The 144,179-nt window shown below is 35.6% G+C and overlaps 1 protein-coding gene and 1 pseudogene across 6 annotated transcripts; both read right to left on the bottom strand.

Moving 5' to 3' along the window:
• Positions 1-41,046: 41,046 nt before the first annotated feature.
• LOC131055869 (uncharacterized) lies at positions 41,047-129,554 on the bottom strand. Of its 6 annotated transcripts, XM_059213965.1 has the most exons (17): positions 129,313-129,541; positions 114,306-114,391; positions 113,730-113,816; positions 110,123-110,203; positions 92,361-92,445; positions 89,717-89,779; positions 88,998-89,311; positions 49,625-49,720; positions 49,379-49,453; positions 49,231-49,261; positions 48,949-49,031; positions 48,419-48,451; positions 47,145-47,223; positions 46,972-47,024; positions 41,995-42,055; positions 41,623-41,705; positions 41,047-41,433 (listed from the first exon to the last, which is right to left on the bottom strand). In XM_059213965.1, the coding sequence occupies exons 8-17, from the start codon at positions 49,643-49,645 to the stop codon at positions 41,341-41,343; spliced, it is 612 nt and encodes a 203-aa protein (XP_059069948.1). In that variant the 5' UTR covers positions 49,646-49,720; positions 88,998-89,311; positions 89,717-89,779; positions 92,361-92,445; positions 110,123-110,203; positions 113,730-113,816; positions 114,306-114,391; positions 129,313-129,541; the 3' UTR covers positions 41,047-41,340. The 6 variants fall into 6 exon arrangements, with proteins under 6 accessions (XP_059069948.1, XP_057846168.1, XP_059069947.1 ...); XM_057990185.2 differs by lacking the exon at positions 88,998-89,311 and having other exon boundaries at positions 113,730-113,819; XM_059213964.1 differs by lacking the exon at positions 88,998-89,311.
• On the bottom strand, positions 49,728-86,611 carry LOC131055868 (mitochondrial carnitine/acylcarnitine carrier-like protein; annotated as a pseudogene).
• Positions 129,555-144,179: the final 14,625 nt, after the last annotated feature.

The raw sequence follows: 144,179 nt of genomic DNA, 5'->3' as shown, positions 1-144,179 counted from the left end.
TAGGACACTATGTGATCCTAAGGGGAATGTCGTATGTATACTAGGATGTTATAAGGGGTCATATGTGGTCCTAAGGGGTCACGCATGTGTGACCCCTTAGGACCACATATTCTTGACCCCTTAGAACACTTTAATATATGTGATCTTAAGGGACCGTATGTCGTACACACTAGGATGTTATAAGGGGTCATATGTGGTCCTAAGGGGTCACGCATGTGTTAGAACACATGCGTGGCCCCTTAGGACCACATATTCAACACCTTAGGACACTGTACATGTGATCTTAAGGGATCGTATGTCATAGACACTAGGATATTATAAGGGGTCATATGTGGTCCTAAGGGGTCATGCATGTACAGTGTTATAACACACATGCATGACCCCTTATGACTTTTAGTGCATGATAGCCTTGGTAAGATAAATGATTGAATGAGAGATAAATGAAGTCTCTCATTCAAACATTTATTATCGTGAGGGGGCAATATCAAGTGATGTATTGATCCGCCATGTCCAAAAGACATGGTCGGTCAAGGCATCACTTGACCGTACCCAACCCACTACATATACCAAATGAAATGTGTGAGAATGGACATTGAAATAAAAATGCTTCTCCTCTCCTACAACATAAAAGAAGATAATCAAATTTATACAACAATTTAGTGATAGATAATACATAGAACAAGATAAATTTTAATTCTGATCCACAAAATTAACATGGTATCAGAGCCAGGTTTACTTCTATAAAGCCTAACCGCCTGAAGGAAGATCCGATTAAGATCATATTGATATCTCCTTGAAAGTCTCGAATATGGCCACATTGCAAGAACATGTCCTCTCAAACTTAAACTACAAGCGTCCCTTGCTGAAGTCAGAAATTCAGACGTATGTTCAAAAAAATATGTTCTCTAGAAGAAACTCAAAATACCTTGTGATTGAGAGGGAGCTTACTAATCAAGATTGAGCACTTCTGAGGTAAAAATTGTAAATATTGATTATTATTATTAATACTAATAATTATTTTATGGGCCCTGTGTAAATCCTAAGGAAGTGACGACTTCCAAATGATTTCCACTTGTATTTTTGAGGTTATTGGAAGGTGACGATCTTACAATAACTCAAGATTGTGGATAGAATCACGACTGAGGAAATCCACGTAAGAGCTTGTGGATAGAATCGCTAACTGAGGCAATCCACACAAGAGCTCATGGATAGAATCGCCAACTGAGGCAATCCACGTAAGAGCTCATGGATAGAATCGCCGACTGAGGCAATTCACGTGAGAGCTCATGGATAGAATCGCCGATTGAGGCAATCCACACAAAACCTTGTGGATAGAATCACCGACTGAGGCAATCCACACAAGAGCTTATGGATAGAATCGTAAAACAGAGGCAATCCACTCAAGATTTTGTGAATAGAATCGCCGACAGAGGCAATTCACATCTTGAAACTATGGCCCCAAGATAAGCATCATACGATTTATGAATATTGCTCCCAATACATTTTACATTTATCTAACCTAGCTAAGAGGGAGTGTTAATGCATGATAGCCTCGGTAAGATAAATGATTGAATGAGAGATAAATGAACTCTCTCATTCAAACATTTATTATCATGAGGGGGCACGATCAAGTGATGTCTTGATCGGCCATGTCCAAAAGACATGGCCGATCAAGGCATTGCTTGACCGTACCCAACCCACTACATATACCAAATGAAATGTGTGAGAATGGACATTAAATTAAAAATGCTTCTCCTCTCCTGCAACATAAAAGAAGACAATCAGATTTATACAACAATTCAGTGATAGATAATACATAAAACAAGATAATTCTGATCCACAAAATTAACAATGACCACATATGACCCCTTCTAGGACACTATGTGATCCTAAGGGGTAGATGTTGTATACAATAGGATGTTATAAGGGGTCATATGTGGTCCTAACGAGTCACACATGCGTGGCCCCTTAGGACACTATGTGATGGACTAAGGGGTATGTCGTTCACACTAGGATTTTATAAGGGGTTATATGTGGTTCTAAGGGGTCACACATGTGTTAGAACACATGTGTGACCCCTTAGGACCACATATGACCCCTTAGGACACTATGTGATCCTAAAGGGTATGTCGTATGCACTAGGATGTTATAAAGGGTCATATGTGGTCCTAAGGGGTCACACATTTGTTAACACATGTGTGACCCCTTAGGACCACATATGACCCCTTAGGACACTATGTGATGGACTAAAATTCTGTCTACACAACACCCATATTATATCATTGATCATATTTTTTAATTAATTAATAATTAAAATAGAGCATATGTTTATTTTTCAATTAATTATTGAATATGATCAATGGTACTATATGGGTGCTGGATAGACGTTGCCATGGACTAAGGGGTATGTCATACACACTAGGATTTTATAAGGGGTCACATGCAGTCCTAAGGGGTCACAAATGTGTTATGTGTGACCCCTTAGGACCACATATGATCCCTTAGGGTCCACTATGTGATCCTCTATGGTCCTAAGGGGACATATAGTGTCGTCAGGGGTATATGTGGTCTTAAGGGGTCCTAAGGGGTCATTTTGTGTGTGTAATAGGATGTGAAAAGGGGTCATAGAGGTTTTATTTTGTCTAATTTGTTTAAATTTGTTATCTAAGTTTTATAATGTCTTTTTAAATTTAAATGAATCATTTAATTTTTCTAACGTTTTAATTTATTATATTTAGTTTTGTAACATTTTTCTAATTTTTCATTTTGCTAATGTTTTTCTTAACGTTTTTCTAAGTTTTAATTTACTACCTTAGTTTTCTAAGTTTTTCATAACATTTTTTAAAAAGTTGAAAAAAAAATACATATACAATTATTTAATTTTAAAAACAAATTGACGTTAAATCAAAATATTAAATTTTCAAACATTTTTTTAAAATGCTAAAAAACAATAAATATACAATTATATAATTAAAAAAATAAATTAACAAACAAATTATTTATTAATTTTTAAATAAATTTAATAAAAAAAAACATTATTAAACAAAAAAAGGTTATTTTGTGCACCTGAAATAATGTAGGTCGAAAGCTGAAAGGTGAGAAGCGTTGGTTGCTGCTGACAAGGCACAGTGACGTGGTGTTGACATCGGGTTCGCTCTAACCCCCTCTAGACACAGAAAATTCCAAACTTGAATAACAAACTGTCATTTTCGGTTTTTATAGCAATTTGAAAAGAAAAAATTTAAATGGGTTCGATCGAACTGGGGGTTCGATCAAACCTGTTAAAAATAAATATTTTAATGGGTTCAATCAAACCCCCAAACCCACCTAGGGTTCGATCAAACCCATTTAAATATTTATTAGGGGAGACTTCCAGAACATTTTCCATGGTTTCCGGTGCCCTCTCTTCCACAATCTCCCTTTCTTCTATTTCTGCCACACCTCTTGGGTTAGTGGAAAGTTCATTTTGTGTAGATTGGTTGAAACTTACCGTGAATCCTCCCTTTTCCATGTTCAGGTTGATGTTGACTACATTGTCTGTCTTGGGAAATATCTCGACAAGTCTTTTACAAGGGCCCTCTAACCTAGACATTGTTTTGTACCTAGCAGACCCTCTGAAAAATATAGGTTTACCTAGCAGACCCTCTGAAAAATATAGGTTTAACAACATATACTGCATTTTTAGTTCTTAATTCAATAATTTTCAGTGAGCTTCTATTTATATCCATCCTTACTTCTAAAACGACATCAAAGTATGACAATAAATCTTTTTCAAACCCAACTACTTCTTCTAGATGATTACCAATATTTCTTATTATCTCTTTATTAATCAATTCTATGTGAAGATTACGAAGCAGAATCAATCAATCTACTTTAAATGATTTAAGATTGCTAGGGTTAAAGTTAGATTGCCAATCCAAAAATGTAAAATAGTGCCCTTTATAACATGGGCCTTTACGAGACAGGAAATCATTTTTGAGTTTAACATTATAGCAATCAATGTAGAAAAAATCTTCAGGAAGGATAGCGGCACCTACCTTGTCCCTGTGTAAGTTTCTTGGAACCATCTTGCAAACAGACCAAAGTTTTTGCAATGAGACCGCATACCTTCTATGATAGAACTGCTTGTGTCCAGGGTAACCTTTTCCTCTACATTCACGATACGAAGCACTTGCATAGACAACCTATTTGGATCAGTAGGTGGAGGGGTAGGAATCCCGTTAGGAGGTGGAGCATCACGAATATGGTTTTTCCTGATATTATTTTTTTGTGTTGGCCTAATAGTAGCAGATTGAGTGCATGGAGGGGCCTGATTTTTTACCCTAGGTCTAGGGTTTTGTTGAAATTGCCTCTGATAATGGTTTTAATTTTGATGATGATTATGATTCATATTGTTAGGGGTCATTTTTAGGAAACCTCCCACATCTTTTTGCAGAGGAAGGAACCTGTTGTTGTTCGAGAGTGTTTGAGCCATGGGATCTGACCAAATATGACCAGAAATGGGTGCATGATGAGGGTTTCATTGTCCCAACGCCACTCTATTCAAGCTAGAAGAAAAATTTGGCATTTTTTAAGTAATAGGGATTACCCGCATCCCCGATATCTTCTGCCTTTTTTCTTTTCTGCACCTTTCTGTCACAATCTGCTCAGCTTTCTTGATCTTTCTATTTTTAACCAATTACCATCCTAGTTCTTCAAATTTTTGTGTGGGGCCAGCCCAAGTGATTTCTGCCAACATTCTCCCATGAGTTATGGCTCAGATTTACTGCCCTAGATTCGGATGTGTTTCGCTTTGCCAAATCGTGTTTTGTATTCCTGCATTTTTTCATATTTGCTGCGCCATAATTGTTTTTGGCAAAATGATTATTATCATACCATCATTATTTTTCTATCAATGTTATGGTATTGTAAGAGAAACCCACATACCCACCATTTCAATACATTTAATGGAGAAAGACTAAGGTTTTTGTGTGAAAGGTATTATTATTTTTTATTTTTTATTTCATACATTGTTTTCATCGAACCCAAGACCAATTGGGAGAAAATTGGGAGAAAACCCATGATCCAAGCCAACTCTGCTACTTTTTCGAGCTCTTGTTTTTTATTTCATAAATTGATCTTACGTTTTATTGAGTGATTGTTGAGTGTGAATTAGGTTCTTTCATTGAATTGTTTCTTATTTTCATAATTTACTTTTCCATCATCCAAAAGATGATATCTCCATCTTCCCGTTACTACAATGTAGCCTTCCATCCCTACCATTTTTTTCCTTACTAATATGCTAAGTGTTGATCGAAGGTTGAGATGTCCAAGTCCCTGGCACTGTCACAAAACTTGAGCCCAAACTGGATATGATGTATTAGAAGAACCACCACTATGAAATGGAGTTAAGAAAATTTGTGCAAGTCAGTATTATCAAACCTCATTACCCTACTAAAAAATAGAATTGATGCTACCTTCAAATGGAAACCTTTTAAAAATTATTCTTCTCAATAGATGAGGAGGAACATAGGATGAGTGTTTTTTAAGATTTGACATCTACGAAAATCTATTTATTCTCCATTTTTTGGTAAGAGATAAATCATTTTAATAGGGAAAAGGGAAGTTGAGTTTTGTTTGTAATAATGAGGCTTGAGTAGGACATAATGTTTTTATGAAATAGTGATTCATGGAACACCTATTATCCAATGGATGCTACCTTCAAATGGAAAACTCTTTAAAAGTATCCTTCTCAATAGATGAGGAGGAACACATGATGAGTGTTTTCCAAGATGTGACATCTACCAAAATCTATTTATTCTCCATTTTTTTATAAGAGAAATCATTTTAATAGGGAAAAGGAAAGTTGAGTTTTGTTTGTGATAATGAAGCTTGGGTAGGACATATAGATTTTATGAAATAGTGGTTCAGGGAACATCTATTATCTCTAGCATGTCCATCGGCATCTATGGGGATACACACGACACCAAAAGTCCTCTTGGTGAGGGAAAGAATGCATCACAAACATGTTAATAAAAAATAGGTTGCATAAGACAAATTAATGGAAAATTATAAGGATTAAGATCTATTTGTCTACATTTTAAGAAAGTAAAAGTCATTAGACTTTATTAATGTTGTATATTAAAATAATAAATGTATTGAACCCATTTCTTTAACATGAATACATTGTCCCTAAGGAAAATAATTGTAAGAGAAGAAATTCATTTTCACAGTAATTTATCCATTCAAAAATTTAGAATCTATATTCATAAACATGGTTCTAATTTCATAAGGATCAAGATCCATGATAGATAATATCTAGATAAGATTTTATGAAACTTCATAGCAACATGAATAGTGATTACATTAGTTTAAAACTACTTGGTAGGCACCACTCACAATTGAGACTTTAAAACATAGTAATAGAAAGAGGGCTAAGAAAAATTATCAAAAAATTAAGATTTATATATTCCAATAAAGTCACCTAATGTTAGATTTAATAAATAAATTACTTGGGAGTTAGTTTTCTATAAGTTGGTTTAAGGAGATTTTGAGTTGTATGGGAATGCAATGATTCATAAGCATTTTCCCAATACATTGCAAAATGTTATATTAATAATAAATTAACATTTTGGTGTTCCTTGTGCAACAATGAATTAACTTGGTAATATTTATGTCTGGTATCATTTTTTAACATGGTATCAAAGCACAAATGATATATGGGTGTGAATATTTAATTAATATTATTTTTTTTTAAAATCATCATGATATTAGAACATGTAATAGTTATTTCCTAATAAAGAATGCATCCTTACATTCATTGTATTGAGATAAATATTCTCAATATCATCAATCTATTGTTGAATATATGTATTTTTTGTGAAGAATTAGTTTTCATTTGATGGAATAACTACCAAAAAGGAAATGTGACTGTTGCAAGGAATTCATTGGAACATATATGGCACATTTCCCAAACTTGTAGAAAGTTGTGAAACCTCTATAAGAAGAATGTGCTAGTTGTATGGAAGACTACATGAAGAGAGGCAACACTATGTTTAGCAACAACGCGGATTATTCTTGGGTTTTCTATTGTGTATTTGAATCACATTGATCTTATGAAAATTCAAAGCAAATATGGGATGGTCTTAATTATGTATTTGGCTCACAAGATTCAAGTGCCAAGATGTCAATCAAGCAAAATAGTTTTCTCTTGAAGATGAAAGAGGGTGAAGGTATTATTCAACACATTATCACGTCCTGCTCAAAACCCCTTTCCTAAGATCCCCTTAGCCCATTTCACTTTGGACTAGGGATGGGAATCTATAATTTTAAGGTAAATTGCACTAGATTTGTGTATGTGTGTGCATGTTTATAAAGCATTGGTGACTAAAATTAATGAATATGCATACTAATTATGTTAAATATTAGATTTAATGTGTTTATAATGTTTTCAACTAGCCCTAACCTCTTATAGATGGAATTTGTGAGAATATTATTTGATTGTACACACTAGGGTGCAAGATGAATCAAATTCTATAGCTCCATTAAGAGAGACATAAATATCGCAATGCCAACCAATGTCAAAGACTTTGATGTTAACATGTTGTCTAAACTATATATTGTCAAACATGTTATCCACTATGTAACATGGTATTTAAGATAATTCATTCTTCAATACATTGAGTTTGCAAGTTGTCCAAATCTTTGCATCCAACCATAGAAACTTGTTCAGTTTCAATTTTAAGTCATAACTCATTCCAAATATGTCATATTTAGAAGTTGATTATAGTTCCAATTTGACTCCCCAGTCAATCTTAGGTAACATTATTAATAAATTTATTTATTTATTTAAAAATATACATAATATGCATAAAATAAGTATTACCTTTCTTTTAGAAAAAAGGATGAATACTTTAATTTAAATAATGGTGGTTCCATTGACCTTATGAAAAATAAAATAATATATATAGAAAGAATGTTAAAAAATGTGAGCCCTCATATAATCATACAAGATTGCAACATAAACATCAATATTCTTATTGCTCAAAGAAATAAAGAACCATACAATTCTCATGCAAATGCCACATAAATGTATGTAATAGTTTTCACATGAGTGACACTATAAGATCTAGCGCTTTTTGATGTATTGCTCGATTTTTCTCTTAAAAAAAGTAGCTTTTATAATCATAATTGTTTTCTCCAAGGGTTATCGCTCCTAAACCTCCATTTGTACGGGTCTCAACCTGATGATCCTTACACCCTCTAATTGCTCCCCTTGGAACCCCCATGGTCAATTAGTCTCCAAACCACACTACAAACAAGCCTAAATTTTGAATACCTCCTTTTATTCATTGTTGTTGAGAACAAGGTCTAACTAAACTATAGTAATAACTAATGAATGTGTTTATAAATATGAAAACATAGACTATCGAATGTGATAAAGTGATTGCACATTCAACATAAAAGTGTAAAATCAGAAATTTAAACTAGGCACCAGATTTATGTGGAGGAACTCTTTTAGGAAAAAAATCCACAAAAGAAAGAGGGAAAGTTTATTATCGATTTTCATGAAGAGATATACAATAGCACGCTTCATTACAATACTTTGTTGGTAGCACCTTGTTACATGTAACTCAATATCAAACTAATATCCCATGGCTTCAATTTATAGAAATTTGTGAGAAGGAAAACTATTCTGATAACCTAAAACAAGAAGAAAAAACCACTTGAAAATAATTAGATGATCACATAGCTTATACATGGGTGCCTAACCCAAAGCCAATCAAAATTGTAACTCCTCATATGCATTCCTCCCCAATAGATTTGACAGCTCCACAAATGGAACATGCAACAACAAGCACACTTGAGATCACCACTAAAGAAGAAATGTGAATGACAGTAGTCAATATGCATTGACATGCAAGATGCTCCCACTTTCCAAAATGGGCTTCTAAGAAGAATATTTTTCCATTGTACTTTGTAACCACCATTGTCATATGTCCACCTCTATGGAATGCAATTATGATTTACCGAGGGTTAAATATTTTGAGTCTCATGTTCTCTAAGACACTTCCAAAAAATGTGGAGATAAATGAAAATGACTTAACACCATATAAGATCTCTTCCTTGTCCTTGAAGTTCACTGAATGCTAAAATTTTCAACATCCACTAACACTGCTGATTGAAGTTCACGTTTTGAAGTTTATAGATTTCCACATAGAATATAAAATTGCATGATATAATAAATTGCAGTAATATTACCAAGAGATGCGCAGAAATAATAATAGTCCAGATGGAAGTAAATAAACCAGACCATGTAAATTGTTACAGGATACTAAAATGAAATATAGTAAATCGAACAAGCCTCTTTCCTTGCCACGACCCAGCAACCAGTAACAAGTTCTGGTTTCCAAAAGCTAAGGCTACAACAATGCTCGGCAAATACTTTATTCAAAATAGTGAGAATAAATTAAATAACTCAGGATAGAGCCTTAGTAATTAATACAGCCAATAGAAAAATCAGATAAAAATATCATTAATGTAATTCTTCAAATCAAGGAATAAATTTGCATATTCAAATAGCTTTCTCTTAATCAATCACAAATCATAAAAATATTAAAATTCATTTTGAAGATTTCAGAATTTTTTTGAAAGACTTCAATTGATTAGACCATCTGAGCTGGATGATTTCTCCCATTAAGAAGGAATCTTTCACCCCTGAAACCGATCTTCCCAAAAAGATCTGCATCCTCAAAAGGCTGAGTTGGATCAAATCCAAACAGAACCGCAAAGGTTTCAAGAAAAAGAGATAATAATAACTCAACATGTCTCCAATGAGCATCTCAATGCTCTTTTATAATACTTATGACAAACTCTTCAAATTTTTCTTCTCTCGCTTTTCATATTTCCTTTTTTTTTTAATTTTAAACTTTTTAACTTGGGATATAATAAAGTGGCCTCTTATAATTTTTCATTGACATGTAAAAGTGGTCGCTTAAACTTAGGGATTAATGACCTTATTAAATAATTAAAATATAATTTTAATTATTTAATTATATTTTTAGGCGAGATAAATTGGGGACATTACATAGACATGTCCTAATGGTTGTCACAATTCCAATAATCTCTACCTTGACAATAATTTTGCCAATACCTTCTCATGCTCATTCGTCACCTTTATTGATAGCCAAAATAATTCGATCACCACTTCAACTTCTTTAATTGTACTTAGTTTATGAAATATGTTTTGTTTCTTATGGAATTTATCAAGAGAAACTCCACCTACATCATGATCTTATCTTACAAAATGGTATTTAACCACAATATCCTTTTATTGCTTATTTTGGTCACTTATCTACTATAAATAAGCCCTAGCGGAAGCATTGTGGGCATCGAGAGTCTAGAGTGTTCATAGGTTCTAAGTGCTTCAAGTCTGAGTCAAAAGCATCTGCCATAGATAATATGCTCTATCTCTTCCATTGGAGATATCAAAAATCAGATTGACATGTGTTTATGTATCTTTGATCATATGCTTATGTATCTTTGATTTTGGGGAATAATAGCAAGAAGTCATAGCTATTCGACTGACAGCCTCTGTCGTTGTGTTTGTATCCACTAGCAATGGTATCAGAGCCTTCTTTCTACTAGAAGATTTACTGAAAGATGATCTAGCGCTTTGAAATGTTTCCTCAAAAGGGTTGTAGCTACTCTTGGTTGACAGAGATGTAGGCAGTATGTTTAAGTGGTTCTGAGACACATTGTGAACAGACTTAGTAGCTTTAGCAATTTAGGAGCTACATGTTGCATCCAGACAACTTTCCATCCTGCTGGAATATCAATAATATTGATATGTCCTCTTTGTAACTGGACTTCTCCATTCAATGTTCTAAAATAAGGCAAATTTTCTAGAATAGCAGGTTTTTTGTGTTTGTCATACTATAGAGGATTTGGAGTTGGACAGAAGCATATTTGAATTTACCAAATATGTTTAATCCATATAAAGAACTAAACACTCCCCAACAGTTTAATGAACCATATCTTGCTTCTGTACTTGACTTATCTCGAGAAACAATTGTAAGATTAAGGAAATAGGTAAAACAAGCAAAGTTCTTTGTTAACCTAGACAAACTTGACAATTTATAGGCAAGATTGTAATCTACTTGCCTCCGATCACAAAGTGTTAAGTATGATACAAGTCTAATATTTTCAGGAACTAATGACCCAACAATGACTTGAATGGCACCGAAATGAACAAAATTTACATGTTTATGTTGTCTAATATATTATATTTCTTCAACTAGGAAAATAGACACATCTTGGTTTGGAATGTTTGTTGGGGGTCATATTATAATGTGAGCTCAATAATTTTCATGTGAGGCACAACAAAATGCTTGAATGTAGACCTAGAAATAAAATTCCTTAAAGGAATTGGGTTCAAAACACTCTTCTTATAGACAGATTCTTATTTTAACTGAGGATGTTTATAAATGCTTACTTTTCGTTCAATTTTATTTTCTGAAGTATTGATTTCTGGAATATTTTCTCTAATCATCAAGTCTCCAACCATTGGTTGGATAGGTGGATTATCAAATAATCATTCCATGTTTGCTTCATTTACATGTTCAACGCCATCTTGGGTAGGACATCTCTGGAACTCAGCCATTTTATTTTAAGAGTGAGAAGTTAGGATAATCTGGAGATTTGCAGGGTTTTATGAGAGAGATAAGTGGACTTTGAGAGTCACAAATGAACCAAGAAAAAAGGGTAAATAGAGAAGAAAATTCACAATCTCAACACCAAAAGTGAAACCCTACAAAGATGAACTCTTTGTACTCTAGATAACTTCTTAAATTCTCTTTACTTGAAATGGATTGATTTGCAAGACTAATGACAATGAATGAGTTAGGCTCTGATACCATTGGGTGAACTCACAAAGTTGGTTCCCACTTTCGCCAACGAAGTTGGGAAAAGTGGGAAGTTTATTTTTTGAGAGGTTCGAGCGAAATAGGCCTGTTCGATCGAACTACCCCTCCGAGTTCGAGTGAACCGGCTTGTGGTCGTGGGTTTGCTCGAACCACGAGTGGATTTTTGGTTCGAGCAAACCCACCATAATATTATTATTTTTAGGGGTTCGCTCGAACCCCCCATTCGCTCGAACCCATTTTCAGTTAGGTTTTTTTCAAACTTTTATAAATAGCGAATGTGACAATTAAAGAGTCATTGTCAAACTTGTCTTTTTCTGTCCAGTGGGGGTTGGATCAAACCAGTCGTCAGCATCATGTCACCGAGCTTTGTCTGCAACAACTAGCATCTCTCATATTTCAGTTTTCGACCTTTATTATATCAGGTGCACAAAATAACCCTTTGTTTGGTTTAATAATTTCTTTTTTTATTAAATTAATAAATAATTTGTTTGTTAATTTATTTTTTTCATTTAATAATTGTATAGTTATTGTTTTTCGGCATTTTAGAAAAATGTTTGATAATTTATTGTTTTTCATTATTTTAGAAAAATGTTTGATAATTTAATGTTTTGACTGAAATGTGTCAATTTGTTTTTAAAATTACATAACTGTATGTATGTATTTTTTTTTCAACATTTTAAAAAATTGTTATGAAAAACATAGAAAACTAAGGTAGTAAATTAGAACTTAGAAAAACATTAGCAAAAAACAAAAATTAGAAAAATGTCACAAACCTAAATATAATAAATTAAACGTTAGAAAAATTAATAAATTTTAATTTAAAAAACATTAGAAAATTTAGATAACAAATTTAAACAAATTAGACAAAATAAATCCTCTACAATGTGACCCATTTTCACATCCTATTACACACACAACATGACCCCTTAAGACCACATATGCCCCTGATGACACTATATGTTCCCTTAGGACCATAGAGGATCACATATAACATACTAGTGTACATATGACATTCCATTTAGGATCACATAGTGTCCTAAGGGGTCATATGTGGTCCTAAGGGGTCACACATGTGTTATAACACATGTGTGACCCCTTAGAACCACATATGACCCCTTATAAAATCCTAGTGTGAATGACATATCCCTTAGTCCATCACATAGTGTCTTAAGGAGTTGTTTTTTGTTCTAAGGGGTCACGCATGCATTAACACATGCATGATTAGGTCACATATGACCCCTTATAACATCCTAGTGTACATATGACATTCCCCTTACGATCACATAGTGTCCTAAGGGGTCATATGTGGTCCTAAGGGGTCACACATGTGTTATAACACATGTGTGACCCCTTAGAACTGCATATGACCCCTTATAAAATCCTAGTGTGAACGACATACCCCTTAGTCCATCACATAGTGTCTTAAGGGGTCGTGTGTGGTCCTAAGGGGTCACGCATGCATTAACACATGTGTGACCCCTTAGTAGGTCACATATGACCCCTTATAACATCCTAGTGTACATATGACATTCCCCTTAGGATCACATAGTGTCCTAAGGGGTCATATGTGGTCCTAAGGGGTCACGCATGTGTTATAACACATGCGTGACCCCTTAGGACCACATATGACCCCTTATAAAATCCTAGTGTGAACAACAGACCCCTTAGTCCATCACATAGTGTCTCAAGGGGTCGTATGACATTCCCCTTAAGATCACATATTGTAGATTTAATAATTTTATAATCATATGGGCCCAAATTACAAAAATACAATGACCTCTATTTTCTTTAGATATGGAGTTCAATAACAAAAAAATTGTCAAAAATTTTAGAGACTTGTTGCATTCCATGTTATATATCATGTTCTTGAATTTTTTATGTATTTCAAAGATTTAAATATACATACGGTTAGATCTCTCTATCTCTCTGAAATATATGTTATCTCTAGATCTGAAATATATGTTATCTCTCTCTCTCTGAAATATTTGAATTTTTTATGTATTCTTGAAGATTTAAATTTTTGAAAATGAAAATGATCTCTCTCTCTCATGAAGATTTATATGTATAATCTCTCTCTCTCTCTCTCATGAAAATGATCTCTCTCTCTGTGCTTACATATTTGTTTTAACTTTATGACATGTACCTAGATAGATGGCATCCTAGGATATACCTTCGCAGGCTCCTGATTAGGATCCACCCGCGCAGGCTCCTGATCAGGGGCCACACATTGATGATGTTGATCCTCCATAGAAGGATCCCCCCTTGCCCGACATTGCTACTATTTTCCAGTATAATGATCGTGAGTTGCATAGGTTGAGGGCCATATTAGATGACCCTCGTACTGATGGTGTGTACAAGAGTACATGCACATCCATTTTTGATAGTTTGCGGACATTGAGGGACCTCTTAGTTTCTCACACTTCATTCTCACCTGAGGTTATAGAGGATATATATAGATAGTTGAGGAGTGAGGTGAGGGGTCCTCATTCTTTTGCTGATGTGGTGGGGGTGGTCTCAAAGGAGACCATCAAGGAGAGATGCTTTCCATAATATCAGAAGAAGAGTAAGGTGAGGGGATATCAGGTCACGAGATGTATCGACCCACAAGTTGCATCATTGATTTACCCACGCTTCTTAGCTGCCCATGGTCGTTATCCTAATAACGACCAGATACCATTATACTTTGCACAGCAGGTATTTGTTGAGGTTCATTGTCAGATGAAACCAAACTACCTTGATATTCCAGGATATTATGGACAGGGGAGGGGCAGGATTGTTGATAGAGATGCATATCATAGGCGTGATAGAGCTCCACCTAGACACAGGGACCTTGTTGGCTAGAGATTTCCTACAGTAGTCCCAGCCATGACCCCCATAGCGGATCACATTGTGATTGCTTCTTAGAGAAGCAATTGATAGGATTGGACAGACTGCATCAACAGCAGCCACCATATCTCGTGACAGGATGGGCAGATATATGATGAGTCGACCACATTTGCAATCATCCACAGATCATGCATCTTCTAGTCATGAGGAGCTTCAGATTCAGATGATCGGTATATTATTGTTGGCATCCCCTCCCCAGATGAGGTAGCAGCTATAGTCGGAGGTAGTAGACATGTACAGATGTCACAATATTTAGCCAAGGACCTACTACATGCTTACAGTTTTATTTCATCTCGACTTGGGATACCATTGGTTGATGTTAGAGAGGAGATTCTCAAAGATGGTCAGGCTACAGTGGCATCGATGCATACCCCAAGGCAGTCACAACATTCTCATAACTCTATGCATGCTCCAGGCATTGACCCACCTACAGATCACTTTGTTGATGCAGAGGAGGAGCTACGAGCTGATCGGGTCCATATCACAGATGAGGGCCGCTTGGATTCATTTGAGGAGGAGATACGAGTTGATCAAGTCCATATCACAGATGAGGGTTTGGACTCATTTGAGGAGCAGCTGAGAGATTTGAGCCATACTGGGTTTATGGACATGCTACTATAGTCAAACACTTCATCCACGATGCCCACTCATCTAGTTAGCCCCTTGCATTCCTCAGTTATACGTACAGCTAGAGAGAGATATGTAGGCACGAGTGATGTTGTTGATATGATCATGGGATAGGATCAAACTATACAGCCTACTCCAGGTGATACACAAGTATGTACATGTACATGTGCATTTAAATTTTTAGAAGATATGTATACATGTTGTAAATTTGTAGGATAAATCTATATATATATATAGATCATGTTTAATAAATAATCTAGTTCTAAGTTTTAATTTGTAGATCATTTAAATTGATTATGGACTAATCCTTAAATTGACAGTTAGCTCATGTCACTCCTTTCTTGATCTTTGAGTGTGTGCATAGGAGAGATTCTTTAGATGTTGTTAGTGGACAAGTTAGTTATGGTTTTTGGTACATATATGTACATGTATGTATACATGCACGTTACAATTTATATTTAAATTTTTATTTAACTCTACTTGGATTTGATGTACATGCACATCTAGAGAGATAGATATATTATATTTAATATTTAAATAAGTTCTACTTTTGCAGGGGTCTATTGGACATCTAGACTCTCACCGGGAGTTTCCCTCAGATGGTCGCTCAGTTCGTAGCCGACATGATCCCTGTTGATTTTCTCCAGACTTTATAGCTCATTTACATTTATCTTTTTATAGACTTTCATATTATATATATTCATGCACGTACATGAAGTTTAGATAGATTATACTTTATATCTGGTTTGTGTTTGATCAGATTATATATATTTCATGCATGTACATGGAGTTTAGACTAGATTATACTTTATACCTTGATTGTGTTTGATCAGATTATATATATATATATATATATATATATATATATATATCATGCATGTATGCAGTTTAGACTAGATTATATTCTTTAAATACCTCTGTTACATGTTTGATCAGATTGTATATTTCATGCATGTATGAAGTTTAGACTATATTATACTATATACCTCCATTGTGTTTGATTGGATTATATATATTTCCTGCATCATGTGATATGAAGTTTAGACTAGAGATTATATATTTCATGCACATGTACATGTTAGATTATATATTCCATGTGCACATGTACATACATGTTAGATTATATATGTACTTTATGTTCGATGGACTGGACTGGATTATATATATATCACGTGCACACGTTAGAAATACTTATGTGTACACTTTAAATATATATATATATATGATCAAGAATGCATATGTGTTAGAGCTAAAACTTTAAATTTTAAACTACATGTAACACGTATGTACATACAGTAGATATGCATTAAAATTTAAAAGAACGTGTTCAAACAAAAGAGTATATGGACACTCCAATGAACAATATAAAAATCATAATTGTACTAATTAATATCAAATGAACAAACTAAACTTAATAGGTCATGTACTAAATAGTTCACATGGTATGTGCTTCTAGGTATGTATATTGTAGTTAAATAGTTCACAACATGTACATGTCCTAATTCTGTATATCAATTTTACACATGTACATATTACATTCTAATTTAAATATGCATTTTTTAATTAAATTATTTTAACTAGTGGTCCTTACAAATTACATGCATTTAGAATTAGATACAGTACCTTATACATACAAATTAAACATGCATTTAAACATGTACATACTTGAATTAACTTCATACATCCTAATTTGATATAATTAAAATTTTCATGTATTTAAACTTAAAAAATATTTATCCAAGTTTCAAAACAAGTAAAGAGATCTAGAATTTATCAATTATTAATTCAATTCATGTAGGTTGAACCACATGTGTACTTTGGATTACTAAATATATATAGTTCATACTACATCAAGCTCTTCAATAACACTTAATATTTTGTCATGATCTTCACTATCTAGTCTCCACTTTTGAGACCAAGTGACTATACTGATATACCTTGTTGTCAATTTGGTATTCAGTGAAATGAATCCCATGTTGAACAATTTTAACTTGTTTGAAATATGTCCCTTTCACTACAACTGAGTTTGCATGTACATGTATATAAGAAACGTGAGAAATTAAAAATTTCCATGTAAGCGATTTGTACATACATATTCAAATCAGTTCAACCCTGTGGGAAATGACATTCCATCATTCATTTTAGATTTTGATAATTTCTTTCTCTCTTCTGTGCAATGCAATAAATAATAACTAACGCCTTCCATATTTCCATTTTCTAATATGACTGCAAAAATATCTCCTGCAATTTGACACAAGTTAATAAATTCTAAGTTACATGTCATTTTTAAGGAAATATTTACATGTATGTCATATGTACCTTTTTTAATCAATCCTGAAATATGATCATAATCACAAGAAATCAAAGGAATGTCTTCAAATTTTTAGTCCTCATTTGAATCCTCGTATGTGTCAGAAACATCTAGTGGCACCAATTTCTATTCACTAACATATCCAAGCTCTTGGTTCTTGCAATCAACATAGTTTTTGAAAATGCATTCAAAACAAAAACATGAATAATCCCTAGTGTATAATGTCCATGGGCGATTATCTGTACTCGTGACACAATGCAAAGATCATGTCCTCTCCACGCCCTTGCATCCATGCATTGATCTTCTATCCACATCTGCAAAATGTACGTGTACAAGAATGTACATGTAGATCAAGTTGTTAAATTGAAACATTTGAACTAGGAACATGTATTTTTTAAAAGATTAAAAAAAATTAAATAAAACACTAAAAGAGAACACGTACCGGTTATCTGCCAAAACACTTTATATGGAATGGGTCTATATGTCCTCGATGATGATTCCTTGGGATAATTAGGTTGCTCAAAGTTTTTCTCACACCATTCAACAACATCATGTGCATCTTCTATACGATCTCCTGTGTACTTTATTTGATGCTTTCTTAGAGCATGTTTGATACAAGCTCCTACACCATCATGTTCACCCTTTCCATGACTACTCTAAAAAAAACTCCAAACATGTGGTATTTTGTCATTTCGATGATATCTACATAGTGTATAAAATAGCCTCGAAGATTTGAATTGTGTCACACATCCATCAGACCAAACAAAATGTTTAACTATTTTTATGCCTCTATCTTTCAAATATTCAAAAAACTTCTTAAAGCAAGGTTGTACAAAAAGTGTGTCATGCTCCTTATCATCACTAATATAGAAGTGGTACTCTTTCTTAATGACACGATTTTCAAATGTACTATCAACACCATCCAAATTCATCTGTGCATGTCGATAACACACATGCACCAAAATAGTGATTTGCTTTGAAAATTAATACTCTGATTGAATCTCTTTTTGATGTGCAAAAGAGTAATTCTCTGCAAAGTCAACTACAGATAGAATAGTTCCAAGTGGGAAAGTGTCTCTTAATCTTTTAAATTGTTCTGCTTGCCACTTGGCAAAAAAACCATGGCATATGTATGGTTTTATCAACTTACAAAAAATTTCCATAAATGTTCCAATAGGTATTTCCTCTTCTACATAATCTAGCCTTGTAGTTTCCTTTCCAAATTTTGTTTCAAATTTTTTGTAATTGTAACTCTTGCAATTTACCATCTTCCTCATGTCAATATCTTCATCTCTCAAAGGCAATTTAGCCAAGTCCCCGCATGTTCCACAAGTTTCTCTTATGCAATTTATTTGACCAGTTGCATTATCATCTGATTTATCACATAAGATGGATGTTATGAATTGAATTGTTCATTTAGGAGGAGCATTTTCATAACCATCAGTATCTTCTCTAATCTTTCGAAACACCTAATAGTACAAGTTAAATTCGATGTGATAACGACAACAACAAGTTTCAAAAACTTTGTTTAACTTCACATAATATGGCTTTAACCATTCAAACATGGTTTGTCCAATCTTTATATGAGGGTTTGTTTTAGTAAACAACACATACAATTCATGTTTTGGTGTGTCTATCCAATGTTTTACATGGAGATCATAACAATCAGGATCAATCCTTTGCTTGATAACATATCTACTATTTGATGAAGGACAAGTATTATCATTCTAAAAACTTGTCACAAAGTTCCTAACAACATCTTCAATTCTATCAGAACGAGGAGCTCTACACATAATTGCCCAATTCCCTTCTAAGGTAGTATCATCCAAAATATTTCTCCTTTTAACATATTTAGATATTGTCCTTCTACTAAAACCAAACTTAGATGACAGTGAAGAGATTTGTCTTTTTTGAGGCAATCTTTCATTTACTAAAGGTGTCAACATCACTCTTCTTGAAATGGTCTTATCTATTTTTCGAGATTTTTTACCAATGTTCACCAAACCTTTCTTAACATTATCAACAATAGATTTTTGTAGCTGAGAAGTTTTCCTCTTTTGACTTGTTGTATCTATACCCAACAATTTCAATGGAACTATTAAGTCTTTATGAGTAAGTACAATTGATAGCAATTGAGCTTTTTCTAGTGTAGTATCAAGATTGTTGAAATGAGACATTATTTATTTTGCACTTTTATTCATTGACCTCCTTTTAGTATGTCTAGGTTCTTCACTGAGACGTTTCAACTCATCCACATCCATTTCAAGTAAATGATCTAAATTTTTATAAGAAATATATCTCTTCACCTGTTTCGCTAGATCCACAATATGCTCATCCATATCAGTGGTCGGAGGTAAGGAGCCTGACCCCTCTCCTTCAAAGGTCTCCATTGGTTCAACTTGGACAATCTCCTCCCTATGTTCATCAACTATATTGTGTTATTCAACAGGTTTGTTTGCCTCGACTCCTGCTTCAAAAATCCCTTCTTCTCGAGCCCGTTCTGCACATAATTTAAGAGTTGGTGTAAGGTTCAAATTAATAGATTATTCAATTAGGTTTAAGAATAGGGGTGAATTTGGCTTAAAGCTTTGTGTTAAAATTAGGGTTCAATTTGGTTTATTAAATTTAATTGCTTTCAGGACCCTAGTGTTATAACTCTAATTAAATTATTTGTTTAGGTTTAAAGTTCAATTTGTTCTCAGGTTAGGATTAGGGCTCAAATTTATTTAATTTGTTCAAGTAGGTTTAGAGTTAGAGTTAAATTTTGTTCAGTAATAGATATTTCAAGAAGATGATAATTATTTTAATTTAATTTTTTTCTAATGTTTAATTCTAGATTTACACATGAATAATTATAATTAGTTTATTATTATCGTTTAATATATGTTATTCCTTACGTATAGTGTTAAGGTTAAATTTTGTTTTGCGCTAATATAACAAATAAGCATAAACATATAAAGTGGAAATAAATATTGATGAGTTATTTTGAAAACCTCAATCTCTCACTAATAACACATAAAATGAAATTTTGATAAATTAGAAATTCCAATTTTGAAAATTAAAAGTACAAATATTTTGATGCATGCATACGATAAAGGTGACCTCATATTAATTTGTTATGGACCATAATGTAGGTGGACTATAATTTGTCATGTGTGTGTCTATTTAAGACCTATTATTGCATAATAGACCTCCTAATTTGAAATGTTTTTGCATACGTGAAGTCATATAAATAGAACCTAAATTATTCAACATGTAATAGGTTATAAATTTATGTCACATTTAAGACCTATAATCAATGTAATAGTCCTAATAGGCCTTATTATTAAAATTAATATGACCACGTATGCAAAAACATTTCACATTAATATACTTAACTCCCCTTAAGACAAATATATTATGTGATATTAAAGGACCTAACACATGAAATTAAGTACATGTCTTAAATATTCAATATATATAAATTAGAACGTAAATTATGACATAATAGGTCTTATTAATTTTATGACTTAATAGGTCTTATCTATTATAAATGGACTTAATTATATAGGAGAAAAATGCAATTACACAACAAGCAAGTTAATGGAATTTGAAATTTGCAAATACACATATTATCTCAAATTAATTATGCTTTCCAATTAAAATGAGGTTATTTTTAATCCTATTGTTTCCAATTAATTTAATTAAGATTTTTTAAATTAATTTTCATTAAAAATATTAGATAAAAAATATTGAACTAATTAATACTAACAAATAAACACTATTTTTGGTATGTAATACATATAAAATTAAATAGAAATAAAAAAATATATACATACTTGCATCATGATATCTTTGTCTTCTTTGTTCTCAATATCTTTCTTCCGTTTCGGGAGAATAATTCCTTGAAGTCTTATTTTGCCTTCTCTTCTTGTTCCCCATGCTTTTAAAAAAACCTTCAAATATCTTCAAATTATTGCCCTCAAAATAATTTTCAAATGTCTTCTCTCATCCAAAAATGTGAATTATTTTAATCATTTGTGTGATAAAAAATGAAAAAAAATATGGACATTTATACAACTCCACAAATGAAAAAAAAAAATTGCATCGGCCAGTTCGAACAAAACCCGATAGTTAAAAATGGTCGGGTTAGTTCAAACCTAACCATTACGAAAAAGTATGGGCCAAAATTAAGCCCATGGGTTCGAGCGAACCCAATTCGATCGAAGTATTGTTCATTTGAACCGTACCGTTAGAGGTTTCTCCCAAAAAATTTCAGAGTTCTGAAGAATTTATGACTTCGGAGCTCTGATTCAAAGCATGAATGAAATAATCTTGATAACCCAAAAATATTAGATGGTAGTACTCGGAGCAAGCTTTCCAACAAGTATAATTTTGTTATATTTTGAATTTATTATGTTCTTGTTTTTTTAATTTTATGTAAAATTGGTTTTTCAATGAACATGAACTTCTTTGTTCAACGCATTGGGAAAAATAAGAAACTAATTCAAAAAAAAAATTTAAAATATCTAAGCCCCTGGTATTGATGTCTGCTTTCTAACAACAAAAAAAAAAATTGAATTTCGATATATATAGAACAAGTTATGTGTTCAAACTTAAACCTATGTCTGAATTATGACTGGTCGGACTTCAAAACTTTATAAAATGAAAAATATTGAACATATCACTATTAAACCAAATGCAAGCCCTGGATATTGAAGTTACAAACCAAAATTCTAAAGAATTGAGTTTTTATCATTTATAGAAAAAAAGTTATGCGTTTCGGGAGGCACGTTACTCTTAAAAAATATAGTTTGTTGTAAAAAAACTACTTTTCGAGGGAGATGGAACAATTTTTAAAAAATCCTTCAAAAAAAATTGAAAAAAATGTATATAGAATCTACAAACAAAATGCTACAAATCACTAATTTACATCATCTTCAAATTTTTAATAGTTTAAAATTTATAGTTCTCGGAAGTTGAAGATTATTTTTAAAATGTTCATCTCAGTGTCAAAAGTGGCAAAAAAGTGGGAACCATTATTGTGAGTTCACCCCATTACTAGTGGATATAGAAACAGTGATGAAGGCGAAATAGCAGCGGAGGCTGTTGACTGAATGGCTACAACTTATTGCTATTATTCCCCAAAATCAAAGATACATAAGCATATGATCAAAGATACATAAGCACATGCCAGTCTGATTTCTTATATTTCCAATAGAAGAGATAGAGCATACTCTCTATGGCAGATGCTATTGACTCAAACTTAAAGCACTTAGAACCTATGAAAACTCTATGCTTGGTCCTACTAAGATAAGCTACATTTTTACCTAAATGGATAACAAGTTCTAACTATCACAAAATACATTCATCTTGTTGTGCACTCTTCCTAACTTATCCAACAAACCCTTTAACCAAGTTGCTTCTTTTCATGCATGTGAGATAACCATATACTTTACCTCAGTAGCAGATAATGCAAATATTCCTTGAAGCTTTGACATCCAAAAAGAGGTCCTCTAGAAAGACTAAAGACGTAACATAAAGTAAATAATTTTCTTTTCCAAATCACCTATGCTAGCAATTGTACCTTGGTGTGCAATGGGTATACCAAAGAGATTTGAAAGGTCAATTAGGAGAAAACTTGGTCTAGTTTATGTATACATTTGTGTAGTACACGAGATCAATTGATAGGTCATTTACCAAATGATGTTATTTTTGCAACAAAGGTGTCATTGGAGAAGTGATATCGTCAAAGAAACTATGCATCCACTTACAACAATCCATGTAATTGAAACAAAACCTTAGAATTAGGAAGACAATTATCTAGGCTCCATTAACAATAGGCTCATGTTATGTTTGTAATAGGGAAAGCAAGGGAGAGATAGGGATAGAATTTGAAGGAAGAGATAGAGATGGGAAAACTAAGAAAGAGAGAGGATGGTACACACACACACACACACACACACACACATACATATACATATACATAGATATGTGTGTGTATGTATGTATGTATGTATGTATGTACATGTTTATACATACATACATACATACATACATACATACATACATACATATATATATAGTATATGTATATATATGTATATATATATATGTATACATATATATATATATATATGTATGTATACATATGTATATATATATGTATATTGTATATGTATATATATGTATATATATGTACATGTGTGTGTGTGTGTACATACACAGACACACACACTCACTCATATATGTATATGTATGTGCACACACACACACACACACACACACACACACACACACACACACACACACACACACACACACACACACACACACACACATACATATATATATACATGTATACATACATATACATATATATATATATATATATATATGGGTATGTGCACAAAGATGATGGTTAGAAAAGTGGATACCACCCAAAAAAAAATGGAAAAACAAGCAGCGCATACGCGGTTCTAAAATTTGAAATGACCGCGTACGCGCTTAATTTTGTTGTTCCTGAGCCTAGAGAAGGTAGCGCGTACACGCTGCTTTTAGGGAAAGTAGTGTGTACGTGCTACCTCTAAGAAAATGAGCACGTACGCGCTACTTATAGGAAAATGAGTGCGTACGCACTAACAATCCCAAAAGAACTGCGTACACAGTGCCTGTCAAAAAAAGTTATTAAAAAAAACTAGGTCTTATTTTCCCGTAAATAGCGTGTTTTTAGTTTGTTTGTTCTTCATTTTCTCTCCTAAACCGCAAACGAGGTGCTAGATTTCTCCTCCAGACACTATGGATGAAGGTTAGTTTTTGTTTTTTTTGTCTTTCTTTCCCGTTTGTTCAATTTGTTTTACATTTTGAATTTAATTTCATTAATTTTGATTAAGTTTTTTCATTTTTTGTTTCAAAAACCAAATTCTTCTAATCCTCAACAAGAACAACCAAATGCACCTCTTGAAAACCCATAAGATACACCCCCAATTCCTCCTTTTGATCGCACACCTGAAACACAAGAGCAATTAATTAATCAGTTAGGACAAAATACGTTTAAAATCAATAGACTGATTGTTAAATTGAAAACATTCGAACTTAAGCATCATCAATCCCTCGCCACCAGCCTAGAAACATTAGCTAGTGGTGCCATAGTTGTTTAAATTACCAAATGGGACAGCTTTAGGGATGGATAGGTGTCATCAATTCTATGCCGATGGGCTATCATACGAGGGAGTAAAAACCAAAAATATTTGTAAAGAACAAATATGTGCCCTTTTCATTGATCCCAAAATTGGTAAGTCATTACCTCTTAGTGCAAAGAGGTTTCCCATACATTGGTGTACCAATGTGCAGATGAAGAATCTTTTTTGGTAGAGGTGGTGGATGGTCTTTGATGATCCACCTTGTAATGAAGTGCCATTATATTTTTTGAGAAAATTATATTGTGAGTTTGTGTTCAATGTGCACCCAATATATTTTGACATGAGAGAGTTCCATGGTAGAGGTGGTGGCTCTGCCCAAGATAGACCTGGAGCCCGTACACGATTACCTGTGAAGAGTCACCGCCTCCTAGCACTCAAACCCAAGGTACATCAGGTTGTCCCAGTAGAGCTAAAAGAGTCGATGGAGCTACAGACTCTTCAGGCGGCCACAACATTGACTGGTGCCATCATCTAGTATGGGACATTGTTAGCACACCCTATTGTATTGGATGATGAGCCATTAGTTACTCTAGGTGGCGACAAAGAGCCCATCCAGCATATGTGTGTCAGTTGTTCGGGGATATGCTCGGGAGAGATGATGCATCCGGTGCAGATGGATCCTCATCTCATATGTGCATGATTTACGGGAGTAGATGGCAAGCCCGCATGGCTAAGTATTTCACACTGACAGATGAGTTGATGGACATGGTGTTTGCCCATGAGTGACAGACATGGGTGTGTTGATTTGAATTCATAGCATTTTATTTATCAGTCACTTTAAATTTGCAATTACATAAATGAATTTTCATTTATACATCGATTTAAATTGAGACAAATAATATGCATTTTAGGAAGTAGCAGCAGTATCCCATACTCTTCCCCTAGTTACTACAACTACAACTTCGATACCTGAGGTATAAATTTTGTAACATGTTAAAATAGAATAGTACACTTTGAATTCAAAAAAATACAAGATATACTAACTATCTTTAATGCTTGGTCCAATTTTTGGTTTGTAGGTGTTGACAGGGGACCAAATGTCCCAGATTGATGACATCACGCTCTCAGCGATCGATTTTGGCCTACAAGGCTATACGGTATCATATTTTGTACAACCCTTTTTATATATTGTTTTGATGGAATATGCAAGTCATTTCATTTTAGATTTTTAAAATTATGTTTAATTTATTATCTATACTAATATCTCATGTTAATTTTGTTTTTAAGGGTACCCCCTCCGTGTCTAGGGCTTGTCCTAAGAAAAAGAATTCCTCGAAGATGCAAAAACATGGGAAGAAGGTAATTGAACACATTTTTAGTTATACAATTGTTTGAAAATGTTGAAATCAATTATTAGTTGGGGTTTGTAGATTGATTAGTGTTTTTTGTCTATTTTACATGAACAACGACCATTGAGCTATGTGGATTTGTTGAATGCACCTGATTCATCTGTGGATCAAGAGAGGGCGGAGGTATGTATCTCTACTTTATTTTCTTGATTTCATGATTATATGCACGTGTACATGTGAAATTGTGATACATTATAATCTTATATTTTTTTCATAAAGGAAATATCCATACATATTTCATCAATGGTGAACCCTCCTCTGTGCACTGGAGAAGCATCTCAGGATCTAGTACACTTTTGTTTGATATGTAAAATTAATTGTTTTTAACCTACAATACTTATCATTATATTAATTGTATTTAATCTTTGAACATTTTTTGTATAGGTAATAGTGATAGTTTCTCCATCGATGGTGAGCCATCCTCAGTCCATTGGAGAAGCATCTCAGGCACAGGTACGTCATTGTTCTCTATATTATAGCTTTTAAATGTTTTTGATATATTTATGTTAGTACATTGTATTAATTGTACATTTAATCTACAATAGACCCCTTCGTGGTACGGCCATAACGTGGATCCATTTAAGTATGTCTTCAAGAAAACTCCTAAGAGTGACAAGGAAAGGAGAGCGAAGACATTAGCTCCTAGATCAGTCAATGAGGTAATCTACATTTCAGTTGCAAAGGAAATAGTTAAATGCATAGTTATGTTGTTAATTGTGAACTATTTTCTACAAAAGAATTCTAACTTGGCTTTTGAATTGTGGTTTTGCAGCCATCTACAGAGCCGCATACTACATCGAAGAGGCTTGATTTTGATGATCCACCACAAGTTTAGGATCATATAGTGTTAGTTTTGGTCATAAAATGACCAATACATGTAGATATATTCTACATTTTTATTGTATATCGATTTGGACATGGCATATGCCACATTTTTGTAATACTTGTATTGACTTGGTAGACATGCCTTTATATGTGTGTGTGTGTGTGTGTGTGTGTGTGTGTGTGTGTGTGTGTGTGTGTGTGTGTGTGTGTGTGTGTGTGTCAATATTCGATCATATAAATGTGTACTAAGTTCATTATTTTGTATTCGTTGTATTTTGTGGTTGTCCTTTTATAAATTTAATTGATCATTTTCCTATGTAATCAACAATATGAATATAAACAACAAAAATATATGATATAAAACATTGCAATCGTGGAATATGATTTGATAAAATTTCTAAAATGTTGAATTGATCCTACAAAACTCCTTGTATTCAATTCATTATTGTGTATTCGTTGTATTTGGTGGCTGCCCTTTTATAAATTTAAATGAATATTTGCATATGTAATCAACAATATGAATATAAACAACAAAAATCGACAATATGAATATAAACAACAATATGTGTTTGGTGCGAGAGCACCCTCACGCTCGCAATGGTCAAATTTTGTTCGTCATGTACACAAACCGACATTGCGAGCGTGTTTTGGTGGGCAGGTTTATACTAGGCATGCCCCTATTGTACATCCCAAAGCACTGGAACGTCGAGAGTCATACCATACCAGTGCAATCTCTCAAGTGCCCTGAGTCCAATAAATTATCAAAATTTGACGGATTGTTTCTTCAAATCTAGGACACATATGGTTGATCTATTTGAACCCGTGGGGTTGCATGAGGCTCCTCTACAATGGCCTATCTCGGTTTTTGACGACTCCGAGCCATTTTCAATTGGTAGCATTTTTCGCCTACTGCAAAAACCGTCAGTTGCATGCATTGCAAAGTTGCAAGATTGGCTATAATTGATTCAGCTCATCGTGTGAACAAACTAACATCATGAGCACGTCCGGGTGGGTAGGTTTATTCTAGGCATTCCCCTGTCGTGCATCCCAAAGCATCGAAACGTCGAGAGTCATACTATACCCGTGCGATCTCTCAACTGCCCTGAGTCCAAAAACTTGTCAAAATTTGACAGATTGTTTCTTCAAATCTAGGACATATATGGTCGATCCGTTTGAACCCATGGGGTCGCGTGAGGTTCCTCTACAATGGCCTATCTCAGTTTTTGACAAGTCGGAGCCATTTTCATTTGGTAGCATTTTTTTGCCTGCTGCAAAAATCATCAGTTGCATACAATGCAAAGTTGCAAGATTGGCTAGAATTGATTTGGTTCGTCGTGTGCACAAACCGACATCATGAGCGCATCCTAGTGGGAAGTTTTACGCTAGGCATTCCCCTGTCATGCATCCCAAAGCATCAGTTGAGAGTCATACCATACCAGGGCGATCTCTCAAGTGCCATGAGTCCAAAAAATTATCAAAATTTGACAGACTGTTTCTTCCAATCCAGAACACATATGGTCGATCCATTTAAACCTATGGGGTTGCATGAGGCTCCTTTACAATGGCTTATCTCGGTTTTTGACGACTCGAAGCCATTTTCAATTGCTAGCATTTTTTTTGCCTGCTGCAAAAACCGTCAGTTGCATGCAATGCAAAGTTGCAGGATTGGCTAGAATTGATTTGGTTCGTCATGTGCACAAACCAACATCGTGAGCACGTTTGGGTGGGTAGGTTTACGCTATGCATGCTCCTCTCATGCATCCCAAAGTGTTGGAACTTCAAGAGTCATACCGTACCGGGGCGATCTCTCAAGTGCCCTAAGTCCAAAAAATTGTCAAACAACTTTTCTGACAATTTTTTTGACAACGATGACAATTTTTGCTCAAATTATATCTAGTCTCAATCTATGACCCCTATGACCCGATAATGATTCAAATAATTCTTTATGATTATACAAGAATCAAGAATGTTCATGATTGACCAGGGACACATCACATATACTCAAAACATAGTCACAAAACATTGACACACAAAATAGTCACAAAACATTGTCACATATTATTCAAAAATTTGCCTCTAAATATGGTCAAATCAACTCTTGGCTATTTGATTATACAAAAAAATATCTTACAAATCATCTCATGGGATTTTATACAAAATTTGGCATTATAATACGTGCAATTCAGCTCATCACCATTTTAATATACAAAATTTGGCATTACAATATGTGAGATTCAGCTCATCGCCATTTTAATATACAAAATTTGGTATGTACATATGTACAAATCAGCTCATTGCCATTTAAGTATACAAAATTATGCCCCTAAACATGTAAAAATTATCTCATGTCTTTATATATACAAAAAACGAATATAGAACAATTCGTCGACGATTTATACAAAATTCTCAAAATCATTCTACTCTGAACTGTAGAATCAAGCAAGTGAGCCTTCGGGATCGACTCTAACCCATATTATGTCAAGTATTGCCTTGTGGTCAGATTCACAAACTTTCTATAAAATCTTGTTATGAGGTCTACCACGATACTTCATCAAATGAATATTTGTTGCAACAACAAGGTTATAGAAATGAAGAATATGTCTGTGTTTCAAAGTCCTCGAACAACCAAACATCATAATTCTTGATAGGGTATCTCCAAAGCCATGTTCCTATCACGACAACAGACCCTATTGGGTACTCAATACCCTCTCCGTCAATGATTGTGGTTGTCAATTTTCTTTTTGGCTCAACACAACGACACAAATAGTAATTTGTTCCTTCTTCATTGTTCTCTTCTGCAACAACTGCATACACATAGGACCTACATTTTATAAAGTGTTAATTAATACCAAAAATAAAGTATGATGTACAACAAAATGAACCAAAAAGAATACTTGCAAAAAAATTAACTCAAAAAATCACCTGAATCCACTAGGTTGGATACATGGTCAAAATCCACTGATGTCTCCATCTGGCTCAGTTGTAGTGCTTTGGGAATTTGATATGAATCAATGGGAACCAACGGTCTACAAGACCATTTGTCAATCCACTCTTGTGATTCACATTCTTCCCACAAACAATACATGCATAAAGAGCAAAAACAAACCATTTGTCATGTATAAATTACTAGTGAACTTGAATTTGATTTCATAAATGAGTTCATGTCACTTGATCCTGTAATTGTACAACAATCTAGATAATTTTCAATGTTAAATTCAATGATCAACCAAAAATATCTATGAACCATTAACGTACCTCAATTACTTGGACCCATCATAGACTTACACCATCGCACAATTGTTTCTGCATCTATCAACTCAGCACCACCTTTGTACTTCAATTCTTCTCTAGCTAGGGCTCTTTTCACACATGCTCTTGTACCATCGTGCTCTCCCTTACCATGTCCAACCTCAGTGAAATTCCAAAAATGTTGTACACCGCTTGTCATATGCATCCTCGTCAACCAATAAAACATCCTTGCATTCTTGAATTATGCGGTGCAATTATCTAACCATATTAAGTGTCGGTTGTATCGTATGTTCATTTCCCTTAAACTATCATAGAAAACTTTAAAGCATCCTTGTACAAACTCCGATGAATGAGTACAATCATCACTTATGTAGAAGTGATACCCTCTTACAACCATTCTATCCTCCTCTGTGCTATCATCTGCATGAATAAATGTTATGTGTACAAAAATAGAAACTTGTGTAGAGTGATAATATATAGATTGCACTTCATTTTGAGGTCGTAGTGTATAATTTTCAGCGAAATCAAGGATAGAGACAATGGTGCCAAGAGGAAATGTGTCCTTACATAACTTGAATTGCTCATCTAACCATCAAGCTCTATGTGCATGCATTATGTACTCATAAACTAGTTTCTCTTGAAATATTTTCATAAATTCAGCTACACATATATCATTTTTCACTAGCTCGCATCTCTTCAAATCTTTTCCATCTTTAACTCCATATGTGATTGTCTTGTATTTTTCAAAAGAAACTAGTTTCGTACCAATTTCATGTGTGCTCTCCAAATGTACGCATCTTGGTAAACGTTGCAAACCACCACATATAGCACAAGAACCTTCCAAACAAAGCATCTTATAATAAATGCAACCATCATGTCTATTACATAGCACACTTGAAATAAATTCTCTTACCAACTTAGGAGGTGCTTGTATATTGCATTCCTACAAAACATCGTTAATGTGCAAAGTAGAACAAATATGATGAAAAATATCATAGTGCATGGAAAATTCAATATGCATCCTACAACAGCACATGGTGCGTACATGATTAATCTTAATATAAAAAGGTTTTGCCATTTCAAAAAATCTTTGAGAAATTCTTACTTGAGGAAACTTTTGAAGGAATCTTTCATAAAATTTAGTTTGAGTCATATCCAAATAGTGTTTGGCATGTGGCTCACGATTTGTAGACTTAATTCGCCTTCTAACAACATATCTTTGGTTGGGTGAAACTCGTGTTGCCATGCCAAAAAATTTCAATTAATGTTCTTAGTGCATCAACAACAACCTTGTCTTTGCATGGTAGTCTACCAGAGAATGCCCAAAGAGAATTATTGTTAGGTTCCTCTATTTTTTCCCGCCTCTTTAATGCTTTACTTAATGTTGTTCTACTAATGTTTAATGACTTACTTGTTTTGCTTATCAAAGGATCTTTTTTTATTTTCTTGCTCATTATGATTGATGCAATGACACGTCGAGTAGCATTAGAATATTTAGTACGTGATTTTGAACCAATAGCTTGATATGCATCAAATATATTTCTCACAATAGTTCTTTCACTGTTACTTTCAAATGATCTTAGGCCTAGAATTTTCATTGTCTCTCTAAAATTCAAATTTTTAATCATTTGAACAATTAATTGACATCTTGCGGTTTGATTTAAGTTTTCAAAATAGTTTTGCCATATTCTTTTAACCATTCTCCTACAAGTTCGTTCATTCATTTTATTGGGCATTGACTTCAATATATTCTCATCAATGTCAATTAGATACTTTGGTTTCCTACGAATGATTATAGGAGGTGTTAACATCGCTGCATTATGTACATTCAATTCGTCAAATAGAGAAGGTGTATGTTCATCATTTAATTGATTATTCAATGCAGTATCTTCTTCAATTGCATTAGGTTCATATGATAAATCAAATGTCTCTTCTTCAATTGCATTAGGTGCATTAGGTTCCTTTGGTAAATCGAATTGAGATGTTGAGGATGACATACCTTCTTCTCCCATTGTTCTTATGTCATGTAATTTTTTCATACACTGCCTTTGTCTTTCCTTTTCAGCCTCTCGTTGTTCCATCGTTCCTCGCTTGTTCTTTCCCATGGTTGATATCGGTTGTCCTAAATAGAATCATATTACATATATATGTAAACAAAAGTTCATAAACAAACAAATAACCATAAATATGCATCTTATCACTATTTTTTGGAATCAAACTATTAAACAATCACAATACTATTGACAAAACTAATAAGAACAACAATTCAATTATTTGAAATCATGCAAAAACAAAAAATTCACTTACTTCTATGTATAAAACAGTGATAGAAGTGCAGACACAGTTCCAATGGGGCCTTCAACGACCTCAAAAACTTCTTTTGAGGCCGTTGAGGCTCTTGGGAAACTAAAACTATGTCTATGTACCGCGTACGCGTTACATTAATAACCGCGTATGTGTTGTTAGTCCATAAAATGTTAGCAAGCCCAACGGTATTTTTTTTCCCATTCTGTACTAATAAGTAGCGCGTACGCGTTCCTAAGCCTAAAAAATGTTATCTTAGGGTAGCGAATAATGGGCTCAATACCCCATACGTGCTTACAAGTAATAAGTACCGCGTACATGCTCCTACACCTTAAAAAAGTTATGGTAGGGCAGTGAACTAATAGGTTCAGTACCTTATATGCGCTATTGGTAGTAGAAAAAATGTGAATGAAAAGGGTGGGAGGGAGAGAGATAGAGAGAGGGAGGGACAGGGGGAGAGTAGGGGGGAGGGAGAGAGGAGGAGGGAAGGAGGGAGAGGGAGAGAGGGAGAGAGAGAGAGGGGGGGAGGGAAGGTAGAGAGAGGGAGAGAGGTAGACGGAAGGAGAGAGGGAGAGAAGAGGGGGGAGGGAGGGAGAGAAGAAGGGGTATGAAGGAAGGGAGAGGGAGAGTAGGGGGAGGGAGAGAGAAGGAGGGAAGGAGGGAGAGGGAGAGAGAGAGAGGGGGGAGGTAGGGAGGGAGAGGTAGAGTGAGGGAGAGAGGGGGGGAGAGTAGGAGGGAGTGAGAGAGAAGGAGGGAAGGAGGGAGAGGGAGAGAGATCGAATCCAGGACACAATATGACCCTTAGAACATAATATGACCCCTAACAACATCTAAGGGGTCATAGGGTGTCCTAAGGGGTCATATGACACTATATTATCTCTTAGCACACCATAGGACCTATAACAACACCAAATAGTGTCCTAAGGGGTCATAGAACACCATATGACACTTTAGAACACCTTATAGTGTTGTTATGGGTCATTGGTGTCCCGAGGGGTCATATGCCATCCTATGACCCCTTAGGACACCATATGGTGTTGTTATGGGTCGTATGGTGTCTTAAGGGGTCATATGGTGTCCTAAGGGGTCACAAGACACGATATGACCTCTTAGGAAACAATAGGACCTCTAATGACACCTAAGGGGTCATATGATGGGCTAATAAAATGATATATTAAATTTAAAGTTATGAATAGAACTTCATACAATAGAACATTAGTAGTTTAGTTTTGATATAGCTAAGTTAGGCCATTGTCAGCATAAGAGAGACTCCAAGCGAACAAACAACGAGGTTTCGCTAAAAAGCAAGTGTAAGAGCTTGACCTAACCCTAAGAGTACTGCTTAAGTTCTAAAATATATGATGCTATTAAATTTGCAAGGTTATAGGACTGATCTCGATTGTGACTATAGGAATTACATAAGAAGAGAAAGAGGAATGTGGTATGGAGGAAGGGAGAAGGGGTATGGAGGAAGGGAGAGAGAGAGAGAGAGAGAGAGAGGGGGGGAGAAGGAGGGGGGGAGAGGAAGAGAGATTGAATCCAGGACACAATATGACCTTTAGAACACAATATGACCCCTAACAAAATCTAAGGGGTCATAGGGTGTCCTAAGGGGTCATATGAAGGGAGAAGGGGGGAGAGAGAGAGAGAGAGAGAGGGAGAGAGGGAGAGAAGGAGGGGGGAGGGAGAGAAAGAAAGATCGAATCTAGGACACAATATGACCTTTAGAACACAATATGACCCCTAACAAAATCTAAGGGGTCATAGGGTGTCCTAAGGGGTCATATGACACTATACTATCCCTTAGCACACCATAGGACCTATAACGACACCAAATAGTGTCCTAAGGGGTCATAGAACACCATATGACCCTTTAGAACACCATATGGTGTTGTTATGGGTCATTGGTGTCCCGAGGTGACATATGGCATCCTATGACCCCTTAGGACACCATATGGTGTTGTTATGGGTCGTATGGTGTCTTAAGGGATCATATGGTGTCCTAAGGGGTCACAGGACACCATATGACCTCTTAGGAAATAATACGACCTCTAATGACACCTAAGGGGTCATATGGTGGGCTAATAAAATGATATATTAAATTTAAAGTTATGAATAAAACATCATACAATAGAACATCAGTGGTTTAGTTTTGATATAGCTAAGTTAGACCATTGTCAGCATAAGAGAGACACCAAGCGAACAAACAATGAGGCTTCGCTAAAAAGAAAGTGTAAGAGCTTGACCTAACCCTAAGAGTACTACCTAAGTTCTAAAACATATGATGCTATTAAATTTGCAAGGTTATAGGACTGATCTCGATTGTGACTATAAGAATTACACACTTGATTTCTTTCATGGGTATGTACCGTTCCAAGCCGTTTGACAAGTGATGATCATCATATACTACCACTTCCATGCATACAACAAACTTTAATTTCTTTAGGTGAAAGGCGTTGTGTAACAACATGGGAGCTCTTGCATACCCACCACTATCATTCTCCAAGACATCATCTGTGTTACTCTCCCTCTTTCTCTTCCTACCGGTTGTTTCCTTCTAAAAAACATATTGCAGGTACTTTGACTCATCATGTTGCTTTGTTGACACTATTTTCCACATCTGCTCTGCTCATTAAAAACACATTCGAGAAGAATATTGCTGCAGGTTTCCTTGTTTGTCACGGTAATGCACTCGTGGTTCAATTTCAAATCATATTCCTCCTATTCAATATACACACACAAATCCATCAGTCAATTTTCTTAGGAGAGCATACATGATAAAAATCAAAGAGGAAGTTGCAGACAAGAAATAAATTCACTTACTTTTATAAAAGTGCAGACACAGTTGCAATGGGGTATGGAGGGAGGGAGCGAGAGAAGAAGAGAAAGAGGGATGGGCTATGGAGGAAGGGAGAAGGGGAGAGAGCGAGAGAGAGAGAGGGATGGGGTATGGAGGAAGGGAGAAGGGGAGAGAGGGAGAGGCAGAGAGAGGGGGGGAGAGGGAGAGAGAGAGGCACCTTGTATGCGTTTGAGAGGGGGAGACAATACACTTATATGTGTATATATATACTTAATATATTATATAATATTATATACATATATATATATATATATTATATATTATATGTATATACACATTGTATATACACTATCATATTATACACATTATATATTACATATATTATATGTATATACACATATTATATATACAATAGCGCGTGCACGTTGTTTATAGTAAAAAGAGCGTGTGTGCGCTTCTTACACCATAAGTACCTCGTACACACTTTTTGTATCATAAGTACCCGTACGCGCTTTTGACTGTTTAGGCTTGGAAATAGGCCTGGATGACAAAGCTACCATTTGGAAGTTTGATTTCCCTCCATTTCTCTCATTTTTGACGTGTTTTATTTTATCAACTTGGTTTATCAACTTTGTCATCATCAGGTTTACACTTCATCAAGTGGATATTTCAAAAATTGCCACCGTATTTTCACCCATCTTCTAAGCTTTCTAACCTTTTTTTTTTTAAAAAATTTGAACAACAATAACATATTATTATTGAATTTGTTTTACCAGTGTCTCCATAGTTCTCACAGACATAGGTGCACCATTTTTTTAATAACTTTTGATATACTTATCCAAATTTTAAAAACTTTATATATTATTGTAGTGCACTTGATTCTGTACAATTTTAAAAAGAAATTGTATTTTCGATTTGTTTAGTGTAACTTATGCTTCGCGCACGAACAAGTGCCTAATTTTCAGGATGTGCTCAATTGGAAAAATCATAAAAATAAATACTCAACAAAAAATTTCAAAAAAATACACATCTTCTGGTTCTCACTCTTAATTATCTTTCTACCAAAGGATTTGTCAAAATAGTATATCTAACTATGACTTTTTTGATGCGCACATCAAACACTATGTTATGTTTTTTAGAAAAAATCAAGGTCTATTTTTCATGCGCGAAGGATTTGACCCCCTTAATCTTATCCAATTTTGAAAAAGTTTAGTAGTTTGAAAACTAGATTCAGAGTAATACAATATTTTTTCTTTGATTATCTTCATATCTTGAGTGGATGACTTTCAAATTTTGCCTCCAAGTTCAGGTTCACCTGATTTCAGAAGAAAAAAAAGTGTCCACTTATACCCCCTTTTTGACCACCATCTTTGTGCACTTACCCGTATGTATGTATGTCTATACATACATATCTATACATACGTGTGTGTGTGTGTGTGTATACATACATGTATATATATATTTTTTTTTTTTTTGTGTGTGTGTATATATATATATATTTGTGTACACACACACACACACACACACACACACACACACACACACATATATATATATATATAAATTTTCATGGATAATACATAGGGCGATAAATCATAGTTCAAATATACCACAATAACCCTACCTATAACATTCAATTATACTTGATTTGTATTCCTTACAACTTATTAGGGTTTTGAATTAGAGATTATTTCATGATGCATATCTTTAAACCTACCAACTCAAACTTGCCCTCTAGAAAAAATTATAGGATGAAAACTAATAGAAAACGCCAAATTAGAGATGGGTCTCACACCAACCCATAAACTTCATCCTCACAATATTGTTTGGGTCTAACACCAGCCCATAGTGATTAATGAGATCCCAAACAATATTGTGAGGGTTTAAGCTTCTTCAAACCATCAATTCTTGGTGTGACAACAATACCACTCCCAACTATGAAAGGAAGAAGGGTATGTAGAAATGCTTCCTACAGTACTCTAACGAGGATAGTGTTGTGCAAACAAAGTTGAGACACATTGTCCCAACAAACCAATTTTATGTTGCCATAAAAAAAATTCAAATACTTTGATACTCTAAAATAGAATTGTACTTGAAACTTTGTGCCACACTTTTCACAATTCTATATACACCCTCCAAACTTACAAAAATAATAGCAAATCTAAAAATGACAAGAAACTATTTTTGGATAATACAAGAACCCAATCATTGGTATGCTTAGCATCAATATTCCCACCAATAAAAGAGGTGGAACATGAGATTTGATTCCTAAATGAATTTCCTCTACCAAATATGAGCTTGTATTTAGAATTATTTTAATAAAGCCATAAAGTTAATAAACAACTTCAAGAGCTATTAGAGCAAGAAGTCGTTTAGTCAACTACTTCACCATGCAAATTTTTATTATTATGGTATGAAATAAAGATGTCTCTTGGAGGATGTGCATAGACCATAAAAATAAATATCTTCTTCCAAGAATTGTTGATATATTTCGCTAAGTTGTATCTCAAACCTAGACGTTAACAAGTCCTATACAAAGGAGGTCCCTTAGAAGATTACTTTCAAAACAAAAAAAAGTGTCTATGAATAGTTAGTTCTTCCTTTTCAATTATGCAAATGTATCAACTACTTTCATGAGGGTGATGAATAACGTGTTTTCGTCAATTCATGTGTGATTGTGTATTAGAGGATATTTTGATTTTTAATTCAATATGGGAAGAACATCTCATTCGTATTAAAAAAAATATTTCAACCTTTAAAAGGAAAATAGTTTTCAATGCAATATGAAGAAATAAAGTTTAGCAAAGTGGTTGGTATACGCATGTGGTCAAAGGGGAAGAGTTGAGAGCAAATTCCCTAGTCTTAAAAAAAGCATTGCCACAAAAATTAGGAGTATACACAATCTTTTCTTTTATGGCCCCACTTTTAAACAAAATTGCAATCATGGAGAACATGATGAAACATTTGAATTGTTGAAACCAAGGAAGCATTAGTCGTTTTGGGAATTAATTGGCAAAACAAAAGTATAATAGACGGCTATACTATTGTAAATACCTCAGAAAATCAAGTCGCCGGTAACGTCCTCTGTCGCGCAACCAAAAAACACCTTCTATTCGCTTCCCTTCGACTTCAACTTCGCCTCTTAACCCTTAGTCACGAGCTTAGTGAGTAACCTTGAAAAAAGACGGCTATTTATCGAATTTTGCAGACATTTTAGGGTTTTTGCGGCATTTATTTTTCGCACGCTTTCACGCAGAACGATTAATCGCGTTTTTTTTGCGATTAAAACCGGAAAAAATTGTTGAAAATCGGCAAATAATCGATCAACGATTTTTTTTTATTTTTTGGGAGAATTGATCGAGAGCAGCACCGATTGCCAATTAATCGAGAATAATCGAGATTTTTTCCTGAGTATTGCTTCTTTGGTTGAAACATAAAATTAGTCATGTTACTATGTTTGATCTATTTAATTTGTAGCAACCCCTGTATGTATAAATTAATGCAAGTGAATATGGTACCAATGCTATCTTATTATAAGGAGGTAAACTCATTTGTTATCATTCAAAGATTTTTACATTTGGTGTTTAATAAATGATAAATAATTATATACATTAGATCAAGCTATTAAGAAATGGAAGCATTAATTATTTGACGAAGAAACTATTGTATATATTGACTACCAACCTCTACAATATTTGCAAGTCCAAAATAAGTTGCAACATTCAATGTTATAAATGAAGCACAATGGTGGATATGCTAACTAGGCCACAAGCTCAAAACCAAGTTTAGTTATAGCTCTATGGTGAGCCAACTAGAGCCTTTTGAAAAAGAAGCTTAGAAGGAGAAATATGCCCCAGACAAGGATTTTGGTGAGAAGTGTGAAGAGTTGCAAGCTCAAGGAGTTGTCAAAAGCAAAGAGGACTTCATATGCTAACTTTATAGGTTGGGGAAACTATGTGTGCCAAGGACAGAAAGGCTTCTATTTGAGAGAGACATATACCTCTAGAGTGACATATTTTTTGGGTGTTGATAAAGCAAATTATGTCATACTAGGGAATCTATAATAAGAGAGGAAGGATTACATATTTTTTGGGTGTTGATAAAGCAAATTATGTCATACTAGGGATAAGAAAGGAAGGATTACATATTTTTTTGGGTGTTGATAAAGCAAATTATGTCATATTAGGGAATCTATAATAAGAAAGGAAGGATTACATATGCTTCTTTACGTATCTTCAAGCAATGAAAAAGTTATTCTTACGGATTTTGTAGGACTACCCATGAGCAAAGTTGCATGGATATGGATACGGCTAGATACAACATTCATAAAAATCAAATATACATACATTTAACACAATTTTCTAAATTATTAAGGAAATTTTCATTCTTCCAGAGCAATATGAACATATAATTGCTACATAAATAATTATAAGTTGATTTAACAATTTACAATATGCAAAAATAGTAGAGTTGCACTTGAAGATAACACAAAAAAATGGGTTGCTGAAATAGAAAAATATTTCGTTTGTCTTTCTCAATTGGTGTAGGTTTTGTTTATATATCTCTTTGTTTTTCAAATTGCAAGAATGAAATTTTTTAAAATTAAATTTGAGAAGATTTATGCCAAATTTTGAAAAAATCAAATAACATAGTATTTGGCACGATTAGAAATCAAGGTTTTTTGGGCATGCATGGGTACAGCATCTGACGTGTATACGGGCTGTATCGGATACGTATCCATTTTGGATATGGGGATATGCATGCCCAAAGAGGGACACGAGTTTCCAGCTACTTTGCCTATGAGAAACACAGACATGACTATTTGTCAAAGTAAATAGATTTAGAAAAATTTGCAATACTAAATCTATGGAAGAAGATTATTACAAGAAAAGAAGCAGCTAGAATGTTATTTGTTGATATTTGGGATCAATAAGCTGTGCTAAACGGGGCTACCTAACATGAACATGCAGACGTTAAAGGCTCAACACCCATCAGCGCTTGGTCCCCAACAATTCAACAGTTCAAAGAGTAAAATCTGTTAAAGAAGTTACCTACACACCCACATCAAAATGGGTTTTGAATAAACATACAGATCCTTAAGATTTTCTCTCCATGGTCAAATTTTCTTAAGGTTGTAGAAGAACTGTGCTAAATTTTCTTGAGCTTTTTCATGAGGTTGAGCAGATACAATTAGAAAATAACATATGTTGGTGAGAAAATTATCTTACCCGGGCAGGGAGTTCCATTACCCAAGTAGGAGTGCTTAAGAGACTACAGCCTTGAAAATTCCTGAACAACTAATTTTAGTTTCAAGTACTTAATTTTGGTTATTGAATTGCCCTTTATACTCTTGATTAGCAATTGTAATATTCTGTATACTGGAATTCAACCGACCTATGTAATTTCTTTCATTCTCTCTCTTGTTCTTTTAGAGGGCTAATTCCAGATACAATCATATGGAATTCCCTACATTATCTTAAGCTTGTTATCTATGTGTTGTAAATACTGTATGCAACACCAGCCATCCAAGAAAATAGCAAACTGCAGTAAAGAACTTGGATTACAAGGGGCAACATGGCAAAACTGTATCAACCGAACATGATATACAATCTAAAGAGAAACATGTCAAATCACAACATGGTGCCATATATGAAAAGACAAACATTTGAGTTAAAATTACAGTAATCGTTCTAAGCCAGTTTGTAATATTTGTTAATTTCTAATAGCTAATACAACTCTCATCAAATTGCATAAGCAAGTTGTATACAGGAATTAAATGTGCAATTAATCTGCTTCTACATCATGCCTTGATATTTTTCCTCAATAATACATCACTGATATGTAATGAGTGTTACCCTAGTGTCCTTAAAAATCATTTTTATATCGATGATGAAAAAGATTTAGTTTATTTTTTTGATGACCCAAATCCCCCAAAGCCCATCATTGCTGCCACATCCTGATCACAGTCATCAAGATCTTCCTCTAAGGCTTTTTCTTTCTGTGTCAGATAAAAACAAGACACGATTTCAAAAGCATGTAGATTAATGCATCTCCAGAATAAAAGATTTGTGGACAATTTGGTTTGTTTAAGTACTTTCAAACAGGAAAATATGCAATAAACAGATAGAAACACGACTCTGTTCTTCACACACTAGCTTAATATAAAATACACGAGTTCCATACATACCTTCTTTTCCTTTTTCCTCTCCCTCCTCTGTCGTTTTCTTTCTTCCTCCTCTTGCTGCTGTTTCAGTATCCTATCATCCAAATCTGCAAATATTGGCTAATAGACCAGTTCAGAAAGATAAGGATGGGAAGAGCAATAAAAGATGCTGGAAAATGTATGGGTTCCCCTCTCCATATTTGCCAAACTCAAAATCCTAACCAAACATACAAAGCTTACAACATCTCAGTTTCCAAGTAACCGCAAATATAAGCATGATTCTCTGTATACAAAACAGTAATGAAGAAATATATGCCTCGTAAGAAAGATTCTGAAAGTATGTAGCACATGTGTGCTTATTTACATATTAGGTTTAAAATTTGTGTGAAAGTTCACCTTGTTCAGTAAAGCTGCTAACAACCTTCCTTTTCTTCAGAGATTCAAACCGTTGTTGGACCTGAGGAAGCAAAAGGTCCCTTAAAAAGTGAAATATTATGATATGCATGTACACTCAAAGGAAACAGAAAATTTGGAAGGAAGCAATAATAATTTACTACATAAAAGATACAAATTTCAAAAAATTGTAATAAAAAATTGATTGGGGAAACTTAGTTTGCTTCACTTGGTAAAATAAAATTATTTTCCTTCCCTGCAGCTAATAATCTATTAATGTCATCAAAAGGTACAATTACAGAACAATTGCAGTAGAGTAGAAAGAGAACCATCTGGGATGGTGCTTCTAAAGGCATTGAATTTTGTTTTGCACCCCTTCAAATTTATTTATCATAGAAGTCAAGAATTTGATGTCCTCTCAAATCACTTCAAAGAGACATCAAATACTGTGTTCTGAGACACCATAATTAAGCAGTGCTAATCCAATAGCAAATAAAGCCATATTTCAGTCAGTATGGGTTTGAAAATTGAAAACCTAGTTGATTCTACATCGTTTCCATGTGTCTTACAGTCCATGGTTACAAGACTAGCCAGGACTCATCGAAACAAGGCCCAAGAACTCACGACTTGGGTATTGGGTGAGTCTAGATGTTATACTCAACAAGGTCAACGGGAATCAAGAAAAAAAGGCACAGAACTTTGAAAATGCTTAAACATAAAAGCATGAAAGTCGAACATTTTTTGAAGGGTTTGGAGGACTTTTCGAGGATAGTTAAAAGTGATAAACTTAGGCCCTCACAAGGGACTCTGCCCTTCAAAACCATTGGTGGTACTACTCCCAATCCCTGCTCTAGTTTTGAAAAACAAAAAAATTGAAATCTTTTTGGGCCATGTTGAATGGAAGAGAATTTTTTTGTTTTTCGACTTCTTTCCAGTTAATTTTTTTATAATTAAATCACATTTGTACTTCTAGTTTGCTAAGTCGAACCCTACCCTAAGTAATGCTCCTAAGGCTGTAGCAGCATTTACAAGCATGTCTGAGATACGAGAGAATGACTCCACGCAAAACTAGTAATGCTGAGCTGAGGGATACAAGCTCCTTTTACCATAGTTCATGACTCAACGTAATTTTTGTTTTTGATGCCATGGATATCATAATTCATGAGTTTTTAACACTCTAAACACTTTAACAAAATTTATATATCTAATGATGTTGTTTCCTTAAATCCACTGTTATACTTATATGATCGATGTATACTTGTGTATGAGATCAAAGCAGCTTCTATTTGATTAGTTTATTGTGTCTTTAAAGTTCATTTATCAAAGGGTGCATGAAAGAAGTTTCAAAAAAACTTTATATTTGATGGTTTTTTCAATTTGCCACATCTTGGCCAAGCCTAGCTGCCAAGTCCAAGTCTTGTAACACTGGTCTTACCACTTGATTTAATTTTTGGGATGTCACCTTTGAGCTTTCCATAATATGTTATTTTAGAATTCTTGAAGGACTTACAAAATTGCTGTCCTTTTGGGTATGGTTTCCCTTCCCTAGTTGGGAAGCTTCCAAATTGCAAAATAAAAACTATCATATAATATGTTAGAAGTCCTATAAATCACTTCCAAGAGATATTGTTCACCATTTTCTAGAAGATAGCAATAGAGCTTTATATCTAATGACCAATAAAAACCATAAGTCAGTGGAACTAGGCTTCTGATACTAGATCTTTGATGTGTAGTTCACCTTGGTTTAAAATTTTAAATTGATTTATTTATACTTCCTTGAAAGATTTCACAGTTGCAGTCACTTAAGAGTGTCAATTTTGCTATCCTGCAAATGGAGGTTCAAAAGAGCACAATATTTCAGTCTAAGTTGGCCTAAGCTAAGGAACTAATGACCAAGTATGGTGCCAGTAGCAGAAGTATCCATCTAAAGGGCAGATAGCAGGTTCACACGGAACCTAGAGGAGGCTTCCTTTGAAATATTTTTTTGGCAGCTAGGGGCAAAGGCAAAGGGTTTGGAGATCAAATATCAGCAGAAGTCAAGAGAATCCTGTTAGGGCTCATGCTTAAAATAAGATTAAAGTTGCCCATAAATATTTTTAGTAAGCTATGAGCAAGAAAGAATGAGTCCTCTAGATGGACTGCCAAAGAATACTGCAGTTGTAGACTGTGTTGGAATGCTAAACACCAAAGCTGATATGAGCCTGGACTCTCGGTTCTGCAAGGCAGTGACTAATCCAATCAGAAGTTGGGAGAAGTAATGCAAAACCGTGGTACTACAATGTCCAGAAGCAACATGCAAATAAGTTGCAGTTGAGGTTGATTAAGGGCGAGATTCATCCTCTTGCATCAATTCAGATGTTAAGGCAAAGCATCAGTCCACTGTCGATTGCCTTGGAAGTTTTCAGCTCAGGCAGCTAGAGATTGCACATCGAATTGAAAATAAAATATGAATTCAAATTGACTAGAATTTTCACCTGAATTTTTCCCTCCTGATCGGGAACCTTTCACCTTGTTTTTAGTCCCATTGTACATCTCTTAATTTATAGTTTACCTACAGCTTTACTGTTACCAACAGCTCTAAAGGTCCTCTCCCTACCAGTCAAGTAGGAAAAAGTTGTGATAAGATACATAATCAGTTCTTTGACAAGATGGGAAGAAACACTGTTGTGTAATGATGATTAAACTCCAGGGTTATCAGTAAGCATCTTTGAGTTGGGAAATGGAAACCCCAAATCTCGGTTCTGATTGAGTATTTAGGATTTTATATAATCTTGATAGTTTGGAAACAATTGTCCTTTTCTTATTAGTCCAGTTGTAGCTGTTACTTTTGGAGTTACTAAGGCTGTCGGAAGGGAGGGCACTAAATTGAAGCCCCATTGGAACTATCAAAAAAATGATCAAAGATTCTTGAAAAAGTTGGGAGCTTGAAGGTTTATTCGAAGCAGTAGCACTAATAATGGCATTCTTCAATTGTAACTCCAACAACTACTATAGGCTAAAAGCTTAAGCCTGATGTCTTTTTAGGCTGTATGAGGCTGTTGGGAGGGACAGCCTTAAATTGAAGGCTCATTTGATCTATCAAAAAACATATTAAGGATTCTTGTAAAAGTTGGTAGCTTGAAGGTTTATTAGAAGCAGCCACAATGATAACCACATATTTAAATTGTAACTCCTACAGATACTATAGGTCAAAAACTTAAGCCTGCTGGCTTTTTAGGCTTTATGAGGCTGTTCAGATAGAGTTCCTTAACTTGAAGCCCCATTTATCTTCCAAAAAAAACGATCAAGGATTCTTGTACAAGTTGGGAGCTTGAAGGTTTATTAGAAGCAGCAGCACTAATAATCACATATTTCAATCGTAACTCCTTCAATAACTACTATAGGCCAAAAACTTAATCATGCTGGCTTTTTAGGCTAATAAGTAGCTAGCTAAAGACAATGTGGTTGAATGGACTTCAATAGCTACCCTTATGATGCCAGGCTGATTTGAAGTTTTAAAGTTACTCAAATACATCATTACACTTCATTTGAGGTTTTGAAATTGCTCAAATACATCATTACACTTCTTGTGCATAATGTATGCATAACTATCTTGGTCACCCTCAAGATTTATTAGGTAGTAACTTTTTAAGTTAACTTACAGCAAACCAAATCTCAATTCCAAGTCTTAACAGTGCAATTCAAATTTGTTAATATTCTTCTCAATAACAGATTCAAATCCTCTAGACCTTCTAGTCTTTTATTATTCTATTTCTAGCATCTTAAATAAATGTTGTCAGCAATTTTTAAATAATTCTTTTGTAAATAATCACACTGTTGGCAATGGCGCCCTTCAGATGAAACCCATTTGATCCATCAACAAATGGTCCAAGAAAATTTGATCAAATTAGATACCCAAAAGTTTATTGGAAGAAGCAGCACTAATAGCCATAAATTCTAATTCTTTCCTTCAACAACTGCTAGAAGGACAAAATAAGAAAGCTGGTTTTTCAGCAAATAAAGGAGCTAGCTAAGAAGAATATGATAAAATAAAAGTATTCAAGACGGTGATGTCCAGATAAATGTTTCAAAATTAAAACCTGGTGAAATAATCTTATAATTCTAATATAGGAGAATGGTATTCAACAGCTACCTTTCTACTACCAGAGCCATTGAGGTTTGCACGAGATTACTCAGAGATAATACATTCCTTGCACATAGTTTGAGCATCTCTAGTCTAGCCACCCTCAAGGGGTCTTGGGTCCCTAGACTTGACATGATATAGATGGTCAGCTAGAATGCAGATATTATAATTAATTATAGGTGATGAAAGTAAAAATTTCAACAGTAACACTTTCCTTACCTTTTGACTGAGATTTCTGAAATAATTTTTAAAAGCATGTCAACAGGCATTTCCATTTAATGTATCAACCCTGGAGATCATTTATGAATTATCTTTCCAAGACTCTCGGTTTGCATGCCACAAACTCTCATAGCACTGCATACTCTCTATTCACTAAGAACGTACAAGATTCCATTTACATAGATGGGCCCTTCAAATTAGAATGAAGAAACTATTTTATTAAGCTGTAATAAAACTCAAGGCTTTCTGTGATATTCAGATTTTTCTCTGTCCTCTTACATATGCTTCATTGTTGTCTAAGACGTCATACCTAGGTGGAGTAATGATGAGAGATCAATGGATAACAAGCATTCCAATGTCTAGACTCTAAGATGCAATATCTAGGTGAAGCAGTGATAAGAGGCCAATGGGAAAAAGAATTAAAATTGAGGACAATCAGCATTCTTACCTTCACATCAATCCTCAAAAAGGAGAATCATTACATTTATAATTTTAAAAAAGAAAGTGCTTTAACCTCATAAAACAATATTTATTTCCATATACATTTGAGAATAATATTTGTTAACTAGAACATGCGAAATAAATCATTTACCCATATTCAAATCCGCATGGGAATACCCTATGTTCTAAGTATTTACCTGTTCCAAAGATGCCCTTTCAACTCGCATCGACATACCCAATGCCCTTTGATCTGTTAAGAAAAAGATAAGGATCATTTCATTGTGCCATAATACTACAAAGTCGGACAAATGACAGCCCCCAAAATTTTGGAAATACTTTTATAAGATCTGATCAGAAATCTAAAACTTACGCTTTTTCCCATTTATGTGGTCCAAATAGTTTGCTGAATCTTTCACTACGCATTCACAAACACTGCAGTAATATCCAGCCTGAAATGAAAATGAAGTGCAAAGTAGTGAAATGTAAGATGCTCAACATATAAGATCCACTCAACAAAGATTGGGTAAAATTAGTGAATATCAACATTAACTGCAAAATTCGTCCTACTCTACAATAAGGAGGAAGCAACAAAAGCCTATGGGTAATGCATGGTTTACAAGTTGAGCAAAACTGTGGACAATGACACAGTAACCATAACTTCATAATTACAACATCAGATGTCATGGAAAGGTTCCTACACTTTATTTCATCTTTCCACCAGGTTTCAAATCAGAATTCCATTGACCACTCCAAACCATAGTGGAACAATCCTGACCAGTATGTGTTAATGGTGGCATAACTTTTTCATATGATGTCAAAATTAGATGATGCAAAATGGAGATGAAACTAGGCTCAGAGGAGCATCTATCCTCCATGTAGAATTCTCCAGTTTATCAGTTTTACTCCTTAAAAGGCAAAGTACAGTCTACTGTATTTCCACAGTAAGTTGATCAAATGAGCTCCAAATAAGACAAAATTAAAATTAGAGCATCTTGCCATATATTTCCACTTGTCCTGCCATGCTCCATGTATACTTTTCCTCTTTGCTTATGGTGGCATTTCCCAATCTATGTTTAACACCACGTATATCAGTGATATTGGTGAATTTAATCAACGTTTTTCCATTACATTGTTGTTTCTTTAAGTTTTTGCAATATTATTCATGAATAGTTTAAAATTATAATTCATTCTAACTCACTTCAAGCAAGTTTTCAGAAATAACCTGCATAGTTTTAATGTTGGAGTCAAGTATAAATAGTTTCAGGTCCAAATTGAGCATCAACTCATTTCAGGCAGATAGATCGCAAAATCTAAATTTGTAGTCAACACTTGAATAAATTATAAGACTCAAGCTTGGCATCCAATTTACTATACTCAAGAAAGAATGCAAACAATCTCTTCAAGAAATTACATATTGAGAAGAGAATTTTAGTTATTCTACAACATATGACTTTCAGCATGAATATCTCATTCGGAACCCAACCAGATCAAGCTTAGAGATTTAGGATTAGCCAAAAACAATGAATGTCAAAAGTGTACTTCATGAATCAGGAATATTCCAGTAGAACAAATAGAACTTTATATTGTAAATATTATAATTCCTTAAACTCTTCCAGGGATGAACAAAGAAAAAAAAATACACACCTGCTGGCTTAAAGGGGCAACTGGAGTGACAACCTGCGTAGAAAAAAACATGGTCAATATTTTGCAAGCAGGAAAGAATTTAACTAAATAAGTCAAATCTGGCCAACAAGGCATTGCACATAAACAGTTCATGCACATTAAAACCACAAACAAAATTATGTAAGATTAAAAGGCAACACCAAAAAATTGAACAGATCAAAAGAGTGGCAAGGACATGTATACCCTAGATGATAATCTGCCTGTAATTGAAAGGCATGTACAAAGAGAGCTCAAACACAAGAAAACGCAAGGTAATAGAGTTGCACATTATGCTGTGGTGAAGTGCAGACAACCACAACCAGCACCCTTGGCATACACGGATAGAAGTGGCCTAACAAGAAAACTAAAAAAATGAAAAGAGAGATTGCTGCCATCACAACTAAAACATTAAACTAAGACCAACTTTATAGTCTCAACATTTCAAATGGTTTCTATGCAGAAAAATAAATTTGGCTACAAAGTTGCACTTTATCCATGGATTAATGATTTACCTGTGTTTTACCTAAGCGAGAAACTAGATCAACTTCATAATCTCTATGCTTCAACGGTTTTCTTTGCACAGCAGGAACTTTGGCTGCAAAAGAACAATTTATTCATGGATTAATTTGTTGAAAACAGTCCATATACCATATGCAAACCATAAGAAATAGCAATGTCATTTATGCAAGTTATGTTAGTATTTTATTTTAAGAAATAAGAAATTTGAAGAAAAATTGGGAATGGGAAGGAAACATGGAATCATTTTGTAGTTAATCGCTTATTCAAATAAAGACCTTTAGCTTTGAAATTTCCATCTTCCTCCTCCTGCACACCAGTTTTACAACTGTGTTATAAATCAATCACAAACATTAAAAAAGCCTTTAAATAAAAATTAATATCACACATCCATATTTTGAAAGGGAATAATGAATACAAACATACTTCTCGTTTGCGTGCACGCTCAAGGTACTCATCTCGGTCCCATTTCCTTCGAAATGTATTATCGACTCCATTGACCTGTAAATATCAATACAACAAGTAAAAATTTGAAACAGATCATTAGACCAAGGATATGTAGGTATGCTACCTACTGATAAACAACCACAACTTGCATAAGTAAAGATTAAAGAGTCTCCAGTATTTAGAAAAAGATGAAACAAATAACTTTCCACCATTTGTCACACTTACTTTACTGCTAGGTTGAGCCATAAGTTGGAACTAGTATGCACAAAATTCACGTTGCCAAAGAAAGCCCACCACTTCACACTCACAATAACGAGGAAACTGCAAAAAACAACATATGACAGATCATACAATCTTGCATGTAGTATTCAAAATACTGTATTTAAGAACTTCAACTAGACACAAGCCACCAACATATATCTGAGTGTCATTAACATAATTAACCACTGCATGACACTCATTCCTCACATGTGATTCCAATGTTTATCAGAGAGAATCTTAAAATTTAAGAAAATTTACTATTACAAAGAAAATGCAAATAGAGTATCAAAGGTAAAGTGAGAACTTCCCAAAGAATCTTAAGTGACAACCAGCAAGTGCAGAAAATAAGTGAAATTTCAATAGTCAATTTTATAAACAAGAATATTGTTTAGTTATCACTGGAAATTTTTTAATGCAAATTAGAATCTTACAATGCAATTTGAATTATAAATGAACAAGGGAAAAACTATTCCCTCGCATGTGATTCTCCTTGCAATAGTGATTAATCTATATCATCATATACAAGGTCAAATGCATCACAGTGCACTCTGTTGGCACCCTCAAAATTTCTCAAATTTTGGGAGCCTCAATTGAATAAATCAAAAAATTGTGCTTAGGTAAAAAATTTATCCCCTTGACTGGCATGTTCTTTTTCAGAAGTGACCTTTTATGCCGGTTACTCATCACTTATGTTATGAATTTATGGGCTCCTCTTCGTTCAAAAACTGGCCCCCTTGTGAGATCCTAAGTGAATTGTTGCCAGTCAATTGGTCTCTCACCGCAGCCTACTCTCATTCCAACATGCTTAAAAAAAAATGTGCAGCGTCACAATTCTTGTCTTGCAGTCAGAACTGTGCTCTATATGTTTCACTTGCTTTCCCACAATGCTTTTTACCTTCCTTAGCATTGTTGTGCAGGCATGCAGGAAATGCGAACGAACAATGTGGTGATCCCGTAATCCTGCAAACTACCCGCCTGTTCTCAAGAGTACTTCACAGGTAGCCGGGAAAGGAGATAAAGGAAGCGGCCAGAGGAAGATGTGGCCCTGCGTTACCGCGATGATGGTGTAAGGTGAGCTGAATCCTTCGCGGGTTGACAAAGCTAGTAGAGATGAAGTCCGAGATGGTCCCCACTAAGGGACGTGTCACTTGTAAGGGTTGCAGGCAAGGTCAGTTTTGAATGTCCTGTCTTGTCTAAAGGGTCACAATGAATTAATGAATGCCATATAGTGCTATATGGACAAAAAAGTACTGATGTGGATCAGTTGTGGGTGGAATGACAGATGGAATTTGGTATGTAGTAAGTTCCCAGTTAAGAGGTTCAAATAACCAGGGCGAGCCTGAATTATTAGCCATGTCGTCAAAATTTGCAAGAATGCCCCAAAAAATTGCGCAAGGGGTATGATAGCCACTGGGCTGCGAACAAATGTCCGAAGATCAAGATCATTATGAGAAGTTCACACAAGTCTCCTGATGCAGAAAACAGAAAAGGTTGATTTACATAAATCAACACATATGTAGATCAGATCGAGTGTGTGAACTTGACAGCTGGCCTTCACCACTTAAGTGCTTCAGACAATGTGTTCAACCAAAATAGCATGACAATATTATATATTCAGAACCAACATTACCTAATTGCACTCAAGAGAAAGCAAGATGAAGTCTATGGATGATACAATCATGTCTTGGCCCAAAAGAACATACATGAGATGGACTGTGTTGCAGACAATATGCAAAACTCCTGAAGAAGTATTTACCAAGAACTTGTTGTGTAGCCGAAGGGATATCGAAAATGCACATGGTTGCCAGAGAGGAACAAGAAGCTCAAAGTGCACTTGCAAGACTACTTTGCAGCTTGCAAATAATTCCGATCTTCCTGGCAGCCAAATTTTCCCTTTGGAAGTAGAGAGTTGTGGAGACAACGAAGGATGAAGACACAAGAGATGCGGTTTTGAAGCCCAGCGATTCTGCTCATTGGAAATTCTCAAAGGTCTCCCTTACCAGGATGAGTAACGGGAATTACTCATTTTGGCTTTCTCTGCATCTATAACCACCCATGGTCGGTGGTGATTCGGCTCACAAAATGGTTAGCTCCCATGCAAGCACTCTAATCTAGGCATGAAGGTTTTCATGCATAACCGTCTAAGCGGTTACACAATAGGACAAAGCAGAGGCAACCAGCTCCATTAGGTCACATTTTTGTAAATGGGCTAATTAGGTAAAAGAAGTTGGACGCATGTAAACAGCCTGAAGCTTTTAGGCATTCCTTGCTGTTATAAAAGGAATACCAAAGCTGTAAAACGGGATTCGGAAAATGTTGTTTTTATTTCTTTGTATCATCCTCCAATCTTGTAATTTGCTTGCAAAATAAGGCCCATGCCTTAATCCATTGATTTGGTAGGTTGTGTGTGCAAACAAGACTGACATGGGTAGAAATAAATTGATTCAAAAATGGGCTCACAAGTGAATTTCGGGTTCTGGAAGGCTGACTACAAGTGAAGACACAACTTGCAATTAGGTTTTAAAATTCCGACTACAAGTAGACTTTAAATGGGAAAAATGAATGAAGGTGTGAAATGAATGGATGAAATGATGATGGAAGGAATTACTTGAATGATCATGTACAGGTATGGAAAGGAACATTTTCAGCTTGGCAACTTGGAAAATGGGAAAAACTCAACTTGTAATCAGATTTATAAAACTCGATTTTAGAGCAAATGAGCTTCATTTTAGCAATTCTTCAACATTTGTAAATTTTGTAAAAAGAAGATTAACTCTTTTTACCAAAGGGGGAAGGTCACCATTACCATGGTTACTTGTAATCGGGTTTTGAAAACTCCAATACAAGTAAATAGGAAAAATGAAAGAGGGGCAAATCTTGCACATTTACAACTGGCATTCAAAGAACTTATCCATTTGGGAGGATTACTTAGAAACTCGAATTCTTGCTTAGTCAAATACCCTAGATCAAAGAAAATGGACTTGAAAGAAACTGAAATGTTCTATAAATAGACATGCTAAAAACCCTTGGCAGCCAGAAACAAATTTTGATTCAACCTCCTTCAAAAACAACATCCAAGGAGGAGAAAGAACGGGTCAATACGCCTAGAAAACCCATGTATGGAAGCAAAGAGATGAATTTCTTATGTTAGGAGACCAAAAACGCCTCCATACATGCTGCAAAAACGGATTGAAAGGAGGCAAAAACGTGGCAAATGAACAAAAAAGTGCCTTCCATCTGGCAAAAAACGTGGCCCAAAATGCAACAAAAACGCTTCAAAGATGACATGTCTCCCTCATTTCATGGATTCTCCCACAAAAATCGGATTTAAACTCTTCCAAAATTGATCTCCTTGGAGGGAAAGGCAGGTCGGGTTCTTGGCAAGAAACTACAAGTGAAAATGCTTTGCAAAAGATATGTAATCGGGTTTTAAAAACCCTTCTACAAGTTTTGAATCTTTCACTTTTCATCACTTAAGCGAATTCGGGTTTGTGAGAGGAAAGAACAAAAAGACATGTCAGAATAACTTGTAATAGGGAAATAAAATCCCCTTTACAAGTTTAAAATGACTTTGACAAAAAGACTTTTAATAGGGAAATAAAATCCCTTTTAAAAGTTTTAAAATTAAAACAACTTAAAGGGCATAAAACATGTAATAGATGTAATAGGAATATAAAATCCCTATTACATCTAAAAATCACTCAAGTAGGAACTTTTATAAGAAATTACAAGATCTTCTTAAACTCATAATTTTAAATTCACTTGTAATTTGTCTAAAAGTTCCTACAAACAACTTAAAAGACAAAAAGGGAGAAAGAAAATAAAAAGCAAGGGGGAAATAAAAAGTAAGTTACAAGTTTACAATAAAGTGCACTTGTAATTGTTTTAAAATTTCCCTACAACACAAAAATAGAAAACTCCTAACCTGCAATGGAAGGAAAATTTCCCACCTGTAGTCAGGAAGAAAAAACTCGAAATTGAAGGAAAGACATAGCAAATGAACTCAAAACGTGATGAAATTTGAAATGCGGATCGAGGATGAACCGAAGATCAGTACAATTTAATCAAAAGCAAAAATTTGGCCTAAGGAAGTGTGCCTTAATAGTAAAATCTTCAACCTGCAGTGATTGCTTTGAAACCCGAAATTGCACAAAAGCTAGGAAAATGATGACCAAAACTCACCAAAACATGGACAATGAAGGAAAAGACACCCCCAAATGATTTGACACTAACAAATGTGAGTTTTGCACCTCATAAAACATGTCTTGGAGACAAAAACAACACATTTTAAGCAAAAAATTGTAGGGGTTGTCACATTTTTGAAAATCCAAAAATGAGGACAACAAAAAGTTAAAATTTATTGTCAACTAATTCACCCCCCCTCTTAGTTGCCCGAATATTCAAGAACCCTTAAATGTGGTCAATCAAGAGTTATAGAGAACACAAATAGATGAATGGGATGAAGTAAAGAGATAGATGAATGTGATACAGATGAAGAGATATATTAGTTTGACGAAGTTGTTGAGTTTTGGTACCCCAGAGAAGAGGAAGGCATTGAAAATTATAATACAAAAAGAGAAGATTTGGAAGACTGTAATGATAATAAATACAACCAATCACAAGAGGAGGCCCAAAATATTGTAGTAACAGAAGCAATCCACCTTCGAGAGAAAGTTGCAATAGAGACAAAGATCATTAGGAGCTCCATATGTGATGAAGACTTAATGTTTTAATAGAATAGTTGTTAGAAACAACTAGAAGAATGTTTAGAGAATCCCATTAGTGATGAAAAAGGAGTAGAAGATCAACACTTTTGTATGGATGGAATAAGGATGATTGAGGGAGAGAGTAGAGATATGTTCAATTATTGTATAAACGACAATGTCCAAAAAGATTTGGCTTGTGAAGTACATCACATTCAGCTAAGAAATGAAGTCCACCTTATAAAATATGAAATAGAAACCAAACATAAATGTCATAATGTTGGTAAGGAGAAAGTATTTATGGGAAATTTTTATTCCCTTAACCTCAATTTTATTTTTAATGATTTATGTGCAAGTTTAATAGGAGCTGGTAGGAGTGATACACATAACAATGATGATTTTTAGTGGAGGACTACTAAGATTTCAAGGGGTTGGGAAAAGAGAAAAGGAACAAATCAACAAAAGAGGAGGATCTTTGTCCTAACAAGAGGTTGGAAGCAAAAGAAGAAGAAAATATGATGATTTACAAAAATATCTAATTTGGTGGAAGGGAACATCATCGCTTGATTTGTCAAGTCAGAAGGATAATATTTTATAATAGTAATCTCTTGAAGTTCTCTAATTCAAACTCTTTTGAACCAAGAGGCTCCAAATTTTAAAGATTCTTACAATTCATGGATCGGTAAAGCTAATTTGATGAAGTGCAATTGACTAGAACTAGGAGGTTCAACTTTTTCATAGAGAGAGGGAGGATGATGCAAAGCATGCAATTTAATTTTCTTTATCCACATTCTAGTTGTGGAGTTAAGGAATTAGCCTTGTGGAGTTAAGGAATTAGCCATGTTTGGGTTTTCTTTTCTTTACCTATTGTTTCTATTTTGTCAATAACTTTTTGATTTGTAACCATCATTTTTGGTCTTGGAGTGTTTTTAGGTTGGGAGTGATGAGCTATTTTTGGGAATAGTTTTTTGTTTAAATTGGTGGGGTTGAGTTTAAAGAAAGATATCAGTAGAAGTAAAGCAAAATAGAGGTGCATGTTAAGTATATTAGGGAAATTATTTTTTGAGTTATATTTGGGTAGATTTTTTCAGATGTATCTTTTAATTGTATGAGGAAATAAGAATGGTACATTTATTAGTAATTAGGAAGTGATGAATTTAATTTATTCTAGTTGTTTTTCTATTTTGAGTTATTGTTAATTTTTTTGTAGATTATTTCTTCATTTCCTTGGTTTGAGCTACATCAGGATCACATTAGTAAACTTATCTAGTGGAATAAATATAAACAGTCTTTGAGGAGTTTTGAATATAATAAAATAAGTATGTTTAAGTGATAGTTTACATCTTGAGTTAGTGTGTGCACTAAAATAGCCAAATCATATGTTAGAATCATGCACCCCAAATATCAACTCAAACTAACATAAAATTAGAGTGAAAAACTGTGAAACAGTATAAAGCTTTATACTTTTTGAATAATGTTTTTGATATTAAAAGCAACCAAAACAAGGGGGCTGACCCAAGGTACAGATAAAAGAAAAACAGTGGCAAGCCAACTGTCAGCCCCCTAAACTTTCCTCGCTCAAAAACTTTTTGAATAATGTTACTTGTGCACTTACCTTTAATTTATATGCAAGGAAGAATTTTTTAGTAAGGTAGTGGTCCCATGGAGGGAGCTTCCCACAACATTTCAAAGGGTGCAATAGAACTTTTAAGAATTTTCACAAATAGGTGGTCACATTAATTTTATGCAACATGTGAATATAAAACTATAAGCTCTGAAATATTTCGAAATTAACAAACTCATGATTTTTTGAAGGAACAATGCACGCTTCAAAAAAATGATTGCAATAGAAAAATTATTCCTAAATTTATTTGTAGAAAGCTAAAAATTATAAATGAAGACACATGACAACAAAATCTCATAAACCAATAAAAAAAAACGAAAAAACAAAGGGCCATGGGACCGCTTCCTAAGTAATTGAAACAATAAATGGCAAACAAAATCACAGAGAAGGGAATAAATTAGAGATTGGAAAAGAACATAAGAATAATTGGTTGAAGCTATAAAGAATAATGAGATCGATTTACACCAGACGAGCTGCATTCTTAATAGGAGGAGGCGGTCAAGCACGAGGCTCAGACAAATTATTGGTGGCGAAGGAAGGAAAAGATCGGATCTTGTTCTTCTATTTTCCAAATCTGGGTATGTTATAAAATTCCAGATTAGTGAGAATTATTTGAAGAAAGATATTTTATTCTATCTGAGCTCCATGTCCTGGAGGCACACTTTTGAAGATTGGTTGAAAAAAAACAAAAACCTTTAAATTGTTCTTACTTCTTTCAGTAGAATGATTAGGGCTGAAGCACATTTGCTAACATCCCCCGCTATCTAAAAGAAAATGGGAAAATGGGTTCTGTAACTGTGAAAACTCACAATTTAAAGAAATGCGTTGAGTGGCCGAATTTGAATTCAAGAAATTAAATCACGTTCAATGAGCCAATATGGTTAGTAATTTGCAATCACAGAGTCTCAGATACCTGTTGGAAATCTAGGATACTTTTCTGTATACACACCATATTTGCATTACCTCATATGAACTTAAGGGTTTTAATTCTCTCAATGTCGTCGTCTAACAATTTCTAGCAATCCTGAAAATTATACTTAAAAATTTGTTAGCTGTCTGTGTGATTCAATTTGTCCAGGGCAGTTGTCAACATGCTTTTTCTCTAAACAAAACGATCATCTTAAAAAAATTGTCCTGGATGGTTATCCATGAAAATTAGATCAACTAAAGCACAAGCCGGGGTGGCAGGGGAACTAATAGAGAAGGGGACTGTTAATTGTTCATCCTAGTGTAGTATTCAGTTTCCCAGTGGCCTCCAAACTTGTGAGGAAACCAATAGATAAGTTGGCAGAAGCTGTAGTGATATTAGAAAAACTAGAAGTAATCATGGTTCTCGAGGAATAGAATGTTATAAATCCCATGATGATATTTTGAAAAAAAATACCGAATGGAAGAATTGAAGAAGAATCTCAAAGGATGGCAATCGTTTAAACATAAGACATTTTTTTCAAGCAGTCCTAATTTTGAATTTCGTCCCAATTCACATGCTATTCTCCTTTCATCTACTGTTCTTAGAATTTTAGGGTTGCTTCTAGGCTTCCCCTTTCTTAGAATTTTATCATACAACAATCTTTTCAAACTAAATATTATGGTTGAAAGACGTCAGACAAAAAGATGGCTGTAACGAGAGCAATATGGAGCCGATGGATGAGAACAAGACAGACTTTGCTCTTCGTGTATCCAACTTGAAACTTTATCGGCACAATTTCTACCAATGAAGACTGGAGGTGGGGCATCATTTGACCTATCCAAGACATAATTTAGAGTTGAGGATGAATATTTGGTTTTTGGAAAAAAAGCTAGGGCACAGGGAAGAAATCTCAAATCCTTGAGAGATACAAACAAATGAGGGAAAATTAATTTTAATCATTGACATAAAATTGACATACAGAATGATGCATTTACAGTGAACAATACAGAGCTGTCGGATGAGCACATGACATGCTCTGCTCTTCCTATAGCCACTCGGTACGTAATTAATAGAGTCTCTTCCAAAACCATGGTTTCTTGACAGAGTAGCTGGATGTGCCTCTGCCCCTCCCTGGGCACGCATATCCCCATATCCAATACAGATATGGAAATGATACAGCGTAGTTACACATCGCATACTGTGTGATTTGAGCAATTATTTGTCTATATTGCTTTTAAAGTAATGAAAATCTCTTCTAATAACTTAGAAAATTGTATTAAATATATGTTTGTGTTTTTTATGAATGTCATATCCAGCTGTATGCATAATGGGATCTTCAAAAACGGCCATATCTGTATCTGTACCCAACTTTGTTCATTGACTAATATTAAAATTTCGTCTTCTTCTAATATTTATTATTACTGTTTAAGGAGAAATCGTAGGTCGCAAGAGAGGGAAGCTATCATTGCAGGACTGATGCTATGTATAGTTGAGGATCTATATTTAAATTTTTAATTGTTTAATGAAGATAAAATAGGGCACAAGGGAAAAGTTAATATCTCTGGGTGGATGAAACAAATATTACTATAAAATTGAATTTCTGTTTTCATTACTTTGTACACTATACATGGTTAGTATCTCCAGGTTCCAGATGCTACACCATAAATATTTTGACATTCATTGTGATGTATGATATGAACATGAATCTGAAAATGTTAATTACAGCCAGACCACACCTATGGACCAAAATATTGAAAATAGAAGTGGTCTTGGTTGAAAGTATGGCAATTGTTGAAATAGTAAGATATCTGTCTCAAGCAGTATTAATTTTGATTTCCATAATCTGCTGTGTTCCATGGGGACGTGTCCCCACAAATTTCTCCTCTCCCTGTCCGCACTGGCAAAGGGAATATGCCATGAACTCTGCAACTTTCCTTTGGCACTACAAATTTGACACCTTCCACTAGATAAGTAGCCAGGAGTTTCCCTTTGCTTTTCATCAGTTTTGTTTGAATATGTGGAATCTCATTTCTAGTTTTCTACACCTTTCTGATTTTCTTTCCTTTTTCTTTTCTCCATTTCAACTAATATCTGCAAACCATATTAAAATAATAATGGTCAGTTGCGTTATATTGCTTGTGGTTTGTGGTATCTGTTGAAAATTGAGTAGACTTTGGATAAACGTTTCTGTGTTTCCTTATCTTATTGTTATCATTTCAGAGATTAGTTTAATGAGACTGCTCTTATTATAATTTTACTTGTACAAAGATTTACAAGGAGGTCTTATGCACCAAACTGTGTTGTCTTGCTTGTCCGTAACTCGAAAAACTACTTTTACCTTTGCCTTATGTAAATTGTAAATTATGTAAATAATACTTATGATAGTGTGTGTGCAATGCATGTGTGTATGCAGTTATATTAATGATAGATACTTTATCCTTTAAACTAAATGCTACCATTGAAAATGAGCAGACAAAAATATGGCTTTAACAAGAGTAATTCGCGTAGCCAATTTGGAACTTAATTGACACAGTTACTAGTAATAAAAATGGCAGTTCGGGGATTGTCAAACCTATGATCAATATTTATTGCTTGAAGGAAAAACTAGGGAACAAAATAGAAATTTACAAACTAGCATAAATTGATATTTGTCATTGACATTAAATTGACAAACAGAAATTGCATTTATAATGAACAATTCAGAGATGAAGGATGAGCACATGGGAGACTCTGCTCTTCTCGTATCCACTTTGAACTTAATTGGTAGGGTTTCAACCAATCAAAGCTGCAGCCCATGGATTACAACTCTCTTATGGCCTGGTTAAATATTCTATCATCCCAAACTTGACCTTGTAATCTCATAAGCAAGGAAACATGCAGCATTGGCAGGAACACTTCTAGCCATGGCAGGCCCAAAGCCTTTGTACAAACCTTTGATCCCTTCAGAAGCAACAATTTTCTTGAATGCATCAATTGAGCCAGAGTACTTTGGCTGGTGGTAATTATCAACCTGGATAACACTCTTCACAACATCAGTTGGATATACAGCCAACCAGAAAGCAGCACCAGCAAGCCCACCTGAAGTAAGAAGAGCACCTTGGCTCAATCGAGAAGTATCCCGTCCTCCAGCCAAATACTGCTTTAGTGCCTCATATACACCAAACATAACTGCATTTCCAGGCACTTCCCGTGCCAAAGTAGGGGTGAGACCCTTAAATAGTCCTAGAATCCCTCCCTCAGACTTTAAAACATGTTTGGCTACACTGATTGGTCCATTGTATTTGATGGAGGGTGCTACTGCTGTGGATGATGCACCTGTTTTATGGGAATTTGGAAGGACTCAAAATAAATATTATATGTTAATCTTTAAGGGAAAACAATTGATTCACCAATAATATATTATTGAGTGCATTAACAAGGTTCAAATGATGTACAGATGCATTGCACTGAACTGTTGAGGTTTAACTATGCAATGGGAGGTTTATTCCAATGTGTTTGAACTTTGAAATAAATCTCAACCTTTCAAAGCACCATGCTGCATGCTGAACGGTGTACATTTATTTCCCATTGTATAAAGCAGACCTCAATAGTTCAGTTCAATGATTGAGCCCTGTAGATGTCCTCCATAATCATGCTTGAGTCCCGATGATGTATGAATGTTAATTCTACAAATAGTCAATTGAGCTACAGTTAACTTAGAAGTTGGCAAACTCAGAAGCATACAAAAAAATTACTAAATGAGCCAATTGGAAAAAGTCCTTGACCTGTTGTTGTCCCAGCAGTGGCAACTGCAGCAGCTTCTCCGGTGGCAAGAGCACTTTGAGCTTGCAATCTACACTTCACTAGCTCAGTTGGGCAAGCGAGCATTGACACGGCAACACCCACCCCTGCTCCACAAACTACCTGCTTTTCCACAGAAAGGGGAATCCCAGGCGCTGTTCTAACTAAGGTTTCCATCTGCCCTCTGGCAATAAAGAGAACTGCATTTAGTGCTAACACTGTAGCTAATGGAGCTCCCATTCCTTTGTACAGACCTCGAGGGCCCTCTGCTGTAATTGTCTGTCTGACAGCACCATGGCACCAGCATAGCGTGGCGGTTGGCCTGGAGGAGGTACCGGCTGGCTCTGCAGCTTTACCTTGATTGTGTCAAAGGGATGCCCACATATCAATTGTGCTACTCCTCCAACAGTGCCAGAAAGCAGATCTTTGCTTGCATTATTTTCCATTATGCCCTTCAAAACCAGTATCTATCTGCACCACAAAGCGCTAACAAAATAAAAAAAGTTGAGAAAACAATGTGAGCCCAAACTAAATAACACAACTAGAACAATATCTTCGCAACTACTGATGGAGAGCTTGCCTGTTTATTTTCCTCAGTCAATCAAAAATCATAAATACAATATTATTACTAGGTGGCCATCATAATCACTATAAACCTTCCCAGCAGTCTTACAACTGTTTCCCATTCAACTTATATACATTTGTTGGGTGTACAAAGGAATTTCACTTAGTAGTGAATCTGTAGCTGTAGCCTGAAAGAGTGGTCATGCATCAGGGCACTAAACCCTTAAGGATAGTCAGTCCCTTAGCTAGGCATTAGGGTTCAATGGAGTTACAAAGTACTAAATTTGACTAAGAGTCATGCATAGTGATGCAGGAGCATCCCTGGTTCATAGCAATCTTGCATCAACCAAAAACATTTTCTTTTCTGCTTTGTTTTTTGTTTGCAGTTTCAGTTTTCTTTTCTGTGTGTCCCGGTTTTAGCTCACCGGTACCTGTGGAGTTGGATTCTACTTGAAGACTTGATCACCCTGCTTGCTTTCTAACCACATCTCATTTGGATCACTTTCCGGCAAGATATAGCTACCGGTTTTCTTGATAGTTTCTTGTTACCGGTTGTTCCTTTGTTACCGGTTGCCTGAGACCTATTCTAGTGATCTACCGGAACCCATTCTGAAGCTTGCGGAGCCTTGGGCGTTGATCTAAATGTTGCTTGGCGTGTGGCCGACCTTTTGTGTTTCATCCTTTGGATTTCCCAAAGGAATCTCTTGGCGGAGGCCGACCTCACTCATTTTGCACGTTAGGTCTTGTTCTTCGGGTTTTGATCCTTTTTGGGCCGACAGGATCCTTTGGATCGATATATATATTTGTAATCATGCTCTAGAATCAATCAATCAGAGAATCAAGGAGTACCAGATAGATAAACGGTGCCTAGAAGATAGATCTTTCGATTCAAGGTTCCGGTGTGACCTATTCTACCAGGCCTGTGTGCCGGTATGTTGTAACCCGGTTGTTACCAGTTGGATGTAATTAACTTTCATGCAATAGAACTATCTGTTATGCATTGCCTCCATCATATCTGTGTGTTTCCGTTGTGTTTACTCTTGCTGACCGGTTTGGACTGATCTCCTCGAGGTCCCTCCTCACGGGGGACTACTTCAAATGGTATCAGAGCGAAGTTCGTTCCGAAGGTTGCGTGTCCTGAATCTTGTTGTAGGGTGGCGGATTGCGGATCCGACCTACAATTGCAGAGGACTAGCGTGGATCAATGGCGCGAAGAGGGACTAGGAATGGTGGAGCGCGTGGGAATGCAAACCCTGCTATAATGGAGATGTTGCGAGGAATAGCAACCCGATTAGAAGTCGTGGAGACAGCCCAGAGAAGAGGCCGACATGTTAAGGATGTGAGCGAATATGAAGGAGAAGAAGCCCCGGCAGAACAATTGAACCTACCGGCAGTTGATCCAGAGGAGGAAAGGTTTTTAAGGGTTTTGAGTAGGGCAAACACTAAACCTCATTTTACCCCACCGGAATATGATGGGAAGTTAGATTCAGATGAATTGATGGATTGTATTTCGAAGATGGAGAAGTATTTTGACTTTGAAAACACTGCAGAAGAGAGGAAGGTGAAGTATGCCTGTACCCAATTGAAGGGTCATGCATCTCTTTGGTGGGAGCACTTGCAAGTTGATAGGCAAAGAAGAGGTAAAGAAAAGATTAAGGCATGGGATAGGATGATTGCTAAGTTAAAATCAAAGTTTGTCCCGGCAAATTATCAAGTAGATTTGTTCCGAAAGTTGCAGAATCTGAGACAAAAGGAATCTAGTGTGAAGGAGTACACCAAAACATTTTACAAATTGAACATCAGATCCAGACATGTTGATGATGAAATTGAACAAATTGCAAGATATTTAAACGGATTGCGAATGTCTATACAAGATGAACTCAGTATGATCAAATTAGAGTGTTGAAGAGGCTTACCAGTATGCAATAAAGGCTGAAGAGATTGAATAAAAGGCATGAGCAGAGACAGAGAGGTAGAGGTGGAAGGTTTACCGGAGGAAAATTTCAAGGAGCAAGAGGATACACCGGAGGAAGAGGAACCAGTACAGATCAAAACAAGGACAAGGAAGTGAGCAAGGAAGGTAATTCATACCGGAAGGATGATAGAAATTTCTACCGGAGGAGAGAACCGAATGGTTACCGGAATGAGAACTTTGGAAGACAAGACAAAAGGACATTCAGAGGAACATGTTTTAAATGTGGAGGAGAAGGACACCGTGCATTTGAATGTAAGAAGTCAGAGGCTACCGGAAGAGCGGCAGTGGTGGAGGAGAACCCCACCGAATCAAACAATAAACCGGAAGATGGAGAACTGTTGATGATGAGGAGAGCTTTGTGTGATATCGGAGGAGATAAAGAACCCCAGCAGAGGAAGAACCTGTTCAAGACCAGATGTAAGGTATCTAGTAAGTGTTGTAAAGTTGTCATTGATAGTGGTAGTTCGGATAATCTTGTTTCAGAAGAGATGGTGAATAAGTTGAAATTGGAGAGATTGAAACACCCTAAGCCTTACCAGATAGCATGGATTCAGAATGAACATAAGTTGTTAGTAAGTGAACAGCGTGTAGAAAAATTGAAAATTGGGAATTATCATGATGAAATTTTGTGTGATATTATGCCTATGGACATTTGTCATCTTTTGTTGGGAAGACCTTGCCAGTTTGATAGACAGGCAATACATGATGGGAGGAAGAATACATACACTATTGTGGCCAGTGGGATGAAGCAAACCTTGTTGCTTTTGGAGGAACCTTTGAAGAATGAAGTTTGTACAAATACAAAAAATTGTCTAGTAGATGGAAGAAAGTTCATGGATGGACTGAGACATGAGAATGTGTGTTTTGCCTTAATTCCTAAGAAGACTGAGAGACCGGAACCGAAAGGAGAACACCTGGCAGAAATAAGAGATTTGCTGACAGAGTATGGGGACATCATTTCAGATAATGTACCTGATGGATTGCCACCTGTTAGAAGTATTAGTCATTGCATGGACTTAGTTCCCGGAGCTAGCTTGCCTAACAAAGTTGCACATCGGTTAACACCGGTAGAGAATGAAGAACTCAATAGACAAGTGCAGGAGCTATTGAAGAAAGGTTTGATCAGGTAAAGTTTGAGCCCTTGTGCAATACCAGCAATATTAGCACCTAAGAAGAATGGAGAATGGAAGATGAGCACCGATTCAAAAGCAATAAACAAGATCACAGTGAAATACCGGTTTCCCTTGCCTAGGATGGATGACATAGTGGATTGTTTGAGTGGAGCAAAGTACTTTACAAAGATAAATTTGAAGAGTGGATATCATCAGATCAGGATCAGAGAAGGTGATGAATGGAAGATAGCATTTAAGACAAATGAAGGATTATATGAATGGTTGGTGATGCCTTTTGGACTGACTAATGCACCGAGTACTTTCATGAGGCTGATGAATGAGGTTTTGAAGAAAAGTTACTAATCAATATCAAGTAGTGCACTTTCATGAAGGATGAGTTAGTCTATTTAGGATTTGTGATATCTAAGGATGGTTTGAAGATGGACCCTGAGAAAGTGAAAGCCATTGTTGAGTGGCCTACACCAGAAAGCATTGGAGAGGTAAGATCATTTCATCGATTGGCTAGTTTTTACCAGAAGTTTATCAAAAATTTCAGTTCAGTTTGTAATCCTATGACTGAGACCATGAGGGGAGATAGGAAGGAATTCAAGTGACCACTAGAGCAAACAAAAGCTTTGAGTTGTTGAAACAGAAAGTGACTGAGCAGCCTGTGTTGGCTTTACCGGATTTCAATAAGGTATTTCAAGTGGATTGTGATGCAAGTGGGACAGCAATAGGAGCAGTTTTGAGTCAAGAAGGGAAAGCAATTGCATATTTCAGTGAAAAATTGAATGATGCCCAGAAGAGATATTCAGTATATGATCAGGAATTTTATGCCATAATTCAAGCCTTGAAGAAATGGAGACATTACTTGTTGCCTAAGGAGTTTGTGTTGTATACAGATCATCAAGCTTTGCAATATTTGAGCAATCAGAGTAAGTTGAATCAGAAACATATGAGATGGGTAGAGTTCTTGCAGAGTTACACCTTTGTGTTGAAACATAGAAGTGGGAAGTCTAACAAAGTTGTTGATGCATTGAGTAGGAGAAGAAATTTGCTGACAGAGATGAGAGTGACAGTATTAGGTTTTGAAGATTTGAAGACCTTGTATGACAAAGACCCGGATTTTGCAGAACCTTGGAAAGCATGTAGAGAACCGGTTATGGTTGATAGGAGCAAATGGTTGGATTACTTCATTCAGGATGGGATCTTATTTAAGGTAGTTCAGTTGTGCATACCTAAAAGTTCCATGAGAGAAAACCTGATAAAAGAGAAGCATAGTGGAGGTTTAGCTAGAGATTGTGGCATTGATAAAACAGTTGCATTGGTGAGTGAGCAGTACTTTTGGCCCCAGATTCATAAGGATGTTAAGAGATATGTGCAGAGTTGTAGAGTTTGTCAAGTTGCAAAAGGTAGTAGTCAAAATGTGGGATTGTATAAACCTTTGACAGTACCGGTAAGACCTTGGGAGGATATAAGTATGGATTTTGTACTTGGCTTACCTAAGACACCAAGAGGGAATGATTCTATATTTGTGGTAGTGGATAGATTTTCAAAAATGGCTCATTTCATACCTTGTAAGAAGACATCAGATGCATTGCATGCAGCGGACCTATTTTTCAAGGAAGTGGTAAGATTGCATGGATTACCTAAGAGCATAGTTTCAGACAGAGACACTAAGGTTGTTGGCTATTTTTGGAGAACACTTTGGAAGAAGATGAAGACAGATTTGAAGTTCATTTCTACTTTTCATCCAAAGACTGATGGACAGACAAGAGTAGTTAACCGGAGTTTGGGAAACTTGTTGAGATGTTTAGTAGGAGATAAAACCGGAAGTTGGGATTTGATCCTTGCACAAGCAGAGTTTGCCTATAACAATCAGTGAATAGAAGTACCGGAAAAACACCTTTTGAGATTGCTACCGGAGTGCATCCTAAGGGAATAACAAAATTGAGAGACATTAGCAATGAAGACCGGGAGAGTTCAGAAGCAAAAGAATTTGCAGATCACATGGCAGTATTGCATATTTAGGTTAAACAACATTTGGCAGACATGAATAGCAAATACAAGGAGAAGGCAGATGAGAAGAGGAGACAAGGAATTTGAAGTTGGCGATGAAGTGATGGTTTATTTGAGAAAAGAGAGATTCCCGGTTGGAACTTATAATAAGTTGCAGATGAAGAAGTTTGGACCCTGTAAGATCTTGAGAAAGTTCAGTTCTGGAAATGCATATGAAGTGGAGCTACCGGATAGTCTAAGTATTTCACCTATATTCAACATTACAGATCTTCATGAGTACCATGAACCAGAATTTAGTGTGGATAGTATTGCAGATTTGGAGAAACAATTGCCCCAGAAGGAACCAAATCAGATTGAAGAGATTTTGGACAGTAGGATTGGGCGTAGTACCCGAAGCAGTCAGTACAAAGAATACCTTGTGAAGTGGAAGAACAGACCAGTGGAAGATTCATCTTGGATTTCTCAGGCAGAGGTAGACCGCCTTGGTTTTCCTCTAAACCCAACAAAGTGAGAGGCTCACTTTTTATTAACCCCGAATGTCTAATGCAAGAGCATCCCCGGTTCACAGCAATCTTGCATCAACCAAAAACATTTTCTTTTCTATTTTGTTTTTTGTTTGCAGTTTCAGTTTTCTTTTCTATGCGACCCGGTTTTGGCTCACCGGTTCCTATGGAGTTGGATTCTACTTGAAGACTTGATCACCCTGCTTGCTTTCTAACCGCATCTCATTTGGATCACTTTTCGGCAAGATATCGCTATCGGTTTTCTTGATAGTTTATTGTTACCGGTTGTTCCTTTGTTACCGGTTGCCTGAGACCTATTCTAGTGATCTATCGGAACCCATTTCGAAGCTTGTTGAGCCTTGGGCATTGATCTCGATGTTGCTTGGCGTGTGGCCGACCTTCTGCGTTTCATCCTTTGGATTTCCCAGAGGAATCTCTTGGCGAAGGCCGACCTCACTCATTTTGCACGTTAGGTCTTGTTCTTCAGATTTTGATCCTTTTTGGGCCGACAGGATCCTTTGGATCAATATATATATTTGTAATCATGCTCTAGAATCAATCAATCAGAGAATCAAGGAGTATCAGATAGATAGACGGTGCCTAGAAGATAGATCTTTCAATTCAAGGTCCCGGTGTGACCTATTCTACCAAGCCTGTGTGCCGGTATGTTGTAACCCGGTTGTTATCGGTTGGATGTAATTAACTTCCATGCAATAGAACTATCTGTTATGCATTGCCTCCATCATATATGTGTGTTTCCGTTGTATTTACTCTTGCTGACTGGTTTGGACTGATCTCCTCGAGGTCCCTCCTCACTGGCGACTGCTTCACATAGAATGTGTTTACTATTAGGGGACAGCGACACAATTTGGAGCTGCCCAAGAGTAGTGGAAATTTATGAATCCAGTTAACTGAGTTCAGCTATAGGGGCCTGTTGTGACCATTTCACACATTGCCCCATTGCAAATGGGGAAACCCTCTTTTTGCTCGTTTTTTCGCTCGCTTTTCGCTTCGCTTTTAGGGTTTTGTTAGTCAGTCAATTGTCTGGATTCAGGGTCAAGCCTTAGGGTTTTAATTGCCGTCTTTTCAGGCCAGAATCCGGTCAATTTTGAGAGCTTTTGAGCTTCCTTTCGAAGGATGCAAATTTTGAATGCAATGAATTTGCCAGAATGGTCTATTTTCAATTGGAATTTTGAGTGCAGAGCTTAAATTTGTCTAAGTGTTGAAGGTGAAATGTGAATTTTTGTCCAATTGAATATTTTGACCAGATTTTGAGTTTTTTGATTTTTGATCCTAGGCATTGTAAATGATTTGTTTTCGCCGTGTGAAGTGATAAAATGTGTAAAATCATGATAATTTGGCCTGTAGGAGCAGAATCGCTCCTGTCCCTCAGTGAAGGACCGGAGCTCGTTTTCGAATATCTTACTGTCCTTGCAGGGTCAAGGTGAATTTCGAGTTGGAAATGATAGAGAAAGGCGTATCTTTCCGTTGAATATAAATTGAAGATTTTCACAAGCACAGAGGTGCCTCCAGGAATCAAAATCGCTCCTGTCCCTCAGTGAAGGACCGGAGCTACAAATCAAATATTGCTTCGTCCTTGCAGGATTTCAACGACTTGACAATTTGAAGATGTCCAAGGGGATATGTTTTATCGCATGAATATAACTTGAAGAGCAAACATGGAGGAGAATGGTCTAGAATGCCAAAATCGCTCCTGTCCCTCAATCAGGGACCAGGGCGAAGTACATTATAGCTCCCGTCCCTCTCCAAGGGACCAGAGCGATATTCTTCATAGGGCGAGATTCAAGCGAAGACCAAGTCAAGTTTATGTTTGAAGGCAAGGAAGGAGGTGAAATGAACTCATTGAAGATAAATTGAAGATTACCAAATGCCAACACAAGACCAAAATGCTTAAGTTCGCTCCTGTCCCTCAGGAAGGGACCAGAGCGATTTTTGTTATAGATGATTTTCTTGCCAAGTTACAACCGATCTCAAGGCATGGATGAATAGAAGGGTACATTACGAATCCGTTGAATATAAGTTTTGAAGATGACGAAATGAAATGAGGCCTACAGAGCTAGAATCGCTCCTGTCCCTCTCCAAGGGACCAGGGCGATACAGTGAGTATGTTGCCTTTTCCTCAAGTTCAAAACCGTTCCAAGTCAAGATGAAGGGTGGTAAAGGCGTTTCGAAGTGTCCCAATGAAGAACGAAGTATCCAAAGTTGCTAAATTGAATGGATTTACACTAAGACCCCTAGTTCGCTCCTGTCCCTCTCCAAGGGACCAGAGCGAAATTTGCATAAAGGCATAAATTTTGAAAGTTTGTCAAGCATCAAGCGATTAAGGAGGGTCAAGGGACGTCATATCACGCATTGAAGGTAATGGTAAGCTGAAGAACGCAAGAACAAACTCAAAACCTTGGAGTTCGCTCCTGTCCCTTGGGAAGGGACCAGAGCGATGTTTGTTATATTGGCTAATTCATGCAAAAATCACGTAAGGTCAAGACTTCACAAGGTTGTAAAAGGTTTAAGGCGCCTTTTGAAGGAGATATACAAAAGCTTCAAACGTAAAATGATCGTCAAATTGAATACAGAAGCTATATCGCTCCTGTCCCTCTCCAAGGGACCAGGGCGATTTATATGGAATCATTCATTTTCCTTCAAGTTCATGCCAAGTCAAGGTCTTTCGGGATCACACAATGTATAAGGTGTCATTTGAAGATGATTTACAAAGGTTTCGAACGTCAAAATGTTATCAAATGAGCTATAGAGCCTATATCACTCCTGTCCTTTGGACAAGGACCAAAGCGATTTTTGCAAAAACACTCATGCTCCTTCAAAATCAAGACAATGCAAGGATTGGCGAAGTAAAGGACGTCCTTTGGAAGACAATGAACGAAGAACGAAGATCAAATGTTTACAAATTTGAGCCAGAACATGGAGATCGCTCCTGTCCCTCTCCAAGGGACCAGGGCGATATTTGCCAAAACACATGATATCCTTTAAAGATCACGTTGAAATAAGGTTGCACAAGGTTTTAAACATCATTTGGAAGGTGATACAAAGGAAGATAGACGTTAATATTACCAATTTGAGCTTAAAATGGAGAAAGACAAGGATCGCTCCTGTCCCTCTCCAAGGGACAAGGGCGATGATCCTTTAAATATCAAAATGTCTTGTGAAAAGCAAGTGGAACGAGCATGGAATGAACAAGCGATGTTATTATTTGCCTTATGATGAAAATTGGAGTTCGAAGATGCAAGATCAACGTGAAAACATGAAGATCGCTCCTGTCCCTCTCCAAGGGACCAGGGCGATAATGGTTATAAAGGCACTAGTTCATACAAGCAAGACATTCAAGTTCAAAGGACCTAGCCAAAACGCTAAATTCAACGTGGAGATGGAGATCTCGAACGCCAAAATTGCCAAGATCGAGACAAAATTGATGGATCGCTCCTGTCCCTCAGTCAGGGACCAGGGCGATGAGGTTTGAATCTCCCCACTTTTCATTTTTGGCGCTCAAACAAATGTTTTTTGAATTTATTTTAAATGCTAAATCGATAATTTTTGAAATTCAATAAATTAGCATTTAAACATTGCGCTTAATATTTATTAATTATTTTGCCTTTATAAAAATCGAAATTTATTTATTTAAATAATAAAGGCATTTAATTAATTATTTATTAATTAAATAAAATCGAATGGAGCGTTTGATATGGAGGTCGGCCTTTATTATTTAATTAAAAATCGTTTGAAAATTGCTCTATATCACAAAAGTCGGCCTTAGGGTGAATGGTGAGAAGCGCTTATAAAGGGAGAGTGAAATCTTCATTTTCACATCATCATTTTACCTTTCCACATGCGATTTGAGGAAGACAAAGCAAGGTGGCGCTAATATCATTCAAGGTGGTGTGAAATTTGGAAATCCATTTGTGCGAACTTGAAGATCTATTTGAGCGAATTTGCTAAGACATTGGAGATCACGTCAATGACAAAAAGGTGGCGAAATTGATATTTTGAAGAAAGAGATCACGTTGAAAACCATCTTTCGTCAATCTTGCCTAGGCGATTTTGTTCTTTTTGCATTCTAGAGTTAGCTCTCGATTTGAGGTATGGCAATTTGGTTTTATTGTTTTATTTGTTGATCGTCATATTTTAAATTTTGAATTTTGAATTTTTTGAAATTTTGAATTCCTAGCTCAATCGTTTTATTTTAGGAAATGATAACTCAAAGACTTATCATGAAGTTTCCTAAAATTTATTCTCTAATCTATGTTATTTATTGCAAAATCTAGCTTCTCATTATGAAATGTTGTGTAGGTATGGCAACCCCGAAGGCGGGAGCATCCACCAGTCGTTCAACTCTTATGAAAGAAGATCAGAAGACCGAAGAAGTGGAGACCAAGATCGTGTCGAAGTGGAGCCACATTGGAGATACAAACTTAGGCAACTTCAGCACGAAGAAGTTTCGAGAGATCCCTTACATTGGCAAGCCATCGCCTGTCGCCCGGAGAATAATAGAGAGTGGCATCATTAAGGCGGCCGGCTTTCCTCCAGTTGTTCAGTGCCATGAGTTGATGATCGAGTGTGCTTGTCATTATGATCCACAGTCCAGAACGATCGTGTCCAAAGAGGGAAACACTTTGGCCTACCTTTCAGAGGAAGCTATAAGTGAAGCTTTCCATCTTCCAGAGCACAAGGACATGATATACAAGAGCACAGAAGGAGCCAGATCAATGTACGAAGATGATCCAGATGTTTGTCTAAGCATTATCAATAAGAACTGGCTACTTAAGAGCCGTCCCCGTCTGAGCAAGGTCCCAAACACACCGCACAGGATTGATTTCCAAGAGGAGTACAGAGATTTGATTACCATGCTCAACCGAGTTACAGGAGCCCCTCATGCCTTCTATTTTGAGAAGTGGATGTTTTACTTCATCCAGGTGATCGTTCAGGGAAAGGGTACGATACATTGGGCTAGGATGATTAGCCATTGCTTGGACGTACAGTTGAGGAGACTCAAGGCTACTAAGTCCTTCCACATGAGTTCATATGTCATTTATGCCTTGATTAGGAGTGTTGAGTACGCAGGACTACCTCACAGAGGAGTGATTGGAAGAGGACCCGGCGAGGTCAGAGCTTGTGATTCCTATGCCTACTTGCATCATCCGCCAGGGAGCAACTATAAGTTAGTTAATGATACCTTCACGATGAACATCACAAGGACGTTGCAAGGTGGAATTCACAACAGGTTATCTCAGGATGCCCAGGAATTCATAAAGAGGTACGGTGCTTGGTTCATTCAGTTTCCCAAGTTCACTTATATTAGGGTGCATGGATGTCCTTTACCTCCATACATGTTGCCGAGATATCCGAAAGACAGAATTGTGTTACTTGAAGTAACAAGACAGTTGGCAGCATATGTGAAGGCATTCAGACACAGACATCAGAATGGAGTTCCAGTACCTATCATTTTGGGTAATTCAATTGAGGTATGTCCTAATGCTTTAGCCATGGATGATGCAGAGAAGGAGTTAGCCTTGTATTCTTTTTCATCTTTTGCTCTGAGAGAAAGCTTTGATCCACATGGACATTTAGAGGAGACAGTCGGCAGGAAGTTTAGACATGAGTATCAGATTGAAGATTTTATGATGAATCTCTTAGATGATCTTGTAGTGAAACGAAAAATGCATTCTAGATTACCTTTGGATTTCATCAGGAAATGCAGGATTTACAGAGTGGCCGACCAAGCTCAGGACAGTGGCAGACATATCCAGTCTTCCTATGATCGAGAAAGCAAAACAATAAGGTTAGATTGGAATGAGCCCGAGGTCGTGGATTTAGATACTTTGATGGCACCAGTCTTGTCTTGTACTCGCAGATGGGTTGACATTCAGCATCAGAAGTTGAGAGAACAAGGCATAGCTATGACTTTCACTTTGGAAGAGAAACCAGCCGAAGGTGGAGCTAGTGTGAGTGAAGGCAATCCTAATCCTAGAAATTCAGGTGAAGGAAACCTTCGATGTGCCAGTGAGGGCAATCTCCATCCAAGAGGTTCGAAGAGGAAAGAGAGACCTGGAAAGGGAGAATCTTCCAAGAGGAAACAAGAGGCTAACAGAGATCGATCATCCGGTACTTCTTCTAGACCTGAGAAGAGAACAATTCAAGTGGAAGAATCCATGGAGTCTATGGTACAGAACGACAGGCAGGAAAGAGGACAGGCACAGCAAGGGTCACCAGATGGATCTCTCCAAGACTATGAGTTAGATGAAGACAAAGAAGATAATGAAATGACGTCTCCTCCCAGACAAGAAGAAATAGTGCATAAAGAGATTCAAGTTCAAGAAACAAGATCGATTATCCCAGATTGGTTGAAGGAAAGATTAACTAAGGTGATCGTAGTAGAGGACGAGGACAATGCAATTGATTTAGAGAGCCTTGTTGGACGTTCACACGAAGTAACAGAGAAGAAGAAGGCTACCAAGATGTCCAAGATGATTCGAGATGAAACTGGATCCAGAAAACTGCAGATAGCTACACCGGCAGTAGACAAATATGAAGGTGAGATCCTAGCAGAGGAATATGATATACAGACATTTGAGCTAGGACCATCTACAGCAGAGCAGACTTTAGATGATGCTACCGACTCATTTGAGGCATTGAAAGACAAGCTTAGAGAAGAAATGGAGAAGAATAGAAAGCTTGAGAGAGAGAGAGGTGCATGGAGGACGTATTTCAGTCACATCAATGAACCTTTGGGACGTCAGGATCCAGCTAGATCACCAGTGCAAGCACTTCCACTTCAATCAATCAGTGAGGCAGAGAGATTCAGGAACATGGTCCAACGTACAAGTAATTGGATGGATAGATCTCATACAGTGGCCATAGAGTTTGTAACAAGGATGATGAAGATTATTCATCAAGCTATCCAAGTTCTTGAGATAATCCACAATTTGATGATAACAGTAGCTGCATTTGCCCATACCAAAGATGTCATCATTCCTGTCTTGAAGGTAATAAGACATACTTCAAGGAAGATTTTAGCGCAAGAGAATATCTTGGAGGGAGAATCTCACAGTTTGTTTCATTGGTCAACCTTACTCCATATGAAGAGTGTTTTCTTTGAAGACATCAGTGTTAGATGTGGCCGAGTTGAAGAGGTGATCAATCCGATCCAGGACAGAGTATTTGAGGTACTTCGTACCATTCTTGGCAGAAGGATCGAGGTCGAGACAGATGTGGATATGCAGGAGTTAGAGGATAGAATCAAGGTCATCTTTTGCAAGGACGCAAATGTTACAAACGAGCAATATGATCAAATGTTTGCCACCATGCTCCTGATTGAAAGAACGAAAGAACTTGAAGCTTCATGGGACGCAGCTCTCCTAGATGCATTCGATCAGGTCATCCACTTGGAAGAGAGTATGAAGAATCTTCCCGAGATTCCAATTGCAGAAATCGAAGGAATCGTGACAAGATTCATTGCATATGCCAAAAAGGAACATTGGAAAGGGAATAAGATTCTAGATGAAAGGTTGTTATAGATGACATGGCATCTTATTTGTCATTGGTTTACGTCTCCTAGGTTTTTGTGCCAAATTTAATATTTGGCTATGTATTTAATATTGTTCAGTAAAAAGGAGGCCATTTGTAACAAACCCTAATTAGGGTTTAGGTGTCATGATCTTGACCGTTGATCTACTTTCAATCTGGACCTTTCATTGTAACTGGGGATGCTATTTATACCCCCATTTTTCATTTCATTTAATAATAGTTAATAGTGTAATAGTCAATAGTTGATGTAATAGAGAAGAAAGATTAGAGTTAGAAGCAATTTTATTTTGTAGCAAGATTGAGTTTTGAAGAGAGAAATTCAAGCAAATTGTTGTATATGATGATTTGGAAATCAATGAAATATTGAAGTTATGGTGTTTCGTTGCAACTTTCTTAAGTTATCTTCATGGTTGTTTGATTTACTTGAATCATGCTCAATCAAAGTAGCTTGTTAATTTGAAGGACATAGTGTGAGACTTGATTTTTGGTAGGATTCGTAATCCAAACCACTAGCTTCTTGCTGATTGTAGGAACGCCTTGCGTGGTCGACTGGAGAATACTTTGAGTCCCTTAACCTTCAATCATTATTGTATCTTGGATATGTACCTTCGTGGTAGTGGCCATGATCTTTGATGCATTGAATATCATTTTATTACCTTAGAAGATCGCACTAATTTCAATTGAGTTGTTATCTTATGGCAAAATTGAAGTTGGTTGAATCTCGCCAAGTCTTGTCCATACTAAGTCATTCATAGGGTTAGACTAGATTAGACCTCTTTCAAACCCTACTCTTTTGTTATTTTTGAATAGTTTCTTAGTTTAGCAAATCTTTAGCTTTCGGAATACGTAAGGCCCCTTGGAGGAAACAGCAAATCACATCATACCGCTGGAAGCTTGTCCACACATAGAGACCCTACTAAAAGAACCTTGGAGTCTACCTAACTGATCCTTTATGCGAATCTTCAGCAGTTAGAGACTATTTTCTCAAGAGAGGATAAGATGCCTATTGGTATTTTATTCTGTGTATGATGGTGTACAAAATACACGTCAACAGGGCCCAAGCAAGACAAGGAGAACTGAGCATGTGAGAGGGATGTTTCAGGCTCAATCTGTGCAATCCCAGCAATATGTGGTTTTCTTTTTGTTAGTGGTATGTTTTACAGTGTTCTCTCAATAGTTCAATAATTGAATGTGGACCATGTCAAGCTTGGTGTTTAAGAAACGGTGTGACAATTCATTAGCAAAACATTAAGTGTTGAAAAATTACATCATGTCAGAAGATGGGAACAATACCTATGGATTTTACAAGAGGCTTTACATGAGTTTTCTGTGACACTTTTGAATAGCATACAGTGAAATGACATGAACAAGTATTATTCAAATGGGCTACATATCATTTAAATGGAATGCAGCAAGTTCCATTTTTAAAGTGGCACTTCAATATCATTTTTCAGAAACATCTATTGTATTTGATAATTTTATCAGATATAGACTGAATCAAGCTAGGGGCCACGTGTAAAGCCAAACTAATTTTCCCTTGACTAAATTAAATCTAATCTCTTTTTGGTACAGATTACATCATGTGTTGAAGAGAAAACATAAAACTACTAGCTTGTGGTTACTGCAGGTTCATTTGTAGATGAAAAATCAAAACTATTTTCACACATTTTCTTTTTAAAAAGGGAAATTAATCTTTGTTTGACATGTCTTATTTAGTTTAGATTTTTGTGTGTTCCTAGCTAAGAGTGTGTATGGTCTCCTCTCATGCCGCAAGGTGAACTCACTTGTGTATGCTCTCTCCTCGCTGCTTAGGGCAATCTTGGAGATCAAAAATAAGTGTCACTTTTTATTTCTCTTTTTAGTGGGCTTTGCTTGGATTTCATCACCAAGTGGCAACCCAAACCCTCATGTTTCAGCAGGGTATAAAATTTGTTGAAGGATAGCATCGGTCAGTAATCTACTGATCTGACTGAGTCAAACAAAGTTGTATAATTGGCCTAATCGGCCTTAGACAACTTAGTTTAACAATTAACTATATATTGATATGATAAAATGATAATTAATATGCATTATACAAGAACCGATTAATGTATGATTCAATTCTATGAAATGATTACTGAATCGATTAATATATGAATCGATTCGATGTTAAATCTTATTAACTGACGTAGTCATTTAGCGAGTTGATTCTTAAACGATCTAAGAGGGAGAGACATGATGGTTAAAGAGAGACATGTTGTTTGTATATAAGTTCGATCTCTCCCTAGATTAGTAGTTCGATGAGGATAGAAGATATAAGGATTAGTGAAATAAGAAACAGATTAGATTCATATCTTACACATCGAATTTGACCCATCATCAACAGCAGGTTATATTTGCTTCAAATCGGATCGAAGTCCCAGGCAGATACTTGTCCTGCAGATTTGCTGTCATCTCCCAGTCTGCATTCACAAACAACAATCAGACCAAGCTCACTCATTGTGGGGTGATTTCAGTGCTTACCATCAGATTATCATTATAGGGCAGATTGAAGCCATAGGTTGAACTGTGTTGATACTCTCTTGAGAGGTGAAACTAATTTATAATCAGATAATTTTAAATAGAATCTGATCTCCAAACTTAACAAAATTTTGGTAGAGAATCAAAAGACAAGCACATATGTCATTTTCGACTAAATTTGTAAAAAACTTTATACCTTGCAAAATGAAGGCAGAGATTGCATTAAACTTTTGTACCAAGCTATTAGAAATACCCCTCATTTCATGAACTTGGGCCTTACATACCTTTGGGCATATTGAGGACGCCCTCTTAGCAAACCTTGTGCAAGCCTAGTTAGATAACTTTGGCTATCCATACTTGTGATACACCAATAAGTGGCTAGCCCCAATAAGTTACTCACCACATGCCCCTAGAAATGGGATTGTAGGTCACATATGCTCTCCTCTCACACCATAGCATGTACTTGAGGATCAAAACTGGTTAGTACCCCCTTCATGGATCTTACTTTCCACGCCTAGACAAGGCATTGTTGAAGGGCTCACAAGTGGGTACATACCCACTTGAATAACCTTAAGTTGTGTTACTCTGTCTCCCCCGTTTGCCAAAAAACAAAATCAACTCATCCAAAACATTGTCTTTTCAAGTCAAACCAGATCAAATCCTTTGTATTTCACCAATTGTCACTAGGAGCAGATCTAAATTGACACCAATACGGACATTGAAAAAGAAAATCCATTCTCACAAAGTTTATTTAGGAACCATCTCACACAACCAAGCCACCCACAATGATGACAATGAAAGCTTGCATAACGAGAGCAAATATGCATATGACCAAGACAGCTTTTCAAGTCCGATTCAAGATGAGCTATATTCAATGGATTCTTCCGCCGAAACAAGAACAAATTCATTAGACATCTCATAGAATCAAGGGCTAGGCTTCCTAGAAAATTGACCTTACTACCATCATAGGTTTATTTAAGAACCATCTCACACAACCAAGCCACCCACAATGATGACAATGAAAGCTTGCATAACGAGAGCAAATATGCATATGACCAAGACAGCTTTTCAAGTCCGATTCAAGATGAGCTATATTCAATGGATTCTTCCTCCGAAACAAGAACAAATTCATTAGACATCTCATAGAATCAAGGGCTAGGCTTCCTAGAAAATTGACCTTACTACCATCATAGGCCAAAGTTCCCCTTCCCAATGTCTTGTGATCATGATAGGACTCATAACCATGCCCATGACTATAATGACATCCTAAACACCATCTTGGTGGAAGAGAAACCAATGAAGCCACAAACAACATAAACCATACCCCACACAGCAATTGTGGCAAAGGTTACTCTCACCAAAATTATCAATCTAACCATACCAATCCCCCTTCCAAAATCTAGCCACCTCATTCAACCAAGAATGACAAGAAATGAAAGATGCCATTAAGAACCTACAAGCCAAGTCCTCTAGTCAACAAAAGAGATATAGATTTGAGGATTTGTGCCCTTATCCTCTTGACAAATCACTCACACAAAAATCTTTCCCTCCTCACTTTGGAATTCCTAAATTCAATAAGTACAAGGGAAAGGAGACTTGTGTGACCACATCAAGGAATTTTAAATGGCATGCCATGAAGTGGCTTATGATGATGACTTCTTAATCCACCTTTCCCTAGGAGCCTAGGTGGCCAAGTCCTTGAGTGGTTCCTTCTCCTAAAGGGTACCATTTTCTATTTCTGATCTAATGGAGAAATTTGTAAAGCACTTCTACAACATTGAACATGAATTGACCATGATGAACATAAGCAACACCAAGCTAAGATTGGGGATAGTTTCTCTTCCTTTATACAATAATGGCAAAGCCTTCCAAGTAGCTTCCCATCACCTATACTAGGAAAACAGCTAGTCCGCATCTTCATCACCAATATCAACACTACAATAGCTTTTCATTTACATGTTCATTGTGTCACCTCCTTTGATAGGCGATGCAAATCACAAGAGCCCTAATCAACAAGGGGCTTATGAAAAATCTTCTCCAAATATCAAAACACCAATAAAAAACCTAAGTTTTTCAACAAAAAGAACTAGTTTGTGATGGACCCATAGATGCAAAGAATGTCTAGGCTATGCAAAACCATCCAAGTGTTACTATACCTCAAGGGAAACCCAAACAAGAAATCAAAAAAAATTGATAAACTCCCCTGAGGGAGCCCATGGACAAAGTGTTTACAAATTAATAAAAGAAAACATGATCATCTTGCCCCTCACCAAGCAATTTGATGAAAGAAAACCTAAATTGGCTTGGTACAAAGAAAATGAGTGTTGTGAGTATTACAAAGTCAAAGGCCATGCCACCAAAAATGCATGAAGCTTAAATTGATGTCAAAGATCTAATCAACAAAGGAGACATTGAAGTTAAAGGGCAACTATTACCTTTGTCAAACAACCACTTGGGAATCTATCAAGAACCCTTCTAGAAGCACAATCAATCACACTCCTCATTCAAGTCAAGCCCAAAGTCATGAGACCCACACACAATGATGCAGGCGCATCCATGGTTATCAAGCAATCCTACATCAACCAAAAACATTTCCTTTCTTGCATTTCAATTTTTAGTTGTCTCAGCACTTTCTCCGCATTGTATTGGATATTTCTCTTCACGTCTTGCAGATCTGGATTCGCACTCTAAACGTGGTCATCTACATCATATCCAAAGATCTTTTGATTTGCGTTAAGCTATTGTGTTCGAAAGTTCAATCATTTTACTAGAATGTTCTATGTTCGTGGTGACAGTTCACTTGTGGACCCTTCCCATGGCATGCAAATCTAATTGGAACATCATTAGAGACATTTGGGACCTACGAGAATCCTTTCATGTAGTCCACATCATGTTTTCTTCTTTCGCAATGTATTTTGAGGCCAACCTACACGTTTTATCTTACTTTTGGGTTTTGAGACCTTGCAGCCAACACGGATCTTTTCTGGAGCTTAAGGAGCATATATAATAGCATCTGTAATCATTCTTACATACGTAGAATAGATAGAACATAATTAGCATCAAAGTAGTTATAGATCTCATCTGCCAGTCCACGAGACTATGATCAGGCCAATGCACCCTATGTAAACTTGTAATGCCTTGCAACAGGCCTATGAGCCCATTGTTATTTCAAATACTAATGCATATGATGTAATTGATATTGTTGATGATGAATATAATAATTTCCTTATTTGAAGAACATTTTGTTGTGTTATTTCCGCTTTGTTGACTCTATGTTGCACTGTTGGACAGTCCTATTCCGAATCCTCCATCTATGACTACACCAAGTGGTATCAGAGCGAGTTTCGAGTCCTTGTGGAGTCGAGGCATTTCTTGTGGTGATTAGACTGTCGGCCTGAGGCAGTCTACAAGTGTTGTCAACTGATCGCCGACTATGAGGCAGCTGAAACCTTGTAGTCAAATCGTCGAATTGAGGCAGTTGCACTAGAGCTAAGGAAGAGAATCCAATGATGGAAATGATAAGAGCAATGATCATCCGATTGGCTGTTGTAGAAGAGGATAGAAAGAGAGGCTCAAACCCTAGACCGAAAGGCAAAAGCAATGATGAATTAGACCAAAACCTAGCCGAAGACAATTCCGAAGAAGAAGAAGAATCAAATAAAGTTAGGGTGATGAAAGCTATTTCAAATATTGGCAAGAGAACTAGGATTGAAATTCAAAATTGAAATATGAGTCTGGTTTTTGGTGTAATTCCAAAGTAGCTAGCCTTCGGCCCTACTTTGTGCAACGACATCTTTCTGAGGGCTTTCCAAAAAGGTATTATCATTGGAAATCCAATGGTCGGATCTATTGCTATGGTCACTAGACTTTGTAGTGGTGGTGCTGGTGGTTCTTTTAGGATCCTTTTAGTTTTTGTTGTTGTCTTGGTGGGCCTAAGGCCTGTTCTTTGTAATTCTGTGATTTCTGAATAAATCTTTACCCCTTTTTCCAAAAAAAAAATATGTTCAACATCTCAATGAACCTTAATTTTTTTGGTGCATAATTATAGGCTAAGAGCACCTAAGTAACCTCTAAGCTGCCTATTAATGATGTCAATCAATGTTAACATCGTTAAGTACTATACTATATTTCAATTACTATTATCTTATATTTCAATTGCAATTTCTAAACAATTTTTTTTGAATAATTTTTCAAGTACTATATTTATCAAAAAAGCAAGTCTACAAAAAAATCACAATTATACCCCATTAATCCTGAATCCTGAAGCCAGCCGATTTATTCCTCCAAAAAATTCCGATTTGCGAAAAAATCGTTGACCCAATTTTCAACAATTTTTTGCGTTTAAATCGTGTTAAAATCATATTAAAAATCCCCAAAAATGGCAAAAAAAGTGAAAACAATCATTGTAAAAACTCGCAAAACCCTAGAAAAACTCATCAAATTACTGAATTGCTCAGGAATAGGGTTGATCTGAGACGGAATCAGAGTCAATGTGGAATCAACATTGAAACAGTTCGTCATTTTGTCCCTTAGTTTTCTTTCCGACCTCTAAAAACTCCTAAATAAAGGAGTGGGAGGAGCAATGGTAGTCACAAACCTAATTTGAAAGAGCCTCAATCATCCTAAATCGTGCTAGGCATATGAAATAGTATCGAAGCAGTTGGCAAATCTGCTCTAAATTGTGGCTTCGATATGACTCAAGCTCTTTGCACACCCCGCCCCATGGATTCTGTCGAAAACAAGTATATAATTAATATAGTACACTAGCTTTAAAATTAATACTATTATAGACGACACTTTGACGAGGGAGGAGCAGACCCCTATAGTTTATAATTAATACTACATAGTTTTAAAATTTAAACTATTATAAACTATGAATATATATTAATAGCTATATAATAAACTATAAATTAAAAATAACGTAAAATCTATAATGTACATATTTAATTTTCAATATAATATATAATAAATATTTTAATTTTTATGGAGAAAACTCGGGTTTTTAGCTTGGTCTGATCCCAGAGAGACCACTTATAGAGGATCTCTTCCCATGAGGCCATTTTCAAGTGGTCATCATTCCCCACACTTCACTTGTTCAAACCCATGAGCTCAACGGCCCAGCGAAGGCAGAAGGCTTGCAAGCCCAATGGCCCAGCATTGAACCTTGGTGGCTGCCTCACCAATGGAGTGTTTCTACCATGACACTAAACATCCAAAGACATATATGTTATATATAGATATAGATATAGATATATTGATATAGTTAATTTTTGCTCAAACAAAGACATACAATTCATAATGTGAGCAATATATCCAAAGGGCTCCATGAAAAAAATCTGAATGACAACAAAGAAGCTTACATACTTGTAATAAAACAGCCTCCAACACATAATCTGTAAAATTTGTCTCTACCTAAAATAGTGCTGCAAGCTAGATATTGTCAAAACCAGTGGCTTGCTAATCTTTCACTTCAACTAAACAAATGCCTTTTGTTGAATTCTACCCCATATAAAAGACTTACCAATTGCCATTAGGGAATATAAAGCATTGCAACTGTGGAATATGATTTGATAAGATTTCTCAAATATTGAACTACCCCATATAAAAGACTTACCAATAGCCATTAGGGAATATAAAGCATTGCAACTGTGGAATATGATTTGATAAGATTTCTCAAATATTGAACTACCCCTAGAAAACTCCTTGCCTTAATCACAATGAAATTCTTGGATCACTTCAAAATGGCTTCCACTTTTACTAAATTCCGAGCAATGGCTGGATCGCTATCTGATAAATTCTGATCTCAGCTACTTCATAGACTTAGCTAATCTTTGATCTCGGACTTAGACAACTATTTGGTGTATTTGTTGACTGCCCTTTTAAAAAGTTAACTGAATATTTGCCTATGTAATCAGCAATATGAATATAAACAACAAAAATCTATTTTCTACAATTCATGGGTTAAAATCCAATATTTTACCCATTTTTTCAAAAAATCTTATACTTTTCGTTTGCCGATTTTTTCCCCAAACAATTTTTGCTGCAATAGTGGAATATGATTTGATAAGCTTTCTAAAATATTGAGTTAACCCTACAAAACTCCTTGCCTCAATCACAATGAAATTCTTGGATCACTTCAAAATGGCTTACACTTTTACTAAATTCCTAACAGTAGCTGGATTGTTATCTGTTAAGTTTTGATCTCAGTTACTTCATTGACTTAGCTAATATTTGATTTCAGACTTAGACAACTATTTGGTGTATTTGGTGACTGCCCTCTTAAAAACTGAATATTTGCCTATGTAACCAGCAATACGAATATAAGCAACAAAAAGTTATTTTATACAATTCATAGGTTAAACTCTATTTTATTTGCTCTCTATATCTCTATGCTATGGAAATGCCCTTAAATTTTTTTTTTAAATAGTTTCTCTTTTTCTACAATTTTTTATGTTTTTTTTTAAATCCGATTTTTTCAAAAGAACTTGTACTTTTGGTTGGCCAATTTTTCCCCAAACAATTTTTGCTGCTATCCTGAATTTTGATCCATAATGCCCTCGTCCCCAAAATCCCCCATTCCAAAACTTTGTGGAGTATAGCATTGCTGCAAGTGATTTGTCACTGTCCATGGGGCAATTCGCATATATTTTGCAAAGGATTAAAACAACAATTTCAAAAGTCGACACTTATTAGATGGAAGGATTTGAAACAAAATTGTAATGAACCGGAAATCACTCTATGCCAGTCTACATTGAATCAGTTTCATTTACCTAAAATCAAGGACAGTTTGTACCATAGTTCCCAGACTCGGACTCGGCAACGACTCGGCAAAATAAAAAACCCTTGAAATTAAGAGATTTTTAACGATTTAAAACTTGTTTCATGCACCCATTATTGAATAATGCCCAATTATAATGTGTGCTAGCTTGTTATGCCATGAAAGGCATGCTGGTAGAGTATCTACTTGTTTGGGGCTTCTGTTTAGTATTTTCTTTGGCCAAATTGAAATTCTGGGAGCACCAACATGAGACATCATGAACATCTTCACTTGGAAACTATAAGGAGTGCTTGTGTATGGTAGCATTAAATAGTGTGCTTGTTGAAATTAGGTTTTACCTTAGGACTATAGTTGACCTTGGTCTTTCTTGGACCTCTTAGTTTTTAGGCTATATATATGTTGGATGGAAGGGGGAATTGTGAGGCCAGAAGGGTTTGAAAATATGCTCCTCAGAGACATCCCTTGCCAAAAATAACCTTGTGCCCCATGGGGGGATTTTTTGGGATGTGGGGACAGGTAGGAAATGTCCCCAACTCACCCCCTTTTTTCAAAATTTTAAGAAACATCCCTGTTGTGAGGTACTCACACATCGCCCCATTGCAAATGAAGACCCCCACTTTTTGCTTTCTCGGGTTAGCTCTTTTAGTTTTGTTGTTGGTCGTTTTAGTGTCTTAGCCTTTGCATTGAAGGGATTGAGTTTCTCAAAGGTCATCAAGTCAGGTGGATCTCCTCAAGGTGGAGTGAAGGAGGTTAGGTCAGTTGAGTAATTAGGGGTTATTTAGATCATTCCTAGGGTTTTTGTGTACTATCCGGTCACGCTTCAAGTTGCTAAATCAAACCTTGGTTGAATTGAATGCAAAGTGTCCTCCTAGCTCTCGTCCCTTACATCAAGGTTAGAGTGAACTCGACTTAAAAGTCTGGAATGTCATCCTGATCCTGAAATGGCTTGAAATATGACTAAGTCTGAAGATTTAAAGGATCCTCCAAAAACTAGATTTTGCATTATAACTCATGGAGGTCCGAAACCACTCTCAAACATCCTGACAATATATATGGAATATAACTTGAAGTATAAGAAAGAGAAAAGACATAAGGAAATGTCACTTATACTTGAATCCTGACGGAGAGACTAACTTGTCAAACAACTTTATGTTTTTTTTGTTTTTTGCAAGTCAAAACATTGACTAGTCGTGGCCGAGTCTTGGAGCTCGGACTCGGCGAGTTTTGCCATAGTCAAAACTCGCAGAGTCCAAGTCCTGAGTCAGCAAAACTCGCCGAGCTTGGCTCGACTCACCACCTCGGTGAACTTGCTTGACTCGCGGCGAGTCTGGGAACTCTGGTTTGTACTGAGTTGGTAGTTCTATTAAGATACTTGCACATAATTAAATAAACAGATTGACTTCTTAAAATAAAGGGGTGGTTAGCTCATAGTTAGGAATTCCTATTATAAATAACAGTTAGCACCTAGTTAGAAGTTATAGTTAGGGTTTGTTGCAAAGTGTTGGCTAAATAGATTGAGGATGATTAATCAATTAGTCATTGAATGGGAATGATTGCTCAGTCAGGGAAGATTACTGCCAGTAGATTTTAATTTCTATCTACTACCCTTCCCAATTATAAGAAATTGTATAATCATTTCTAAAGAATCTTTCGGAATTTATAAGGTTTCCAATTGAATTGTAAGGCAGGAGTTGGTGGCTTCTCCACATGAGGGTGGCTCACTAAGAGCTTGTTTTGTTCCATGTGTTGTATATACTAGAACAGATTTAGTTTCTTGATAAGGAGATATTTTCCACAGCAAGTCAGATTATTATATTGCTATCAGGATTCAACACTGTAGTTTTCGAGTCGAACTTATTGACCCATGTATCATGAGTAGTGGTTTACAAGAACCCATCTCTCCACAGATTTAGTTTCTGTTTTTTTTTTCAGTACTCTCATAAAGAATTAATATCTGCATATCTATATCTCAGTTCTATATTTTGGTCCATTTTTGTGTCCTGGCTGTAGTTAACATTTTCAAGTTCAGGACCTCAGGTTCACAAAAGAGAAAACATTTTCATGTTCAGGTTCAAGTGGACTTGCAATCAAACAGCAGTCAGTTAAAATCAGTCTACACTGAATTAGCTTAATTTCCCTAAAATCCAAGAAAGTTTGTACTGAATTAGAAGTTCAGTTAGGATCTGTGCAGATCGTTAAACAAATTGAATTCCTATAATAAAGGGACAGTTAGCACATAGTTAGAAGATTCTAAAATTAAGGAAACTTAGCACATAGCACCTCGTTAGAAGTATACTTAAGATTTGTTGTACAGCGTTAACTAAATAGATTGAGGATGATTGATCAGTCAGTCTTGATGGAGGTTGATTGCACAATTAGGGAAGATTACTGCCAGCAAACTTCCTTTTATATGCCCTGCCCTTTCCCATTATAAGAAGCTGTCTAATCAGTTCCAAAGGTTTTTAGAAATGAGAAAAGTTTTCCCTAGAAACAAACAGAAAACATCAGAGGGTCGAATTCCAGGGGGGATCTGGCAGAGAAGGCAGTGATTCTCAGTCCTCACAGCAAGATCCAGAGGGCCAACAAAAGTATAAATAAAACCAAACATATGTTATTGAAGGAGCGCTGTATAGATGTATTTCTGCTGATCACATTCCCAGGCAAGATTATCTTTTGTGCTTCCTTCCATACAGCAGTCATGCAGACTCCATGCTCACCTTTTTCACTGCCAAACACCTTCAGAACAGCAGCACCACTTTTTCTTTGCCTTTTCTGTTTGTGGTTCTACAGCAATAGCACTTATGCTACTGCTGCATTTTGCCACATCTTTCTTTTCCTCTTGCCAGGCACTTCTCTTCACACCAACTTTAGGCAGGCCAGAAAGGAACCTCAGGTAAGGTTTCAACAAGCATCCAGGAACCCACAACCTTGCTCTGATACCATATTAAATTGATAACACAAGTCATGACCATTACATTGTAGAGTGATTGATTATATAAGCCCAAAGAATGACAATACAATGCCCAACATAAGGAACAACCTCATAACAAAAAGACAACCTACATTCAACAATGTGCTGACAATAGCAAAATCAAAACTACGCCTAACAAAGATGACATGCCTTTATTTTCTACTAAAACCATTTAATTAATCTAATAATTGTAAAGTAGGAGATGGTAGCTTCTATACACATCCGTGGCTCACAAAAGCGCTTGGGCTGTTCTATATATTGATTTGATTTTGTTGTTTTTTCAAGTACTCTCATAGAGAAAAAGATAAATGTGCAGACTTATATTCCAGTTCTATATTTCTGTCTAAATTTGTCTGCTGGATGTAGTTAACATTTTCAAGTTCAGGTTCACAAGAAAAGTATAGAGATACACCAAATAATCAAAAACAAGTTGATGGTACAGTTGCGACTTATATTTTGACTCTCAAATATGGCTGCATAAAGAAGTTTATGATTTACATGTTTTATTGTCATATGTGGCGGCATACAGAAGATATACAAACTGTTTGACAAAGTGCAGGGAAGTCTAACCTGATCAGTTTACGTTGGGTGCAGCAATTCCCAGCATTCCCAAGGACCAGCACCTAAGATTTCAAACAAAGTATGTAAAGCAAAAACACCTCAACTCTAAAATTTAGAGATTGTGCAGTTGTAACAGCTCTGATTGTCTGGCCAGCAGCAGTTTAGCTGAGATGCGGTGAAGCCTTATGCTGGATATGCACATCACAGATTTGCAACTGTAATTTTGTGAATGACGATTATAAACCCAAACTGGTTGCTAAGAAGAACGTAAACCCAAAGTAGGTGACTAAGATTAAAGGTGGTTTTGGGCTGCTTTGCAATTTCCTGGGATTTAATCTCAGACTGTCTTGTGCTCATTGTTCATTTCTGTTATTTTGTAAAGGGTTCTAACGCCCAGAAGAGCTATTTAATTTTGAACAAGGAGGAAAAAAACAATGAATTTCAACAATCTATGAAATAGGAAGCTGAAAACAATTGCACAACATTCAAAGTTCTTATTGAAAGAGCCTCTTATAGGTCAAGCGGTGACAGATAAATAAATAAATAGATATTTTAAATGTCTATGAGACCAAAATAGATTATAAAGGAGTGAGACATTTCTGAAAAAAATATAGTGCAGTTATGCCTTAATTTGGAATCTCTGGTTTTTTTCTTCTTCTGAAGGTTCATTCTGTTGATGTGGGTAGTTAATCAGAAATTTACAGCTTTTTTCACCATTTTCTTCTTCTAATATAATAGGCATGGACATCTCGTTTCAACGTTTACTTCTCGAATATGGTAGACAGACATCCCCTTCAAAACGTCCAAATCACTAGTTTAAATGTGAGTCAAATATTTAGTGAGGCTTCTATTTTGCTGTCCAAAGCATTGGTAGAAAGGGTAAAAAGGAACCTACCCCAAAGCGTCCAAATCACTAGTTTAAATGTGAGTCCAATATTTAGTGAGGCTTCTATTTTGCTGTCCAAAACATTGGTAGAAAGGGTAAAAAGGAACCTACCCCAAATCTCTTAGGTGTGTCTCTACCTCCTGTACCACATTTAGTGAGGCTTCTATTTTACTAATTTATATGGTAGACAGACATCCCCTTCAAAACGTCCAAATCACTAGTTTAAATGTGAGTCAAATATTTAGTGAGGCTTCTATTTTGCTGTCCAAAGCATTGGTCAAAAGGGTAAAAAGGAACCTACCCCAAAGCTCTTAGGTGTTTCTCTACCTCCTGTACCACATTTAGACTTAAAACCCGAAAAAAATTGCCTTTTGACAGACCAATTTTTCGGATCTAATAGAAAATGTGAATCTTGACAGGGTTTGCATTCCCAAAATAGACCATTGTGCAGCAAAACTCTCCAAAAAAAAGCGAGTACTCTTCATTCGCAGAAAACATTTGATTCACTATTTCTGTACATTTCCCATTTCCAGCAAACAGAATGTATCAAGTAATGCGCAGTTGCGGGAAATGCTGTTCGCTGTTCAGACCTGAATTGTAAGGCCCATTTTCCCCCTAACTCGGATGAGAATCCCAAGGCACCAAAAGAGCTAAACAAAAGAAGCAATTGAATTGAGATTTTATCCGATTTGACATTATATTGAAAAACATCAATTTTTCTATACTTTGTATGAAGCTTACAGCGCTGTTTAATTTCCCATGTTTAGATTTTTGCAACCACGCATTGTTATGCTGGTTCTGTTAAGCTTCAGAAATATTTCAAAACTCAAAATTTGGTATTTGATTGAACTGAAATCTACAGGCAATGAATAAAAAAGTTCAAAATTAAGAATCCTACCAGTGAAGGAATCCAAACGCCTTAATGTAAATTTCCCATTACGCCAACCAGAGATGGATGAAGCAGGGGAATAACTTGCAGCAAACAGGATTCCCCCAAAAGATTTCAAAAGCACATTATATGCAATTCCCTCTGTGCCCACACTTATTGGAGAGAACATCTACCGGTGGATTGGAATCTCGAATCTAGGGCGCACCAATATTCTTGTTAGGCAAATCACATCCCACCCACTTTCTGGTTCACCCGTTTCGTAGGTCCCATCATGTTGGCTTAGCCATGTTTGTTCCCAGACGGATGCAAAAAAAACTGCACCTCTGAAAATATTTTAAAATAATAAATAAACCAACCTTTTGAAACGTGAAAAGCTGATACAATCACAAACTATTTTTTTTTAAATATTAAATTATTATAAGATAAGATAATGATATAAATATTTGTAAGGTTAACATTTTTACAACTCCACTAAATTGGAAAGTACAAGGAAAGATAAAGAAAAAAAGATGTGAAAGTATAACTTTAACAAGAGCTCTGCGAGAGCTAGAGTCCCTGCCAAATGCAAGAAATATTAGTGAATATATTGGAGTAAATTTGTTTTGTATAGAATAGCTTGCGCATGTGTTTTTTAAATATTAATGGAACTAAATTTAGCATTATTTTGTAATATAATGCTAAATGGATAGCACAAGCATCAATCAAAACTAAGAAACTAGTCATTATACCTGTGGCCAGATAGAATCGGAACTATTGGTGGAGCAACAGTGTTGTATATTGCTATGCACTTGCTGCACACATTATGCAAAATATGTTAGTAGAGACAAGGCAAATGATTTGTTTACTGAATGCTATCTAGTGAATACATCGCAAAGAGATTCTCTTAATTTTTTGGAAGGATTTCTCTTGCAACTTTTAACAATAAAATTTTCAAAACGCTTATGGCTTGTTCTTGAAAGAGGCAAGTTCTGGAAAATGGGAAAATAATTTATATGAACATTGTGCTGTCAAGCTAGGCATTATGACAGATATCATACTTTTAACAGAATATACTATAACCTATATATGAAGTTGCAGTACATAAAAAAAGTCTACAATTAAAAACTGTCTCAAAAAATAATCTATGTTTGAAAATGAAAAATTCTTTAATTTAATTATGAAAAGTAGGGGGAAAAAAGTTTTCAAATTTGTTGTCTTCATAATACTTGTATAGCTGCAGGTAAATGCCAGTTTATCATTTCTGATGTAACATTTAAGCTTTCCACAGTATTCATAAGAAGTTTCATATGAAGTTAGAGTACGGCATTGATCTCTTCATCTTTAAGCATTGGCTAATAGTTTTTGATGCCATACCATTTTTAGGTTTTTAAAGTTTTAGCTTTACCTGTAGCATCACTTATTCTTGAAACTGTTCATTGTTGCCCCACTCTTAAAACAGCTTACAAATTCTTTAGTATATGGAATTATAAAGCTAGGCATTCTAATAGGTACCATGCATTTAGGTTGAATAAATTAATTTAGAAACATTGTGCATAATCCAAAGCTTGATAGATTGATATTATTATGTTTTTGGTTCAGCTCTTCCCTATTAGTTTGTGCAAATTGAAGGTAAATTTTTTGCCTTTTCTATAATTTCTAACATCTAGATTTGATAAATAACATTTTGGTGATTTTTTGCTTTTTTTTAATTGGCTTGTTATATTTTTCATGGTGCTCATGAAAAATAAATCCCAAAACTTCAAATGTGTAGCTATTTAAGGTATGCTCACACATACACATTCATAATTGTAAATTTTATTCATTTAAGCTGAGAGTAGCTTCTGATGTCAATTTATATAGTAATCGTTGCATTATATTATTAAAAGTTGTAAACAAAAGTTCTTGACTAACAATTAAAAATCTGTCATTTACTCTTCTTATTTTCTTGGGTTGCAGTATTAGATTTTACAAGTGAGGAGGCAATAGATGATGCTTGGATGCCATTTTCTTATTTGAGTGAATTAAATTGCCTTCTTGGTGCTAGTAATTGTCGTATTCGAAGAAGAGCCAAAGCATGCTCACACATACACATTCATAATTGTAAATTTTATTCATTTAAGCTGAGAGTAGCTTCTGAGGTCAATATATATATAGTAATCGTTGCATTATATTATTAGAAGTTGTAAACAAAAGTTCTTGACTAACAATTAAAAATCTGTCATTTACTCTTCTTATTTTCTTGGGTTGCAGTATTAGATTTTACAAGTGAGGAGGCAATAGATGATGCTTGGATGCCATTTTCTTATTTGAGTGAATTAAATTGCCTTCTTGGTGCTCGTAATTGTCGTATTCGAAGAAGAGCCAAAGCACTAGTAGAATGGGATGAAGTTGATTGAAAAGTTGTTGTTGAATCAATATCTGGATCTGTCATGACTTGTGGAGTTGTGTTTGGAGATTCTCATGCTGCACCTCCCAGGTAAATCTTTCAACAAGAGAAGGAAGGTGGTTGCACATAATTCCTATAAAATTATTTGAGTCATCCATATGGCAAAGAAATGAAATATAAATTTATGTTTCCACGCCTTAACTAAATTGATTGACTGTCAGAGGTGCATGGTATTAGCTCCAAGTTTCTAAGAGTACAGATCTTGTTTTTAACTTTATGGCTTCGGCTTGCCAGTCTTGCACTGTGTACTATATCAGTAAACTTTATGGCTTCGGCTTGCCAGTCTTGCACTGTGTACTATATCATTTACTGATATAGGAAAACTCAGTGGTTGAGTAATTAAAAGTTTTGGACTTGAATAAATCATAGTGAAATCAAGCCCATGTTAATTTATGATAAGATCCATTGCAAAAACTCTTCAATTATATTGAGTTAGAAACTTGGGTGAGTAATACAACATGGCTATGTATGGCAATTTTCAATGTGTATTTGCAGTTTTCAAATTAAAAATATATCAGAAACTGGAAAGAGACTACTTTGGAAAATTGGAATGATTTCAACCTTGAACATAGAAAATACATTTGCTAAGGTTGATTTTTTGTATATAGATTGAAATGTTCTCAGAGAGATTGGTTTCCAGTGGCCTTCTTAAGACTACTTGTTTATCCGTTTTGGCTACTAAATACAAACTAGTTATGCAGATGTTGGGACAACCAGCTTTCCATGTGCAGCTAGAATCTTTAAGAGTCTATAATGAAGAATGGGATAATCAACATTCGGATTATGTAGAAATAAAAGCACCAACTGTTTATAGCTTTGACATCTCTCTAGTTAGCAAAAATTGGAGATAAGAATAGAAAGTGCACCTCAATGGGTGCTTAAAATTGTTTTTTGCATTGTACTAGAGGTTAATGAAGGAATAGGAAAAAGAAAAGCAGTGACCATACCTATAGCCAAAGATATGTGTTCAAAGAGTATTTCCTCAAGCATGAATCCTACTAATATTGTATATTGGTTGTACTTGTTGTGTACCTACACACATTATACAAACTGTGTTAGTAGAGACAAGGCACACCATTTGTTTGTTGAATGTCATGTAATGAATAAAACACAAAGAAATTCTTTTAATTTTTTAGAAGGATTTGTCATCTAATTTTTAACAATAAATTTATAGAATGCCAGCAAAAATATAATGAATAAACAGTAAATGCTAGTTATTTTTTTATTTTTTATTGTTAAAAATCGATGAGAAAATCTTATGGCATTCAACAAATAGTTCATGTGCCTCGTCTCTGCTAACATATTTTGTATGACATTGGTAGGTATAGTGACCGATTTTCTTGTTTCTATTTCTTTTTCTAGCTCTATTAGATCAGTCCTTTGATTTCATAAGTTTAGCTCTATGACTATTTTTAGTTTTATGAATTTCTTCATTTGGCTCCTCCATGATCTATAGTTCAAACTCTACATTGTCACTATTCTACTATCCAAACCACTTGTGATTTGTTTACAATATGAAATAATGCTAAAATGTAGACATTAGCTTGCTTCTACAAATAATACTGTTGATAAGCACAATTCAAAATCAGTTGCATTACATGTCTTGTACTTCACAACTACATTAGCTTGCTTTGTCAAACAACACTGCTGATAAGCACAGTTCAAAATCAGCTGCATTACATGTGCTATAATTCACAGCTAGATTTTAGAAATAAATGGTCATATTGAAATAGCCATGGCTAAATCGAGAACAAATTGGAAGTCATTTGAAAAAATAAAACAATGACAATCAACGGTTTAAGTAGAAAGTCATGAAAGAACTAAACCGAGAAATTTCTTAAAACATAAACAGCCACCATATGTCAAAGTTATTGCTAAGCCCTTGCTTAGCCCTTGATCAAACACAGTGCAAATAATGTGAGTTAAACAAATCCTACAAGTTTAAAAAAATCTCATGAAAATAAAAACTGACACAAATACTGTGAGAGTCTTAACTATTACATCAAAACGGATGAACTAGCATGTATCTGCAGTTGTACAAGTATTATGAAGACAACACATGTGAACACTTTTATTTTCCCTATTTTTAAAATTAAAACGAGAAAAACCACTGGTAAAAATTAAAAAATATAACAATCCAATCAGGAAAAAGAAAAAAATCAGTGGAAATGCTATTTATGAAATCTAGATGTTAGAAACTATAGAAAAAGGCAAAAAATTTACCTTTAATTTGTGCAAATTAATAGGGAAGGGCTCAAACAAAAACATTAGTTCCAAAATACACAATCCCCAACTCTGTAATTGAATAAGTTAATTTGGAAACATTATGCACTATCCAGAGCTTGATAAATTGATATTATTGGTGAATGGCCTTGTGGTTTGTGTGTTTCTACTATGATCGAGTTTTGTGACATATTTTGCTTCTTTGTAGCAACATTTGTAAGCATATTGATGGATTTATTAATCATTGCAAAAAAAGTTGTCTTAGAGATGTTTTGATTATGCTGTTTTTGATTAAGGGAAAGCAGGTTTTGAGGGGACCAGAAACCCCGTACATCAGGTTTTAAAGGGACCCGAAACCCTCAAATTTTGCCAGGATCTGGAACTTACAAAGAAACTTCTGCTATAAAGATAGGCAAATAAGATCAGCAGACTAAAACAACAGAGTTGGCTAGAACCAGCCATAAGCTAGCACAGCCAAGAACAGAAAAAAGCCAGCACCAAACCAGCTGGCAACACAACCTAAAGCATTAGATGAAGTCGATAGACTCCCACATCCAAACATCAAAGATTTTCCGGGATCCCCTACCCATATTTAGAAAAATAAGGCAGCAAAAGGCTAGCCCGTCCCTTAACCAAAAACAGCTACAGTTTGTGTTGGGCCCTCGAAAACTATTAGCATCCAGCTAGATATGATTACATAAAAGAAGCATTAAAAACTAAATCGAAACATAGGGGTTTTGAAAGGCTCCCTCCAAATACACTTGAGGCCGATTCGCAAAGTGAAGCCAATAGACTTTAGCTCTTGAAGGAGACAATCCATGTCTTTAAGTCCATTAAGGAATCTCTTGATGATATATTTCCTATCAGGAGCCTCAAGGCCCCTGATGTTCCAAGAGATTGTTTTCAGCATGGCTAACTTTATTGGGTGGTGTCCATTTGGGATTTAAATCCCTCAAAACATTTAGGCCATTCCTCTTTATTTGTGATATTGCTAGCATCAAATGCAATAGAGGAACACGATCTACCTCTCTTTTTCCTTGCCTCAAATATTTGTTCGGGGCCAAGGGATTCCTTCCTAGACGAGCTATCTTTGCTATTTTTGGGGGATCTCTTCCTTCTAGATTTCTTGTATTTGACCATAGTGAAACCCTCTGATGTTCCTACCGAGCCTTGCTCAAAATTGGTGCACCCAGGAGTAAGGGAATCCATGTTGATCCCATTGCCTTGTGTCACAGTCTGCTCTGCATCCAGGGCATCAATAGGGGTGCTAGAAGTACAATAGATACTACTACCAGGGTCTCGCACAGAGGCCTCTGACCCATTGGATGCGCGTAGAGGATCTACCAAGACCTCACCCACAGTAGGATTGTATCCACAATCCTTCAAATCTAGGATAGAAGGATTAATCTCATCAATTTTAGTTTCTTCAACAGGTCCCCTAAATGCAGCCAATTCAAGGCCTTGTCCAGAGGCACTGCTAAGGGTATCTAATATAGGTGGAGCGCCCCTATCCAAACCCTCAAGGCCAAGCATCTGCCAAGAGGAGGCTTCAATTTCCAATTTTTGCTTATGAAGATCTTGCTCAAGAACCTTCCTAGCCTCAGCAGCTCTTCTCAATTTTTCCAACACAAGTTGTTGAGCATTCTGGGATCTCGGGCCCAAGTGAAATTCAAGGTTATCAGCAAGCTCAGAGGGGTCAAAGGGGGCGGATTGATCAGCAGATAGGGCATCCTTAATAGCATTATTGTAGTTCAGAATAGAAACAGCCATCGAGGGAGCCGAAGAGGAAGGGGGGGGGATCGGGAGGGTGAGGGATAGTGAAAGATCCCTGATGGATCCCTTTTACTAATCTCCTGTAATTTTTTATTAATTTAAATTGATTTTTCCTGCTTATTAATATTTTCTTTCAGAAATAGACAGAAGTTGCAGAAGGGTTGGATTCTTTTTGTATTTTGATGATTTTTCAACAAGTAATAAATGAAGTACAAGTACATGAACAAAGTATTGAAAATGAAGTTCATACACAACCAAAACAAATTCGATTCAAGGCAGATTTCTGAATATAAAATCAAATATTTGACCAGACGAAGATTTCCAATAATTTCAGGAAGATTACAATCATGAATAATCCCAACCTAAATGCTGAAAGAGTAACATAACCAGGAATGAAGCTGAAGGAAGATTCCAGCCCACCAAGTGCTGCACGTGGGAAAGAAAGTGGCTACCAGGTACAGCCATACGGCTGCCAAGTACACCCAACTGGTTAGAAACCCCAAACCCCACGCTAAACTCTGTCATAATCACTGAACCTCCAGAAAGAATGTCGTACAATCTCCAAAATGCTAATAGCTGCAAGCAAATCCAAACCACTGTATTGGGGGCTACATCCCAAACAGGTAAGGCATTGGGGTTGGCGTCCCAAATGCTGAAAAGCTCTTCCAGAGCCAAATCTCAAATCCAAGATGTAAATTGTGTAAAAGATAATGAGAATTAGGTCTCAACTTCCTTATAACACCTTCCCACTTAGCTCGAACCCTAAAAGTGACTCAATGGGGCGTTTAGGGTTAAAATGTTATATTTCTCATTTTAAGTTGCCAAGTGCCTAGAAAATGACCCTTTTTCAAATATAAAGAAATCCATTCACAGAAAGGGTCTGAGACAAAAGAGAAATATTTAGAAAAGTCCAAGACCTTTCCAACAAGCTATTACACCAAGGGATACACATCCAGATGAGGCCAAAAACCCCTTATTACTCCAAAATGGCTATAAACATAGCCTTATTTAAATAATAAACGCTAACTTAGGAAATATTAAAAATATAACCCAAATAGCTGCAAACTGCACAAATGACACCACAAACCAAAAAGTCAACCTGCCAACTGTTTGTGACTGAAGTCGGAAATCAAGGATCCACTAGCAGTCTCATCCCTAAAATCTAGGGATGCTCCTAGAAACTAGGAAACAAACCCAAATCCTCTGAAACTGAACCCAAGGAATAATCTCAAGGAGACCCAACCCTGGGTATGGTCATAACCCCCTAAATAGTAGGGATATCCTCCATAAATGTAGGAACTGTCTCCTAAAAATAAGGAACTGCTCCAAACTGATCAACTACTGCCAGAACACCAAGTCCCAGACACTATATAACCACACTGAGTCTCTATCCATCGTTGTCAGCCTACAAGACCCCATAATAAGCTGACTCACATGTCTCTGCTAGACAGAGCTAAAGAGGGGACATGACAGATAGCCGGAGGTGGGGGGAAGAAGTCAGATGGGGGAGGAGTGGGGGGATGAGAGTGAGCAAAGACAATCGGAGGAGGTTCGAAGGGAGCAACCGAGGGTTCAAAGGGTGGAGGACCGGAGGGGTTTTTGGCCCTGATATTTTTCTTAACCAGTAATGGGCATCTGCTTCTAAAGTGACCACTCAATTAACAATAATGGCAGGCATCTATACCACCCATGTACTCAATTGGGCAAAAACATTATAAATTAAATTATGTATATTATAATAATTATATTAATAAATTAAAATTATGTATAATAATAAATAATAAATATAAATTAAAATATTATATATTATATAATATTAATATATGTTAATTTGACAAAATAATATTAATAATTAGTTATTATACTATTAATATAATCTATTTGAACATATATAATTATCATATGTTATTAAACATTTATATTTATTATAATTTAAATTGTAAAATATAAAATATTGAACTATTAATCTATTACAATGTATATTAATATTTTAAACATTTATTAAGCATTATAAATTAAATTATGTATATTATAATAATTATATATTCTAATTAACAAATAAAAAATTTTAAAACCTAAAACTATTAAAAAAAAATCTATTTAAAACAATTAAATCTAAAGTTAAAATCAGTCAAATTAATTTTTTTTTTAAACTATTGCCCGAAGAATTTACAAGGGGCAACATTGAAAGTGGTGACCTGGAAAAATGAAAACCATGCTCAGGTCGAATCATGGAAACCCCATCCCACGTTTGAAAAAGAACCGTCGATTTTTCGTTCTTTCATTTCAATTTTGCCTTCTTTCTCCTCTGCAACAAATCAAATGGTCTATGTCTTGCCACGCGACACGATAAGTAGCAGATTCGTATCTGCATTTTTTCCGGGCATTTTAGGGTTTTCGCAAGCTGTTTAGGGATACCTTGTGCGTTCATGATTTTTTTCCAATTAGACACGTGATTTTTTTGCAAGTAAAACGCGATAACAATCATTAACGATTGTTCACCAGATTTTGGCGATTTTTTGGGGGAATAAATCGGAACCAATGACGATTCCCGATTAATTGCGTCTAATCGCGATTTTTTCCAGATTTATGCTTCTTATTATATAACCACTTTTTCATCCTCCTTTTGTTAGTTTTAACACTTTCAGATTAATATAAACTCAGAAAACTAGAATTTAGTTACCAACTAACTTGATTAGATGAAAGATTTATAGTTTTCCAGATTTAGGCATAACAAAGAAATGAACAAATAAGAACAAGACATGGTTACCCTGGGAAAACCTCCTAGGAGGAAAAACCCAACCAGAAAGGATCCTCGGATCTAATTATGGATTATATTCATATGAAGATTACAACACTTATCTCAAGTACTTGAAGGTGATTGCACTTAGGGCTGATAATGTCTTCCACAAGACTGCACCTTCACAAGCATACCTTTACCACTTCCAACAGCAATCAGATCCAAACCCTAGGTCTGCATAGGAAATCTGCACTTTGTTGGACTACAACCTTAGCCCTCAGTTCACTCTCCTCATGGATGAATTTTGCACCCTTTAATGGTAGATGTAAATCGCTGGTATAGCAGATGTGATTCGCTGTGATATTGCTCCTTCAAATTCGCATTAGGCAGATGTATATATTTCGCATGATGATGTATTGAATGTATTTGATTGAGGTGAAAGTATCTTTATTTATATGATGCCATAACCTTTTATGTCGGCTTATACTAAAATCCATTTGTCGGCTTGACCTTTAATTTATTGTTTTTCCTTTAACCGAAATGCATTAGATAGGGTTGGCCCTATTATGTTAAGCACGCTATCTTGAATGTGGCGTGGGGTTTCATTTATGTAGCGTGGAGTGAAGTGATGTATAGGGCCCAGCCCTATACGTTGGAGAAGGGGGCTGGCCCCCTTGGGTGGATTCCAATGTTGCCCAAGGCAATTGGAATCCGCCATTCCCTAATTATAATCAACACTCCCTCTTAATTAGGGACAAAGATAATCTTACAACCAGGTTACAAGATTAGGGCCCAGCCCTAAGTAATGCATACAATGTTAAATTGTAATCCGAACTTAGCTGTCAACTTCAAATATTCCTGAGAGCGGATCACAACAAGTAACCACAAATAGTATCCCATAGTATCCATCTTGAACTGCCTGTGGAGGGTGAATTCAAAACTTTAACATGCACACTTGCAAGTCATGAATACATATGCAATTATTCATGCACATCATGGAGTCTTTCCATGCCATCGATCACGCATATCCATCATTCATTGTCTTTACCTCAGTCTTCTCCCAAAGAAGAATGTAACATCATAATCTTCCATCTTGTACCCAAGCATGGAGTGGAATTACATAAGCATAAAATGAAAACATAGTCCTCCATCTTGCACACAAACATAGAATGGAATCTAATGAACATAATCTTCCATCTTGCACACAAGCAAGGAATGGAATAAACATAATCTGTAGTCTTCCATCTTGCACACAAGCATAGAATGGAACTACATAACATAGTCTTCCAGTTCGCACACAAGCATAGACTGGATCCACCTTACATTGCCCGCAGAGGGTGGAGAGGATCTTTTCTACTATCTTACATTGCCCACAGAGGATGGTTAACAATTACTCTTCTCCCTGAGAAGATTACAATACCATCTTACATTGCCCGCAAAGGATGGTTTAACAATTACTCTTCTCCCTGAGAAGATTACAATACCATCTTACATTGCCCGCAGAGGATGTGTTGATGTGTATTTTGTACACGACCAAACACAGAATAAAATACCTAAAGGTACCTTATCCTCTCTTGAATAAAGCTCCCGAATGCTGAAGATATCGCAAAAGGATCAATCGGAGAAGCTTCAAGGTTCCTGTTATGTAGGATCTCTACTCATGGATAAGCTCTTTGTGGTATGATGTGATTTTGCTGGAATCACAAGGGGACTTACACTTGATGACTAAACCTCTGATTTGCTTTGAATATTGTTGGAACACAGGATTTCACTAGCCTAGATTTTTTGAAAAAAAAGGAAAAAAGGATGAGGGCGAGGAAAGGATCTAATTCTGACACTAAGAATGTAAGAGCAATGAATGGCCTTTGATGAAATTCTAACTAAGTCTTGTTTTGACATCCCAAGACCATCTCCACAAGGTTAGTGCGATCTTCAAAGGAAAGCTTTATGATGTTCAGATCATCACTACAAGCATAGACACCATCAGGCTGATGCATGTCAATGAAGAAGCGACAATTGAAGTTAAGCTCAAGCTAAATAATTCCGGTTGACTACACAAGGCAAGTCTGCAATCAACAAACTGCTAGTAGTATGGATATACAAATTTCACCATCAATCAAACACATTTCTTCCACTCATCTAATAACATGAAATCAAATCTGAGAAGTATAGAGACCATGCAAATTGTTGAATCGACCTATAGATTTCACCATTTCTTCAATGAAGTTTACAAGTCTTTTACAACAACATCTTGGCAACAATCTTTGCCTTCTCTTTCTATTCTACTCTAACTGCTATTCTATTTGCTATTAATCATTAGCTATTCTAACCTCTATGAACTAACTATTCACCTTCTAACTATTAATGACTAACTATTAGCCTTTACAAATGAGGAGCCAGGGCTTATATAGTGCCCTCAATACAATTCGATGGCTCAGATCAGCTTGAGATCAATGGCCGAGATTTTACAATGAAAACCCTAATTAGGGTTTGTTACAACAAACTCAATTTTGACCAATGAAATAATTGCATCATTTGGACACATTTCTCTGGAATAATCGACCAATGGATAACCAGGGTAAGTACATCGAAGTTTGTGCCATTTTGATGAGCCAAGTACATTGAATCTGGACACGCTGAGGTGGACCAATCTGACTGGAGGCGTGATGACTGGGATGCCACCTTGTCTGACACTTGTAACTTGGTAGATATTCAATTTGATGTTGCTGAGAAGCTAGCTTTAATCAACTCTTCTGAAACTGTCTGCTTCTTCAACGAACCCTTTCTTTATCTCCCTTTGTCTTTGATGTGCAGGATGGATGATGTACCTTGGACTGGAAGAAGTCATCCTTGATGATGCTAGACCGAAAAGGTCGTCCCTGTTGATGTTGGACTGAAGAAGGTTGTCCTTGATGATGCTGGACTGGAGAAGGTCGTCCTTGTTGATGCCGAACTGGAGGAGGTCGTCCTTGATGATGTCTGCTCTTCTTTCATCTGCAAAACAAATCAAGAGATGATTAAGGACACATAATAAATTCATTTCAACATAGCATTTCCTACCTTAAATCATCAACAAGAAGATATCAAAATGAAGTTTGCTTAAAATTCTTTCCAAGGACAGGCTCCATAAGAATTTCGCCCTGGACCCTTTGGAAGGGTCAGGAGCGAATTTTGCATTCCTGGCTCAAATTCTTCTCACCTTGTGATCATACTTGCTTAGATACATGCCCAAGGACGTCCTCATTCTCAACTAGCACCAAGCTTGATGTAAATTTGGGGCAAAAAATGGAGGTTTTAAGAATTTCGCTCTAGACCCTTTGGAAGGGTCAAGAGCGAAATTCAAGTTTTAGGTCTTAATTCCTCATCTCCTTCAATTCAATTCATCCTACAGGGCAAAGAAACATCATTTCAACCTCAACCACGCCTTAGGACTCAACGCCTTGACTTGACACAAGGAGAAAATAGGGATTTTGATGAATTTCGCTCTGGACCCTTTGGAAGGGTCAGGAGCGAAATTCACTTTTTGCAGCTCCCTTCTTCATCATTTCAACTTCAATCCACCTCACAAGGCAAGGAAATACTTCTCTTCTTTCATTCAACCTAAGTTTAACTTGATTTTGCAAGACAAAATAGGTGATTGAAGGATTTTCGCCCTGGACCCTTTGGAAGGGTCAAGAGCGATTTTCCTCCTCTGACCTATAATCATCATTTCTAGAGACAACCATCAACTCAAGGGCAATCACAAGGGCATCTTTTACCTTGGCCTAGGCGAATCTTAGCAAAAATTTGAAAGGAATAGGTAGATTTTGGGATTTTCGCTCTGGACCCTTTGGAAGGGTCAGGAGTGAAAATCTTGTTTTAGGACTATTTCTCCATCCTTTCAACTTCAAATTACCTCCAAGACTTAGAACACCTTGCCTCACTCCCCTCTAGGTCATAAAATCAAAATCTTGACTTGATTTGCAAGGAAAAAGGGGTGATCTTAAGAATTTCGCTCTGGACCCTTTGGAAGGGTTAGGAGCGAAATTCTCATTTTGGCTTCAAAATTTGCATTCTTGGCGACCAAAATCTACTCTGAGGCAATCCAAATGACTTGTCTCACCCTTGTCCACATTTGACTTTGCTCAAATTTTGGAAGAAAAGATGGTTTTTAGGATTTTCGCTCCGGACCCTTTGGAAGGGTCAGGAGCGAAAATCACTTTTTAGGCTCAATTCCTTCATCTTAAATGGTTTTTAGCAACTTAAAGTCACTTTCAGGGGCAACTCCTCCTTGATTTTACCTTAGCCCACACTTGATCTAGCACAAAATTGATAGCAAAGAGAGGTTTTGAGAAAATTCGCTCTGGACCCTTTGGAAGGGTCAGGAGCGAAAATCTCATTCTTGCCCAAAAATCATCATTCTTTCAACTTGAAACTTCATTGGAAGGTAGAATCTCATCTTTCATCGCCCTAGGAACAAGGTTTCAAGCCCAAGAAAGGTCAAAAGGCTAGGCTTGTAAGGAATTTCGCTCTGGACCCTTCGGAAGGGTCAAGAGCGAAATTTCCTTCCCTGGCTAAAATCCTTCATTTTCAACTTTACCAAACACTCTCAAAGGCTAGATCATGTTCATTCTCCTCATCATGTCTTGGACACCAAATCTTAGTCAAACAAGGAAAGAAATGCATCTTAGGAAGATTTTCGCTCTGGACTCTTTGGAAGGGTCAGGAGCGAAAATCTTGATTTAGGCTAAATTCTTCATTACTCCCTTTCAAAACAACTCCAAGAGGCAAAGACAAGCTATCTCACTTCCATCCACGCAATAAAAGACCAAGGACTTGACCTCCTTCAATGCAAAAAAAAAGAGATTTTAGGAATTTCGCTCTGGACCCTTTGGAAGGGTCAGGAGCGAAATTTCCTTTTTGGTCCAAAATCCTTCATTTTTCAATGCTTTCAAACATTCCAAAGGCTACAAGATGTCCATCTTTCCTTTCAAGATACCCTGCAAATCAAAATTTAGTCAAACTTAGGAGGAAATGAGCTTTAAGAAGATTTTCGCTCTGGACCCTTTGGAAGGGTCAGGAGCGAAAATCTCATTCTAGGCTAGATTGCTCACTTTTCAAACTTCAAACCACCTCATAAGGCAAAATTAGATCATTTTCCACATTAGGAACAAGGTTTCTAGTCCATTCAAGGCAACAAATAAGGTTTATGATGAATTTCGCTATGGACCCTTTGGGAGGGTCAGGAGCGAAATTCTCCTTAAGGCCAAAATCTTGCTCTTCAAAATCAACCAACTCCATCTCAAGGCAAGAACATACGAATTCACCCCCAAACATGCCCTAGAAACCAACACTTAGCCAAAATTGGGAAGGAAAAATGGGCTACAAAGATTTTCGCTCTAGACCCTTTGGAAGGGTCAGGAGCGAAAATCATGATTTGAGCTTGATTCTTGACCTTTTCAACTCCAAATCTCTTTGAGAGGCAAACATGGACCCTTCTTCACGCATCCCCATCAAGATCCCGACTTTAGCCTAGGAAAAATGATGAGCTTTCAAGAATTTTGCTCTGGACCCTTTGGAAGGGTCAGGAGCGAAATTCATCCTCTTGACTAAAATCCTTCATTTCATCCATCATCAATCACTCCCTAGGGCTAGAACGTATCAATTTGCCCTTACTATGCCTAAGGAAGCTATAATCCTGGCCTCGACAAGTGAGAATTTGATGCTTAAGGGGATTTTCGCTCTGGACCCTTTGGAAGGTTCAGGAGCGAAATCCCTATTCTTGGCTAGTTTCTCACCTTGGTTTGTCTCATTCTCCTCCAAATTAGATCAAATCAACTTCCTTGTTTCATTACCAAAATATTCCATCACCCAACTGGGTCCAGGCAAGGTCAGACTAGGTTTTAAGGTCAAAGGAAGGCAAAAGGGGAAGATTTCGCTCTAGGAGCGAAATCCTCATTTTGAGCCAATTTCTCACATGTTTTCTCCTCCTCACACCTTGGACAAACTTCATTAGGCCTCCTTTCCTCATGATCAAGCAAATCTCTCCTTTAGGTTGACATATAGCTCCAGTTTTTTGTGGAAAATAGGGTTTTACATGAATTTCGCTCTGAACCCTTTGGAAGGGTCAAGAGCGAAATTCTCCTTTCTAGGCTCAATTCACCTTCAAACTGACTTGACTTTGTCCTAGGCTATATCTTTGATTTATTCCTTCCATTCCTTAGCCAAATTTGCTCAACCACTCACTGACTTCCTCGAACTCAAACGAGACACCACCAGCAAAACCAAGCCTAAGGAAGACCTTAAAAAACGCCCTTAACTTGGAGCATCAACTGACTCACCCTAGCTCAAGTAGAGCCTGCTATCCAGCGATCCTCCTGACAGCACTCACCATGCAAAAGCTAACAGACTAAACCCTAAAAGACCCAGAAAACAAACCCTAGAGAGCAAAAAAACAGGGGTCCCCATTTGCAATGGGGCGATGTGTGAATATGTCACAACGGGATGGTTAACAATTGTTCTTCTCCCTGAGAAGATTACAATACCACCTTACATTGCCCGCAGCGGGTGGTTTGATACAACACAATGTATCACTAAGGTTGAGACTCCCTCTCAACCAAGGCGGTGTTCTCCACAGCTCCAAGTCTATCTTTTGAAGTACTCAAGCATCAAGAGACTTGGTGAGAACATCTGCAACATAGGATTGTCCTACCATAAAACACTGAATTGTCAAGTATCTCTATACAACCCTGATAATAATTCAAAACAGCATAACAAGAATTTTGAGAAACCACACTGCTTCTCTTGATGCAACACTTGCAACAATGTATTTAGCTTCAGCAATACTCAATGCAACTGAGGACTATCCCTGTAGGTCCAGGTGATCGCCACAGGTGAATGCTTGAAGTGTTTTCCTTGTCCGTAACACTTCTTGACCAATCAATCAACCTACCTCTATTCAGATGACTCTGCAATATCATAATTGGCTGCAGACATAGTCAACTTCTTTAAGTTAGTTTCCATATAAGTTTACAATCCATAATTTTAACATAACAATAGAAAACTTGACTTAGAATAATTTCATTAGATCCTTGCCACACTTCTAACCTAGAAGTAATGCATTTTAGGTTTAGATCTTCCATCTCAATTCTGAGCTAATTCTTTCTTATATTAAATCACGAGGCTATCTTTATCAGTCAGAGTTAGATCATCCATATAAGAAAGCATTTCAAATACTTTAAGGAATAGGTTAGAATCTTTACAAAGCCCTGGGCTTATCAAATACTCTTTCATACCAAGAGTTTTATTGAAGATCATAGAGCTCCCTCTTAATCCTCAATATCAGACTGATAGCCAAGCATCATAGATCATAAGTATTCATAAGCAAAGATGAGGAATGCCAACTTCACCTTTTATGAATTGACCCATGGCACAATTATGATCAGGACATATCCTCAACCTTCTTCTAAATGAGTGTGAAGATCCTTATGCCTTATTTCAAAGCTCCCTCTGAAGCCACATCAATCCAAGCTTATGGATTTCTGATGTCAGTATGGCCTTGGCCCTCAGCATACATCACCTACTATATGAGGTTATGTAAGAATGACCTTGGGTGAGGATCACAACATTCATGATAAGTTAGATGCATCCCTTTAACAATATAACCAATGATACATAGAATGTTGAGACAATACTTATGTGACACACAAAAAAAAAAAAAAAAAGAAGTCAACCTGTAACACACAACCTTGAAAACTTGTACATCACCATACAGGTTAATAAAAAAAATCTAATTTTCATAAGGAACTTATAAGGGTTAAGTCATGATCATTTCCTGCCTCACCAGGGCTTCCACAGATTTGAGGCATACAACCATTAGTATAACCTAATAGAGTCTACAATTAGCTCAAAATGTACGGTAGTTATCAACTAGAATATTTCTAAGTCAGCAATATAGTGTATATTATTAATTTCCACAATACTTCACATTTCATGATAGCAAATACTCAACTGAAAGGTCAGTTTTATGTCACTATTATAGAATCATTCAATTGATAGTCAAAACTCAATCAGAACATAGGTGAGGAAGTACCAATAGAATGTTTACAAGGAGAGCGAAGTATACTTAATGAAGATACTATCCAAGCAATGATAGTGAGAGCCTATACTTCCATAAATCAATAGCAATTAGTAAGCTGCAGTATATATAATCAAAATAATTCTGATAAAGGATTTAGATCAACCTCTAGACATCCAACAGCAAATACATCAAAGGAATTAATCTTCGAATCAAGCATTGTGAACAATAAATTCCTAGCTCACTTATTTATGACATTTATTTAATGAATACTTCATTTACTCAATTAGTAGCGATACTTATGTAACTGGCTTATTTTCCCTTACGCACATAGATAAAGGCACATATAAATTAAATGAAGTTCAAAACAAAGAGGAAATATTCAAGCTCGCAATGTCTTTACAAATATGAAGTTCAGCTTTTCTTCTTTGCTTTGATCTTACTCATTGGAACAATTAAGCACTAGATATTTAATGAGGGCATGCATTCCATATTTAATTTTAGTATTTAATTTATCAGGTCACAAACAAGCACGTACACAAAATTTCCCTTACTAGGTTTAGGCCTATTTTAGCCATAATTAATATATTTCAAAATACTTATGACTTCAACTAAATTGATGGAAGACAAAATCTATCTTAACATGAATCAAATTTGTGATATTTCATAGTTCAATTAATTTATCAATTATTAATAAGTAAATTGTTCATTTACCATACTAGAAAACTAATTATATCATACTGGATAAGTAATTTTATCATCCATAATTCTTAATGCAAGTGTCAACCTACGTTACTACTTCAGTTCTAAGGAAGAAGGGGATGTCTATGTTACCAAAGCGCTTAGAGACCAAAATACAATAGGCTCCCTCAAAGTTTACGGGACATTGATCCTTATCCTATCTTGGGAATCATCCTATTGATTGGATTTAGACTGCCCCTCTTTGGAAACAACTCCATTCCCAACTTTCTTAAATACTGACAGTAGTAACAAGCATTAGGCTATAAGTATAATAACTTGTCACATGAAATTAAGTATAACAGTCATACATAATGCAATGCAAAAGAACATTATCAGGTATCATATATTAAGCATACATATTAAGCACATCCCCATGCATACCACCTAGAACAAAGATGTTACTGCCTGTAACTTAATAACAGTTCTGATCCGATCCGATCCGAGGTAATATCACTGGATGCTTTGATTCCTTTCCTTTATGTCTCTCAATATGAGGGAGAGGTCACACCTCCTCATCATGTATGCTCTTTGGCAAGAGACACCCTTTCACCATTAGCACCTTTTGAAAGAGTGCAACTCTTCATTATTTCTACCCTATGAAAGGGACACAACCTTTCACAATCAGATATGCAACTCTTATTAAACAGATCTTAACCACTACATAAAGTTGCAGCCCAAACAAAATAATAAGCCCTTAACAACAACCTTAACCAAGCATCCTCTTATAATATTCGGTTTAACAAGGACTAAATAAAAGATTCATTCATTTAACATTTAATGTTTTCATTGATACCAAAGTCGTCTTATTGAGAGAGATCCTTTTACTAACCTACCACCAAAGAAGGAAGGAACAAGAGACTGAAATTATATGATTAAATCTGGCAGAAAAATTGAGATTCCCATCAAGCTTATCTTCAACTTTCAGCTCCATTGACCTAACCTGTGAATGAGACAAAATCTGGAAATAAAGGAGTCCTAAAATCTGAAATCTGAAAGTTGATCTAGCCTATAGCTCTGATACCATGTTAGTTTTAACACTTTCAGATTAATATAAACTCAGAAAACCAGAATTTAGTTTCTAACAAACTTGATTAGATGAAAGATTTATAGTTTTCCAGATTTAGGCATAACAAAGAAATGAACAAATAAGAACAAGACATGGTTACCCTAGGAAAACCTCCTAGGAGGAAAAACCCAGCCAGAAAGGATCCTCGGATCTGATTATGGATTATATTCATATGAAGATTACAACACTTATCTCAAGTACTTGAAGGTGATTGCACTTAGGGCTGATAATGTCTTCCACAAGACTGCACCTTCACAAGCATACCTTTACCACTTCCAACAGCAATCAGATCCAAACCCTAGGTCTGTATAGGAAATCTGCACTTTGTTGGACTGCAACCTTAGCCCTCAGTTCACTCTCCTCATGGGTGAATTTTGCACCCTCTAATGGCAGATGTAATTCGCTGGTATAGCAGATGTGATTCGCTGTGATATTGCTCCTTCAAATTCGCATTAGGCAGATGTAGATATTTCGCATGATGATGTATTGAATGTATTTGATTGAGGTGAAAGTATCTTTATTTATATGATGCCATAACCTTTTATGTCGGCTTATACTAAAATCCATTTGTCGGCTTGGCCTTTAATTTATTGTTTTTCCTTTAACCGAAATGCATTAGATAGGGTTGGCCCTATTATGTTAAGCACGCTATCTTGAATGTGGCGTGGGGTTTCATTTATGTAGCATGGAGTGAAGTGAGGTGTAGGGCCCAACCCTATACGTTGGAGAAGGGGGCTGGCCCCCTTGGGCGGATTCCAATGTTGCCCAAGGCAATTGGAATCCGCCATTCCCTAGTTATAATCAACACCTTTCATTTCTCCCATAACTAACTACTGCTCTAACACCATATTTAAAATGGAATAGCATATAAACTAAAATTTTATGGATTAGAGCATTACACACAAAAATATTAATATTCAATCATATTGATTTCACTAGGATTCTCTAAATATTTCCATTTCAATCCATTGCCTTATATAGCCTTTGGTTTTTTCCATACAAGTGCTTAGATTTCTTACGATAAACTATTCTCAACATTTAACCTTCAAAGTTTTATTAACACAATTAACTAATTGTTATTTCTTTATATATTTATCTATCTCATAAACTATATGATTTAAAGTGTTAATTCCAACACAAGTCTCCCAGTTGAGCTAGCAAAATTGCCAACATATATATGGTGATCAAAGATTCCTCCAATATTTGGGTGATCTTCAAAAGATTTGGAAGGTTCATGGTTTTCAATGCAAAAATTGCTTCAAAATCAGCTGAAGACATTCATGTGCAACCAAATATTTTTGACAGTTGTCAACTCCAGTAGTTGCTATTTCCAAACAATGGATATGAACCTATTTTAAACATTTGTATTTACTTAATTGTTTTAGGATCAGTTAGCTTTAGGTAGTTTTATTTCTGCTTCTTTTGCAAATAAGGATATGATAACTTTAAACTGATATTTTTTGTGATATTTAATTAATGACTATATATTTTGAGAAAATAAACAAATAATGTTATTTGATGTTAAGCTTGTGTTGCAAAGATAGCTATTCAATTGTAGTTATCGTTTTACAGGATATATGTGTACGTATGTAGATGTGTGTGTGTGTGTGTGTGTGTTATATTGTTTTAAGGGATATAATTGTAGGTATGTATATGTATGTATGTATGTATGTACACACACACATGTATGCATATTCATATACATACACACGTATGTATGTATGCATGTATGTATGTATACATACATACATATATACAAAAGGACTTGTTACTTACAAAAAAATTAAGTTCTCTAACAATCAACAGTTGATAATTTATCTTGCTTGGGGCACATAGTTGAAATTTCAGGCTCCTCGCATTTCATGTGTACAACAAATACATACAGAATACATGCAATAAGCAATTGACTAGACTGCACCTAGGGGATGAAGGCAATGGCATAGAGTCTTCGACAGAAAACATTATCATGTTAAACCTACAATATGGTTATGGAAAGACAATCCTCATAAATATTTTCCCTAAGCACAAAAAAATTAACTTATTGGAATGAGATTAACAGACATGCATGGACTTGTATTCTATGGAAATTACAATAATTAAGCAGATATACCTGGAAGACCGTTCCCAGTTTCTTTAATGCCTTTGCCCGTTCCTTCAGTATGTTTTTTGGAACACTGGTGTCAGTAAGAACCTGAACCCAAACAACCAAAAGTGCATGGTATGAATAAGATTCTTACAACAAGTACATCCTTAATCCTATCTTATAAGTTGTCTAATGAATATGTGCTTGCAGAATAGTCTTAGCAGTTCTAAACTTCTAAGGGCACTGTCTTAGGGAAACCATGGAACTGTATAGATCATTCACCGTCAAGGAGTTGTATGCAACCAACATATCTAGATTCTTTTAAGATTTCAAGTCAGCAGATACACTGCACAAAAAGTACAAATCTCACTATAAGATCAATAGCCTGTATCTATAACCTCGTGACTAGTACACCATGAAATCAATATAATATTACAGGCACAAACCAACTTCTATGAATAGATTGTATGTTATGAACTAAGAACATGCCAATAATATCCTAGAAAAATTTTAACAATCTTAAAAAAAATGTAATATATCTGACACCCACCTTCCCCTCCCCCTCCCCCCAAGCCCTCTCAATAACTAAATAGGATACAATTAGTTCTCAGACAGAAAATATAAACCTGTGGAGAATACAGCGCTCAAAGAGTCAGATTGAGTCACATGCACTTAATAAATGCGTATCTACACTGCTAATGCAGCCAACATCATCAAATATCTCCATGATCAGCATTCCATCTCATTGGAATGCACAGGTAACCAACTGCTGCAACCACCAAGAAAACTAGGGAGTGGTGTTGAATACTAGGTTCACTTGTGATTTTCAAGTAAGATATATGTTGAGCTGTTTCGAATATTGAGTTCATTTTTTTGTTGAGGTAGCTAATCCCAACAACAAATTATAATATATATCATCAAATTGCAGCAGCTAATCTCACTATAATTCATTGATTGTAATTCCAAGATGAAGCAACAATATATTGCTCTGATACGACATGCAAATAGGCTATCATGGGAATGTTGTTCAGTAGATGTCGCAACATACTTCAAAGACTCCAAGATTGGAGTAGATGGTAGGGGCATGATAATAGGCCAAGCCACTATCAGAATGGTGTACGGTAGATATCCTGAGATACTTCAAGGTTGAAGTAAGTAGCAGGGGCATGCAGATTAGCCACCACAAAATACTGTGCAGTAGAAGTACTGAGATACATGAAGATTGGAGAGCATCAAGTGTCAGGTGTTCAAGAGATTGACAGAACAAATATTGAAGGGCAAAGCATTCTCACCTTGATATACTTTTGCATAAACTTGCTAATTATTCAGAAGATAAAGAGATTAAGTTAAGGGAAAATTGTCTCTCAGATGTAAAGGAGGTAAGAGCAGAAATCCTTGTCTGCGTTAGGTTAAATTAAACAAGGTAGGAGAGATTATCTCCTATTTTGAGAAAAAGGGAACCTTCAGAATATGACATTATTTTCCTGGCCAGGTTAAGAGTTATGTAGTATAGGCAGATAAAGGAAGAATGTGGTTAGGTTAGAATTGGATAGGCCTCAGATTCTACACTTTAATCTTGTGGACACTGATACCTGTGTCCTTGACTGAGCCAAAGACGGAGGAGGCAGTTGAACAAGATGTTCAAGAAATTATGGAAAAATATAAAGGCAAGACTGGGTATTCTAGTTCTACAGATATAACCCACCAAACACCATATAGCTTCATAGAAATGTAATAAATCTTTGTCACTGGACCACATTAGAAAAAGGGACAAGAAAGAAGAAGAAAATGAAGGTGTTTCTTATTGCAATAGGATGTGCAACTAGTTAAGTTCAGAGGTGAGGATAAGATCAGTAAGTTCAGGGGTGAGAAACTCTCAAAGGTGGCACCCTGACGTAAATCTTTTGTTTTTTTCTTTTTATTGATTTAATATAACATGTATTGTTTCAATTTTGAGCATAATGCTATCAATGAAGCTATTTTATAAAAATGCAATTTAGTGCATAGACTCCCAGTACCTATAACAAGACTTTTGCTTTTGAAACTCATGATGTCAACTATGTTGAAGCCATTACCTCGCATGCTGCAACATCTGTGAGAGTCTTGCACGTCTTGAATGAAAATGATGTGGACACTGGAAATTATTTTCATTTATTCATCTTACTTCAACGATTCTGGTTTGTTAATAAAGATTTTAGAGTTATTTTGACAACACTTTACAATTCTAGAAGATGTCAAAATGTTGACTAAAGAGATTGTCATCAAGGAACATAAATTTCTATTACTAAACATTTTCTCATCAAGGAAAATAAATTTATGTTATAAACATTTGCATATTTCATAGATAATCATAATATTATGTGTCTGCATACAACATTGTAAAGTTTATTCTTTTATAGTACAGAAAACTAGTTAAACAGATAGTTAAATAGTTGAGTACAGGATGGGCAAAGACTCAGTGCTCGGTAGCTCAGGAGCATGATCAACCATTATAACCTTCAAACCTCTAAAATATTCACCAGATTGGTGCACTGCTTTAATAGTGGGCACATTGTGACTTATTAAGTAGCCAAAGACCACTTGTAAAGAGCTTGGTTTGATATGAAATAAAAATGCAAGTGGAGTTGTTTGTTCCAGGCTATCAAAGGAACCTAATATGGCAAGTATTGCATTGATGAATTAAAATAGAATCTTTATATATAGAAGAAATATAGTATTCTTGATTAAATTCTTCTATTGTTATGCATATGAGATCCTTGGTGGGAGATCACTTGTCGCTTATGTTGAAAGTCTATCAATAGTGGTTATAGAAAACCTAGTTGAATGGAATTAACTTAAATGAAAAATTATAGAAAACCCCAAAATTCAAATTTGTGGAAGACATGTCAGATATTGTAAAGCTCAATTGACTGGAATGAAGCTGAATGCAAAAGTATAGCAAAGCCCAAAATTCAAATCCTAAAGGCATGTTAGATATTGATGCTTGAGCTGATGAAAAAACTAAATGCAAAATTGTAGCAAAGCCCCAAATTCAAATTATCATAACAGATGTTTAGCATTGAAAGCCTACTTGAATGGTATGATATAAAAAAATAAAACATAAAGTTACGGTAAAACCCAAAATTCAAATCCACAGAAAACTTGTCTGGTATAAAAAGCTCATTGAATGGAATAAACATAAACCTAAAACTATGGCAAAACCCCATATTCAGATCTCCATAAGACATGTTATGTCCTGGAAGAGCCACAGAATCTGTTGTAAATCATGGAACTATTCCAACTTTATGTGGCGAGGAAAGAATTCTCCGTCTCTTTGAATCCACTCAAACCTCAATTAAAAATAAGTCGCCCTCTAAAGATTTCATGCTTTAAACAAATTTTCAAACAAAGGATCCAAATGCCGAAATTGTAGAAGACAAGGATCACAATATATATACTCTGTTTCTAAATCTTGGACTAGAAAGATTTCTGCACAACAAAGTCTAACATGAACGAATTGGGCGGATTATAGATTCAACATAACTCAGAATTCGGACTCAAAATTGAATATAAATGAACACATATTATAATCAAACTTGTAGATTTGCAGGAAATTAAGCTCTGGCAATGATATCAGACAAACAATGAACCTAACCTGTAGTCAAAGCAGGGTATCTAGCGAGCTCCTGTCGGTAGTTGTGGATGAAGCTGGTGACGTATAGAGTCTGGTAACGGCCTTGAGCTACTGACGCCAGCAAGCACAAACAGAAGAAGAAAGTTAAGACAATACAACAACATATAATGTGCTCAATGTTTTATCCTGATTCTAGTTGCAGGGTTTCGCAGACAAAATGCATTAAAAAAACAAATTCTAGTTACCTGCGTATGAGGGGGAACATTACAATTTATTTTCCTAATTGTCATAAATCTACAAAACGAATTCTGAGACAACACTGCGCCTTTAATCATGGAAAGCAAAAACCGTAACTACAGGGTTTTGTTGATGAAATGCAGGAAGACAAACAAAAACTTACTTGCGACTGAAGGGAACATTAACACTTGAATCCCATAATTATTAATAGACCACAAAATGAATTCTGTAACAGAACTAGGGCTCCATCCATGAAAGGTTGAAGAAACTAAAAATCTAATTACAAGTTTGAATAATAAAATAAACAAATACAGAATTCAACTCAATTGGGTATGAAGGGAGAATAAATTTTTAAGTTACCCGTATGTGCCTTCTTCAATCTGCTTGAGCTTTTCGAAGCAATGTATGCTGTGAGAACACCATGCAAGGGCTCGCTTCAAATTGAGCTAAACAAAAAACAATACGAGCTTTAAAAAAAATCCCTACTCCGTGCTTCTTAATTGTTACATCAGCAAATTATGAACTGGCCTGTACCTGCAGTTTTTTCTTCTAATTTTCATAATTAAAACGAAAAAAACCACATAAAAAAAAGCAAAATATCACCGAAAATGCTATTTATCAAATCTAGATGTTAGAAACTAATTGAAAAACATTTACCATCAATTTGCACAAATTAATAGGGAAGAGTTAACCGAAAACATTAGTTACCTGCCTATATAGTAGGCAGGGACTAATAATAATATGCAAGACGATTCTAAACTCAGCTTAACCGAAAACATTAGTTCCTTACTAGGGACTAATAAAGTTGGAAGATGAAAAAACTAAGCATCCATTAAGGAAGAGGGATTCTTAGTTGAACACTCCTAATTTTTATAGTGAAGTGTGGCATTCGTTTGTTTGTTTTTTTAAATTAATGTATCATTTTTTTTAAATGTATTTTATATTTTTGTTAAATTAGAAAAATAAATCTATATAAAAAAAATTTATTTGTATGGTCAATATTTGAATTTAACTTATATAAATATCATTTAAGAAAGTTCAAGTACACCAAAAAAAGGTATATGTTTTAATAAACTATCATTGGCAATCACATATTTTTTCCACAAAAGTAAGATAAGATATCATTATCAATAGTCTATGTTTTAAAAATAATCAATAGTATACTCAAGTAGTACTTATATGCACAACTATTAGAACCACCTTTAGAACCACCTTGCTCCATGGATATTCAATTCCTCCAAAATATCAAATCAACCTTTTTTCATAATAACAAATCAATCAACATCATTTATGGAGCACACGGAACTTAGTCCATTTCAATGTATAGGGTAACCATTAAATGGAAAGCTCTTTCAAATATCTTTTGAAACTTAATTTTGAGGGAGTGGCTTAGGGTAAACCAAGGCTATCCTAAGTGTGTTGTCTCATTAGGACCTCAAACAAATCTCTAATTCATGTTTATTCCAAGAAACTCTCTTGGGACTAAAAATGAGAAGGCTCAAATCTTAGTCTTGGATCTCTCACTTAACAATCAAATGTTTTAATTTTGCAACTATTCATAGAAGGGGTATCAACACATTAGGATAAATTAGAAAAAAAATGTACATAAAAAAATTACATTTAGGTGGTCAACATTTGAATTTAACTAACATAAATATCATTTAGGATAATGCAAGTACACAAAGAAATATGTATGTTTTATAAACCATCATTCACAATCACATATTTTTTCCACAAAAGTAAGATAAGACATCATTATCAATAGTCTATGGTTTAAAAACCAATACTATACTCAAGTAGTACTTATATGCACCACTATTAGAGCCACATTGCTCCATTAATATTCCTCCAAAATATCAAATAAATTTGTTCATAATAACAAGTCAATCAACACCATTTATGGAGCATAGGGAACTCAATCCATTTCAATATATTTGGTAACCATTAAATGGGAAGCTCCTTCAAATATCTTTTTGAAATTTAATTTTTAGGGAGTGGCTTAGGATAAACTAAGGCTTTCGTGAGTAGGTTGCCTCACTAGGGCCTCAAACAAAACTTTAATTCATATCTATTCCAAGAAACTCTTCCTTGGGACTAAAATGAGAAGGCTCAAACCTTAGTCTTGGATCTCTCAATGGCAATCAAATGCTTAATTTTGCATCTATTCGTAGAAGGAGACTCCATATTATTGAGTAAAACCATTAGAAAGAACATTACTACTAAATTATCCTATTAAAGGGTTAAGAGATTGTAAGAATTTAGAAAGAAGACAATGTTGGAAAATTCTAGATTTCACTATCAAATTGAAGTTTGATGGTGCATCAAGGGGACACTCAACTTAATAGAAGCAAGATACTTACTATGTAAACGGAGATTTCATGATAGAGGGATCAAATTATCTTGGATTGAAAGCTAATAATACAATTCAATAAGAGGTTTTAATTTGAGGTTTAAACATTGCTTGTAAGGTGGGCTATCAAGAAAGGAGACTCTCAAGCAGTGATAAATGAGCTAAAAAAAAGCACACAGCCCAAGTTCCAATCCTACAAGGGTATTGTAACCATTGGTTACTAAATAATAATTTGAGTTACTTGGGAGTGTGAGATTTTTCTCATGAAAGGTTTAATTTACTTTTATGTTCTTCCTTGTAATGTATGATCAATTTAATTTTTGCACATACCTCCTCTCATATATTTTTATAAGAAACATATATTTACACCTTTGATTTCTTTCAAAAAATAACTTGGAGTCTTGAAGGATATACATGTCTCCAAAAAAGGTTTTGGTAGAAAAATAATTTTTTGGAGTGTGTTGAATGTGTAGACACCTAAAATTGTCATGTCTAATTAAATAAATATCTTTATTTATTTATCTTAAGCCTAATTCTTCTATTAATTAAATAAATCTTTATTTATTTAATTAATTCGTTTATCCTCTTCTAGCCTTATTTCTCATTTAAATAAATACATTTATTTATTTAAATTATCCTTTTTCTAAATTAAATGAATATCTTATTTATTTAATTATCCCACTTCTTCTATTAATTAAATAAATATTTATTTATTTATTTAATTCATTAACCTTTTCCACCCATGACACATGTCATTCATCTCTTAATTCATACACTACCTACCCTCTCATTATTTTATTATTTTCTCTACCTACCCTCTAATCATAGCCGACCATTTATCTTTTACACCTCTCAATCTTATCCCTTCGTTTCTTATAGTGCCTTCTATATAAGGAGATGCTTCCTTCATTATCAAACCCTGACTACCCGATGATTATTCGACTACACTATGCCTTTGCACTTGCATATGCGATCCTACTTGCAACCACATTTCCATTTTTTGTTGAGCTCTTGTGCACATATAAAATCTGAGAGCAAATATATCAAGCAAGATCAATGGAGATAGGAAGAATGGAGATCCAAACCCTATTGGACATGTGATGGTATAATCTTTGTGATTTCATTTGATTTGCATTGTCTTAGGTAATCTTCATATGTTATGGTGGATCTTTGTTGTTGTTAGGCTAGGGTTTTGTGGTTGAATCTATTTAGTCTTTCGATATTGTTGTTATCCATTTTCATCGTATACAGAATGATTTCATCCATAATACAAGATTAATTCACACACGTGCATGTGTGTGTGTGTGCATGTGCATGTATGCACACACGTGCGTGCGTATACACACACACACACGAACAAGTTTCAACATTATGTCAACACTTGTTATAGCATACTTGATAATAAAAAAATCATATGGTTGATAGGTGTGTGAAACATGCTCCTTATGGTTATTACAATTCTATCCATTATTAAAATTGTACACAACTACCTCATAACTAGATTTATATCTATGGTAGAATAACAAAATAAGACTAGCTTGACTAAATCCCTTTATATCCTCTATGATTTTATGGAGGGCATACTTGGGAGTAATTTCAAACACTAGGTTACTATATCACCAAATCCTTTTATAATTTAATGAATATTATTTGATTGGCATTAAACCACATAGGAGAAAATCTAAGTGGGATTCAAAATAAAGTTGGTAGGTTTAAAGATATGCATCATGAAATAATCTCTAATTCAAAACCCTAATAAGTTGTAAGGAATACAAATCAAGTATAATTGAATGTTATAGGTAGGGTTATTGTGGTATATTTGAACCATGATTTATCACCCTGTGTATTATCCATGAAAAATTATTAAATATATATCTATATAATATAATATCAAAAAATATCCAATGGTTCCATTTTTTGCATATACATCTATAGAGGTAGTTGTCACTACAACATTAGTGAAGTCGCATGTCATTGATCTTGACTGTATAGGTTAGGCATTGGATATTATCATTAGAATAAGCTTGCTACACATATTTATGATTAAGATTAAGCACAAGTTGACCTAGTAATTGTGTGGCTCTTAGTAAATTAGGAGCATGATTAGTAGTATTTGGTAGAATAGTTGGTTGTTGGGGCAATACTTGGGATGGCTATAAGTATCCTACATTAAGATTGTGTCATGATTGATTTCTTCATCATTGTTATTGTTTCCAATAAGATTGTATCCATCTAGATGACACATATTTCAACTATGGTGGAGGAGGTTGATTATACCATGGAGAATTATTTGCAATAGAATTTGAAAAAGGAGTGCATAGACACCTAAAAATGGCATGCGTTTACATCTTGTCATTGCCATCATTTTCTCTCATTATTTCTTCTATTCACATTAAATTAATAATTTTTAATTATTTAATTAAGCTAATATTTCCTCTCTTCATCTATCATAATCAAATAATTTTTTTGTTTAATTATCCTATATATTAATTAATAATTTTTATATTTAATTTTAAATCATCATTCTCCCTACAAAATTAGTTAAATAATTTTATCATTTACTTAATTCATCTTTTAGTCAACTATAATCATATAATTTTTTTAAATTATTTTAATTACCTAACACTTCTTTCAGAATTGAATAGTTATCAAATAATTTATTTAATTTCTTACCAAAAAGAAAAAGAAAATTAATATTTTATTTTTGTTCCCTTTTCATTAGATCCCTCTTAATTTTTCCACCTCATCAATCCATGTATTTTAGGTCTTACCCTCTTTCACATTTTCCCATCCATTGATTTTTCTAATTAATTTCCCCCATTGATCAAATGTTAACTGAAACATATAAATAAAACCCGTCATTCATTCATTTCAACTAGCTATCACATATACACTAAATCACATTATTACCAAGAGATCGTTGCCTATAAGCATTATCAAGTACCAAGCATCTCAAAATCATTGTGCTATTATGGTTGTGCTAAAATTATAAGAACAACCCATATATCAAGCATTCAAGTAAATATCAAAGAATCAATTAAGCAATCTAAGGTCTTTTCTATGGTATTATTGTTTTATCAATTGATTTTATGCATAGATCTTAGACTTTGTTGAGAGAGTGTGAGTGTGAATTGTGATCTCACATTGCATTGTTCTATTTATTTAGATTCATAGTTTCATCTGTCACAAGGAGCATTATGAATAATGGATCCTAAGGAATACCTTGCCTTTGAATTCTTGTTTTCCTTTGTGCTAGGTAAAATACTTGGTCATCTTGATCTTCTAGCACCTTGAATTTTGGTTGTTCATTCTTGTCTTCTATGCTTGCCATCATTTTGCATTCATAGTCTCTCTTCCTATAGCAACAATGTGGAGGTATTATACTAAAGATGCTTCTACATCTCCATGTTTCTTCTTTCTATTCAGATTATCTAGTTAATTTTCCATATGGTTGATTTTGTCTTGCTTCACATGTCATTTAACAATTTCCTAATCTCCATTCATGAGATACTCGTATATATTTTGGTAGTCATTGCTCTCAAGTTACGTGTCTTCATCATTATGTATCAGTGTGAATAGTTCCTACATATTTTGGAAAAAAACTCCCAAGCAACTTATGATATGTCACCACCTCTTAGTAAGTCAAGCGCATCTAGGAAATCATCATTTACTTCCCTTAAGAAAATTATTTTGAGGGAATCCCATGTTAGCTTGCTCTATTGGGAACTCTAGATGAAAACTAGGAATATTTCAACATAGTATTCCAGTGATTCATCTTCTTTCTGACTCATTCTGAAAATATAACTTCTTCTCATGTCCCCTCTGTAGTATTCCTTGTATTTTGACAAAAATTTCTCCTTCATAGTATTCCAATTAGTTAGTACATTTCTTCCTTGTCCCATAAACCATATTAATGTGAAGTCCTTGAGTGTGGTTGGTAATAATTTTAATTGATGTGCATAAATGGTGTTGTCATAACTTCTATAGAGAAAATCAAATTCATATACAAATATATTGAGATCCTTTATTATAAGGCCATGAAAATTGGGAAGAGTAGAGAGAGGTATATTTTTCATGACAACATTCATTTCTTGGTTAGAAATAAGGAATTCAAAAGTAGTAGTTTCAAGAGGTTGTTCTCCTCCTCCACTAACATCCCCCATTTTTTCTACGAATTGGAATCAGGGGTCAATTCAGGAGATTAAAGTAGTAAACTAGAACTAAAACTATAATCAAGGGTTGATGGGGGAGATTGACATAGTGGATTAGCTTTGGGTTTTTGTGTATCAAGAATTTGAGGTCCAAATGTTTGTTCTACTCTTGTTTCTTCCATTGCTATTTATGTATTCTTGTGAGGGGTGTAGGTTGGAAGAAATTTTACTAAAGGATCTCTCCTTTTCATGCAACAATTGTGTGCTACTTCCCACCTTTCTTATGTGGTATTAGTATAAAATTTAATATTTGATGTGATATCTAATGATCCTTAATGCTTAAAGTAAGCCTAAGAAAACATGAAATAAATTTTAAAAACCTAGATACGTGTATAGCTTGGTACCATCCCTAGAAGAGGCACAAAAACAATATGTTTTCATTTAACTTGGGGTAGCTAAGTCATGCACATCTACTTGTTAGATAAGAGTATCTCTTATCAAGAAATTATAAGTCATGCAAGGTTACATTAAATATAAACAAGGGATATGTTCTTGTTATTCAACATCAATACTATATTTATGGCTAGAGAGATATGGTATTCTTGAGATTGCTTAAATAAGTATAGTGCAAAAATTATTAAATTGGAATGTACCTGTTATTAAACTAGAATAACTATGAAAAAGAAGATAATAGTGCTACAATTTATTCTACAAAGTTAAGCTATGGGTATATATAAACTCAATTGGAAATCCTATAACTGGTACCGATAAGTGATTGTTACATGAATGATCAACAACTAACTAATAATTAATTTCAATGCAAAATATTAACTTACTAATCCTTGACTTGGGTAGTTGCTTTCATTCACACAAATGAATTATGAATCAATAATCAATTATGCATTCCACAAAAATGAACATAAGACTTGCTTGATTTGATTAATTTCTCTTGAAGAGAAAAATACAAAGTGCTTGAAAACTCACATTATCTTTGTTTTGTAGAACTTGCACTATATAAAGATTAGCTAATCCTAATCAATTTAGACTCATGCATACACATGTTGACTCTTCTTATTAAGCAAGAAGTGGATTATTCTAATATCTCTTCTAGTCTTAAATGGAGAATCCAATCTTAAAGGAATACATGGAAAAATGGTAAGCTCATGCAATAGGAGTTTGCCATTAATTGATTTCTAAGAGTCATTTCTTCTCATGAAAACAATCATTTATTTGTGTCAAAGGTTTAACTTGAATGATTGATTTTCTTGGACATGGTCACATCAACCTCATATATTTCGTGCTTGTAGCCATAAATTCATGAAGTTCTTGCTTACATGCCATTCATTCTCCTTGCTATTTGCTAGAAATATTTCAATTGTAGGTTTGAATCCTTATGAACTTCCATGACTACCTATCAATAATCAATTCATTTTCTTTCCTTGGCTACATTAAAATTAAGTATTTTCCATGAAATACTAATCCATCATAATTTATCATATCATTTATTCACACTTCAGCTATAACTACACACATATGCAAATACTTATCACATCATCAACATTAAGCTTACTGCTTCAATTTTAGCTTTAATTTTGTTCAAATTATTATGGGAATGTCTAAAATTCTTAGCAAGTCATAGGAAATAACAAGATTAAAATTATTGTGATGAAAGGGAGAAACAAAAAGTAAAATTGGGAATGATATGGCTCTATCGCTTCTCCCCAATGGCTCTCCCGCCTCTCTCAATTTGAACGATGTTGTCAATGCCTCTAGTTCGATGGTGGTTTTTTCTCCTACGGTGTTATCTCTTGCGGATGTTTATGGCGTTCCCTCGTCTTCTAACTCCCCCCCCCCTTCCTCCTCGCGTGGGGGTTTCTGCTCCTGTGATTCACGACCTTTTTGATGTTGTTGTTGTTGTTTAGTTTGATGCTCCTCATGTGGTTGTTGTTGTGGCTCCCCATGTTCCACATCGGAATTTTCCTGGTGCAACACCCACGCCCCTCGAATCTTCAATTGTGGGTCTTGTTGATGTCGACCCTCTCGCTTCTGGGGATGCAGGTTTGCCGACTACTGTTGATGTTGTTGGTTCTTTACCCAAACCTGTTGGCAAGCGTAGCTTTGCTCATGTGGCCAGATCTTCCACCCAACCTTCAAAGGGGGTTCGTCCTCTTCCTTGTGCTAAATCCTCCCTTGTGGTGGTTTGTGGACAGGATGTCGTGGACAACATTGGGATCTACCAATGTCGTTCTCTTGTGTGCAAATTCTCTAGGCTCTAGCCTTCTCTACCAGACCTTCATCACTAGGTAAGTGACTCTTGGAGGCCTTTGGTTTCTTTCAATATTGAGCTTTTCCCTTGTGCCAAAGGATTTTTTGTCGATTCCTTCACATCTTTTGTTGATCGGGATTTGGTCTTGGGCATGTTGTGGGCTTGGGGAGTGCACTCCCTCTTTGTTAAGCCTTGGACAACTTCTTTTAACCCTCTCACTGAACCACTTAATGTGCGTCCAATTTGGGTCCGACTCGTCAATCTCCCTCTTCATTTTTGGGAGCACTCTTGTTATGAGGCTATCGGTAACTCTACTCGTCGTTTCTTGAAGGTCGATGAAGCTACATCCTCAATGGACCACACTACCATTGCCCGCATTCTTGTGGACATTGACATCTCCTCTCCTCTCCTCTCCTGGGAGATGAGGTTCTTATGGTGGGGGATAGGCCTTGGTCACAACTGTTGGATTTTGAAGGCCTCCCCTTCCGCTGCAAGAGATGCTTCTCTACGGGTCACCTTGCTTCAGACTGCTCTATTTCATGCCACAAAGGTGTTTCTTCCTGGTGGAAGAATTCTACTATTGATCACTTAACAACCAATGCCCTTGACTCTACATCTGTTGGCTCCTCTCTTGAGGATGATGTCGATATTGTGCCCCTCACGGCTACTGATTCTCTTGTTGCTCCTTTTGTGGCCTCATCTCATGAGGTCCCAACTTCTGCTTCTCCTATTCTGCAACTATGATCCCTTGTTGTTGGATTTGCTTCCATTGTTGTTGTTTCATCATAGCCTGTTGTTGCTCTACAACAGCCTCATGTTGTTATGTTGCAACACCCTGTTGACACCACTGTTTGCAACCCTGTGGGGCCCCTACCAGTTGAGCTCTCTTTTGATGGACCTAATGACAACATTGCCTAGACTGTGGTTGCTTGCAAGCGGAAGGGGAAGTCTTCTCCCCTGCCCCAAACCCCCCCCCGTTGGGGTTTGGGTGGCTTCCCCCCCCTTGAGTGGGGTCTTTTTTGTTCTACGGTTGGACAAGATTCCTTGTCTGTCTGATTGTATAAATATTTCTAACTACCTTTGGGTTGTTGTTCTTTTTGCCAACATCATCTCTCTTGATGTTGCTTGTTGTTTATTGATAGCCACTAAGCTACGAACAAATGTCAGAAGATCAAGATCATTATGAGAAGTTCACACAAGTCTCCTGATGCAGAAAACAGAAAAGGTTGATTTACATAAATCAACACATATGTAGATCAGATCGAGTGTGTGAACTTGACAACTGGCCTTCACCACTTAAGTGCTTCAGACAATGTGTTCAACCAAAATAGCATGACAATATTATATATTCAGAACCAACATTACCTAATTGCACTCAAGAGAAAGCAAGATGAAGTCTATGGATGATACAATCATGTCTTGGCCCAAAAGAACATACATGAGATGGACTGTGTTGCAGACAATATGCAAAACTCTTGAAGAAGTATTTACCAAGAACTTGTTGTGTAGCCGAAGGGATATTGAAAATGCACACGGTTGCCAGAGAGGAACAAGAAGCTCAAAGTGCACTTGCGAGACTACTTTGTAGCTTGCAAATAATTCTAATCTTCCTGGTAGCCAAATTTTCCCTTTGGAAGTAGAGTGTTGTGGAGACAACGAAGGATGAAGACACAAGAGATGCGGTTTTGAAGCCTAGCGATTCTGCTCATTGGAAATTCTCAAAGGTCTCCCTTACCAGGATGAGTAACAGGAACTACTCATTTTGGCTTTCTCTGCATCTATAACCACCCATGTTCGGTGGTGATTCGGCTCACAAAATGGTTAGCTCCCATGCAAGCACTCTAATCTAGGCATGAAGGTTTTCATGCATAACCGTCTAAGAGGTTACACAATAGGACAAAGCAGAGGCAACCAAGTCCATTAGGTCACATTTTTGTAAATGGGCTAATTAGGTAAAAGAAGTTGGACACATGTAAACAGCCTGAAGCTTTTAGGCATTCCCTGTTGTTATAAAAGGAATACCAAAGCTGTAAAACGGGATTCGGAAAATTTTGTATTCTAAGCAGGTATAAGCAGGCCTTTTGTTAATCTAGTGTTTCATGTAGGCTCATAAAAGAAAGGCCATCCTTCCATATTGTAAATTTCAATTAGTATTGAATGCAATGTTTCAATGGTTGCATATACTGTCTCCATTTGTATTCTCTGTATTTATATGAATTGAAATATTAAGGATGTTTTGATTTTTCCTGGTATTTTCTTATTAGTGTGTGATTGTGCTTATGGGTCTCCTTCAAGGAAGGAGTTAAATTCTATTTGCAGGTTACAGTAAATTTAGGAAACACGAAATGGATTAACAAGAATGGTTGGTGCAATTAACTGATGGAATTGTGTCAGTGTTAAGCATTACACTCCAAAAATTCCCTAATTCGAGTTATTTTGCAATATGGGTTTGTCCTCTTAGTTTGTGGATGTGACTCTGTTTCTCTGGCTATGCATTGGACTGTAGAAAACATTTATGAATCTATTTCAAGAATATCTCTTATTAAGCATATCCTTCCTTCTTCTTTTCTTCAAGCATTTCTTAAAGGGTTGGTGTCATTGTGCGCACTCAGTGTTGCTATGTACCTTTGGAGTAGCGCATGTATTATTTTCTCAGTCGAATTGCAAATTGTGAGGGATTAGGGGAATATACAAGGTAATTGTAGATAATCCCCTTGCAGCTGAGAAACATCTACCAAATGTGAACTTGTATGATTGTGAGGAATTTGAAAGCATATTGGCATACAGGTTCTAAGTAGGAAAACCCTCCTGAGTTTGGTAGAGCTCTAAGTGAAGAAGGCTCATTAAGGCCTTGTTGTGTTGTGTTTTCATGTCTTCAACCTGTTGATAGTTCGAATTAGATGTTGTGAGTTTAATGCCCTAACTTGTAACATCAAAATTCACTTAGGGTTGGAGGTAGCAGGAAAAATCGTCAACACATTCAAAAATATTTATGATGATTTTAATACCATGTGGCAATGTTTTAAAACTTGAATAAATTGTGAGTTGCAGAGGGCATTACGTAACTCACCCATTTACTCATGGGCAAGTTTCAGCAAGTTGCAGGCCAGAACTTGCAGAGAATACTCAGCGGATCCATGCTGAAAACTCACCCTATGCCCAATTTTGCCAGGTTTTCCTGAGTTTTGCAAGGTTAATAAATTTTATTTATTTGCCAAGTTGTCAAGTCTGAGTCAATATTGGGTCTACTGAGCTTTGCCAAGTCATGAGTTGAATCTAAAGATACGAATTCTGTATTGCCAACAAAGAAGTGAAATGGAAATTTTAAGCAATATGTATTTCATCCCCTCGATCATATGAACTTTTTCCCTTGTGACCTATTTTTCTTTCTTATACATAAAATATGGATCCTCAACTATATTTATGGTAGGTACTCTCGTGTGCCCTATGTTTTCTCTTTACACATAAAATATTAATCCATGGGCTGCAGCTTTGGTTGGTTGAAACCCTACCAATTAAGTTCAAAGTGGATACGAGAAGAGCAGAGTCTCCCATGTGCTCATCCTTCATCTCTGAATTGTTCATTATAAATGCAATTTCTGTTTGTCAATTTAATGTCAATGACAAATATCAATTTATGCTAGTTTGTAAATTTCTATTTTGTTCCCTAGTTTTTCCTTCAAGCAATAAATATTGATCATAGGTTTGACAATCCCCGAACTGCCATTTTTGTTACTAGTAACTATGTCAATTAAGTTCCAAATTGGCTACGCGAATTACTCTTGTTAAAGCCATATTTTTGTCTGCTCATTTTCAATGGTAGCATTTAGTTTAAAGGATAAAGTATCTATCATTAATATAACTGCATACACACATGCATTGCACACACACTATCATAAGTATTATTTACATAATTTACAATTTACATAAGGCAAAGGTAAAAGTAGTTTTTCGAGTCACGGACAAGCAAGACAACACAGTTTGGTGCATAAGACCTCCTTGTAATCTTTGTACAAGTAAAATTATGATAAGAGCAGTCTCATTAAACTAATCTCTAAAATGATAACAATAAGATAGGGAAACACGGAAATGTTTATCCAAAGTCTACTCAATTTTCAACAGATACCACAAACCACAAGCAATATAACGCAACTGACCATTATTATTTTAATATGGTTTGCAGATATTAGTTGAAATGGAGAAAAGAAAAAGGAAAGAAAATCAGAAAGGTGTAGAAAACTAGAAATGAGATTCCACATATTCAAACAAAACTGATGAAAAGCAAAGGGAAACTCCTGGCTACTTATCTAGTGGAAGGTGTCAAATTTGTAGTGCCAAAGGAAAGTTGTAGAGTTCATGGCATTTTCCCTTTGCCAGTGCAGACAGGGAGAGGAGAAATTTGTGGGGACACGTCCCCATGGAACACAACAGATTATGGAAATCAAAATTAATACTGCTTGAGACAGATATCTTACTATTTCAACAATTGCCATACTTTCAACCAAGACCACTTCTATTTTCAATATTTTGGTCCATAGTTGTGGTCTGGCTGTAATTAACATTTTCAGATTCATGTTCATATCATACATCACAATGAATGTCAAAATATTTATGATGTAGCATGTGGAACCTGGAGATACTAACCATGCATGGTGTACAAAGTAATGAAAATAGAAATTCAATTTTATAGTAATATTTATTTCATCCACCCAAAGATATTAACTTTCCCTTGTGCTGTATTTTATCTTCATTAAACAGTTAAAAATTTAAATATAGATCCTCAACTATATATAGCATCAGTCCTGCAATGATAGCTTCCCTCTCTTGCAACCTACGATTTCTCCTTAAACAATAATAATAAATATTAGAAGAAGACGGAATCTTAATATTAGTGAATGAACAAAGTTGGGTATAGATACAGATATGGCCGTTTTTGAAGATCCCATTATGCATACAGCTGGATATGACATTCATAAAAAATACATAAACATATATTTAACACAATTTTCTAAGTTATTATAAGAGATTTTCATTACTTTAAAAGCAATATAGACAAATAATTGCTCAAATCACACAATATCCGATGTGTAACTATGCTGTATCATTTCCATATCTGTATTGGATATGGGGATATGCATGCCCAGGGAGGGGCAGAGGCACATCCGACTACTCTGTCAAGAAACCATGGTTTTGAGAGAGACTCTATTAATTACATACCGAGTGGCTATAGGAAGAGAAAAGCATGTCATGTGCTCATCCGACAGCTCTGTATTGTTCACTGTAAATGCATCATTCTCTATGTCAATTTTATGTCAATGATTAAAATTATTTTTCCCTCATTTGTTTGTATCTCTCAAGGATTTGAGATTTATTCCTTGTGCCCTAGTTTTTTTTCCAGAAAACAAATATTCATCCTCAACTCTAAATTATGTCTTGGATAGGTCAAATGATGCCCCAACTCCAGTCTTCATTGGCAGAAATTGTGTCGATAAAGTTTCAAGTTGGATACACGAAGAGCAAAGTCTGTCTTGTTCTCATCCATCGGCTCCATATTGCTCTCGTTACAGCCATCTTTTTGTCTGACGTCTTTCAACCATAATATTTAGTTTGAAAAGATTGTTGTATGATAAAATTCTAAGAAAGGGGAAGCCTAGAAGCAACCCTAAAATTCTAAGAACAGTAGATGAAAGGAGAATAGCATGTGAATGGGGACGAAATTCAAAATTAGGACTGCTTGAAAAAAATATCTTATGTTTAAACGATTGCCATCCTTTGAGATTCTTCTTCAATTCTTCCATTCGGTATTTTTTTTCAAAATATCATCATGGGATTTATAACATTCTATTGCTCGAGAACCATGATTACTTCTAGTTTTTCTAATATCACTACAGCTTCTTCCAACTTATCTATTGGTTTCCTCACAAGTTTGGAGGCCACTTGGAAACTGAATACTACACTAGGATGAACAATTAATAATCCCCTACTCTATTAGTTCCCCTGCCACCCCGACTTGTGCTTTAGTTGATCTAATTTTCATGGATAACCATCCAGGACAATTTTTTTAAGATGATCATTTTGTTTAGAGAAAAAGCATGTTGACAACCACCCTGGACAAATTGAATCACACAGACAGCTAACAAATTTTTAAGTATAATTTTCAGGACTGCTAGAAAATGTTAGACGACGACATTGAGAGAATTAAAACCCTTAAGTTCATATGAGGTAACGCAAATATGGTGTGTATACAGAAAAGTATCCTAGATTTCCAACAGGTATCCGAGACTCTGTTATTGCAAATTACTAACCATATTGGCTCATTGAACCTGATTTAATTTCTTGAATTCAAACTCAGCCACTCAACGCATTTCTTTAAATTGTGAGTTTCCATGATTACAGAACCCATTTTCCCATATTTTTTTAGATAGTGGGGGATGTTAGCAAATGTGCTTCGACCCTAACCATTCTACTGAAAGAACAATTTAAAGGTTTTTGGTTTTATTCAACCTATCTTCAAAAGTGTGCCTCCAGGACATGGAGCTCATATAGAATAAAATATCTTTCTTCAAATAATTCTCACTAATCTAGAATTTTATAACATACCCAGATTTGGAAAATAGAAGAGCAAGATCCAATCTTTTCCTGCCTTCGCCACCAATAATTTGTCTGAGCCTCGTGCTTGACCGCCTCCTCCTATTAATAATGCAGCTCATCTGGTGTAAATCGATCTCATTATTCTTTATAGCTTCAACCAATTATTCTTATGTTCTTTTTCCAATCTCTAATTTATTCCCTTCTCTGTGATTTTGTTTGCCATTTATTGTTTCAATTACTTAGGAAGCGGTCCCATGGCCCTTTGTTTTTTCATTTTTTTAACTGGTTTATGAGATTTTGTTGTCATGTGTCTTCATTTATAATTTTTAGCTTTCTACAAATAAATTTAGGAATAATTTTTCTATTTCAATCATTTTTTTTTAAGCGTTCATTGTTCCTTAAAAAAATCACGAGTTTGTTAATTTTGAAATTTTTTAGAGCTTATAGTTTTATATTCACATGTTGCATGAAATTAATGTGACCACCTATTTGTGAAAATTCTTAAAAGTTCTATTGCACCCTTTGAAATGTTGTAGGAAGCTCCCTCCATGGGACCACTACCTTACTAAAAATTTCTTCCTCGCATATAAATTAAAGGTAAGTGCACAAGTAACATTATTCAAAAAGTTTTTGATAGAGGAAAGTTTAGGGGGCTGACAATTGACTTGCCACTGTTTTTCTTTTATTTGTACCTTGGGTCAGCCCCCTTGTTTTGGCTGCTTTTAATATCAAAAACATTATTCAAAAAGTATAAAGCTTTATACTCTTTCACACTTTTTCACTCTAATTTTATGTTAGTTTGAGTTGATATTTGGGGTGCATGATTCTAACATATGATTTGGCTATTTTAGTGCACACACTAACTCAAGATTTAAACTATCACTCAAACATACTTATTTTATTATATTCAAAACTCCTCTAAGACTATTTGTATTTATTCCACTAGATAAGTTTACTAATGTGATCCTGATGTAGCTCAAACCAAGGAAATGAAGAAATAATCTACAAAAAAATTAACAATAACTCAAAATAGAAAAACAACTAGAATAAATTAAATTCATCACTTCCTAATTACTAATAAATGTACCATTCTTATTTCCTCATACAATTAAAAGATACATCTCAAAAAATCTACCCAAATATAACTCAAAAAATAATTTCCCTAATATACTTAACATGCACCTCTATTTTGCTTTACTTCTACTGATATCTTTCTTTAAACTCAACCCCACCAATTTAAACAAAAAACTTTCCCAAAAATAGCTCATCACTCACAACCTAACACTCCAAGACCAAAAATGATGGTTACAAATCAAAAGGCTATTGACAAAATAGAAACAATAGGTAAAGAAAAGAAAACCCAAACATAGCTAATTCCTTAACTCCACAAGGCTAATTCCTTAACTCCACAACTAGAATGTGGATAAAGAAAATTAAATTGCATGCTTTGCATCATCCTCCCTTTCTCTAAGAAAAAGTTGAACCTCCTAGTTCTAGTCAATTGCACTTCATCAAATTAGCTTTACTAATCCATGAATTGTAAGAATCTTTAAAATTTTGAACCTCTTGGTTCAAAAGAGTTTGAATTAGAGAACTTCAAGAGATTACTATTATAAAATATTATCCTTCTGACTTGACAAATCAAGCGACGATGTTCCCTTCCACCAAATTAGATATTTTTGTAAATCATCATATTTTCTTCTTCTTTTGCTTCCAACCTCTTGTTAGGACAAAGATCCTCCTCTTTTGTTGATTTGTTCCTTTTCTCTTTTCCCAACCCCTTGAAATCTTAGTAGTCCTCCACTAAAAATCATCATTGTTATGTGTATCACTCCTACCAGCTCCTATTAAACTTGCACATAAATCATTAAAAATAAAATTGAGGTTAAGGGAATAAAAATTTCCCATAAATACTTTCTCCTTACCAACATTATGACATTTATGTTTGCTTTCTATTTCATATTTTATAAGGTGGACTTCATTTCTTAGCTGAATGTGATGTACTTCACAAGCCAAATCTTTTTGGACATTGTCGTTTATACAATAATTGAACATATCTCTACTCTCTCCCTCAATCATCCTTATTCCATCCATACAAAAGTGTTGATCTTCTACTCCTTTTTCATCACTAATGGGATTCTCTAAACATTCTTCTAGTTGTTTCTAACAACTATTCTATTAAAACATTAAGTCTTCATCACATATGGAGCTCCTAATGATCTTTGTCTCTATTGCAACTTTCTCTCCAAGGTGGATTGCTTCTATTACTACAATATTTTGGGCCTCCTCTTGTGATTGGTTGCATTTATTATCATTACAGTCTTCCAAATTTTCTCTTTTTGTATTATAATTTTCAATGCCTTCCTCTTCTCTGGGGTACCAAAACTCAACAACTTCGTGAAACTAATATATCTCTTTATCTGTATCACATTCATCTATCTCTTTATCTTCATCCCATTCATCTATTTATGTTCTCTATAACTCTTGAAAGACCGCATTTAAGGGTTCTTGAATATTCGGGCAACTAAGAGGGGGGGTGAATTAGTTGACAATAAATTTTAACTTTTTGTTGTCCTCATTTTTGGATTTTCAAAAATGTGACAACCCCTACAATTTTTTGCTTAAAATGTGTTGTTTTTGTGTCCAAGGCATGTTTTATGAGGTGAAAAACTCACATTTGTTAGTGTCAAATCATTGGGGGATGTCTTTTCCATCATTGTCCAAGTTTTGGTGAGTTTTGGTCATCATTTTCCTAGCTTTTGTGCAATTTCGGGTTTCGAAGCAGTCATTGCAGGTTGAAGATTTTACTATTAAGGCACACTTCCTAAGGCCAAATTTTTGCTTTTGATTAAATTGGACCAATCTTCGGTTCATCCTCGATCCGCATTTCAAATTTCATCACGTTTTTTCATTTGCTATGTCTTTCCTTCAATTTCGAGTTTTTTCTTCCTAACTACAGGTGGGAAATTTTCCTTCGATTGTAGGTTAGGAGTTTTCTATTTTTGTGTTGTAGGGAAATTTTAAAACAATTACAAGTGCACTTTATTGTAAACTTGTAATTTGTAACTTACTTTTTATTTCCCCCTTGCTTTTTATTTTCTTTCTCCCTTTTTGTCTTTTAAGTTGTTTGTAGGAACTTTTTAGACAAATTACAAGTGAATTTAAAATTATGAGTTTAAGAAGATCTTGTAATTTCTTATAAAAGTTCCTACTTGAGTGATTTTTAGATGTAATAGGGATTTTATTTCCCTATTACATCTATTACATGTTTTATGTCCTTTAAGTTGTTTTAATTTTAAAACTTTTAAAAAGGATTTTATTTCCCTATTAAAAGTCTTTTTGTCAAAGTCATTTTAAACTTGTAAAGGGGATTTTATTTCCCTATTACAAGTTATTCTGACATGTCTTTTTGTTCTTTCCTCTCACAAACCCGAATTCGCCTAAGGGATGAAAAGTGAAAGATTCAAAACTTGTAGAAGGGTTTTTAAAACCCGATTACATATCTTTTGCAAAGCATTTTCACTTTTAGTTTCTTGCCAAGAACCTGACCTGCCTTTCCCTCCAAGGAGATCAATTTTGGAAGAGTTTAAATCTGATTTTTGTTCGAGAATCCATGAAATGAGGGAGACATGTGATCTTTGAAGTGTTTTTGTTGCATCTTGGGCCACATTTTTTGCCATATGGAAGGCGCTTTTTTGTTCATTTGCCACGTTTTTGCCTCCTTTCAATCCGTTTTGCAGCATGTATGGAGGCATTTTTGATCTCCTAACATAAGAAATTCTTCTCTTTGCTTCCATACATGGGTTTTCTAGGCGTATTGACCCGTTCTTTTTCCTCCTTGGATGTTGTTTTTGAAGGAGGTTGAATCAAAATTCATTTCTGGCTGCCAAGGGTTTTTAACATGTCTATTTATAGAACATTTCAATTTCTTTCAAGTCCATTTTCTTTGATCTAGGGTATTTGACTAAGCAAGAATTCAAGTTTCTAAGTAATCCTCCCAAATGGATAAGTTCTTTGAATGCCATTTGTAAATGTGCAAGATTTTCCCCTCTTTCATTTTTCCTATTTACTTGTATTCGAGTTTTCAAAACCCGATTACAAGTAACCATGGTAATGGTGACCTTCCCCCTTTGGTAAAAAGAGTTAATCTTCTTTTTACAAAATTTACAAATGTTGAAGAATTGCTAATATGAAGTTCATTTGCTCTAAAATCGAGTTTTATAAATCTGATTACAAGTTGAGTTTTTCCCATTTTCCAAGTTGCCAAGCTGAAAATGTTCCTTTCCATACCTGTACATGATTATTCAAGTAATTCCTTCCATCATCATTTCATCCATTCATTTCACACCTTCATTCGTTTTTCCCATTTAAAGTCTACTTGTAGTTAGAATTTTAAAACCTAATTGCAAGTTGTGTCTTCACTTGCAGTCAGCCTTCCAGAACCTGAAATTCACTTGTGAGCCCATTTTTGAATCAATTTATTTCTACCCATGTCATCTTGTTTGCACACACGACCTACTAAATCAATGGATTAAGGCATGGGCCTTATTTTGCAAGAAAATTACAAGATTGGAGGATGGTACAAAGAAATAAAAACAACATGATGGAGCCACGCAAGGAGATGGATAAGTGATGTGAATGGTTGAGAGCATAGAATGCTTTCAAGACAGAGATAGGCTTCTTACTTTAGCCTTGCAAAGAATTTCCCTCTTGAAAAGTCAGTACTACCCCAAGCATGTGAAAGGTTGAAGTTCATTGGTTAAAGACATAAAGACTATCAAGGGTGCAAGTTCTTGTCCCAGTTCAAGATGTCATTTACCTTGATCACAGAGTGTCTTGTAGCAGCATGAAGATTTTCAAAATAGAGGATGATTAGGTTAGAGTCGTGTCTTCAGACACATATAATAGTTTCAATTGTCCATTTGTAATTTTTTTTTGACAAATTACATTTAATGCCAAATTTTTAATTGCAATTGTCACTTTCACTTGCACTTTTATAAAATGTAATTACATGTAAGGCAACAACAAGTTGAGTTAGATTAGGATTGTAGTTGGAATAAGTCATGGTGGTTGAGAGAATTTCTCAAGTTAGTTGGGATCCTCCCACCTTTTTCTCAAGGCTTCTCTCCTATAAATACTTGAGGGGGTCTATTGTAATGGAGATCTTTTGGCAATGCAACAAAAATTTGTCAATTTGTATGTGCACTCTAAGACTTTGGGCTTAGATGTAAATTAAATTGCTTTCAATAAAAGAGGCAAATTGTGTTGAGACTTTGTGCCAATTCAAGTTGTTATGTGATGACATTTTCTGGAGTTGATTGTGAGTTTTGTTCTATTGTTCAAGAGGGATTTAAATTCAATCTTGCAGACTTTGAGCTTCTAATTGTATTTAGAGTTATATGTTTGGTTTTTAGATTTGGTCTTGTAGACTTTGAGTTGCTTATCATATTTGAAGCTAGTGTGGAAAGCTCAAGTGGGAAGATAGCCGGTAGACTTTGTGTTGCTTCTATTTTTTAAGACTTGTGCATGTAAGGTGAAGTGCATCATGTAGTTAGACTTTGATGCTACATATTGTGCTTAGTTAGCAAAAAATCATCTAAAAAGGTTGATAGGAGAATAGACAGTTGAAGACTGTGAGCTTTCTTTTTTGTTTTCCCGTATCGAGGAAGTGGCAAAGGTCTTTGTGCTTTCATGGAAACTTTGCTTCCCTTTATGTTCCAAAAATCCTACAAAAAAGTCTCATTTCTATATTTGTTGTTATTTATTTCCAATTACTATTACTTTTTTGTGAAGAGAAAAGAGTATAGTTTTTTTTGAAAAAAGAAGAAAGACTGATGTCCCATCCAATTAGATTAGTTTAGTTTGTAGATAGGGGGAGCCTTCCCTAAATTAGGAGAGTATCATACTCACACACTGTGGTTGAAACCATAATTTTGCACATCCCCCAGGTGTACAAAATTTTCAACCAACGGTTTTTAACCTAAATGCACAAATTCAGAATATTATTTAGAATTAATAGAATTAGGAAACACATGCAAGAATTCAGATTAGACACAAGAAACACCAGGATTTACGTGGAAAACCCAAGAAGGGGAAAACCACGGAGAATGCTAATTCTCAATAATATGAACACCGATTAAGGTGATTTTTACAATGGGTGGCTCATTGCCAATGTGCTCACTACTGGTGGACTCACTGCCCTGAAAGGCTCACTGCCAATATGCTTACTACAGATGGGCTCATTGCCCTGAAAGGCTTACTACCAATATGCTTACTACAGATGGGCTCATTGCCCTGAAAGGCCCACTTTCAAAGAATAAAGAAAGACAAAGAGAATCCACCACAAGAAAAACATAGTTTGTACTATCGGAACTGCTTTCGGTAAATATCTCATTATACTCACACAATCACTGAATTCCTTCAATCTTGCATGTCTTCAACATAAAAAGCCATATATGAAATCATCAAATCAAACTCCTATATATATTGTCTTCGGAAATCATAATTCTTAATGTCAACTAAGACAGAGATCTAAAATAGGTCTCCACTAAACATTATGGTGGTGGCAAGAAATAAAAAGTAAACCATATCACACCGTTCATCCTCCAACACATCAACACGCTACATACATCTCCAAGGCTGGACCTAAAATGCATCTGCACACTATGCACTCTCAGTATCCCATTTAAGGCCTCGAGCTCTGAATCATGTCGAACCCAAAAACAATACAAAAACATCTTCCAAGATACCAAACGCATCTGGTGAAACCGAGAAAACTTCAACTACACAACATGCCTAAATTGAACACTTATGTTCATCATAACACATCTGGACTTAATCTGGACCCAAATGATTTGACATCAATGACAATACATAATGCAATGCTAACAAGGGTCTTCTATCCACTAATATTTTTGCCAACTCTTTAATAGATTTAATATTTCTTTATTCTATCAACTCCACCCCTTGACTAATTCTTAACTCAATGGATTTCCTCTCTGAAAATGGTTCAAACTCACAAGGTGAGTGTTTATCTTCAACATTATTTTTCGTGTCTTCTCATAACTCTTCAACACCTTTGTTGTAAAATTATTTTTCTTTGCTTGCTTATTGTTGCATAACTCACATTCCTTCAACAAGCACCATAACTCTTCGAACTCAATCTCTAATTTTTGCAACTCTTTTTGTTGGTACTTTGTTAGCTTTTGTCTTTGTCTTTGTCTTATCTTTTCTTCCACCCTAATTAACCTTTTTCTTATGTATTATAATCTAACTCCATATTTGACATCATAGCCAAAGCTCAAACAAACAACTACACCTCCTATTTTAATAATGCTTCCACAATCTAGGCTCTCCTAACCATTTACAAATACCCATGTACATAAAAAAAACTTAAACAAGCCAAAATAAAGCTCTCATAGAAATATTCTTTACACAACCATAATGCCAAAATCATCTCATGTAGATCTATATACTCTGGTACCAAAAATGATGTAGCTCAAACCAAGGATCTAGAGAATTAATTTACAAAAAATAATTAACAATAACCCAAAAAGGAAAATTTACTAGAAAAAATTCAGTTCAACAATTCCCAATTACAATAAAAATCTCATTCTTACTTCCTTGCACAATTAAAAGATACATTTTTAAAAATATGCCCAAATGTAATTCAGAAAATAAACCTCCCAATACCCTTAACTAGCACCTTTCTCTTTTGTTGTATTTCCATTAGTGACTTTATCTAAACTTGGCCCCACTAATTTAAACAAAAAACTTTCACAAAAATGGCTCATTACTCACAACCTAAAAACTACTCAAGACCAAAAACAATAGCTACGAAATCAAAAGGTCATTCACAAAATTTAGAAACAACAGGCAAAAAATGGAAACCCAAAAATAGTCAAATCCTTAACTCCATGATTAAAATGCGGATAAAGAAAATTATTCTATATGCTCTACATCAGATCTTGTCCTCACTTTCAAAATTCAAATTTCCACATTCTAAGGTTAACATTCTTGAACCATTACCCATTAGTGTGGGCACACAAATTTAAAATAATGTCTATGGTTATGTATTTAAAGGCATCATCCTATGCCATTTACACATAGAAATACATCATGAGGTATTTTCACAAGAGAATACAATCTCTTCCCCTTTTATAATTGTAATAGTCTAGTGTAGTAAACCGTATCCCTCTACAATTTCACACTCATTTTGGGATTACTTTGGTGGTTATTCATCATGCCCCTAATTCATACCTGATTGTGCTCAACCCATGGCCATTTTCAAAAGTTTAGCACAGTCCTTTGCTCATTGACCTTGATTTCAACCCAAAATGACAGGACTATGGCATCTAATGCCATTGTCCAACCATTTTGGCTCCAAATTTGAAATCATTATGGTTAGCTTTACAAGTAGTAGGAAAGTGCTCCCTAATGTTGAATCCTTCTTCAAAAATTAAACCTAAAAAAGTATAAGCTGTGTATAAATACAACTCCCTCCCTCATTTTAACTCATATATCTATCGCTTTCAGGTTATCATTCCTATCATTGCAATTGATCTTTCAATCAAGCATCTTCAAGGCAATTGAGAAGAAATCTACAAACAAGAATTTAATTTCAACAATCATGATCAAGTTATATGTTCCTCCATGATGAAGGCATGCATTAACACCTATCAAGCAACATCAATATTTATGTGAGGCTTCAAGGAAAGAAGTTTATATCAAAGCTATCATTTGTCAATTCAAGCATTTCCTTTAAGGTTTCCCTCCTTTTCCCTACTAGGGGTAAGCTCTCTTTCATCCAAAATTACTATTTTGGGTTTGACTTAGGCAAATCCCTAGACAACACAATATTTCCCCTCTTCTATGTGTGCAGGTTACAGATTTGATTGCTAAAAGTGAATGAATTTTGCAGAGTGAATTGAGACACATCGTTTCAGAGTTTGAATAGGCAAAAACCCTAGGTATATGATGATTAGCTCCATATTTTGACACTCTAAATTTTGGAGGGAGAGATTTGTAACACATCCTAATCCTAAATTTGAAACCTTAGTTGACAAAAACAACTTTAGGTCTAATGTGCCTATCTCTACAAACTAACATTTCTAGCTCCAGTTTTTAGTGACAAGTTCTTCTAGATCCCATTTCTAGATTTGTGCTTCTAAGTTGAATTTCAATTTTGTATTTGTTTTTTTAGGATGAGTATTGTCAATTTTGCATCATTTAGAGATCTCATCTTAATCATATCCAAACATATCAAATAAAAAAGAGGAACAATTAATCAAAGTGTTTACCTCTCTTAGAGGCTTAAAGCTAAACCTAATTGATTGTTCCTTAATGAAATGATTTCCCCAAGATTGGAAATGGTGAATTTTTAATTTAAGGATCCATTTTCAACACATTTCATTTTGGTGAACCCAACATATCTTACATTATTTCTAATTTGAATGTCTAGATTTGAGTATTTTCATAAAAAAAATATATTTAGAAGCATAAGTTATAAAATTCATCTTCCATGTTCTTGTATTAATTAATTGATCATCATTTTTCTAGCTCACATAGCTTAAGTGGGTGGTTAATTAATCATAACATTGCTATATCATATATTTGCATCATTTCTATCATCGGTTAATTGATTGCATTATTAGTATCCACATTTGTAATACATTGTGTCAATTAATTAAAGACATTGCAAGCATAAACCAATCCCTTTGTCTTTATCTTTCCTTCTTTGTTTCCTAGGAGTAATTGTGTGTTGTTGGATCTTGTACTTGTTTATGAGTTTCATGACTCATTGTTTTGGATTTGAATTCTTGTGAGAAGAAGTTATAGAGTTATGGCTTCCCATGGTTTAAATGCTAATGGTGTTGAGCCTCAGTTGAGTGTTAACTTATTTTCACCTAAGAGATTGGGAGAATCATCTTCTCTTAATCCACCACCTATCTTTCCCAACATTACTAAAATTCCTTTCCCTCATGCTTCTCATGATGAGGGCGACCCTTCGATACAAGTGTGTAATGAACAATTGATGAGAACTGACAAGCAATTGGAAGGGACCTTCAACAACTTGTGAGTCAAGAACACATGGATGGAGAGGCAGTCCCCTTGACTGAGAATCTATGAAAGTTGATACATGGTGATGAACATGGTGTGGATATTTTATGTAGCATGGCTAAGTGCACAAAAATGGGTGACCAAAAAGGAGTCTTAAGATGCCACTTTTTTTTCTTCTGAAATCAACAATGTCTGAACTTCGATGGGAAAAAGAAGATAATTACACTAACAATGTGAAGATGCAACAAGAACAAGATTTGTATTTCTTCGAGTCTACTTTCTAAAATACTAATTTCTTTTTAAAATGGTGGACATTAAGGGTTTAAAAAAGGGTGGGCACACAAAGTGGTCCTGCTTTTTGTAGAAAATCATAGCATAGCACTTGGTGTGCTCCTCCTAAAATGTCAACTTTTTTTTAGAATTTCTAAAATCACTCCAGTGAAAAATTAGCTTACACCATTTAGTTTATGCTAGATTTTTTGGCTAATTTTTCAATGATTATTTGATTTTTTAGTAATTTTCAAAGTGGACATCCTAAAAAATAAATATTTGAGCGTGCTCCTCTCTAAAACTTGAGAAAACTAATAAAAAATAAGTTTTTTTTTAAATATATGTATAATGGAGTCTAGTTTCTAAAAATTTAATTTATTTTAAAATTAGATGAACAAGTAAAAATCTATGCCCAGAATATGACATGTTGGTTTTTGACAAAAAAAACATACGTGCAATAACAAAAGAAATTAGAGATGAAGACCTTAACATAATCAAAATGTGAAAAGAACTATATGGTTGGATAGATAAGAGAGTTTAAAATTTTCATGTTGTTTATTTTTGTTTGCATTGAAACATTTGCAAACCTAATGGATAACAAAAACAAAAATGTGAGCAAATTTTGCATGTGTTGCACAAAAGCATGTCTCAAGCTTGAGATGGATGTCCAAGCCCTTCATTTGGATGCCCATGGAAAATCCAAGCCTAAGGGCTTGGTGTTTCTCAAGGAAGTATTTGGCACACACCAAATTCAAAAAATTCATTTTTAAGTTTGTCATGTGTTATGTTTGGCGACCGCTAAATATGGCATAAGCCAAATGTATTGCATTAACAATTTTTCAATCTCTCTCTCTCTTCCTCTCTATTCATCAAGTGCAATATATACATAAAATATAACATTTAAGTGTAAGAAACATTTTAATATGTCTTTTTCACTTTAAGTTATATTTAATGTATATATTGGCAGGAAGTTTGAAAGTGGTTTCAAATCTCTAGGAGTTACAATGTGGATTTTGGTTTTTAGAATATTCATATAAATTTTAGGCAGCCAAATTTTAGTAACTAGCATGCTCATATTAGTATTCTCTCTTTGGTCTCCCCCTCTCTTTCCTTCCATTCCCCCCCCCTCTCTCTCTTCCTCACCCCTACCTTCCTCCCTCTCTCTCTCTATTATCTCCCTCTTTTTCCTTATATTACCCCCCCTCCCTCTCTAGTCTCTTACTCTCTTTCCATCCCTTCCTCCATCTCAATCAGGTTCTCTTCGTCTCTCACTCTCTCTTAGTTATCCCTCCCTCTCTATATTGGGCTCTCTCTATTCTCTTACTCTCTTTCCATCCCTTTCTCTCTCTCAACCCCTACATTCCCCCTCCCTCTTTCTCTCTCTCTCCCAGGTCTCTCTTTACCTCCCTCTCTCTATCTTGGGAACTCTCTCTCAAGTCTCTCTCTCTATGAAGGGGTTGAGAGATAGAGGGAGGGAGGAAGATACAGAGAGAAAGATATCTGAGTGAGAGGGAGGAAATGATATAAAGAGAGGGAGAGAATAGAGATATAAGAGTCCAAGAGAGAGGAAGGAAGGGATAGGAATGAGAGGGAAAGACCAAAGGGAGAGAGATCCAAAGTGAGAGAGAGGGAGGGGTTGAGGTAGAGAGAGAGAGAGAGAGCCAAAGTGAGAGAGATGGAGGGAGGAAGGTAGGAGTTGAGGGAAAGAGAGGTAGAGACATAAGAGAGAGAGAGGTTGATGGAAAGAGGGAGGGAAAGAGAGAGAAAGAGATCGAGTGAGATATAGAGAGAGACGTGGAGAGAGAGAGAGAGAGAGAGCTTGAGTGAGAGGGAAGAAAGAGATGTAAATAGAGTAAGATGCGAGAGAGAGAGAGAGAGAGAGAGTAAGATACTAGAGAGAGCCCAAGTGAGAGAGGGAGAGGGGTAGAGAGAGAGGTTGATGAAAAGAGAGGATGAGACCAAAGAGAGAGGGAGGGAGGAAGGGAGGGGTTGAGGGAGATAGATATCCTAAGTGATAGAGAGGAGGGAGGAAGATAGGTCTCTCCTTCTCTTACCCTCAATCCCTCTCTCTCTATATCTCTTAGGTCTCTCCCTCAACTCCTACCTTCCACCATCCCTCTCTCTCTCACTTAGGCTCTCTCTCTCTCTCTCTCTCTCTCTCTCTCTCTCTCTCTCTCTCTCTCTCTCTCTCTCTCTCTCTCTCTCTCTCTCTCTCTCTCTCTCTCTCTCTCTCTCTCTCTCTCTCTTTGTGAGGTATCTCCCTTCTTTCCATTAACCCCTCCCTTGCTCCCTCCATCACTCTCACTTGCTCTTTGGTCTCTCCCTCTCTTTCCATTTGTTCCTCTCTCTTTATTCCCTTCCTCTCTTTCCATCAAGCCCCCCTCTCTCTCTTAGGTCTCTCTCTATTTATATGTAAGAGATGTAGAGCCTAGGGAGAGAGAGGCGAGAGACCTGGGGAGAGAGATAAAGGTGAGAGAGATACATGGGATATATGTAGGCAATGAGATAGGGAGGGAGATGTAGAGAGAGGTGTATATAAAGGGAGGTAGAGACATAAGTATGGGGAGAGAGAGGGAGAGGGAACATAGAAGAAGGGAGGAAAGAATAGAGATGGGGGTAAGTAGGAAAGGAAAGGTAGAGAAGGAGAGAGGGTGGGAGAGACCTAGAGAGGGGAGATGTAGAGAGGTGAGGGATAGAGATATTTTCATTAAGAGAGAAAGAGGGGTAATGAGATAGAGAGAGAGATGGAGAGTGAGGTAAAGAACTAGAGAGGAAAGAGACCTGGAGTTTGAGGAGAGAGGGGTGAGAGACCTAGGGGTAAAGATAGAGGTGAGTGAGAGAGATGGGGAGAGAGGTGGGCAGTGAGACATGGATGGAGAGGTAGAGAGGTAAAGATAGAGGGAAGGAGAGACCTAGGGATGGGGAGAAATAGAGGATGGGAGAGATAAGTAGTGATTGAGACAATGGAGAGAGAAACAATAAGAGGGGGAGAGAGAAGAAGAGAGAGCACGGGAGGAAGGGATATAGATGGGGGTAAGGAATGAAGGTGAGGTACAAAGGGAGAGAAGGCATGAGAGACCTAGAGAAATAAAGGTAGTTAGGGGGAGGTGTGTAAAGTTATTGTTAGATCTTAGGGTTGAGAGGAGAGAGTGAGATAAAGAGAGGTAGAAATGGGATATATTTATACATATATATACATATATACGTATATATACATATATACATATATATACATACATATATATGTATATATACATACATATATACGTATATATACATATATACATATATACATATATACGTATATATACATATATACCTATATATATATATATAGGTTTAGAGTTTGAGGGAGATAAAGATAGAGTGAGAATGTTTTTTATTAATAAAGCAGCATTAACTAGGGCATTGACCCTTTACATAGCCAAAAGGCTATCAATTTTAAACAGACCAAGCAGGGGTGCAAACCCCAAACAAACAAAGTTGGACAGGCCAAACAAACCTGTTAAATCAGCAACAACCCAACCCAACTCAAGAGTAGGAAGAAATACCCAAAACTTGAAGAAGGGGGGGAAAGGAAAGGGGCGTAGATTTTCCCTTCTACCTGTGACAAACAACCGTATAGGCAACACTATCATTAAGAACATTCAAAGAAAAATTAGGCGGGGAAGACCCTGCAGAGTCACTACCAGACTATTGTTGCAAAACAACAGTAGACTGTTGCTGAAGAACAACATCAAGAGAAGAATCGCTAGGAGAAGAGAAAAGCTATGGAGCAGGAGCAATAGATGTAGGAGCCAAGGGGGTGAAAGAGTCCATGGCAGTAGTTGTATATGGTGAAAATGGATACAACAATAATATTGAAAGACTAAATGAATTCAACCACAAAACCCTAGCCTGACAACAACAAAGATCCACCATAACATATGAAGATTACCTAAGACAATGCTAATCAAATGGAATCACAAAGATTATACCATCACATGTCCAATAGGGTTTGGATCTCCATTCTTCGTATCTCCATTGATCTTGCTTGATATATTTGCTCTCAGATTTTATGTGTGCACAAGAGCTCAACAAAGAACGGAAATGTGGTTGCAAGTAGGCTTGATCGCATATGCAAGTTTGAAAGCGTAATGTAGTCGAGAAGTCAACTAATCAGGGTTGATAATGAAGGAAGCATCTCCTTATATAGAAGACACTATAAGAAATGGAGGGATAAGATTGAGAGGTGTAAGAGATAAATGGTCGGCTATGATTAGAGGGTAGGTAGAGGAAATAATAAAATAATGAGAGGGTAGGTAATGTAGGAATTAAGAGATGAATGACATGTGTCATAAGGAGAAAAGGCTAATGAATTAATTAAATAAATAAAGATTTATTTAATTAATAGAGGAAGTAGGATCAATTAAATAAATAAAATATTTATTTAATTTAGGCAAAGGATAATTTAAATAAACAAATGTATTTATTTAAATGAGAAATAAGGCTAGAAGAGGATAAATGAATTAATTAAATAAATAAATATTTATTTAATTAATAGAAGA

The sequence above is a fragment of the Cryptomeria japonica genome, chromosome 11 (genome assembly GCF_030272615.1).
Source record: "Cryptomeria japonica chromosome 11, Sugi_1.0, whole genome shotgun sequence".
Lineage (NCBI taxonomy): Eukaryota > Viridiplantae > Streptophyta > Pinopsida > Cupressales > Cupressaceae > Cryptomeria > Cryptomeria japonica.
This window is presented reverse-complemented; position numbering and strand designations above follow the sequence as displayed.

Coding starts and splice junctions, on each gene's coding strand:
- LOC131055869 (XM_057990188.2), bottom strand. CDS start 49,645: ATGGCTCAACCTAGCAGTAAA. Junction 49,262..49,378: donor AGCGTGCACGCAAACGAGAA/GTATGTTTGTAT, acceptor ACTGGTGTGCAG/GAGGAGGAAGATGGAAATTT. Junction 41,434..41,622: donor AGAGGAAAAAGGAAAAGAAG/GTATGTATGGAA, acceptor TATCTGACACAG/AAAGAAAAAGCCTTAGAGGA.